The following is a 106082-nucleotide window of genomic DNA, read 5'->3' on the forward strand; positions in this document are numbered from 1 at the left end:
CGCTCGGTTAAGGCGCGCGGTGAAGGAAAATTTTATCTTTTACGTGCGTTTTATTTATATTTTTTATTTTTTTGTTTTTGTGATGAGTGTCCAGTGTTGCTGAACGGTTTGTAATTAATTCCTACGTGTGACAAACGCTTTGCCCCGGGGAGACGGCCCTCACAAAGACTGGCCAAACATGAGACGGCACTGATAACCAACACCCCGTCAGGGCTTTGCCTTTTTCTGTCGCTTTTCACGATGGTTCTTGGTTTGGGATGGGGTCACACACGCAATGGAGTGGCCGAATGGCGCACCGAAGAGTTGGCTGGGGTCTGGGATGCTCTGCAAGCGTGTTTTGCTTTTAGGATTGTTATGTTGAATTTTCACATGGAAGAACAGAAGTGTGAAGAAAACCTCGAAGGTGGCACAAAAAGCTGACATAAAAAAAGCAGAATGTGTTCCATCACTGTTTTTGTGTTGTCTTCAGTGTAACCCATTGCAGATTTTTGAGAGCACAAAACACTGCATCTGTGGTTGTACGTTATTTTTATATAATTGTTTCTTAAGACAATAGCTGATTAGTAGATAATGATCTTGCATAATGATGATAACTGAGTACCTTTACCTCTATCTTTAATGTATGGCTTGAAGAAAATTTTCCACTTTATCATGTAGATTTGTGTTCTCTTTTCCTTTCGCATACCCTGCGGGAGGTATTGAAAAAGTCAGTTTGGTTTTTTTTAGAGTGCTGCATAGAGTCGTAGTGCCTTACGGGTTTGTATAAGTCAGGAGGTTTTTTATCATTCTAAAGAACACCTGTCAAGAATTGATGTAATAAAGAATCCTGATACAAATTATTGTTAAAAAGAACTGTGTTTCTTACAGGCACCTCCAAAGAAACAATGGCGACAGAATCTCCGCGCCGCCCTAGTCGATGTACCGGAGGAGTGGTGGTTCGCCCACAAGCTGTCACGTAAGCATGTTCTAGATGAATAGCCCTTACTTGAAATGATTTTTATTTTCTTGTAGAATTCTCTTTCGAAGCCAGCTGTGAGGGCATGTGCTGACGGTATCGTGTAATTTCCAATAAAATAAAGAGATGCTGCACCCCTGTCTTCCAGGACTGTGCAAATCAAACTATCTGCCTAAATGGGAAGCCTTTTGTTTATACACCAAAACCTTCAAAAGATGTACATTTTAAAGATGAATATATGTGTATTTCAACATCAAGATCTACTTTATTATTACCAAGGAGCACAAGAAAACTGTCATTGTAACACAGAAAGTTGTTGGAGGTTGTCTTAGAGCCATGTGGTAGCATTTTTTTATGTTGCAGAAGTTCTCAACAAATGCGTTTCTGTTTATAATGACCTTTTCCTCAAAGTAAGCTTTGAACATATAATAATGGGAAGAGATTGTAAGAATAAGATTATCTATTATTTTGTTCTATTAAATGTGGTGGCTTGTTCTTCAGCTGTATTTTTCACCTCAAAAACTGCAGTATTTCCAATGAGAGTTTGCGTATGTTGAGCAGCCTGCAGCAGCATTCTGCAGCTTGTGTTAAAATCCTAGGTTCTTACTAACAGAAGATTTTTTTTTCTTTAGTGTTTTTTGTTGGTTTGTTCGGTTTTAAGCACTTCTAAGATATTTTCTTGGAAGTTTTTTCAACTTCAGGAGAGAGTCAGCCTACATACACTGGAAAACCCAACCCCAAACATTTCCCAAACATCAGCTTTGTTTCGAGATGTACTTGAGGAGGAGGAAAAAGAATATTCGTTTCATGAGCTGAAAAACGAAGACAATGTGACTCTTGTGGGTAGGCATTCACATGACAACTTCAAACGCTGTGTTTAATACTAGACCTGTGGACAAGTATCATTTCTGGGTAATAAAGGGCTCTGAGGTACACCAAGACAGTTTTGGTGACCTACATAAATCAAAGAAGAATCAGCACTAAAAACCACAGCTCGCTCGTTTATAAGGCCTCAGTAAAACTTTGATGCAGTAATCCTTGGATTGCTGAGCAAAATCTAGTTTTGTCAAGAGCTGGAAGAGGCTTTCTAAAATGTAAAACTTTGCTTTAGATTTATCTTTGTTTTCAGAGAGGAGTGAACCCCTTAAGCTGGTCCAGGTGCTGCAGCATTTGATTTGAAGAAACTTCTGTATTGCTGGGTATAGGGCAGAGGACTTCAAAATCGCCATGTTTATTATTTTAGCATTATTAAAAGAATCTTACACAGCACAATTTCAGATGAAGAAAGCCTGTGTACCTTTGGACATCAGGAGTGTGTTTCCTGGTTTACGATTCTGCTTTGTTCCTATTAGAAATCTTGAGTTAGCACAGGAAAAATTACTTACCAATATAAAAATCAATCTGAGGGCTGCCAAAGCTGTTACCTGTGGAGTTGTTGTTTTTAGCTTTTGAAATTGTCCCGGGATTTCTGAAGATGGTTCCTCTTGCCAACATGTTCCAGTGTTCCTCATTACAGAAAGCACACATTTTTTGTGTGGTTTCAGTACCCTCTGTCTAATATAGTCAAACCGCATTGTACGTTGCTCAGCAGTTACACAAGAGGATAAGCTAATAAAAGCATTAGTTTAAATCTACAATAAATGTATCTTGCACTATATACGATTCAAAATCATTGCTGTTAATGAACTTCCATGAAGGAATAAGCTTCCCAATCTTTAAAAATCTTTATCTGAAGCTACCTCTCCTTCCTATTCTTAGTTAGGGTTTTGCTCTTTCTCCTGCCCCCAAAAGCTACCACTGACATCGTTGTTGTATGTGATGCCTACAAGGTTCTCAAGTTTACTTCCACAAGGACGTTTCCAACCCTCAGCTCACATCCTCGTCTTCATGTTGTAGTGACCAAATCAAGTAGCAAAACACTGAGGACTCATTTCCTGTTGTGCTTCAGTCAGCCACTCTGACCTGGAGAACATGGTTTCTTTCTTGAGTGTTACGTTTTACACTTCTCCCCCAGGCAGTTACTCCATAACCAGGTATCGCCTGGCTTTTTACAGACTTCTATATTATCAGAGTGTTTGGCTGTGTATTAAGTAACTATGTTGCATACTTAGGATTTTCCTTTGTGCAAAAGACCTTACGCGTTTTCTCTGGAGATACATCTTGTTGAATATATTCACCGTCATTTCTGAACTTCCGTGGTAGTTAAAACTCTGCTTTTGTTTTAAAGGGAACAGTCGTACATGGAGAGCGTTGTTACATTTCTTCAGGATGTCGTGCCACAGGTATGTGTAGATCTTTAAAACTTTTTCAGCGTACAAAGCAGTTGAAGTGTGTCCAGTGGACCCAAATGTCGTTGAAAACCAGTAGCTGAAGGATTACTCTACAAGTAGCAGGATGGAGACTGCAGCCTGCAGTGATGTTGGGGAGGGGCGAGATTGGGCATAACACTTGCTCTGCCGCTTACAAATATATTTTTTCTGGGTTGTAGTTGGAAACTTGTGCACGAGCGCTGGCTGCACTGGTGGTAGAACAACTTGGTAGACACTCTGTATCACCTTGGCTTTTAGCATCGGTTGAGAAGGAGAAAGTTTCTTCTGCTTCCCTTATTCCCTCTTTTTTTATCCTATTTCCTTAACTTGCCTCAAATGTCCTGGCTGCTGGGGCCCTGGGCAGCTTCTCCTAACCCCGTTGTTCTCCGCCCCGATGAGTTTTGCAAAACGGGAGTCTGCACTCTGCTTTTTTACATAGCTTTCATTTGTTTATTTGTTTCTGGGATCCTCCTCTCTGGAGGATGACTGTGGTGGTTGTGTCTGTTCTTCGTCATAGTTTTCACAGGTAGCAGCAGGATGGACCTGGAGTGGTCACTTCTGTATTGCTCATGGGCCTCTCGGGTGGCAGAGACCAACTACTTTTGTTCTGCTGTTCTTTGGGAAAGCCGCAGTCTGTAGTGAAGGACCATTGCAGCTAAATAGGCTGTAGCCTCAGGAAACTGTCTTGGTTCTTATTTGAAGGATTATCTTGGTTAGTTAGTCATGAATTTCCTCAATAATAATATTTAAAAAACCCCAAGTCTCCTTGCAAATATCAGTTTGCGAAATGGTCAAAATTAAAAATAGTCAGGCTTTCATTTAAAAGATGGCTGCATTCCACACAGGCCCCCATTTTCCCCCCTCTCTAGTTAAAGGATACAGTCTGTGTTATATTTTACAAATCAGTTTGCCTTGGAAGGATGGAATGTGATTTATTTTGAAAAGTAATACCCACGTTTATTTTTTAAATTTGTATTTTTAGTTCATGCTATTGCTTTTCTGGCATGTATAAAGTTATTATATGAGCTCTTTTCATATTTAATCCAAAATACTGCACAGTATTTTGTTATAATTCGTTGGGAAGTGATGGTGTTTCTACTGTAGCTCACGTTCTAACAACCACCGTTTCTCCTGAGAACTGTAAAACTTGCAATTTGGAAACGCTGCAAGCCTCCTTCACAATTTCTTTTTGTGTCTCATCTTTTTATGGGAATCTGTAGAACACGGAACTGAAACGTGGATCTGTTCTACTGGAATTACGTTTTATTTTCTTTTAAATGTCTATATTAAAGATGTCACAAATATGACTAAAACACGCCAGTAAAATAAACTATGTAGAAAAGGTCTCCTTGCTTTCTTCACTCTTGCTTGCAAAGCTTTCAAGTGAATTAAAGAGAATTTTAGAAGTGAGAAGGCCTCACATGAGAGCCTCTAACCATTGCTTTTGGAAGTGGTGTACAACTGCTCAAGTTAAAGATTGTAGGAGCCATTGTGTCTTAACTTGGTGAAATTGCTGTAAGTCGCGGGTATTTCTAACCTGCTCCAGGAGACTTAATTGGTACGTGTGTCTTGTTATTTCTACATTAGTAAGTGATGTTACACTTGCTGGGTTATATTGAGTACTGTATATGTTGATCGTGGAACCACTGGTTTTTGAAACAAAACCTTCTGGTGACAATAAGATAAACTATCCCTTCTTTTCTTTTTTTTTCTTTTTAACTTGCATTCTCAGCCTCTGTGGAGGGAAAAAAAAAGTTATTAAACTTCCTTATTTCAACCCTTTTGTTTTTTGTCCAGGCCTACAGTGGTACTCCACCAGAAGAAAAGGAGAAGATCGTTTGGGTCCGATTTGAAAATGCAGATTTAAATGGTATGGATTCATTTTCTTTCATGTATTTTTGTGATTTTTTTTTTTTTTTTTTTTTTGTTTTTAAATTCCATGCAGCTTTTTCACTAACATGTGTTTTTTTGTTTTTTTTTTTTTTTTTTTTGGATCATAAATTCCAGTCAGCTTTATCAGTAACCATTGCTTACTCAAAAGAAAGAGTTTCTTTCCCTTGATCTAGATAGACTAAATTCTAGGTGAATACTGTATTTTTGTTCAGTATCTAGCAACACCAGTAGGCCTTGTGATTTTATCCGAAGGCAAACTCACTCATGCTTAGGACAAGAGGCAAAAACTTTTAAAAATAAATCCATCTATTTCTTATGGTGGTTAAAAACAAAGCACGGAACTGAATTTATTTCATCTACTGGATTACTGAACCTGGAATCCAGTGCAGGTCCCAGATATATTTTCAGTGCTGCGGTAGAATTCAGAGCAACCTAGAAAGGAAGAGCAGTTGGGTAAAATGAGCAGGAGAGCCCATTATGTCTTCCAGAGCAAAGCCACAAAACATTCTTCAAATGTAACTTATTGCTTCCACTGTATCTTAACAAATCATCAGCCAAGATTGCTGACAGTGCAGACAACAGATCTCCAACCTTTCTAGGAAAAAATGTGATCGCTACAAGCTTTTCCTGAGACTGTCAAGTAGATCAGTGCTGAAGAACGGAGCTGATTGACCTGTCTGTCTTGGGGACCTTTTCAGGATAAGGACAGTAGGGGACTGAAGGAGAGATGGTTGGATGCTGCTGCCTAGTTACTTCCCAGTTAGTTGAACGTCTTGGAGTTGCTTGTGGTGTGTGGGAAGTGGCCTTCTCATAGCTGGGGACCTGAGGACACTGGATTTAAGTCTTTCAGCAAATTTGTCTTACTTTCTTTCCTATGGTGAAGGCTCGTCCTGGTCTCAGGTGAAGTAGTAACAACCATAGCCAGAGCTGTGACGGAGAATTTTTGGCCTTTCCAAGAGGTTAATCGGGAAGATTATATGTTTTGCAGCTGCTGAAAGGGCACAGAGCCTGGCAGTTCATAAATTCATGGTTATTAGAACTAGAAAAGGCCTGTCAGCCTGTACCTGCCATTATGTCCAGCTTTAGGCTACTTAAGGTTTGTTTGCTTGTAGGTTTGTTCTCCTTGTACGGTTATTTTTTGTAAATCTCAAGCGTTCCATTTTTAGAGTCTTTTCTACAGTGTAACAAAAAACTCTTTGGAATATTCTTCAGAATTATCATATTCTGTTTAAATTCACTTCTGTGCAGCTTAATCTGATTAGGCCTGAGTACATCCTCTTTCACCATCCTGAGTATTTTCTCTCTTTCTTTGATGCTCACATGCTTACAGTGAGCTTTTGTGCATTCTGTCATGGTTGAAAATGTAGGTTTAGAGGGCTTTACTGAAGAAAAGCTTAATTTTTTTGATTATTATGTCCTGTAGCACTTTTCTTCTTGGGGATTTTCTTCTTTTGGTAAGGTGGATATACAGATTAGTTACATAGTATCTAGAAATAGTTTTGACCAGTCTCAGCGCATTTGTAATTTCTCTGTTTATGTTTGTTTTGTTGGCCTTTTTCAAGTTTTCCTCTGTTTGAAAAGCTAGCCCTGCTTTTATTGATCGTTGGAGAAAGAATTACAGAAGTTTTGGGAGTATTTAGTGACAACCCACGCTGTAATGCAGAAAATTTTTTTTGGTTGTTTTGATGTTCTCTATCCTCTTTGTGAAACTTTAACAAATCTGTTATGGTTGCTTAGAAGAATACTGTCTCAGCATAAAAATTTAGACCACTCACTTTTATTTGTGACAACAGAAAGATTCATTGAGCATCCACTGTCTCATATAACTGACACCAGCCGTGGTTGATCCTAACCTGTTAATAATGGCTTTGATATTTAAACCCAATTTAGATACTTCAAGGAATATGGAGTTTCATGAAATCCATAGCACTGGGAATGAACCACCCTTACTGCTCATGCTCGGGTACAGCGATGGAATGCAAGTCTGGAGCATACCTGTAAGTACAGAGTTCACTTCACTTCTTGTTGTTTGTGGTGTCGTGTTATTAGTTTACCAGTTTGCTTTTATTTTTTCCCATTGAAGTGAAAAGAGCCAGCATTTACTCTCAATGTCATCTGGTTTGTACGTAATTCGCTTATCTTAAGGTGAATGCTGAGCATAGATCAAACACTTGAATTCACGTACCTTCAGCTTTGAGAACTGTTTTGCAATTTTTTTCTATTAAGTAAATTTTTGGAGCTGAATTGGGAATATTGCTTGACACTGTGGAATGGTTTGTATCTCAAAAAGGACAGGATTTTTTTTAACCTACAGAAAGGAATAAGAGTGTAAAACTATGAAAACAAAATTGTTTGTCCCAGGAATGCAAGTATGACAGTATTAATAGTATTTTACAATCACATGTTTGTCATGTAAGTGATTTGCAATTTTAATTTTATTAAAGTCTGTGTGTGCATATGGGTTTGATTTCATGCTGTCATACCCACACCCTGCAGTTTGTGTTTGAGTGGTTTATGAGCACATGGTCTTAATTTGGGGAATTTCCCCCAAATTTCTTGAAACTATAGAATAAAGTTTAATACAGTAGGTCATAAAATTCTTTAAAAAAAAAAAAAAAGAGAATTGCTTATAACACCTTGTCCTTCAAAATGATGGAGAGAGGATGTGAGTTCTTTTTGTAAAATACGTTGTGTTTTTTAGAAATATGTGTGGGTTTTATTACTTTCTGGTTAGCTGTGTAGGATAAGTGTTTATGTACCAGTAGCTCAGACAGTATAATAGAAAATAATGTTAATATGTGTACCAAAAAGTTAAGTTTTGCTGGAGTGTGGGAGAGCTGGCTTTTCCTCTCTTGATTGCATGTTGTTAGCTGGAAATGAAGGAAAAAACTGTTGAGCTTTTGCATTTGTTGGACAGATTAAAGGAAATGAAGTAAGACCTAGTATACTTTATGAAATTTCAGCGTTTAGTAACTTTTTACTAAAATTTAGGAAGTTTAACCAAAATTTAGTAACGTTTTAATCAAAATATAGGACATTTTGTCTGCTTGTATGTCTGGAGAAATTACGTCTAATTCTAATTTTCATGGCTTTATTTTCAAGTGGAGCAAAGCGTATCTTTGGATGGCGGTACTTTGAGTGGTGGGGGTTTGTGTTATTGTGTCTTTTTTTTTTTTAATTAAATCTGCCTTGCACTCAAATGACTTTGAGCACGAAGAATGGATTTATAGTACATAATTAGGTTTGTATGCTCTTTTGAAGACAGATTGGTTTTATGTCAGTGTACAAATCAGGTTATTAAAATGGTTCAGAAAGGCTTTTGCTTTGTTCTTCCAAGTGTATTTCAGAAAACAAGCATTAGGTGTCACTAAGCTACTGAGCGAAGAGGGGAGATCCAGCCGCCGCGGTGCCGGGGTTGGAGCAGGAGCTGATCGGGTAGTTCAGGTACCGGGAGCGGCAGAGACTCGAGCGGCAGCATTTCTGTGCAACAACCTGCTTCATCCCACTGAAATGTTCGTACCCAAACCGACGCCTGTTTTCTGACAAATGGATGGAAGCGGGCTGTGTGGGGCCTCGTCCCGGCTGCTCTAAGATACTGCAGCTTTGTGTCTAGCAGAGATTGTTGGTTTGTTTTTTGGTTTTTTTCCTGGGGATGTGTGTGTGGAACATGCCCTCGCGCAGCGGTTAGGCGAGAGCTCTGTGCATCCCGCCTAAGTGACTCTGTGTCCGAATGAAGAGTCTCTCTGTCGGAGCTCTCTGTATCAGAGCCCTTGAGAAATTTGTTGGGAGATGGGATCTTAACGTGCACAAGGAAAAGCAAGAATGAAAGAAGAGAGCCACAGCTCTTCCGTACGGGAAGAGATCACCTTGGTGTAACCTGTTCTGCACTAACTCTCTGCGTTTAAACTCCTGCCCCATGGTGCGCTGCCGTAAACATGCAATAATTTGAGGAAGATGAGTAACAAATGATGAGTTAAACTACTTTACCTTGGTTTGTGTGAAGTAAGTGTGCTTACAGGTACTCTCAGGTAGTAGGCAGGTAGTACGAGGTAGTTTATCCATGTTTCCCCCCCCGTTCCCTCCATCCGTGTGTCTGAGCAAGCCACAAGTTAGTGCATGAAACGCACGGCGTTACCTTGCTTTCTATCAGGATGCTGCAGCCGTGTGGTTTTGTGTGGTGGTGTTTTTTTTTTTTGCCAGTGTATTTCACTCTTTGTAATTCCTAGATTTTTATAGCCTGTAATATTTTGAGAAAAATAAGAAAAATGGGATTGCAGGACAGTTTGTTGTAGTATCCTTCAGAGGTATTTTTACTGGGTAGGGGAAAAGTCCAGTGAAATGGAAAAAATGCCAAATGTGGAAATATTTTACTACCTACCTTAAGAATGTCATCTGCAGAGATACTGCGTGACTTTGTTAGCCCTTCAGTTGCGTGTTCGGTGAAATTTTGAGGCCACATCCGGAGAGGTACAGCTTTGACCTGTGCAATTATGGTGTCAGTATAATTTTAGTGTTGGAATAGTTCCTTTGTTAGCAAGATAGTCTTGGAGAGTTTCCCAGAATGGCAGTCTTTAACGTCAGTTTTAAATATCTTTTCAGAGCAGGATTTATATATCCAACAAAATTGGAGGTAACATAACCTGTTCTGTTGTTTGGGTCTTTTTTTCCCCCATGTTGTTGTTTCACCATCTGTTTGTTTGTTGTTTTTTTTTTTTTGCTTATTTAGTCCATGTAAAGTAAAATGTGGCAGTTACATGATCGACTTAAATGTTTAGAGTTCATTTGGCAGCAGTTTTTTCTGTCCTTTACGCAAACCTTTCTTCTTGATCTCACTGAGTATTTAGCTTGTAATTAAGCAACGCGATTCCAGTTAAGAAAAAACCCCTGGGCAAATCTCTATAGTTTAAAAACCTTTCAATCTGAAAAAGCAACAATTTGACGTTTATGTGAAAATCTACTCAGGGAGGCTATTATCTGTAGCATTGTGCTTTTTTTATTCGTACAATTGAACCTCTATTCAGCACTTAATAAAGTAATGTGTTGCAGGCAGTGCAGTTTGTGTCTGAGTGATTATGAAGTGTTTATGACAGCTTCTAAGCTGACACTCTCCGTAATGGTGTTACATTGACTTCTAAACACCTCCGCCGCCTGCCTCCAGGAGTGTGTGTCTCTCTGCAGTCTGAGTGGTTTCACATTAACATCTCCTTGGAGTAAGATCTTTGACTACAGAAGTGTTACTTGCAAATGGAAGATACCATTAGGGCCGCTTCAAAGGGCTGAAATAATGTTTGGACTGCTGGGTGCTGAAGTAACGGCTGGGGTTTTGAAGTGCAGCGTCTAAATCTGTATTGCATAAGACGGGGAAGGTGCCCATCCAAAAGGCTTTGCTTTGATCTCGGTTTTGAAATGGGGGCGGGGAGGTTAAAAGTGTTCTTAAAATACTCCTCGCTAAGTGGAGCGAAATCTGGGAATATACAAAAGTATGACTAGAAGTTCCTATTTGATAATCATGCACTGTAGTTTTGTGTTTTATTTGGAATTTGTTTTTTCCCTTACCCCCAGTTTCATGTTTCAAACAGAACTGGAACTGTTTTCTGCCTAATGTGGTTTCCAAGTATCTGTTCTAGATGTTCCTGTTCAGGGAAATGCATGTTGGCTGGTTTTGTGGCAGATAAATTTTTTTTTTATTTTTTATTGTATGCTGGAAGTTTCAGAAGTGGAAAAGTCATCTTAGCTTAATGTTTTATAGTATAATTAAAAAAGAATGATCGAGATTGGATTGAATAAAATAGGAACTACCAAAGGGGGCTTTAAATAACAAACACAGCTGTATATTTAGAGAAAAATACTTAAAGGCTGTGGTTTAATGACGCTGCCACAGACTGATGGGATGCGTCAGCCCATGTGGTAGGTGACTTCCGTGTGGAGACCTCTGGAATGCAGAAGACTTGTTGGACAAGGATGGCATCACACACTGTCGGTCCTCCACTGCCAGACCTTAAATTTCTTTAAATGCTGCCATCAGTCATACCGTGATTTTTAAGCTGTTAAAAGTGCAGTTGTACGGCAGATGGTGCGTGTGTGTGTGGGTGGAGAGGTACCTGTCTGTGGTCGGTCAGATGTGCCAGTTCCATTTGGTTTTCTCAGCTGTGCACCAAAAGGCCAGTGTGCTGGGGTTTCGATGTGGTCATCTTCGTCATTCCTTCTCCTTTGTAGTTCTTTCTCCTTTGGGAGCTGGGAGAAGGACCAGTCACTCACCGTGTAGTGAGCTGCAATCCCTCCTCTGTGCAGACCTCCTGAGAGAGGGCACCTCATAGAGGCTTGTTTTAGCCACTTGGCAAAGTGTGGTAGTGACTTGACCTAGTAACCCTGAAAAATGTCTGAGGACTTTACAGTACACCTATGCAAACCATTTTCTGAGGCTGCTGGGTTTGTTTTTCTTTTTGACACTGAAGATGCTAGCAGCATGTAAGAAATTTTCTGTTTTAACACTCGCTAAGTGACTGCAGAACTGTTGGCAGGTTTTCTTTAATTTGTATCATACCATACACCAACTGGACTCATGAAATGTACCAATACCCATATTGTACCTGCTTCCAGTATTGTCTGCATCATTCTTATCTTTGTGTAGAAATGAAGTGATTAAAACCAATGAAGAACTGTCCCCCAGATTGTAGTTTTTACAGGGAGCCTGCAGCCTGATCATGCTAGAACTCCTTGAAATATATTACAAATAAAGTGAGAATGTTGAAGAGACTAACCAAAGCTTTCGTTGTTTCATAAATTAAGTTAGCATTGTCGTAGTTTTAAATGCCAGGTGCAATTTCATACTTAATTTGGTTGCTAGAATAGACATCTGTAATATTCTTTGGGCATCTAAATTCTTATAATCTCTAATTAGGATTGACTTTGAATGAAACAAAGCAGACTTTGAATTGCTAAACTAGAGTGATAAGATTTGTCCTTTTATTTACAGCTCTTCCTCAGTAGTGAGATGACTGGCAGTAGTCTTTAACCCAGTATGATTATATCAGACAGTATTTTGTGGTCATATCTGCTATTGCTTGCTGTCATAATGTCATGATATCTAAATCGTAGTTAAAACATATGTCAGAATATTAAACAAAGAACAATCTGCTGATGTCTTCCCTGTGCTCTGTGACAATTTTTTAATAAGTGAGAAGTTTCATTTATATGGTAACACAGTAGGTTAAGCAATGAGTTTCAAACTCAATTTTGTTTCAGTTTGGTGCATGTTTGACTTTTTTTTTTTTTTTACCATGTGAAAACCATTTTCTATGGTTGGAAACTATTAGTTATCCTTAGTGTGAACAAAACTTCCTTTGTTCTGTTTTTTTTATGGGTGCAAACTGGTATGCTCCAAACAATAAAGCTCTGTCATCAAAAATTAACCAGTGCTCCAGATTTCTGCCCTGTCATATTTTAAGCAGTAGCTCAAGACGTCTCAGTGGAGGAGAGAGTTGTTCTTCTTCCAGTCTGTCATTATTGGAAGAGAGCGACGAAGACTTCATTGGGGGCCGGGTTTAGAATCGGCGTGTTCTTTGCGTGCAGCTTTCCATGTAGGCTTTGATACTAGGCTGGGAAAGCTGAAATGTTCTGTCAGACCAGCTTGGAGCCGTCGTTTCTGATTCACTCCTCCATAGAACGAGTACTTGAAGCTGCTTTTATAGCTCACTATTCAGTTCTTGAAACCTCTTTGGAAATATCCTCGGCTTTTGGAATGGGAAACACCCCCACTTTTAAGAGCTTTGAAAGCTGCTGCAGGGACTTGCTACTTAACTGGATCAAACCCAAGATAGCAGCCAGAGCCGAGTTTCTACACAGGTGCTTTCTGAAGAGTTTAGAGCTCTGTTTGCAGTTGGTGAAGTCTATTTATATTTTGTCTATGCTTATGAGACTGTGTAGCTCAAGGGACTAGTAATGGGATGTTGAGCCTTCTCCTTACACTTGCCAGCCCACATCTCGCCCAGCCTGGCGGTGCCCAAGTTGTTGGGCCTTCAGCAATGGGGCTGCCCTTCTCTGAAATGTGCTTCCTTGTGCTGCTTCGGTTCCTGGTGCCCTAAGTGTCCAATTCACAGGAAGTCCCGTCTGCCTATATTGGCTGTCTCAGGAGTGAGATAAAGCCTAAACTGGCAGGAGGATCAGGCTGTATAACCTCTACCCTGACGATGGTGCTTTTAGGCAAAATTGGTACCTGTGGCCTCAGCAATGGTAATAAAATTTTATGCTCTGCACAGATAAATGATAGAATCCTAGAATGGCCTAGGCTGGAAGGGACCTTAGAGATCATTTAATCCAACCTCCCTGCCACGGGCAGGGACGCCTCTCAACTAGATCAGGCAACACGTGGGGACCGAATGGGGATCGAACCCACGACCTTGGTGTTTTCAGCACCACTCTCTAACCCACTGAGCTAGCCGGCCCCCTAAGTGAAGGACATTAGCATTAACCACAGGTTCAGAATTTTTTAAGGCTGAAGATAGCAGAAGCTTCTGGTGGCAGTGTTTAAAAAAAAAGTTAATTGCAAGTCAAAGCAAATCTTGAACTCTAAAGTCCTAATGCATTTTTCAATGCCAAGCAAACCAGAGAAACAACTAAGCTCTTACTTATTCATTGCATACAACACAGTCTGATGTCTTCTGTGCTTTCCTATTTCTGTAGAGCAGTTAAAGACATCCAACTTCAAAAAAATCCCTTAAGAAAACCATTCTTTTATGGAGCTACAATACATTAAATATTGATACTTTTATCTGATTTCTGTTGTACTATCATGCCCATTTTTTATTTTTGTAAAATCTTCTCCTTGACAATGTTTGGGTGGCATCTTGTATTTTTCATTACAAAATCTACAGTGGGGTTATACCTTAAAACATGCTCTTTTTTGGCTCCTAGGAGTCAGCAACATATAACCTGTAAAATACATGAGCTGTACACATGGCTGACGTTATCTGAACAATTTCTTGCTTTTTTCCAAAACAGGAGTTGACTACCTATAATCTTGTCAGTCTGATCCTGTGGCTTTGGTTAGTTCATTTAACCTTTCTTTCTTTAGTTCCCTCCCAGCATAAAATAAAATGGTTATCTTTAAAATAATGAATATTAATTATTAAAAAGAAAAGGCATTGTATGCATGAAAAGAGCTGGGCTGGGATTTTCATTTTAGGTGCTGAAGTCTGAATAAACTGCATTTATATTTGTACATTTTAGGCTTTTCTTTGAAAATCTCAACTTTTAAGCTCTACCAGGTCTTGGCATCACAGGCTAAATAAACATACTCTCTTGAGTTCAGTATATTTAAGAGCGGAAACTGAGTTGAGAAGGTTTGGCCTTCTTAGCGTATCTTACTTCTGGGACTATAATGTTATTTGAGGTAGATGGAGTTAAGGCTGATGTGCTGGCATAGTCACATGTAGGAGGAGGTGACTGGGTTGGGTTGTTTTATGTGAATCACTTCTTCCATACTTTTGTTGTGCTGGTCCTTTTCCTTGTTTTCATCCATGGCCATTGATGTGCATACACATGTGAAACACCATTTTCATAATTGGGGGGAAAAAATCTTTAATTGCCAATAATAATAGTTCCAAAGCCTTATATTTTTCTTCTTCTCCATTTCCTCCTTTCCCTTTTCATGGACCTGGTGTGTTCTGATGGATAGAAAATGTGCTGCTGCCTGCATCTTTTTTCATCTCTTTATTAGCCTCTCTTTTTCTCATTTGCTGCGTAGCTGCGCTCTGCCTTTTTTCCTAGCTGGTTTTTTTCTGAATGCAGGTGTAAATATATAAAAGCAGTAGTTCTCTACATTTTGCATTTACTTACTGTGTACAGAATGATGGGCTACCTCCATAGTTAACAGTGTTTTCAAAGTGATCTTACCAAAGACTTGTGCTTCAGTGGCATAGGTGTCCTTCTGCCCACATTATCTAAAGCAGGGTTAAGAAATTATGAGGCTCAGGGTTAAGACTGGAAGAAAGCTGGGAGGCTGAAGTATGATACGCACGATTTGTTGGTCAAACAGTAGTAGTATTTTAACTTTTAGAATGTGTGAGCTGAAGTGCGGAAAGAAATGGGAACGACCATCAAATGACATTTCAGAAAGTTAACGTGTATTTATAGTTTATGGGTTCGTAAGAAACTTGTTCCAAATTGCATTCTCTTCTGATACTGTAAACCGCTTCTTCGGCAAAACCTTTTTTTTTTTTTGCCGACTACATTTTTAGTCTCATTACATCTGTTTTAAGTTGTTGGTTATTTGGAAATGAGCTTCATAATGTTTGCCATTTTCCTGAAGTTTGACGTTCCATATCGGATCCATTACCAGGCAGTTATGAAAATGCATTCTGACTGACCACGTGCAGGAAGTCTGGAAATTCTTCTTAACTACTCCTGGTTTAATCTTTTCAAGATTGCCATTAGTGACAAACTTAATTAGCTTGACCTCCTATTTTTAGACATAATTTTCACACCTGCAGAATATGGAACATACCAATATATCAGATGCTCAGGTCTTTTACCATCAGTGTTTGCCACTGTTGATCGTGGGTTAGTCGGCATTTTTCTTAGAAACTTAGGCTACGTAGAATACATGCTTGTGTTTCACATTCCTTGAATTTTTGTGACTTTTAGTCAGCAGTCATCTTCAAGTCTTGCAGATAGTGGGTTTCATTCAGGCGGTCGAAGGCGCGTGGGTTTAGGGGCAGGCCGTCTTTGGTGCTGTCCTTTGTGTTATTTAAGGCCTCTGAGATACTCTCATGGAGAGAAATTGCAGGTGGTTGGTTAGAAAGGCAATGTTTTACCAACTTCCTTTCTTACCTACCTTTTGTACAAGGTCTCGCTACCTACTTTCATACCTACTAAATATATGCTGAGGTGGGTTTTTTTTTTTAATAACCATGTTTGGGTTTTTTTTTCTTTTTAAATTGTATATTCCTCGTTCAATGTTTTGCAGATCAGTGGTGAAGCTCAGGAACTCTTTTCTGTCCGCCATGGCCCAGTTCGAGCTGCGCGGATTTTACCAGCTCCACAAATCAGTAAGTATATCTTTATACGGTTCATAATTAAGCATAAATTTGTTTTTATAGGTCTTTGTCCAAATCATTGCTCTCCAAATCATAACCTGATGTGTAGGTTTTTTCCTTAATTTTAACCCGTCACCTTCGTAATAGCTTTTTGCAAGTTTATTTCTTTTCTCCTCCTACTCTGTAATCCAGTGCTATCTCCAGTTTCATCTTCAGATTTTAGCTCTCACGCTGCTTCCTTGATCTGTCGATAGGCACGTGTTCTTTTTTGCTGCTTTAATAATGTTTTATCAAGTTCTAAGACAAGCTGCTTAGTTTGTTTAACAGGATTGTTCCAGAAATTCTGAGTTAACCCCTTGGAAGAGCTTGCTGCAAAATTTAAGCAACTATGTGTAAACAAGCAAATCCCTTAAAAAAAAAAAATTACACCCTTCAATCTAAAGACAAAATCTGATTGTATACTTCTTAAAGGCCTAAGATTTGTTGATGTCCTGGCTTATTTTTGGTTTCACCAGCGTTTTGCTTATCCGCTCTCACTGTAATTTCAGCTGGGAAAACTGTTCTGTGCAGCTGCTGAGTAGTATTTCTGGTTTAAATTGGTTGCCATATTTTACATGGTAGGTGAAAAGAATGTGCTTCTAGTATGACCAAGGTTTTTTGAGATTATGTTGGATTACGTTTTCTTAGTAGCATATCATAAATTAATTAGTGAGCTCAAAAAAACACAAGCTAAATTCTAATTGCTTAAATCATTACAAAAATAGTAAATTATGGTAATTCTGAGTGTTTCATGAAGAAAGTTAAAGGTTTTATGGACACATTTTAAATTGTCTCGGTGATCTCCTGAGCAGAAGAATATATGAAATATATGTGGTTCTGTAACTCTATAGTAAAGTAACTTAAAACAAAATACTTCACAAGCATGTTGTGCCTTTTGTTCTGTTTATGGGAACACTGCATCATTTCTGGTGAGTTACGGGTTTTTGCTGTTACGTGTGTTGTTAAGTAACGGATGTCTATGTCCCTTCCTCTCGCAACGCAAAAAAAAAGAGGGGGAGAAAAAGCATAGATGGGGATGAACTAAACTAATTGAAGAACCTATAAGTTTGGGGGTTTTTTTGTGATAGGAAAATAGTGCTTTCTGATTTTTCAATCCAGTAAGTTACACTGCTCATGAACTCCTTCAAGCAGTTACTGCCTGTCTCTAAATTGGATATATTTAACATCTGACAACGATAGTTGTTACATTAGAAAACTATTCAAATTAGTTCATAGTAAATTAAGCCAAACCTTTTAAAAACATGTTTTGGTCTCTTTTTACGTGGCTTGGCTTAAATAAATCTTTGATTAAAAGTACATGAATGTATCATTGACCAGTATCTGGAATCAGATAAAAGTAAAGCTGTAATAAGAGGCCTTAGATAACTAACACATGGGCTTTAATGATTCTGAACAAAATAAAAGGAATTTGTAAAGGAGAAGCTGATTACCATCAGTAAGCTCAAACACTATTTTACTGTAAAGCTGTAAAAAGGGAATTATTGAAAATAGAACTCTCTTGGTGGATGGATTTGGCACGTTCCTAGAAACAGATCTTAGTTTGTGATAAGACGCTCATTCCCAGGTGTGAAAGGAAAGCTCCTGGTTTTACCTTGGTGACTTTGCAGTAGCAGAACTTAATAGTTTGTCAACGAGTTTGTTAAAATACTCTAGTCCTTTGATGTTGGATCTTCTGCTGCATCGTGTGCTTAGTAGCATAGTAACACATTGTTTCAGAAGAGTCATTTTGTACAGGCTTACTTCACGCAGGCTGATTGCAGAGGTGACCTCCTCAGATCTGATTTAGCAGGATGGAAGCGGTCTGAGGCGCAGGAACGTGGGGCAGTGTCTGGAGCTGGCCTCGCACGCTGCCAGCTGGGATCCGGTGAGGTTTATTAGTTCGGGCTCGGTGCCACGCTGGAGCAGTTCAATGGCTCCTGGAACGGGTCTGACCCGGCAGCTCTGCTGCCGTGCTCGTGTGGGGTTTGGTCAGAGCTCACAAACCAGGCAAGACCTGACCTGGCCCAGCACTGCAGCACTTTGATGTGTCCGTGCCCTGGTTGGTCTGCGACCTGGATAAGATGTCAGTGAAGAATTGAAACATTTCTGTAAATGACACTGAAAAATGTAGACATCAACTCTTCTCTGCAACAGAGAATGTCTACTGTGGCCTTCAGTGGCTTTGGTTATTGTCTACCGCCTGCAATATAAATGACTCTTTTGCACACTGAAGCTTTACACTGTGACCAGGTTTGGGGCTTGAGAGGAGAGCAAGTTGCGTAGGTAGTATTCAAAATATGAGGGCATCTCTGGGTGCTGTCAGTCAGTCTCTCTTCTGATCAGCATTTCTGTGGTATTTATAGAAACATTAAAAGTATTACTTATTTAGGTTTTATGTAGTAGTTATATGTTCCTTAACCTATGAGATCACTAATAAATTCAGAACTCTACTAGTATTTTAAAAAATTTGTTGTGCTGTTTCTGAAACAGGTCAGTGCTGCAGGCTCTCCTTTTTCATTGCTTGTCCCAGGTCATTTTACAAAACTCTGGCCAAATACCTGCTTTCTGCCATGTGCTGTCCCATTTATTAAGGTGGGCTTGCATAGTGTAAAGTCACTCAAGAAACAAGGAAAAGCTGCAGGAATAGCATTGTGTGTGGTAATTTGTGGTTAAAGGGTACGTGATGACAGGCTTGTGTGTTGAAGTTTAAATCAGTCATTGTCTGTAAAACCTATTTCCACGTATGAGCATTATGAAAATAAATTCCTCCAGTGAACTGAATTAGTTTATTGCCATTGACTGGTAAGGTTAAAAAAAAAAAAAGGCAAATAAGAGAGGAAATAAGAGAGAGAAATTGGGGGTGATATGTTTAAAACAACTATGAACCAAATGAACTTTGTGGGTGAAGGGCTGAAAACTAGAATTAATGTGAAAAGCTACAATTGATTGGGACACGAAATAGTTTTGCTTTTGAAAATCTAGGACTGTTGAAAGTTTTTAAGTTTTGCAGCAAATTTATCTCTGTGCTCTACTGCTTGCATCTTTGATGTTGGTAAAATAAAATTTGAGCCTCAAAAGCTGACTCAGCTTTATGTGCAGGTATCCTGAAAAAACTGTAGTATTTGGGTTGCTCTCTAAAGGAAGGCAGATGTGAGTTTTGGGTATGTTCAACCACTTGGGTGGCTTAGTGGTTTTAAGCCCTTGAGGGCCAAATAATTGCACAGTACATATTATAGTAAAAAAAGCAGTAGCCCTACGAGCTGAGCAAGCAGCAGCAGCAGCCGGTAGCTGGGTTTGGGTGGGTGTCAGTGGGTCCCGCAGGTGTGCGTTGAAGGTTTTGTGTTTTGTAACTGTTAGGTGGGTTGTTAGGGGGTAATTGATGTTAATGTGTATGGGTTGTAGAAATTACAGAACAGAATTCCCAGGCAGAGCAAGTAAGCCTTTTATAGATATTCTAGGGAAGAATTTTGGAACATGGCATTTTAAAACGCTAATTTCTTTGAAGCTGTGGGGACCGACCTGGGTGCTACCATTTCAGTTCTGGCCACATCACGTTAACGCCTTAAACCAGTACACCTTAAACTTGCGCCATGTTAGACTGATGCATCTTCAAGGTGTTTTTTCAAACAAGATTCGATCAAAATAGAGTATTTCTCTCTGTCTTCAGTTAACGTGTGGCTCCAGAAACACTGAGGAGCAAAACAGGGAGGGAAAACTGGACGTAGTGGATAGCAGCCAGCTGGCCCCTTGCGTTTCCAGATACTGGTCGGCACCATGGTGGACATGGGGCAGGACCACAAAGGCAGCACAATTTTGAAGTAAAAGATAGAAATGCGAGCGATTTTATTGATGAGGAGCTGCAGCACGTTATTAAATGCCTGTGAACTTCATCAGTGGATTTCCGTACCAGAACAACACACGCTGTCATCTGTGTAGGTTGTTGCTAAGTAGGTCAGAATTTGACATTTGTAGAGTACTTCTCTTACTCGAGGGAAACGAGAGGACACTGGGATTTTGTTCTTATTCTTCCGAAAGGGGTGCTGCTGCTGTCCTTGCTGTTATTATTGGCATTATTGAGCGGCTTCATAGGCCCCGGAGATACCTGTTCACAGTTTCATCAGAAGTACAGGACATAAGCAGCTTTGAGCTTACGTGTGGGTAACCTTTTGACTTCATAAAGTTCTAAATGTTGATTTGCATGAAATTTGGTTTAGCCACAGATATTTTTTTTTAAAAGTATAATAACTGAAGTTAGATTATTTTTTTCAGAAAAAAAAATCATTTAGTTAAATGGAGCGGTAGATAAGGTGATGCCTTGTTGGCAGGAAGGACAGTTTTCATTACTTTAATTGTGTGATTTGTCAGGATTTTCAGCTTTTTATAAATGCTGTAGTGTTATATGACAGAATTAAAAGGATTTAGAATAAAAGGAGTTTAAGGAAAAGACTTTGCAACAGGATTTCAATACTTTTTGTATTTGAGGGATTTAGCTAGCTGTTTTTCATTTCAATCATCCTGCTGCATTTTGTTAAACACTGTGTGTGGAGCAGGTGTGTACAACGTCAGTCCATCGCACATGCAAATAAACACAATTTTACAAATAAAAATTAATCCACCATAACTTGGAAGATTAAATCCCACGGCAGAAGCAGAAAGGGTTGCTGACTCCATTAGGCATTGCGGAGAACAACACATGTCGCTTTTTGCAATCTCGCGAATGGCACCGCTATTAACCTGATTTAATGCCCTGCAGAGTCCTCAAAATAATGATCCTTTTCTACCGTATTAGTATTTACATTCTGAAAGTGTATATTTGAAGTAGAAAATGGATTTTTTTTTTTTTTAATGAGGGCCTCTGTCATTACAGACTCAAGTCAGAAGTTTAAGCACCGATTGTACAAATTTTTCAAATCTATATTGTAGGTATTAAAACCTGGCATTGCTTTTGATTTTGTGTGGTTGTTTCTCTGTACTCGCCACCACCTTTCTTCCCCTTGCTCCCCCTTCCTTGTCATTAAACTTGGAACAAGACCACAAAGAAGCATGTGAGTTCATGTCTGTAATACATCCTAGTAAAAAAAAAAAAAAGAAAAAGAAAAAAGGAACAGAAAAAGGTATAGTTAAATACTTAAGGTAAAATCCTGGCTCTGCTTAAATCAGTGTCAGGACTCCTGGTAGTCAGCATTTTGCTGAAATGAATAGAAACAAATGGAGTTCATCTGTTACTGGTGTTGAAGAAAACAGATTGGTTGCCAGAGTCTTGAGAAGACTGTATGTTTCATTTATCAATTTACAGGTCAGTACATACAGTACAGGTACGACTCATAAAAGCTCTTGAAATAATAGGAGTGAAAGGAAAATACATTTGTCTGATTTGGGTTACTTGGAAAGCTATTGTTGATGGTGAAATTATTCATGTGACCCGTTTGACTTTATAAATACCCAAATGTGTAGGAGGGGAAGACTTATCCTTGTACAGATGAGAGTACTGAACAGTTTTTGTTACAAATTAATTGCATGTACCAGAGTTATTAATAATTAACAGTCTGTTATGTGAAAATGTATATTGTTAATTGTTGTGTCTTTCTGAATAATTGATTTAGTGCAGTACACCAGTATTTGCGAATTAAATTTTGAATGGACTGTATCACTAATATTCTTTATAGATCAAAAGGTTTGGTGTATAATGGAGGAAAAAAAAAATCTATTGTTCACACACATGCATACCTATAGATAGATAATTAAAAAGGCAAAGGTTGAAAGAAAATGGAGGAAACTTAGTGGTGGTGGCGGTGGCTATTCTGTTATTTAAGTTGGATAGAAATGTAGCCTGGAATTTAGTAAAGCATTGCTCGCAGGAGGAGAGATTTTTGACCCAATTTTAGTTTTATTTTTGTTTACGTGGCAATAAGGCCAAGTTTCAAAACTTTGGAAGTCCCCTTTTGAGCAGCGTGGTGTAGTTAATGGCTCTGGGTCTGGAGGGACGGTGTGAGGGTGCTGGGGCAGACGGAGGGGAGGGCTGGGTTGAGTCGCCCAGCTCTGGGGCCAGCAGGGCCGGCAGAGCCGAGGAGGAGCCCTCACCGAGCTCTGCTTCTCCCCTTCGTCCTGGAGCCAACCGTGGAAGCCGATGGGATCCGGAGCTGGAGTCGTGTTTTCACTTGGAGCAGCGGGTGGAGCTTGTGCCTCGCTGGCAGTTGCTGGAGGTTGCTTTCTCAAGGGCTGAAATGGCTCGGCCATAGAACTGACTGAAGGCTGTTTTGAACGTATTCTTGTGTTTTCTTCAGCACAGAGCAGGGTGTAAATGTGGCTGTAAGTGCTCGTACGCTGCGCTGCTGCGGGTAACGCTCTTACAGCCCACTCACACATCGGTAGAATAAATTGGAAGCCAGTGTGTGAACTGCACACAGAGATGGTGACAGCCTTACTGCAGACACCTTTTATAAAACAATGACAAGTGAGGAAGCATTACTTCTTATAGTTACGGAATCCTTAACCCTGACTGAAATGAGCAGAAAATAACTCCCGAGTCCTGGCCGCCTTTTGCTGCTCGGTTTGTTACTCATTGCCGTCTTGTTCAAGAACAGTTCTGCCGGTGTTGGTGGCTCTGCCTGTTTTTGCGTTGCTGTCACTAATTTTGTACAGGCTGTGAGTTTCACATTACATACTCAGTGTCATTTCAGTATCGGTGTCTGTTGGGTCCCCACAACATGCACACCTGTACTTTGAAGGGTAACACAAACAGTACATAGTGATCTCCTTTTTTTTTTTTTTTTGTTTTCTCCCTTATTAGGTGCTCAGAAATGTGATAATTTTTCTGAGAAGCGGCCTCTTCTTGGTGTATGCAAAAGCATTGGATCTTCTGGGTAAGAGTACTTTTTGTGAATCAAGTCTCATATAGATCGTAAACCCCCCAGTAGATTACAACTGTAAAGATCTATTCTTTTTTTGCTAATGTGATTACACTGTGAAGTGCTTTCCAAGTTTTTGTCAGTATGTTGGCATTCATTTGCATATGACCTAAGCTTTTTAGAAGGAATAAAAAAATAATCTTCATATAAAATAGATTACAAAGTATTTTGAGTTTATTTTGTTCTCGGTGTAATCACAATTTTGATTAGCCTTTTCTGATATTAATCCTGGTTGGAATTATTATCGAGAAGTTGTGTAAAGCAATATCTGTGTCTTAAAAAGTAATTAAAAATTATTTCCAGCAGCAGTCATGTATCAAATGCACTACAAGGACCAAGCCATTTCATTGTTACAGCCACTCTGTCAGCAAAATACATGCTAAATCTACTTCTTGGAGCTAGAAAAATAACTTAACAGTCCTGTCTTGTGCTCTCTGGGCATTATTGTTGTATCATTGCTCTTATAAAAGAGGGCCTTAGGATATTTTATGTCTGCTAGATATATTGATTCAGACAATGCAAAGAATTCCTAGCTATACCTGCAGGAAAATACTTGCTTTTCAAGGGTAATCCTCTACACAGTGATTCAAAGGCTAAACAGTTCAAGTAAATCTTCTTACAGTAGTAAGACTAATTCTGTGCCACACCCTTTTCAATTAAGAATTTAATCGCTCTGGGTGTGGAGACAGACCATCAAGTCTCTGTAAATTTCTCTGAGTGTATTATTACTGCGTTAAGCCAGAATATTAATGTTGCCTCTTTAAAATGTTTAAAACAAAAGCCATGTAGGGTAGAGAAATGAAATGTCTTCCTAATGGTGTGTTTACAGCTTGCAAAACAATTTATAGGGCCTTTTATCTTCCACCCTCCTGTGGGTGTTTTCTACATTTACTGCTCCTTGCAAGTTCTTTTTTTGACGGAGTCCTTGCAATTTGCCTGTTTTGTCGATAGCTTTCTCATTTAGAGTTCTTTGATAGTTTGCTGTCAACTGGAATCACGCTCCTTTTAAATTGCCTCAAGCGCCACTCTTATTTTTTTCTTCTGTTAGTCATAGATCATTTGATTACATTTCTATAATGATGGAAGAATTGGTGTAGGACATTAAAATAGCCTCTGAGCCTGAATCACAACTTTGTTCTGTTCTTGAGGTTTTATGCTTAACGTTGTTTCTTGTGGTTGCAGACAAATAAACCACCTTGTTTAATCATGTATCTGAAGAAGATAGTACGTTTATTCTAGAGTTTTTGTTCCAAAGTGCTTGATTTTGAATACGGTCATCTCCTCACCTACTTTGGGGCTTATGCTGGCTATGGCACCAAGTAGTGCAGCCGTCAGCACCCGGCTGAACGTGGGCAGGCAATAGGAGGTCTGTTTTATCTGCTGAACTGGCAGGTAATATCATCAGTGAAATGATGCAGCACCGACAGTAAAATATTTCCCATTGAACAGAAGGATAAAGCAAGTGCCTAAAAGACTGAGTGATGTTCTCAAAGGTTACTGATCCAAAGCGGACCCAGTGTGTGAAATCCAAGTCTTCCAACACATGATCCGTAAACTCCATTGTGTTTTTTTAGTATAAAGTGAATGAGTTTGGACACTATTATAACAGTAGGACCCATGTCTTTATCTTTGCAAGGTGTAACCTCAAAATAATTCCACCAGCGCAGCCTCCCTGCCCTTACTTTATCTTTTGGGACTGTATCAACGAGATATTGACACGTTCAAGTTCGGAGCTGGGATTTCCTGGTTCTGACCACTAGTCTGCATTAGTGGTTACCGTCAGGAAATTCTTCTCTTTTCCGTTAGCTGTAAAGTAAATACGCTATAATGAGAGAAATATGGTAAAAAGACAATTCTTTTTAATGTAGAACATTTGTCAATCTCCAATCTAAAGCATTTTCAAGTAGTCATGAATTAATAACTTCAAAAGTATAACTTATATTTAATAACATCAGTATTTCTCACTATCCCTACAAGATGCTATGTATTTTAATGGCAAGAAGATAATGAATAATTTTGTCTTTGATACTATGCTATGATTTCTTCACCTCATTATGAAATAAAGACTCGGTATAGACGTACTTTGTGCAAAATTAACATTTGCTTAAAATCAACACTTATATGTACGTTTCATTCCTGAAATTTTGTTTGTTGTCATTTAGACAGTGAAAGTTCTCTTTAGTAACTTAGAAATACGATAATTTATCCCAGAGATCCCCTGATGTTTTACTTAATTAAAGATTTTTGACAGGTCTAAAAATACCTTGTTAATTTTTAAGATGTCTCCCAGTGTGTCTCTCAATGTATTAACTTAGACGTCAACATCTGGGTAGCTTGGCGCGTGGGTTGAATCTCTTTTATAATGAAACCTAATGCAGTTGTCATTGATACAATATATGCTGATAAAACTTACATCCCCTTGAATATTGGTATTGAGGTCTTAACGTTAATATTTCTTACTTTTAAATCTTAAATTCTTTGTGACAGTCATGGTTGAGAACAAGCTTTAAAAAAAACACTTAGGGTATGTGGAATGTTAAACTTTGCACTTAGAAATTGATTTTTGGTATCTGTTTTCTGTAAAAATTCTGTAGAGGGAGGTTTGCCACTACTCTCAATCCTTGTATTCCCCATGAAGAGCATTTTGCCAGGGAAGATGAAATCTGTGCTTTCTAAAGCCTCATATCTGAGTTTCTGACTAGTTTTTGGTACACACATTTTTGTACTTAAAAAGTCAAATTTTCCGTCTAGTAAAATGACTGAAATATGTCTAGCGTGAGGTTAGACTAGATGATCTTTAAAGGTCCCCTTCCAACCCAAACCATTCTGTGATTCACTGTATAATCTTTTCAAAACAATAGTTTTCACAGCCCCCAAGAAGGATGCAGTCTTGACACATAAATGGGAAACAGATTGTGTTTTTTGGCTGATACTACTGTGCTGGTCTAGAAGTCGGTTCAGTCAACTTCAGTCTTAGATTACAAGATTTGCAAATTAAAGGAAAACCAAATAGGAAAGAACATCTGCATAAATTTTGTTTTTGTAGAGGCGTACTTACTTTGTTCTTGGTGATAAGATAAATAAATGTTCATACACACACAAAAAGAATTGATGGAGTTTGGTATACGTTAATGACTTTTCTGGGTGGCAAAACATCAAGATTAGCAATCCGCAAAGCAAACAGAATTTTTCTCCCCCCTTTAAAATGAATAGTAGTGGTGGCTGCAGAACTGCGTGGCAGAACTAGTTAATGTGTGCTGTTTGGAGCGACTCAGTTTAAAGATAACCAGATAAGACCAATTATGTCAAATGGAAATACATTCCTGGTTTCCGAAGCCGTAGTCTGGAACATACAGGATCTGTAGAACACTTTCAAATACACCCAAGGTCCAAAAGACATTAGACATGCTTTTGTTGTGCTCAGATGTAAAGGTACCGATAGCTTTAATTTAAGCAAATGCTTCATTTCAGCTGATGGGGAAGTTTAATGGGGAAGTGACCAGGATAATCTTTTTAGCTTAGATTAGCGACAAAGAAACTGAAGTTTTGAGAGTGGTGGCATCCACCTTGCAGTAGACCACGCAGGTAACCAGAAAGCTAACACAAGTGACAATAGCAGGAGGAAAACCAGAAAAAAGTGTGTGTGGGGGCAGAGAAAGGGAGAAGGGGGCAGGGAAGACAGAGATGAGTAATTGCAGTGTCTTATGTATGAAACCATCTCTTCTGAGTACAGAATGTTGTAAGTGCTTTAAACCCTGGTATCTACCTTTCCTCAAATACTAAGTGTTCTGATGACTCAAGCGTTTGCCCCATTAGGCTTAATTATGAGCTCCCAAACTTTGTTTCTACTCTCGAGATTTTTTGTTTTCCTTTCTTTATTTTTTTGTTGTCTTTATTAGCTGAGCAGTTTATTGTACATGGGGGACAGAAGTCTTGTAATGGAATGGGTGCTGCTCTGGCTAAAGGGTTGTATCAGTACAACTGTGGACATACGGCAAGGGAGCCTTTAGACCGCAGTTCTGTGATTCACTGACCAGCAGAGAAGACAAAATTCCTGCTCAACTCATCCACTGGTGCTGGTGCTTCTGGTCGCTTCAGCTGCTTGTAGAACCATACGGTAGAGGAGACAGAATTAATAATCCAAGTGAAAAATAATGCTCTGATTTTATTTTTTAGTGATATGGATTATAATAGTCACCTGTTTATGAAGAACTGCTTGCAAAACTACAACGTGCAGCTGAGAAGGAAGTCAGTTGTAGCATGAAGGTGGGAATGAGCACAGAGGAGGGAATCTCTTCGGTTAACTTTGCTGCTGGAGCTGGGTAGCCATGAGCTGTGCTCTCACTCGCTTGCTAAAATGCTTTATTCTTTTGCTCATCCCTCGTTAAAAGAGCAAAACAACGAAGGTGGAAATCCTGTAAATGATTTTCACAATAACCATGTTTCTCGATAGCAATATTTTATCTTCTGTTAATTAATCGTTTAGTGGGAGAGGGGAAAAAGAATCTTGAAGATCTGCTTGAAATGCAACCCAGATCTTTAAGTCAACCTTACAAAAAGTATGTGACACTTGGCTGCACTTGTCTTTTGTCCAAATAAATACACTTGGATAAGAGATTGGAAATTCATGCCCGAATGTTATGTAGGCATGTATGTTATATAAGAGTATAGCTAATTGAAAGTTCACTTATAGGGGGTTAAAAAGTAAGGATTTGAGGCCAGTAGACTTTCCAACCTTCTACATTATGGAGAGTGAAGGACCTCTATGAGTAACCTGTGCAGCCCATAGCATGTGTTAGATTCTAGCATATGTTTTTAGAAAGGCCTATTAATTTAATGATGTCAAGTGATGGAAAATTTTGGATGTCTTGAAGAATTGAATGGCAGTCATTCAAGGGTGTGAGAAGCAAGAGATAATCTTTTTTAATCATGGGAAGAGAGAGGAAATAAGGGCAAATTAAAGAAGGAGGAGTAGTTGGAGCAAACAAAACGTGTAACTTTGACTAGCTAGCATTTTTTTCCCTGCTGATCAGTTTACAAGGCAGATCAATTGGCAGCAAATTTTTCAGGAAGCGTACTTTTATTAGGGCTACTGTAGATTAAAACCTCCTAACCTTAGCACAAGTTTAACTTGGGAATGTGTTTATGGGAGTGTTAAGGTTTTGGTAGAAAGCAGCATCGCACGAGCAGGAATCGAAAGAAATAAAGTGTTAATATTTCCTCGTATTAGTCTTTTAAAATCATATGACCCCATGACTTGTCTGGCAGAGTAACTGGTTCATGCTGAAATCCAGTGTCCAGTTCGAAGTGTCTGTGGCTTTTAATGTTTAAAATTAGCTAGCTGTGAAATGATTTGTCAGCGACAAACAGCAAAGCTTTCTGGAAGGATCACCCAAGAGAAGGAAATTAGTGATGATGAATGAAGTTCTTGTTCACATTTCTCACGCTGCAGGGAGTTAAGTCTCCCCGGAATATTTTTACTGGAATGCCGTTGGAAATGCAGTGGTTATGCCCTGGACTCACAGCTCTGTGCCAGAGACTGAATCACGCAACTGAGGGTGTAAAGGGTGTATCCACTCAAGATAAAACACAGCATGTTTTTTTCAAATCACACATAAAAATGGGCTGGACAGATGGTTGTGATTTTCAATTGTATTGGACACCATGACAGATTTTTATGAAGTTCGTTAAATATTTGTGGTCTTTTTTCGAAGACTGTGCAAAATTTACTCATAGTTTGTTTTGGTTTTTTTCCCTCCAGCCTTATTTTTTGAAGACTGTCAAGGATGTATAAGTTTGTTTCTAGAGAGCGTACTTAATTTAATTGGTTTTGTTCTAAAAAGTATAGGAGAACCTTTTAAGTTGGGTAAAGCTCTCAGCTTCCTGTAGTCATTGGGGGTTTAGTTCTGAAGGCTCTGGTACTGTTGAAAAACTGTAAAGCACCATTAACTGCAAAGCGTGCCGTCCTATCAACTGCCTTGCAAAGATTTCCCTCCATTCTAGCAGATGAAAAACCTTCCCTCGTTGGTTATTGTAGGAAAAATCAGTTTAGTCTTAACAGATTGTGTGGTAACTTTTAAGATCCTGAGAGACACAAACTCTGACTAAAGTAGTTTAAATTCCTTTTAGCGATGTTGGATTTGACTGTTAGGCGCTATAGATAGCAGTGTTTTTCATCTTGAAAAGAGCTCTTCAGATCCAGATTTTGTTTTTCTAGAATTATATTAATCCACTTCAGCAACTTTTACATTGTTGAAGTGATGCATACTGGTAATTTTGTGGTTTTTTTCCTCACAGATTAAAGTGCTCGGAGATAGAGCTAGCTTGAATGGAATAAGGAATGGAACAAGGTGGTGTTTTCATTTGTAAATGCCGAGGGTAGGAAAGATCCGGTGTTCCTCTGATAGGCCAAGTGTTTGTCTGAGTGAGCTATAGTAAGAAATAACCTTTCAACTATAATAAACTGTTAATCTTGGATCAAAACTGGAAGGAAGAAAATGAGCATTTGGGGTCAAACTTTGACCAGTTGGTGAGAACCGTGGCTACTTTTGACCTTCTAAAGCTTTGATTTATTAAGCTGTAAAAAGATAAACCTTGCCGAAGCGATCCTTGGGATGGCGCGGAGGTCGGGGAGAGCAGATTGCCGAGCCGAGGCGCGGTTTCGTTTTACTGCTGCTCCAACCCCCCGCGCGGGTAAATGGTTCGGGGAGGAGATGGAGGGGAGGAAGGAACTGTTCGCTAAACCCACGGCCGGAGAAACCCAGCTGGGGCACAAACCTTCCCCCTGTCGCCTGTCAGGAGCAGCTCTACGGGGAAAAGATAATGCACAGCGCCATTACAGGCAGAGCTGCTGGTTCCAGGGCCACTTTAAATTCCACTTTAAATTATTAAATACTGTAAACGCTATAAAGTTAATTAGAAGAGGAACAAACTCTACAAAGATAAATGTGTTTTCAATATGTTTCTCGGGGAGGGTACAGTAGAAACCAGTGAATGAGAGGAAATTTATTTCTGGCAGCACTCTAGACATGGAACTGTGGTTGAACTTTTTACCCTAATTACGTCCCCACTAATGCCTGCAGCGGTCTGGAATCAAAGTGGCCCTTCAGGCCCTGGAAAGTCTCTGATGTGGCGAGCGTTTGTTGTGTGATGAGGGTTACTTAAGAAAAAGCGGAATATTGTGACAGGATTTCTCAAAATTTCTCGGTTACCACCCACCTCACTTGTTGCCTACAAAAATAGAGTAATTGTTTGCATCTGTGTGTTTTTGTCTGTCTTAGAAATAACTGTTATAAATCAATATGACATAGACCTGGAGAACAGTTGAGGATTATATATTTTTTTTTTCATACGTGTCTTAGGGTTATTGCTGTTCTGTACTGTAAGAAGGATTTAAAGTACGTCGCAGAGTAGTTAGAAATTTCAGGATGATTTAAGTTGTTCACCTTTTTGCCATCAGATATTGATGCTATTTAATAGGTTTTTGTCCTAAACAGCTGTCACTTAGCTGCTCAGACTACGAGCACAAACTGCAAACTGCCTTAACTTGCAGCCCTCGTATCTGGAGTGTTACACAATTGCTGCCACTTGAGTTATTCGCTGCAGCCTGACAGTATTTGAACTTTGCATCTGTTACTAAATGCCATTTTCTCTCTTACAGTGGTCTCTCTGGAGTCCTTCTTGTCCTTTTTCTTCTCTTTATTTCCTTCAGTAATATTTAATATACAGAGGAAAAATCAAGGGATTTTGAGCTCAAGCATGTGGGTATAGATTAGAGTCTTTTAAATCTCTGAAATATGGAAAAAGACAATTAAAATGCAATAAGTGGAATCAATTAAAACAATCTGATAGAATTATTTTTTTCTTTATTCTGAACTGTTTTTTGAAGCAAAATGAGTATGTTTTGGTAGCTTTGAAATTTTAACTTTACAGTGCGGTAAATTTTCTTCATTATTGCAAATTAGAGATTTAGAAGACTTCTCCTTTGTGGAAAAAGCTGTAAGTTGTATTCTTAAAGATCTTGTTTAATCGCTTTTTTCTTTAAATTCTGAATTCAGAATATCACTTGAGGAAACCCCTTACTGCGTTTTTTGGTAGTTGCTCACAAACTCATTTTTAAAATTAGCTGTGAGTTAAATTAGTAGAATATTTGTACAACATAATTTACCTCATTTTACTTAGGAGGCATTGACAAAATAATGCGAAAAGTTTGAATTCCTTTTTTCCTGTGCAATTTGAAGAACCACATCTCCCGTTTCAGCATCTGCTGTGTTTGGTGGCTGTCTCAGGTGAGAATGCAGTGTTCCTGTGTGCCTTCCCTTTTCCTTCTGGAAATATCAGCTGCATTTCACTAGGAAATTCCTCCAAATATCACGAAGAGCTGCCCATTAGAGGAGGTGGCTGCATTAGTGGCTTTGCTGAGAGAAAGGCTGTAGCATAAGCAAACGCTTATTTTCATGTTAAGCAGTTCGTATAGGATCTCAGCCCCAGGGTCAGTTTAAAGAAGATTTGATTTGTTCTTCACGGGACACCTTGTTCAGAATAATCATTTCCAGGTACTATTTCATAAGTTCAAACCAAATTTCGATGAGTTAGGTTACAGTGAAAATTCTGCTCGTCTGTAGAACGTGGGCGCCTCTGTCAAGTCGTAAAGAACACCGAGTAAGACGTAAGAACATGTAATTAATGGGCACTTGTGAAAATTTTGGCCGACCTGATATGACCAGAATCTCATGGAGACTTTGTTGTTCACAGACAGCGCTTTTCCAGGGCTTCAGCCATAAGGTCTAAGCTTATCTCTACTCAGCTTCAGTCATATGTGCTCTAAAAATTCTTTCTTGGAAATGAGATTGTTTTCAGGCTGCTCAAAAACTGTAATTTGAGCCATAAACTAGCATATAAACAATTAAAGTTCAGTAGACTCATAAGCAACTGAGAGATGTCTTGCAGCGATTGCTGTCAGGCAGCTGGAGGCAGAGGCTGCTTAATGCGGAGGTGATGAAGTGCTGCACAGCCCCATTAGTTTCTGCTTCTGTCGTTAATGACACCAACGGCAAACCTATTTTAGGTAAAGCAGGTTGGTACAAGGTTTTGTGTTTAATGTCGAATCCAAAAAGTGGCTTTGCGTGGGGGCTGGGTCGGCGAGGCGGGAGGGCGTGGAGCTGCTTGCTTCATTTGCCCTTTGGTGGTGGGGCTGATTACGTGCGAGATGAGAAGATGCTGACAGGCCTGTCAGAGCTGTGAATCATAAGCGAAAAGGCACAGAAAAGAAAGAAACAAACCTGAAATCTAAAGAAATTTGTTCTGGAGGAAAGCAACTCTCGCAATAGCTGAGCAAAGGATTGGTTGAAGAAGCTTTGTAATGTGCTTCAGAAGAATGACTTCTGTTGACTTTCCGATGGTTTTTTAGCTTACTTTATCCAAGCCAGGGCTAGCTCTGGCTGTAGGGAGCCTGCAAGTGGCTCCACAGAATGCTCTGCTTGGGTTCTGCATATGCTTGATGAAATTTGGCTGGAACTGAGAGGCTTCAGCATCAATTTGCTCTCAGTGTTGTGCTCCAGAAATCTGGTACTTTAGTAAGCTGTGACACTTGGCTGTCTCTTGATATGCAACAAGTTTCTACATTTTTGGGTTTGGTCCATCTTGTGTGATGTTGAAGATCTGTGTAGCATTTATTACAGTACAAATTGCACACATGTATTTCAGTGGTGAATTCTGCTTCATTTGACAGTAAGGACAAGACAACTCGTAAATTTACTTCATTCTGTATTTTTGGAGGAAGCCCTTCTACCAGATTTTAGGCTTAATCAGCTGATCTTAGAAATGTTAATCTTTGATAGAGGTATGACAAACGCAGCTGTATTCTACTCGGAAGTTAATCTTTTTTCATGGTCTCCAAGATTTACAGAAATTTTTCCAGTTAAGCATACGCCCAAGGACTGCCAGCGCGGGTTTGTAGCTTTTGTGTAAAAGAACTGTTTGGTGACACACAAGAACAAAGTCAAGTCCAGAATATACCAGAAAAAAAATCATCCTGATCTGAAAAGCGGAGCTCCAGATGTACTTTTCCTCAGTGATAGCTGTGGTCAAGTAAGCCTTGTAGATAAACAAATCTCTTGAGATGCCGCTAATCTTCCTATATTAACTAACTCGAAATATGATGGGACAGCTATGTTTTGTAACATGTGGTACGTCTCAGTGAAGTGGAAAGTGTGTCACACTCTAGTCTCGCTGCAAAAGCGTGCCACAGCTGAAAAGCCAGCTTGTGCTATATTTTACACTTCAGCGACAGACGTGCCACATGCTGTGGAGGGGAGCAGTGTAATACAACATGCCGCGGTATGTAAAGGTAGGTTGTCGGCTGTTGTGTGGCTTTATTTAGCTTCATGCATTTTAAAATAACAAAAACCCGATAATATTTAAAAATCTAGAAAGTCTCTCCTGATGACGAGAATGAGTAATGTTTTTATTGGCAGAAGACAACAGTAGAAACATGTCACGTACTGCTGGTAATGCAAAGTGTGGGAAGCTGCCTGCTGCCAAAACTGAAGAGTAATTTGGAGGTTGCTAAGCATTTTAATATTTTCAAGGATTCCCCTTCCCTTTTACTTTTCTCTTTGAAGTGATGGTGCTGTTCTTGTAGTATCTGTTATGACAGTACCAATATGTGAATAAAGGCTAATCTTAAATTTTCCTCCTCTTGTGATGCACGGCACAGTCTTTCATACACCTCGACTACAGATAAAGAAGCAATTGAAGTATTTAATTGAACAAAAGTGGCCGCAGTAGTTGTGCAAGTACTCGGAACTGAAAAAATCCGTGACCTCTGTCAGTTCAAAACATCTCTTCCAGGATTGTCAAGAAAACTTGTATCTTCAGATTCTTCCCCTATACAGCCATGAGAGTGGAAACAACTTCCGATTCTCTATTGGGTCAGGGGTTTGCCTGTCCTGTGAGCCGTGGCACAAGACTGAGAGTTCCCTTGGTGTCTCAGCAGTCATGCCTGAACATTCCGCTGACGTTGCGGGCGATGGCCAACGTGAAAAACTGGTGAGGAAGTTACCTGCATTGCCCTTTAGTAGGTTGGCTTTTTACTACTTTGAAATGGGTGCTTTAATCTTCTTTCATTTCACATAAAATTGCCAGCGCTCTCGCTAACGGGATCTGGCCCCATGTCTTTGCTTTGAGCATTTGAAGTGTGTCTGAAACTCTCAGATCCGAACTTTAAAAATGACCTGGCAACCGCTTCTCACAGCTACAAGGCTTCAGCGCTGCCTCCTGAAGGGATGAGCCCTGTCCGGTGAGGAATTGATGTGAAACCCTGCAGCCCTACATCCTGCGATGTTCTTCCTGCATTAGTGCTTTCTTGGATAACAGACCGTTCGAACTGGGACTCTTCTTGCTGCGTGTTTTTGTGAAGTGTCTTTGTATGTTCCTGCCCCTGCGATAACCGCTGTTTGCCGTGCATGCGCAGAGCGCGGCTGCTGTGCTCCGTTGTTACAATAAGTGGATGCACTTGATCTCCTGGAGGGGAGCGCTGGCCTTGCCACTTAAAAGCAGCACTTGACAGCTAATTCATGGGGTGGTAATTAGAACGGCTTCACAGGAGTCTGTATATCCAACACTCCTCTGCAAATATCAGCTGGCGAGCCGATAAATAAGGATAAAACGGGGGAGAAGAAGGCAGCTTGAAGCCAACAGCAAATAGGGATCTGATGGAAGAAACCGAGGCTTGACCGAAATACATGTAGGCAGAGAACATCTTAATTTTTCTCCTCAAAATCAGTGGATTCCAAATATTAATTGGTTACCTTAGCTAGTTGTACAGAGTATAGAAGTAAAGAGCATAGTGGTCACCTGGCATGAAAGTGACGGAGAAGAAGGCAGCTTGAAGCCAACAGCAAATAGGGATCTGATGGAAGAAACCGAGGCTTGACCGAAATACATGTAGGCAGAGAACATCTTAATTTTTCTCCTCAAAATCAGTGGATTCCAAATATTAATTGGTTACCTTAGCTAGTTGTACAGAGTATAGAAGTAAAGAGCATAGTGGTCACCTGGCATGAAAGTGACTTTGTATTAAAAGTTCTTGAACCTCTTCCAAAGGTACGCTGTGGTGACTGTTTTGCTAGAGGTAGGTGTCTTTTACCTTAGCTCTTTAATGAAATTAGTAAAAAGTTAATAGGTTAGGGAAATATATGTGATTGTCCTTGAAAAGGAGAGTGTGTACAGGCCTGGGTAGAACATTTTAAAACCATTTACAGATGGTAGCATATACATGAGGAATAAGGCAAAGAGTTTACTCGTTTTACAATAAGCTGCTTTTAATGTGCTGTTCCCATTAAGTATTCTTTGAACAGTGTTACAAAGCTTGTAAACATACGGCAGGCTAATGTTATTTGGTTGCAGGTTTTGCCTTTTACTGAAATTAACTTCTTTAAGAGTCATTTTTGCTAAGGTGTCCGTCAGATGTAGGGATCAACACTTTAGATACTCATTTTGATCTTTTTCAAGAGTTTTCTTTGAAAGACTTTGAAAGGAGTGGTACCTGTATTCCCAGTTCTTTGCATCGTTGTTTTGCCTACGTTGTGCAGGAACTGATGTGTGTTAGTTCACCTTTTATCTGTTTCCTTTGTTCAAAAATTAGTGGTTTTCCGTCTATGTTGTACATGCAGGTGGCTGTGCTGCTCTTTGGCTGCTGGTCCTTTTGGCACAATCACACAAGTCCCATCTTTTTTTCTTTCCACACGTGAGCAAACAATGTCGTTTTGTTTTGGTATTGATACTTTTTTGTATTCAGGCTGAGACTTACAGTTTACCTGTAACAGAATGGTTTCTGCAGAGTCAGTGACTTTTTGAAAGTATTTTTGTTATGTTCATGTGAGATTATGAAGATGGTAAGAGGATAAGATGGAACTTTTTTACTAGACTAGGCTCGATCAGAATGTTTGAAGAAGTCAGAAGAGTGAAGTTTGTATCTCTTGTTTTTTAACACAAATATTCTAGTGCTGTATCAGCTAATTTCTTTTCTTGTATTTAAAGGATTAGGTCTGGCAACATGTGTCTGAGATTGGTACAGGTTTTTCTTATTTAAAAATAAATGCTTCCATGCCTTTTGCAATTTGTGGTACACTTAAAATGTCTCTGCTGCTTTTTGTTTCACTGCCACACGCACCTTTTTGAGAAGTGTCACTTTCTCAGAAATCTTACTCTGCTTTTCCCAGTTTTGAATGAATCTGTTAAGTACCGTGAGGGCAAATAAGGGAATTACTTGCAGAGTTGAGTTTTCGAGGTTTTATTGTGAAAACTTGGCATGCAGAGAGCCAGGGACTTTTAGGGGACCAGGCGGTGATAGTGAAAGATTTTTCTGCAGTACTCTTTAAGGAATAAATAATGCAATCTTTTAATTTTTTTTGAGGAGAACAGAATTGCCTTTTGGGCTCAACGCTCTAGTAATATTACTACAAAGATCACAGTTAAATGTATGCTTCAGCTTTCCTGTGGAAGGGTTCGGGACACAAGTTGTTAACTCTGTGCTGTGGACTCTGGTTTTACGTTCCTTTGCTTCCCCTTCCGTGAAGTGTCAGAGCTTGGCCACAGTTAGAACAGGTTACGGGATAATCTTAACCACTGCTGCTTGGAAACTGGTGTCACCATCAGGGTCCTGTTTATTCTTATAAGGAAATAGCTTTTTCTTATCAGTAGCTCACTGCTAGATCTGATGCTTTATAGAGTAGTAATTCTTAAAAATCTTTCTGGAGTAGCTTGCTGAGCAGAGCCTTTGGACATACCTTGTCCAGCAAGTCCCTTGGACTTCCTATTGCTTTTCTCACTCCTGTTCTCTGTATGCAGTGCTGGGGTTAAATTGCATTTAAAGCATTTGAGCCAGGTTTAAGAACAGATATCTATGTGAAACTTAATGGCCTGCATTAGACAGGAAGGCCGCGTGAGGTAATGGTCCCTTCTGGCTTGACAATGAAATCAACTGTCTTTTGTGAAATAAGTTTGGAAGCTTAAATTCCATTTAAGGCACTCCACAACTTAATATGTACCGAAACACCAAACTTACTTAAGTCCCATAGATTGTTAAAGCTGGGCCTAGTAAGAGATCATTGTACTGTTAGGGGTTTTGAGTGTGATCTCAGCATGTTTTAATATTTTTACCTCCTCCGGAAGGCGCCAGAAGTATTGAAAATTAAGGCTATTTTCTATGTTGTTTGTGCTAGGCATGAAAAAACATTTGTTGCAAATTGCATGCAAACAAATAAAGCATCACAAGAGGAATACATTAGGATAATCAAGTGTGGTACTAGCGTGGCCATAGCAGAATGAAAATTAAGTCTGGGAACATGCAATGCAGTGAGAGACGTATGCTAGTGATTATTTTTCTTAGAAACAGCAAAAGGTTATGATATTGAAAACTAAATTGTACTTCAAAATAAGCAGATAAAACCATCGCCTGACCCAGTTTTGAAACACTCAAATTAAAATAGAGCTTTTTTTCTTGAGAAACAAAACTTTAAAGATAACAGACAAATTGTCATGGAATAACTGCCAGATTTATTTTTTTTTGAGTCCTTGGTTTATCTTTATGTAAACTAGCCCTAACTATATGACTGTATGATGAGTCCAGTTACTTTTGATGGGCGGTAGTACACGCCATGCTGCTTGAAGCTGTTTTGGTGGCAGCTGTTAAATTTACTGCTCTGCATGATGTGCACTAGAAGGCTTGAAGCTTCTCCAGGTTTAAGTGATGCCCAACGTCGGCCAAGCAGCTTCCATCCGGAGGTGATTTTTTTTTTTTTTTTAAAGTTGCCGTAACGAACGGGAAAATACCTCACCTACAGAAAGCCTTATAAAGGCCTGGTGGTCAGCCTTGCAAATTTATTTATTTTTCCTTTCTTTCTGGGCTCGTGAGCCCATTCTGTCATCGCTGCCCATTCTCTCTTCGAGTGGGATGTTGTTCATCACGTGGCAGAGCGGCGAGAGGCAGCAGGGAGGGAAGTAAACACTTCTGCGCGGGCAGAGTAAAATCTTTCTGGGCACAGAGAACATTCTCCTCGTGTTGGTTCTGTCAGTCTTCTTTTTTTTCCGTGTAACAAGTGTGTGTGCTTTGTACAGTATGTTTGTCTCTGTATGCAGACATTTGACACAGAGCTTTTATAACCCGTGTGACTCATAGCTAGCAAATCTGCGAAGAGGTGCTGGTTATGTGGCAACGCGTGAGCACAGATGTAGTCAAGTGCCAGCTGTACAAGGCATCTGTTATTTTTCTTCTATCCGTGCACTGCTAGAGTCGAACAGAAGATACAGGAGTCTGGACGTATTTGTGTATTTATTAATGTCATCATTTTGAAGTCGTTGGCAAATTTGTGTCCATTACTTTGAAAGAATCGGTTGATATCTCTTCATTAAGCAGCTGTTCTGACAGTCAGGGATGAGCAATGAAAATTTGTCAATAATAGGTGGGAGTAATTTGCAAGAATTTTGTTTGTGACAGACTTGATGTAATTACCAGACTGCAAAAACCAGCGTTGTCACATTCCTGTCTCAATCGTTCCCCTTTACGTAATCGTCGCTGGTACACGGAAATGTGATCGGAACCCTTCTCAGCGAGGTGGACGTGATCTTCAAGCCCTTCAGGGTATCAGGAGAGAAGGTTCTTGGCTAGAAGCCTCCTTGCTTTGTTTTCTCCCGAAGGCTGGGAGTTGGTTCACACAGACCATCGACTGGTGTATTTCAGGCACGTTTACTTACAGTGTCCATACGATCCTCTGACGAAACGAATCTTTGTGGTTATTCCTGAAATAGAGCAAGTTGCAGAAATTTGCATTTCATACAGTTCTGAGGTTTCGAGACCTTCCGATTGTCAAGAGATGCTTTTGCAAGTTGGTGGGGCTCTGTCTTGCAGTGTGTAGTGGTTCTGGGGTTCTGTGGTAGTTTGGATGCTGCTGGTTTTGTAGCTGGAAGTTAAGTATATTGATTGCACTAAATGTTATTTTCCACTCTCAGAGGTGGTGCCATTTTTAGTATTTGATGGTTGATAATTCAGTGAAGAAAAATAGGAATAAAGCATCGTGCCCAAGTAAATTTTTTAGAGACTGTGCAGAGGATGCCAGGATTTTTCTCAGTAATCACCTTTGTCTTACTGAACACAGTAATTTTTTGGGTATTTAAACGCAGCATCTTGCTTGGTGTAAATCTTCCTGCTGTTTGGCCACATAGCAGAATGAGGAAATACTGTGTGTGGTGTGAATGGTATGGAAGAAGGGAAGCACAGTCACCCTCTGCTTTTGCTCTTGGCGGGTTTGTGTTCAGATTCTTCTTAAATAATGAGGAGTTGAGATGTCTGGCTTTTCAAAGCTATGTCCAGGACTCAGTCGAGATCTTTGGGGATGTAAGGAGCACACTGCAATTGGGGCTGCAACACAGGCTGTAGAAAGCCTCCAATTCCCTGTTTGAAGAAGACGGGACATTGGGAGTAGATCAGTGGAGCTCCTCCAGGACCTAAGTGCCGAGAGAGCCGTGTTGTGCTGCGGCCCCGTGGTGGCAAGCTGCGTCTGGCTTCTGCAGCTCTCCTGCCCACCTCTGATTGCTCAACTCGTGCTTCTACTGCCTTTCTTGCTTCCATGGAATTAGAAGAAATGAATGTTTGCAAAGAGGACTTTTGAATTGGAGGTAGACTTTCAGAGTCCCTCTGCCCTAGCCCGTACTAGAACTTTATTAGCACTTGAACTCAAGTTACTGCTTTTTGGCGGTGGTTTAAAAAAGCATTGGCTCAATGGTCGGACCATGATCAGCCAAAAGAAAGGTATGATGTAATAAAAATTATTTGAGTGACAGGATTATTGCGCGTAGTTTTGTTGGTGCAATATGCATTAGAAGGTGCATACTCATGAGTTGTAGCCCTGTAGTTAGCTATATGTCAAGTCAAAATGGAACTGTTCGAATCAATTATGTTAATATCATTTTAGCTGAATCAACTTCTCTGACTTCTCTTTTGAAATAAGAATCTGTGCACTGTTTTATCAAAATAATAGTTTCCCTTAGGCAATAAATGTGCTTAAATAAAAAAAAAGAGTTTGTACATAGAGCTTGCTGTGATTTTCTGCATTTTTAGAAGCAATGAGCTTCTAATGTCAAGTACCTAGACTTGAGCCTCACTGTTCTAAAAGTGTTTTTGAAGAGCCTTTGAAGTGCTTGAAAGTAATAAATAGCACCCTCTAGTTATTAGGCTAGGTACGTGCCTAGAAAAATGTGTATTTTGGGAAGAATTTCAGTAGGCAAAATGTCAAAACTTTTTTATTCTATTATTTCTTTCGGTTGTCTCTCTGTACATATATTGTTTCTCTACTGCACTCTTACGGTATGCAGGGTTTTATTATCTTGAGGCACTTGAGGTAAACACTTGGCATTTATACTCCACTTCTCCAAAAAGTTCTTGAGCAGCTTGAGTAGATCCAGAAGACAAGCAAGTGTTGTGTCAGGAATTGTGTTAAACTCTGTAAAATAAAACAGATATGGGCAAGGGGAAACACCCTCTTTTACCAATACTTAGTATGTGTTTGTACAGCTGGCAATTTGTGCTCCTTCATATTCCTTGACCTAGAAGTAGCCAACATTTTAATGCGTTCTTGGAGGGGAAAAAAGGTGTTATGGAAAAGAACTGCCACATCAAAGCCTCTCCTCAGCTTGTAAAATGGTTTCCACCACTACCTTCCTTGGCCCTATCGAACACTCAGCACTTTCTCCCCTCTCAAAAGAAAGCAAGCCTTTTTATTAAGAAAGGGCCTTGGAGTTCTATTTATATTAAAATGATAAAAGTGACACAAAGCAGTTGAAAAGATCTATTCAGTTCAAACAAAAGTCCATCGGAGATGTAATGTAAATTCAGTGTAAAGTGTCTCTATCAAATCAAGTCATAGGATTCAGCTGTTGCTTAGAGTGAAGTACGAACTCCTTTCAGGAATGTGTTACCCGGTGGAATATTTTTCAAATAGCTAGAATATAGTCTAAAACTTCATGCCTATCAAATAACTTCTATTTTGCTGGTGAAGTCTCATTTATGACAAAGGAAAGTAAGTGCTTGATAATTAGTTGCACAATAGAGGTTCTTGACTGTTGCGGATATCGTAATTCAATTTTAATCATTCCTTGCCTTCATGTAGAAGGCTTAAATTGACCCTTTGTTCTCCAGCATTCTGCCTGAATTGCTGGGTTTTTCATTTAGCATGCTAAATCACATAGGGAGCCTGAAACAACTAACAAAAATATCCTTCTTCCCGTTAAAGTATTTTTCTTTGTTTCAGCACAAGCCCACCTTACTGCTGTGTGGACCTTTATTCTTTGCGAACAGGAGAGATGGTCAAGTCCATACAGTTCAAAACTCCTATTTACGATCTGCATTGCAATAAAAGGTAAGGATGGTTCCGATGCATTCTTGCTGTGTGAGGACGTGTAAAATTTCAGCAGTGAATGCAATTATCTGGTGTATGCGCACCCTGACTTTATTATTTTGACTTTCCTGTAAGCATAGCTTTGGTCTCCATTTCTCAAGTAATATTTCACTTTGAATACTACTATATACTTCTCCAGTGGCTTTCATTTAAGAAGCTCAAACCATTTTGCAGCTGAAATCGTTTAAGCTTCTTTCAGTTGTGATGAGGGTGAGCAGGAATCGTTGGAATCCTCTGTCATCCACCTACAGATGGAGAAATGGGATTATTGGGAGTTTAAACACCGTAGAGCACTAAAGAGTTTATGTCTCCCTTCTTTGTGTTCTGTTGTGTCGTGTACTGTCTTCCTGCACATGCAGAAAATTCCTGGTGTGCAGTCGGTGGTTTACAGAAAATAACATTCCTGTGAGTCAAATAATAAAGCCACATCTCTTAGCTGGGGTAATGGCACCTAATTTCTGAGAGAAAATGGCTTAGAAGGTTGAGTGACACAGAGTGGCGTTTGGATGGGGAGAAAAAAATACAAAAAACCCCCATGAAAAACCAAATCCTAGAAGCCACAGAGGTTTTATTATACAAAATTTATCTGTCATTGTACCATCTAAATCTAAACATTGAGGACTACCTTAGGTCAGGTAGAAGTTACCGAAAAGCAGTGCTACTGCTACCTTTACCACCACAGCTAATCTAATAACGGGGAGAATATTTTGGTGGTGCGGATGTTTTAGAGAAGCAAAGGATGGCAGTTTTTGTTAGCCCTGTCAATCTGCTTCTTGCAGGATGCGGGAATGATAGTTATATCAAAACCCAGTTGCACCGAAGTGGTTGAGTCGATGAGAGGGACGTGCCATGAATAGGTCGCTGTTCCTTTAAAAGCTACCAGGAGTTCAGTACTTATCTGTGCAACTGTCCCTTGAAAAATTTAAAGTTCCCTCGTGTACAGTGTGATGATTGTAAATCTTTCCAGCCTGGCCTCCGAGCAGAAGAAAAATCCGATTGTAAAAACAGTCGGAAGGCAAATCATCGTTCAAAGTTTCTCCCGACTAAAAAGTCTTTCCAGGTGCTAATGTTTCTTTTCCGAAGTGGTAAAAGTAAAAAAGCTACTTCAAAGCTGTGTGGCTGTATCCAGGGTAGCTGCTTTTCTGGAATGTATCAGATTTCTGTTATTATCCTAGGAAAGCTCACTATTTCAGGTTGAAAATGCATTAAACGTGGCCAAGTGCAGCCCTAATGGTGCGTTAAGCATAGGACGGACTAATGGAGTCCAAAATTTGAACTTCAGATAAAACTTCTTCTTGCAGAAGAAAGGAAACCTGTTTATTATTTATGTATTTATACTCTGGAATCATCTGTCTGGTAGGTTTCGTTTATGCAGAAAGACAGTGCATCTTCAAAGAGTAGAAAACTAAAATCTACAGGATTGGGAAAAACTGCAATCAAATATACATAAGTTTCCTCTGTGTGCATTACACTTGCACGTACATTCGAAGTCTTTCATTATTCACTGGTAAACTTTCTTTCAGGCCTTGGGGAAGAATTGATACCTTTTCTCTCCTGCGGTTTAAACAATTTAACCGTATGTCATTTAACTGAAACTACTGCTTTGTCGAAAACTAATACTAATTTATATATGCAGCATTTAAAACTCTTAAAAATTGAGATTTTTAAACCAGAACTGTGTGGGAAAGTGTGTTTTTCACAATAATAAAATTAATGGCTGGTTTTCCCACTGATGGGAGACAAGCATCACCCTTTCCCCAAGGATGTATGTTGAGACTGATGTGATTTGTCATCTTTTTAAAGATTATTATTCTATACTGTAATATGCAGTCATACTTTTCAGATAAAGCATTAGGTGTGTGTTTTAGTCGTTGAGAGATGCAATTGGCTTTTTGCCGTGTCGTAATTTTACATTTGAAACTATTAGAACAGCATTTAATAACGCTCCATATTGTCAGCTAATTAAAAGAATATTGTCTTATAGTCTTGCTAATGAGAGAACAATCAGATTCTTAATTAGGTGAGATTGCTAAATGTTCCAGGCAGCTGGAAGGTTTGATCTGTTTATTTGACAGCTTCCCAGGTGGTTTTCTTGGTTTGGGAGTTGGATTTGGGAAGTCACCAATGTAGGAGATGTAGCCTAGTTAGGAACTTCAAGGTGTTTCCATGTTTGTGGTTTTGGCCGCTCTTTGTTCGGGCGGCGCAGGGGTTCATGGATGGTCATCACGTGTTCTTTGTTGCGAATAATGAACAGATATTTTACAATAAAAGCGTGTATGTGTACAAGTAAATTCATAACCATAGAGCTGTAAACACCTGTAACTTTGCTAATTGACACAAATTCTGCTTCTGTCTGACGTTCTTGACACGAAAAAACCCCACCAACCTGCTTTTAGCAAGTGAGATTGTTTAATAAATTTGCAGTGAGATGGGCAATAGGATCATTTCAAATTTAGCTTGTGTTCTACCGACTGTTGATTTGATTGTTATTTGAGTCACTGAAAGTAATTCAGGATCCTTGCAATTCCATTCTTTCTTTTTAATGGAGCTTTTACTGCGGGAGGTATATCATAAATACGCTGTGTTGGTCCGTATCAGATCTGTGTACTTCCTGAAGTGAAGGTTATGTGGTCAGGACGAGAGAGACTCCTCAATAACTGCCATGAGTTGGTAATCTGGCAATTTATCACTGTAGAATTTATATTGATGCTTTGGAAATAATTACATTTAGATATTGAATCTTTAAACCAATGCATTTAATGTTTAAAGTACATGTTCCGTTTCTGTGTTTTCAGGATACTTGTTGTAGTCCTGCAGGAGAAAATCGCCGCCTTTGACAGCTGTACTTTCACCAAAAAATTCTTCGTTACCAGTACGTATAATAATTGCGTTTGATTTGTTTGCTCTAGTGGTGGAGTGAGATAAAACAGACCTTGTTTGTTTGTTTGTTTGTTTAAAATTTCTAAACCCTCAGAGCAGGTCTCCGTGACGCTTCATTTGGAGTTTCAGGAAATCCATTGCTTCAAGAAATGCACCAAAATGTTACTCTGCGAATCTTTGGCTGTTTTGCACATTTATTATTGCTGTAACTAATTTCTCACTGTTGCAAAGAGCACTTACACTGACGTCCATAGGCAGATGAAAAATTCTTCTGATTGAACAAATATGTGCAAAATTTTCAGGTGTTCGTGGTGGTTTGAAAACACATCAGCAGTGATCTGCCCACTTTTCTTTTTTATTTTTCCTTAGGCCCTCATTTTTTTTCTTTATTTTTTTAAATATTCCCCTCCTTTAGCAGGCCCAGAGCTCAGGCAGGTCAGTGAATTGTTCTAGTAGGAAAACTGTAGGCAGGTATTTGCCTGCAGCTGCTTTCACATCTATGCTGAGGCCGAAGAAGCTGTTCTCTCAGACCCACCTTTACCCCTCTGTACCCCATGACTTGCCTCTCGACAAGAGGTGGCAGATCGCCGTGGGTAGGGTGCTCTCCAAAAGCTGTTCCTCTGCTGGAAGTGTCCGTCTGCCCCTTTGACATCTGTAACTCAATTAATTGATATTTTAGTGGAGAAAAAGCGTGTGTGCTCCGCAGCTTGTGCTCTGCTGCCCTGGGCTGTGGTTGGGATTAGGGTGTCTTTTACCTGCTCCTGTCATGTTAAACACCAAGGCAGCATTCACCCTAAAAAAATAAATAAATTGTTTTTTCCCAGCATTAGTGGCTAGTGCTACTGTTCATCAATTGGAATAGCCTCTTAAAAACTGTAGATTACTGAGGGATCCCAGTTTACTTTGGAAGAGTCAGAGTTTTGTTGTTCAAAAGGAGAATCTGAAAATTTCTGCGTGTGTTTTCAGTCACAATTGCAAAAGTGTGCACAATTTTTGCACAAGTGCAAAAATTACTCTTTTGTATTATCTGTGTATTTAAATAAAAATCTGATTAGGAGAAGCCGTTTCTTGGAAGAGTTTGAAGAAGAGCAGCTTTCTGCAGTAGTACTGGAGTTGCCAATAGGTGTCAGGTTCTTCCTGTGCATGGATGTCAGACCCTGGGAATCTGTAAGGACTTGGCTGTGTCCTATTCCTCACTCCTTTTTATTCCACCAAAGAGAATTAGGGTGCAAGCCTTGCTTTATTTTAGGACAAAAGTGAAAAAAAACCCTCTCAGTTAAGTATATGTTCTGGCAATTCTTGTGCTTTTGTAATATCAGCTCATGTTTGTTGTTTTTTTAAAAAAATATATTGCCATTTGATTCTACAAATAACTCCACTGAAGCAGGTTTTGAGGAGCGGGGCCATCCTATTCCTGACCATGCTTTTTGTGGAACAGTGGTGGTGTTTAAAGAGAATGAAATAAAGCTTTTGGAGACATTTGCCAAATTATTTCAAAATCCAAGCTCCTGAAATATCACTATTCACAGTGTACTCCTTCAGCTGTGCTGTGTTTTGTTTTATCTTTTTTACTGTGAGAAACTCAAGATGTTCTCATACTTTGTTCTAGTTCTGAAGTTCCAAAGCTTGGCTGAAGACGGAGACCTGTGCTGGTGAACAGTTGTCCTGAGGATTTTGAAGCTTAGTTGTTTCACTTAATAGCTGATGTTATCAGGCGGGTGTTAGGCTCTGGCATGTTGAAGGCTGCAGTAAAGCTTTTGTCTAAGCTTTCAGATTTCGTATGTGCTGAAATCTCTTCAACCTAAGAGTATATCTTTAAAGGCTTAAGTTGCTCTGATGTGTTTGAAATTCAGTGTAAATGAGCTACCTAGTTAGCTGCATTGATTTTTTTGGTAGTCGGCCAACTGACCAGCAACGGGGCTCTTTGGCTGCCTTTTTTTTGGAGGGGAGGCTGCTTTTTTTTTTTGTTTTCTCCCCAGAAAGGGAAGTGTCATTTTAAATTGGAAAAGTAGAAATCTCTGAATAGGAAGCTCAGCAGAAGGTGTTGCAGGCCCCTTTGTTTCCATGCTGGGGTCATCCCTGCTTGGCAAGACAGTCAGTGGGTGCCCCAGCTCGATCAACTGGGCACTGGCAAGAGAAATGGCACTGCCTGCCTGGGGAACTTTTCATCATGAAGAAGATTCTCATCTATGTTATCTGACTGCTTTTGGTCAGAAGCAGTGGCATAAAACGTCCAAAATATGAAATGAGAATCACACTTCTGTTACTGTGTAAACCACCATATAGAAAAAGCAAATATTTTTGGGGGGGAGGCGATGATACAGAGATCACGTCTTCCATCTATATTAGCTAAGTGGCATGAAAGCCTTAGAACTTTACTGAGACAGTGAAGAAGTAAACATAATTAAGCAGAAGTTCTCATCCACTTTGTTGACTATTTAAACATAAAAATTAATTTCAGAATATACAATTAAAAACAGTGTCAAGGGTTCTAAAGGTCGGCCTTCCTCAGAAATGCTAATGCAGCTGTATTGCACATGAGTAGTATTTGTCTTTCTGTTTTTGTTTTTGTGGTTGAATGTATTGTTGTAATAAATATACCATAAAATATTCAGGATGTAGAACATGGTCAAGTTCGTGCTGCTGTTGGAATGTTTAACTCCTGCATTTCCTCATTTTTCTTAAGCAAATTTGACATAATACTGATTTTTGTTTCCCCCCGCCCCGCATGTGAATAGCTGGAAATGTGCTGATTTGACTTGAACGGCAGAGAGCCAGCACGTTTTGTTTGTGCCTTGTGTAACAAAACCTCAGGTGCCCCAGTCTTGGTGTGTGAATTTAAGACAGGTGCTTAAACTTGAAGGGCAAACGTACTTTGGACATTGTGGAAAGTTTACCAGCACATCTTATAATCTACCCTGTGTGATATTCTTGGTTTTAAATGTCTCTGAGGAAAGGCACAGCATCAGTCTGCAAAGAGCTCCTGGCAGTACCTGTCACGGGACCCTCTGTCCTCTGTCATGCTTGTGCTTGGAGCTGGTTTCATTTGATTAAGAAGAGGTTTGTGTCGAGGGGAAGATGGAGCCGAGCAGGAATTTCACATCCTGCACTGGTTTGAGTGCTCGCATGGCCAAACTAAAAAAGAAAATTCAGTTGATGCTTATAATAAGAACGTTTTCCCTCTGGTAGTTGTGAATGTTAAGGTGTGAGGTTTTAAATAGGTTTTTAAATAATGAAGGACTTAATCGCGGTTCAGTTAAAATTTCCTTCAGAGCCTTTTTCTGAAGACTGCATATGACTGAACGATCAGAAAGGAATGCGATGTTTGGGGTTTTTTTCCCTCCTCCTACTTTGCTCTAAACAATAGATGCAGAAAAGCTGAATTTCATTGATTTCTATTACATCAGTGCTCCCTCAACCCTTCTCCAAAAATGCTTACTTAGTGGAACATTGATGATTATGAGTATGGTCTGATGGGTACTTTCTTCTCTGTAAAGAATATCCTTCCCACCCCCTGGGCCCTAAGTAAAGATTATCACAGATAACATCATGCATGTGGCATCATCTTTGTGTCTGGTAACGAGTGCCTGCTCAGTTCCTCTGGCCCTTCCACTCCTCGTATTGATATATTCTCCATCCATTACTCTCTAGGGATGAAGACAGTTATTGCAGCCATTAGCTGGCACCACATTTCTATCGATGCCTTACAGCTAGAGCCTTAAGAGGTAATTTTCCAGATTTTAGTCAGAGTACTTTATTGTATAGAAAGTCTCAAAAGACTTGCCTACCCACAAGGCCAAAATTAGTCAGTGGATGTTAAATGCACCTTACCTGCACCTCTCCAAATAAATAGAAAAAACCCACACCCAGATGCTGTTTGTTACTCTAATCTGCAATTTGGACGTGATATTCCTATTTTCACTGACACCTGGGTGTGAGCAGGAATACGGTGGTTTCAGTTTGTCACAGGTCTGATCTGGAAATCCTCTCGGCCGTTTTGTACATTTCTGTTCGCTTTGATAGAATTCTTGTCCCTGATGGGCATGCAGAGAGCGGTTTGATCTCTTTGCTTTGCTGGATGTCTTAGGAAGAGGTTTAATGTGTGGGAGAATGTGCATTTCTCTTTGGAGCCCTGACTGGCGAGTGACGTTTCTCCCGGCTGGCCCCCACGGCACCGTGATTCATCGGATTCCTCCCTCTCTGGAGGGAGACTCTTCAGTTTAGATCCAAAGTCTTCAAGGCAGGTGGGAACTGAGCTCCTGATTCACAGCATTTTCTTCAGTAGGGAAGCCAAGTGCATTCCTGTCAGGTGTATATAAGCAGTTTTTTACTTTTATACACACACACATATATACATATATGTGAACACACCCTCTTTCATGGAATTTGTAACTGCCTTCCCTGGGAAATGGTGGTTTGACCTTGCTTTTACATCTTACTGGCGTTACTTAAAAGTGCTTTCTTCCAGAATGTGGGAATCAATGTGTCACCGTTACAGGATAATGCTGAAATACTTTCTGAAAAAGTCTTTAGGGCACCGGGGTAGGTTTATGGAAGCGTGTGCCTTGGTTGCTTACAGGGTGTTTTGCTGTATCGCAGGAAAGTGTAAGATACAACAGAAAAAAAAAAAAAAGGCAGGCATTGGGCCCCAAGATGGGTATCTATCTTATCTCCTGGGTGTGACAGTTTTAAAAATTCTGCGTCGAACGGGAAGTGCTGTTTGTTTCTGTGTGAGTTATTTTTATCTAAAGCACCCAAATCCTTAATGTTAAAGGCCAGAACAAAGCCTTCTTACTCACAGTGTCCTGCACAGAAACAACAGCTACAGCAACATTATCAATCACTGCCCAAGTCTGAACAGAAGAAAGTAAACCTAAGATTAAAACGTAGTTTGTCCTGAAATCAGTCAAGCTTCTGCTAAATTAAACAGCCAACCCTAATGAACATTAAAGACCACAGATTTTTTTTATTTTATTTTTTTAATAAGAGCTCTGATACTGGTTTTAGACCTATAGAGCAATAATAAAATAGTTAAAAGAGCCACGATGATATTGACAGGGAATGGAGGTCTCTGTAGTAATAAGAATAGTACTGATAATAACAACAGAAATAGAAATAATAATACGGATAATAATAATAATAATAAAAAAACCGTGGTCCTTCCCCAAGCTTGTGTGAATTCTGTTCTTCTGATCCAGGGTGGCACAAAATGTGACTCATTGCAGGGCTGAGGCTCTTGGTAACATGACATGTGTTGTGAATACTGCCCCGCAAAGGTGGGTGATGACAGTATACATAGCATTTGTAGCTTTTATTTTTCACTTCTAGATGATTTTTTAAGTTTTCTGGTAATGATAATGCCATTGTGATTTTTATCTTTATTTTTTTTAAAAAAAGGCCCTGGATGGCAAGCATGATTTCGCAGTAGGGTGCATCCTGCTGGTTTGCTCTTTTGCTCACTTTTTATGGGTGATACTTAAACAGAAGGAAGTACAAGAACAATAGAAGAGTTTTGGAAAGTATGTGACAGTGTGAGAGTAATAACATTTACATAGGGCCTTTCATCTAGAAGGAACCCAGAGGAATTTATAAACAATATTACTTTATACAGTTTATAAACAAATAAATTTAGTTTGCTTGGTGACACTAAAAAAAAAAAACCCTGACACTGAACCAAACAAAAAATATTAGCTAAAACAACTTATATGATTTGTTTTCCTTGGAATAAACAATGTTTTTGCAACAACAGCATCACTCTACCCATTATTTATTGTATATTCCCTTTCGGTGCTTTCTGTCATGGATCTGTTTTCTGGCTGCTTTGGACTGTGAGACTTAGGAATGTAGTTTTGGAATTTTGGTACTGTAGAGTGCTGCGTAAGACTGAGAAAACACCCACCTCATTGATTCTAAGCTACATCCAGTGACTGAAAAGCAGTATAGATCTAGTGGGTTATTGTAGCTATTTATTTAAGAACACACAATACCACTGCTTCACGGATTTTTAAAGTGATGTCTGGCAAATCCTGTGAATGAGTAAAGACAAATAATTTTGGCTGAAGAGAGTTACACGTTCTGGAGTTTGCTCTGAAGACTGTGTTTAAAACCAGTGTACCCTTAAAATGGAATATGTCATCTTTAACGATCCTTTCTATGCACTGAAACAGAAAAATCTTTGTTTATCCAGTAATCTGCTTTCTCAGTAAGGTTTCGCTTTGTTTTGCCTCAGGGTGTAGGTTAGCCTTGGAGGTCTCTGCCTTGCCCGGCGCTCCTTGCGTTTGCTGACTATCCCATCCCAGTGTTATATTCATCCTACTCAAAAGAGATGCAATTTCTTCCATGGTTTGGGATTAGAGACAGAGTTGTAAGAAGATTTTATAATAATTCTACCATAGGTACATCTGCATAAACAGAAAGTAACTTGAAATAAAACTGGACAACACTGGTATGTATTAGTGATTCTATATACAGATATGTCACAGATACCAGGTGCAGAATATCCATTAAAAAACCCAAAACCCAAACATTAATTATGAAGATAATTCTTAAAATATATACCAAAAAAAGATGAGTATGTGTCAGTGCAGAGGGAATCAGAGAGAACTGAGGGGAAAAAACAGTGAAAATTGCAGAAAAAGGAAGTTTTTCTGTATAAATTGACGGGGAGAGAGGGAGAAAGAAAAAGACAGCAGAGAACTCACTGAAATGGTTTTCATTAAAATGTAAAAACAAAGTCAAGATAGAGAGGATGAAAGTCTGGGAAGTATCATAGACAGATTTTTTTTTTTTTTCCCATGACTATAAAAGTAAGCGTAGAGGGTGAGGGTTCTTACAGTATGCTGTGAAATTAAAAAACAACTGGGAGTGTCTTCTGATAAGCACGTCGGGGTGTGTTTGAGGAAAAGCTGTGTTGTTCTGGATGCTTCTGATGGGGCTTTTTCGTTCCCTCAGCTTTATTCATTCGCACGTTAATTTGCAGCTGCTTACGGCATGGCATTTTACAGGGTGTTTTGGTCAGGTCTGAGAAGGGCACATCCCTGTGCTCTGGGTAAGGAGCTGTGTTCACTTATGAGTCCCTCAGTGGGTAAACTGAAAATAAGTTCTAGATTTAGCTTAGGCAGGTTCTGACTGCAAGCATCAGATTTTTCCAGAGAGAAACGTTGCCTTCTGGTGTGCAGATCGGTCTGAATAATAAGACCATGATAAGATCCTCTTCAGCTCTTCATTAATGGAGCTGTTCAGGCTGTTTCTGAAGAAGGACCAAGCAAAAAAAAAAAACAAAAACAAAACACAGCCTTAAGTAAGTATGATAGTGCTCAATTCTGTGGGAAAATTGTTATTAAAATACTGGTCCTCCACCTGCAGCACGTATTTTTTTGAAAAACGGGTCTTGTTGGTATGTGTTATATTTGGTATAAATTTGGCTTCCCTTCAAGCCATCATCTACGGTTGGTGAATGAGAAGAGCCCCCGGAGAGAGCTCGTCCAGAGAGAGCAAGAGGACGTGGGGCAGTATCGCAGATAACACACGCAGCTCTGGTCCTTCCTGAAAGTTTAGGTGCCTGCAGACTTTGAACTGCCTGTGGGATTCCAGAAATGATGTGCTTGGATGTGAAGTAGCAGACTACCAAATTTTTATGGAGCTTGGGAATCCTTGCAGTGTTTAGCCCCCAGTTCTCCATCCCATACTGGGCTTTTGGGTTTATATATATATACACACTTATACATGTATATATGTTTTTTTTTCTAAAAGCTTTTTTTTCTCATGAAGAAGCTGTGGAGCTTGATGAAGAGCTGCCCCACTAGAAGTGGTTCAAGTTTGAAAAGTGGCATGTTTTGTGATTTATTGGCTTTATCTCTGTTAGAGCAGACATGACTTTTAATGGCTCTGTTCCTCTTAACAGTATTTTCCCAATGCACTGTTTGTTTAAAAGCTAAGTGGGAGGGAAGGAATGTGTTGGTTTTCTCTTCTTGGCTGCTGTCTGAGCATTCGTGCTGCCATTACTGAAGCTGGAGGATGAGCTTTCTGAAAACAGTTTAAGAGGAGGACTGGAGTCTTAGTTCTCTGTAGGAGCATAGACCAAGGGAAAGGTCCCAAGTCAGAGTAGTGGGTATTTGTGTGAAACTTCAGAGATGAGTCAAGGAGGTGATTTGGTTTATTATGGGCACTTCGATATGAATCTCTGAAGGATGGTAGAGATTTTCATAAAAGTAATTGTAAAAGAGTGTAAAATAAACCTGCCTTCTCTTTGCTCACTGACGAAGCAGACATGAGCATAGCTCTTTGGAGAGCGGTCAGTAACTTCTAGGATTCCTGTGTTCTCAGTGTAACCAGATATAATGTCAACACAACAACTAGCCTAAAGCCATCTTTGAATCCAAATAGTCGCAAACTATGCATCTGTTAAGAAAAAAGATGGGAAGAAAGCAAGCAATCGTATTACTAATGAATTTACCTGCAGTACCATTTCAGTGTAGGTAACTCTTAGGCCTTGGCAGTGGGAAACCCAAGAATGTGAGGTACCAGGGTGCTGCCTGTGAAATCCTCAGCTGTTAGCCAGGGCCAGTTTGGAAGGAGCCTGGAGTCTTTCTTGTTCATCAGCGTTGCCCAGGCCAGCACCAGTTGGCGTTCTTGGGTGTAGGAACTTAACTAAGTTAGCGGAAAAAACTCGTGCTTCGGTTCAGACTATCAAAATAGTATTTTTCTACTTCTCACAGCTTTGAAGCTGGGCGTTTCCTCTGTGTGTCACTACAAAGCACAGAGGGAGAGAGTAGCTGTGTGCTTAAAAACATTCTAAATAATTGCCAGTAGGTTTTCACCTACGTTTTTGTGGGTGATAGGCCCATTAAAGCTTAGTCTAAGATCAGATGTTTTTTAGTACTTGCTTGCTTTGCTGTACTTCTGGAAGGACTTTCCCCGAGTGATCTTTTCTTGGATGACCTCTCCATACTGTCATTAAAACTTGGAAACTTTGGTCTTCTTGACAGCTAGTTCTGCATTCTCATTATGTTCATTCCTATTGTAAACATGCTAACGTTGCTGCTGTTGTTGCTTAGAATGGATTTGTCCTCAGTTGTTTTGAAGTTTAATAGAAATAGAAGTTAATCTTTAAGAGAGTTAGGCTGGTAACGATTGGATGGCCGAGCTTGGTAGGTCACGCTGTGTCTGTCTTTTCATTTGCCTGGTAGATGATGTTCTGCTGACTCCAGCTGTTTTTTTGGAAAGCAGAAAAACAATTTGCTTTTCCTTCCCATAAAGTATAACCCTTTGTTTATCCTTGTGCTGCTGCAAGTTTTCAAAATGCAGAGACTTGCAAAGAAAAGAAAGGGAGGAAATAGCTTTTTTTTTTTTTTTTTCACTCTGTTTTTCGTATCGGAGAGTCGAGTTTAGTACCGAGTTGAATTGTTGACCTCTGTGGAGGTTATTATTAGAACTGGCTGATGTGAGTGCGGAGCTGTGTCTGATTGACCGAGTCCGGTCAGTGGAACAAACCACCTACAGCGGGCTTGGCGACGGCAGGCGCAGTTTTTCTCGGCATCTTGTTTATCGTGTGTTTAAAAAAAACGGAAGAATACTGCTTTGTGCAGTTCTCCGTTTACTTCAGTTCACCGAAGTAATTGAGAACAGCTCCCTTTTCCAAGCCCGACGTTTCTCTTTGTAGTGAGCTGGAGAGCTGCTTGGGCTTTGTCGTCGCAGGGCGTCTCTGGGCTGACGCTCCGGTTCTCTTCCGCTGCGAGGATGTTGCGAGGTGCTGGCAGAGCTTGAGAAATGCAAGCGACCGATTCTAAAGGCACTGTAGAGATTTATATGATGAAGGCTCTCATCTGACAGCTTTTAATATCCTATATTTTCTACATCAAAGAGAAGGAAAATAAATAAAGTTTGGGGACCTGAATATCTTTACTGACCCAGATAAGAATTGCCAAAACAGAAGTCAGAATTAAAACCTTACTGGTCCTGATCTATAATGTCATCGGAAGAACACGTCTGTATTTACAACCTAGGGCTGTATTTACAACTCCTTTTTCGTTGTGTTTTGTTTTTTTTTTTTTTTGCTTGCTTTGTTCCTTAAGAGGCTCTGGCTACCCACATTTTATGCACTCCTGGAATGCAATAACAATTGTGGCATCATCTCTTCAGATTTCGTTTTCCTTCCTGAGATCAAGGCAGTGATAAGACCTTACAAAATATTCACTTGGTTTTGCTTTCCTGGCCTGAGATGGATTTGATTGGATGAACTGCTGCTTTTCTCCTTCCATTGCTTTATGACCTTTGAAATAGCTTGCTACGATCTTTTGAATTTTGCAATACCCTCAGTGCTCTGCTCTAGAAACTGAAATAAAAGGCTGTTTATTTTCACATGGACAGTAGAGCAGCTGCTTCTACACATGCCCAACAAAATTGCAGTCAAATGTGTCTTTAAGTGCTGTCAAATGGCCATTTAAACCTACGTGCTATAGTTAATGCCCTCCCACGAACCTTTCTCACCATTTTGAAAGCGTTGAAAATAATGCCATCAAACTTCTCAGTTGTCCCCACTGAACGTTCCAGATTAACTTGGGGCCTGTTTGAAAAGGGCCCGGTATTTGCAAAAGGCACCAGATAGATTTGCTTTTTCTCACTGTGGTTGGCAGATCAGTGTCAAAAGTCTGACGTGAGGTTTTGGGGAAACAGCAGCTTAGCTAGCTGTGTCCTTTTTTTAAATAAATAAATAAAAATAAATAAATAAATATGTATATGTATATATATGTTACTTCTGAAAATGCAGTGTAGGATTTTCTGCAATAAATGACTTGATCGCCGTGCTCCTTCCCTCTGGGATAGAAGATCAGCAGGCCAGGGCTCCTTTAAATGAGCTGCACATGTCTAGGGGTTTTAAACGGTTTGTTTCTTGGCCAACTACTGAGTGAATATGAATTACTAAATTGTCTGTATTGGCCTAAGAACTGGTGAAAACAGAGATTAACCATTTACTGGGTAATCCCTCCTTCTCTCCATTCTCTTCCCCCTTACCCAATATTTATTTTCTGTATTTATATTTTAGTGTACTAGAGTGGATTTAGATCTAGTAAATGGCGCTACGTACCTGGCTGATGGTCCTAGTTCATTGCTTTAAATTTGAACACTGAAGGTTAAATCTTGTTATCAGGGTCCTAATCAATAAAAAGTTTTGTGACTTCATCCGTGTCACCTCAGCAGCTGAATTTACTGACTCTTACCTCAACAAAAGATCCCACTGAAGCAGAATCACGGCGCATGGGCGACAAGAGTCGGGGCTGGAGTGCAAAGGTTCAGATAGGATTTGAGTGCTAAATCCAGGCGAGGGTTACATGCCGGCGTAGGAAGAGGAGCCGTCTCCCCCAAAGAGCTTCATCTAAACCGATGAAAAACATAGGAGGGGAAACAGGGCAGGACTAGCAATTCAGAGGAGGGTCACCCTGCTACTTTTAATTCTAGATTCCGTAAGCTTTTCTTCTATGTTTAAGCATTATCTAATTGTTTTAAATAATTTAAAATTCTATATTTTTAATTGTTATAGCTAATAGTGTGCTGTTCTTGGTAGTTGCTTTTGGAGGGTGTTTTTGTTCTTGTTTAACTCACACTAGATATATTAAATTACACTTATCACGGGCCTTATTTTAAGCCTTGCCATGCTGTGTTCACAGCTACTTCCAGTGGCTTTTTGTTACAGGTGTTTTCCCCTTTGAATCCTCGGGAATAATTCTCTATTTTATGTTCGTCTCTATGCATGTGTATATCTCTGGTCTTAATGAGAATGTAAAGGTAAGGAAAAGCAGGTGAACAATGAAAACTTGGCCACTGGTTTTAAAGGAATTACGAATTCCCTCCCTGTGTGAAGTGTGTGCAAAAGTATTTTGAGTGGCTAAAGGCTGGTATATAGAATTACTAAAAACAAAACCAAAAGCACAGTGCACCCTTTCATACCACAAAAATCTAGACGAGCTGAAAGTGAACTGAAACTGTTGACCAATAGAGAGATGTCAATCAAGTAAAATTAATTAAAATGCGAAGATGCAGAAACAGTCCAGTCAAACTTAAATATTCCCCTCACCCCACTGCATCAAAATGGCATTAAAAAAGCGCAAACATCAGGAGAAACGAGTATTTACACATAATTAACTGTTCAAAATAGCTCATCTAACCACAGCCTTATCTTTAGGAACAAAAATGCAAGCGTTTACTGAGTGATACTAGCAATTGAAAGGTTTTTGTTTAGACTTTTTGTTTTCTTGGCAATAAATAAAATTCTTTGTAAGAACTCATTAAGATATTTCATCATGTTGTCTTTTAAAACTTTTCAGGCTGCTATCCTTGTCCGGGGCCAAACATGAATCCTATTGCTCTTGGAAGCCGTTGGCTTGCTTATGCAGAAAATAAGGTAAGGAATTCAAAAAATACTTCCTTTTGATTCTAGATTCCGTTCTAGCGTTTGTCTGTATAGGGCATAAAAAATAAGTCATCTCAGAAAAACGTTACGCGAAAAAGAAATTATCACTTTTTTACCCAAGCCTAGGCCAGAGAAGTGACTGTGCTTTAACTGTTTTAAAACCTCAAACTCAGTTTCTAATGCCTTATTTTCATTTCAAAGCAGATGTTTTTTCTCCCTTCCACCTGTGACTGGAATAGCTGTTTCTGGAGCTGAACCAGAAGTTACCAGAGGGGCAGACTTTAGGACTGTATTTGTTACACCTTCTCAAGCACAACTGATTTCTCTCCAAATTCAGGCTTGCCTTTCCTTTAAAGCCATGCCTATGTGGTTTTGTAAAACTTAACCAGGCAGCCTGGGATTTAAGAAAGTACTGCTGCCAAAAATATGAGCCCCTGATCAGAGAAAGAATTCTATCACCAAAAGACTTTAAATGGCTTGTGTGTTCCCAGATACATTCACTGTGGACTTCCCCTTTCTCCCCAGTTCAGCTATTTTTATTTAGATACTTAAATTTAAGCAGGAAAGGAAAGCCTGTCAAAACAAATACAGCTTACAGTGATTTTCAGTTTTCTTTTAGCTAAAACAATTTAACAGGCAACGTGTTCTGTGTACAAGTAACCAAAATCTGTAGGTTTGTTGCCGTTTTATTTAGCCAGAAGCCCAGATTCTGTTGTTGGTCAGGATTCAAAGGCAAAAACTGCTTTTGTAGGTTGTTGGTGGGTAGAAGAGTCTTGCTTCAATGTGTTAATTTTGCAGGAAGGCGATATAGAGTAAACCTAATGTATGCTCCTTTATTGAACATAAAGTTTCAAGTAGCTCTTTTGTCATTTCTTTGCTTGCTAGTCATAAAAAGGAGGGGAAAGCCACACTCAGATTCTTAGAATGTCTGATCTTTAATGTTACATATACATGGCTAAAGCTTTTGATTATATTTATTTAAATTTATTTGTGGTATTGCTGCCAGACCAAAAATCCCACCATCTCAAAGTTTATGAATTCTTAGTGACTACTCATCTTGTAATTGAAAACTGGAGCTGAGTACGCGACAGTCTGGGTGGCACCCAGAAGATTATAAAAAGGGGTTAAGTGTCTCAGCAGGGCTTTTTGCTATTTGTAGGAAAAAACACACCACTGTACATGACAAATAAGAGCTATGGTAATGGCTTATGGGTTTGTGTAGTTTAATAGTAGTTACTTGCTTGCTGTCTGTCTTGTTGTAGCTGATCCGATGCCATCAATCCCGTGGTGGAGCCTGCGGAGACAACATTCAGTCTTACACTGCCACAGTCATTAGTGCTGCCAAAGTGAGTACATCGTCTGCTGCCGGGGGAGGTTAGCGTCGCGGATAATTATTAGGTTTCCCTGCTGAATTGTGCCGTGTGGCATCGCCTCCCACCCTTCACGAAAGAGGAAAAAACCCCGAGGACCGTGCTGGCCTTAGCACCCAGCGTATGGGCCCAATCCTGATGATCTTGGCGTAGCCACTGTTTTTCACAAAATATTCCTGTCCTCCTGAGGTGCTCTTGTGAAGTTTTGTTTATTCCAAGCAGCTGGTCATATTAGGGACCGCTGCTATTGAAAAGTCACACCGAGATGGATTCGTGCAATGGCTGTTCACAATGTTACAAGTTCACGTGATTAGGTGTCAGCGTTGTGAGTTATTAGTCTTTTAGCATCAGGAAAACCGACTTTACAAGTGCTTGATGCTTTTTGGACTCAGTCACACCAGCATTATGTGTTTTAATCTCTCTGAAGGATGACAGCTCAGTACTGGAGCTAATTAATTACCTGGCAGCTTTCTTTGAAGGTTAACGTTTATTAATGACTGTTTACGTATAGGTTCCATTGCCTACTTTTCGTAGTTCAGATGACATTATAATATCCCTCTTGTTTCCAGAGAAATGGCTGAGGTTCTGTACTAGCAAAAGATGACCATGGCTTAGAAATATCTTAAATGAGCCAAGGAGTATGGAGAACTGTTGTACTATTTCTCCCTCCCCTCCACGCCCCACTCCTTTCCTTGAGGACTTGCCTGCAACATTTTTGCCAAGTAATTCCTTTTTCTCGCACACACAGAGACACAAAGTGAGTTTTGGCGTTGTCTGGCAAGCTTTGTGCTGATTACAGGCTTTCATTGTAACCGCTAGCCTTTTCATTTCTGATATGCACAACAAAACAAACCTAATAATAGGAATTAAATGACAGCGCAGAACAGAAAGCTCGGTGTCACTGAAGAAAACAACAGTTACAAGAACCCACAACGAGAGACACAGGGCATGCCATCTCATGTGAAAAACCATAAAAACAAACCTATCCCATCGGTGTAGCTTCAGACACAGCCTCGGCTGAGGGAGGAGAAAAAGCCCACTTTTTCACTTTGTTGAGGAGAACTTGAATTGACGTATGGATCTCTGCATACGTTAAGCATCAGAAAAAAAGAAGAAAAAAGGGGAGGGAAAATCTTGTATTCCTTCAATCTCAGTGTCATCAACATATGGGTTTTTTTATAGCACAGATAAGTTTGAAAAACCAACTGGTTTAGCGTGATCTGCCACAGTTTTGATCAAATGTGGCAAAATCTTACAAACAGATCACTGTGCTGCCAATGCCCAGCCCACTCAAGACTGAAGAAGAGCATAAACTGTATAATGATTGTCAAAGCATTCCAGGAGGCATTGAAGACTGAGCACTATTCTGTTTAACTTTCTTTTGAGAGACAAAAAAAATAAATTCTAAAAAAGGAAGACATCTTTTATAGCCTTTACCTCCTCAAGACCATGGATAACTAGATCTTACAGGCAGTAAGGACTAAGGTGATGACCTTACCTGCTGAGTAACACGAGCCAAGGATTGTAATGCAGAAATTCCCGCAGTAAGGTGAATACATGTGAATAGATACTGGAGATAAAATGCATTTATAGTCATAGGACAGAATGGATTGCTAGCCTCTGCACAGGGGTGAAGTAAGAGTGCAAGTTAGGAAGCTGGGTAATCACAAGGGCACAATCTCTGTACTACTTTGTATTTTGCGTTGCACATTGCTTTTGCCCACTGCTGCCTGTTAGATGTTGCTGTAATAGGCAAGATTGATGCTAATATAGTTGTAAGTATTTGCACAATTTGGCTCTTGAGTGTATCTCAGCCTTACTGTATCAAGTTGTTATTCACGTCTGAGTGCACAACACAATCTGAAATGTTTAATTTATTACCGATTCCACTGAATCTTGGCTTACTGTCTTTTTTGCTGACTTTTTGTGTTGGCAAATATATGCTCCAAATATCTGTTGCTCTTTGTCCATCTCGTTACTTTACCTTAAACTTTACTCCTTGCTTAATTAAGTCTTAATTTATAAACCTCTACTGCTGTTCTGTCTATCAGCCTGCAATGGTTTTTAATCCATTTGCTCTGATCAGCAGAGGTATTAGCTTTTTTGAAAGGGGATGTCCTTTGCTGTTCCCTGCACTACTGCTTTTGGGTTCAGAAGGGTTCCATAAAAGTTCCGGTTTTGTCAGATTGTCTTGAGTTACAGCCTTTTCTCTGTTTGGGTTCCAATTTCTTATTGAAGGAAGTTAAAGAACCTTTATGTAAAGGAGAAAGCTATAGCGGGGAGCGAAGAGTGTTTGCAACAGGGTCGCTTTTGAGAATTGCCTTTCAGGTCCTCCCTAGAAGGTCTCAGTGGCAGTACAGAATATTTACTTCAGGAGTGTTCACTCTGAGAAGTGTTTTTGAATGGCCTGGTGGTGAACGGTGGGTTTGTCCTTAGTGTGACGGACGGCTCTCTACTATCCTCGATGCAGCAAATAAATTTCCCCCTTAATCAAATAACTTAGGAGTCTGAAGCTCCCCTTCTGTTAATTGAGAATACTGAGGTCAAAACCGTGGTCATGCTGGAGTTTGGTAAAAACACTGGTGCCAAAATTCTTGTTATTCTGGTAACGTTATGAAGAATTCCTTTATGTCATCTTCCCATCTGATTTTACAATTTCTCAGAAGGATTTTATTTTGAATGTTGAACCTTTTTCTGATTCTCCTTAGATGCGTCTTGCAAGAACGTTGCTTTCTGCTGTCGTTGGAAAAGCAGATGCTTTTATCCTAGCTCCAATCTCTTTATTTTAATTTTCCCACATTTGTTTGGTGACTGTCTGGTCATGTTCTAAAAAGCTTTGATAATTTCTGTAATTTAGCCAAGCAGGAAATTTCTGGAAATAGAAGATGTGTCAAGATTTCAGTTTAGGTTAATGTTCAGCAGAGATAGAAATTGATGTGTTTTTAAAAATGAAAATGGTCTTCCTCACAGGATAAAGATGCTTTTCACTCCCCTTGAACAAGTGTAGTAGAATATCTTTCAGCATAAACCCCGTTATTACTTCACAGGGTTAGTGATGGGAGAAGATTCAGGTGCTTGGTTTGAGATAGGCACGCAAATGTGAAATCACTTGTTATGATTATTCGTGTTTATCCATTTTGGGTGCAGCAAGGAGGGGGATTTAGGAGGAGACATTCTTGTATCTCCACACTTGCGGTTTTGCCTGTGTCCTCGAGTGAGACACGGTTCAGCTCACGCTGCGGACACCTTCCCGAGCCTTGTGTATCCCTAACGCTTGGACTCGACCTGCTCTTCAGGCTGAATTTCCAAATAGGTTTCTTCCCTGTCCTCCCTCTTTCCAGAGGATGCAACAAGAGCCGGAAAGGGAAACATCTTTGCAAAGCACGAGCGTTCAACCAACACGTGCTTTGAACTTGAATCTGCAACTGATTGGATATAATTGCTCGTTTTGTTCAAACTAACCACGAGGCTTTCATGCTGTTGATTACTAAGACTCATCTTTCTGGTATCTTTCTCCTTTCTATAGATCTCTCATTTGTAAACAAATAAATCATGTAAAATGTGTTTGTTATGAGAAACAGGAACAATACGTTGTTTTGTCACTAAAAGGATGCAAGACCTTTGTTGGAACAAAACAGCCTAACGGGCACCGAATGATGCATTTTAATTTTCTCATCTAATTGATGTTGTACTTATTTTTTCAATTAAATGAGGTATAAGTGCCTGCATTCATTTTAATTAAATGTATGTCTTTATAGCTGAATATGAACATTCTTTTTTTTAAGTAGATAGGGTACACGTGAGCGTACAAATCATTTGTGTGTTTGCACAATGTGCCTCTTCGCTTACAAAAGGAACTGGATCAAGTATTTTAATTTTATTTGTAAGAAAATTTCACTGAGTATGTGCTGGCAGGTTCCCATCAACGACAAAGGAGCTGGGACGGTGCAAACTTTACCCTATTTCATTTAATATGTATTTGGTCTGTCCAATGTCTCGCCTTGAATTATAAACCAAGTTCTTCTCACCTCATAACTTCTTTAGTTGATTTTTTTTCTCCATATCTTTTAATCCTATAGTGGTAAAGTGATTTAGCAAAGGCTGCATCTGTTTTCTCTTGTTACCTGATAACTTCTTAATGAGTACTAACAGCTTATGTGAGAGCAAGGTCATTAGCTCTAATGGATGGAGGGGACAGCTGATATGGCATGGGAAAGGTTAAAGATTACCAGAGGAGTTTTTGCAAATATACACAGAGCACAGGGAAGTAAGTGCCGTAATGGTTTTGCACTGATAGTTCGGAGCTAATGGCCTCGGCCACGTCTTTGTACACCTCTTACTTCTCAGTCGCCCTGCAGTCACCGTCTGCTCTAACATGACGGTAATCGTTTTGCTAGATAAGCAAGGGTGGGCTTGTTTCTTTTTTTTAATTTTTCCTAGAGAGCTATAAATTCATATTTGGCACTTTGTCATCCAATTTCTCTAGGTATAGTATTAAAGATATTTTTGAAAATAAGTCAGTTCTTGTTCTTTTAACTGGAGATAGGTATTTCACCATATAACGATTTCTCTTTCCTGCTGTATAAACTGCGAGTGCATTTTGCACAATTTTAACTCTTGGCCAGAAAAGTACCTTGTCAGTTTTTACAGGGAAAGTATCTGTTGAAATGCGCTCTTGCGAGCGCGCTGGCTCTATTTTAGGTCTGTTCCTCGGCCGTCGGTATCTGCTTTATGCTAGGTTTTTCAGCCCTCTGATTTTGCCACTGTTCAGATATGCTTTATTCCTCGCTTGCTGCGCGAGAGCATAAAAAGAAATAATCGGGAACAAATGGCAGGATATTACTAAAGACTTTAAACCCCAAAGACATTCCTATGATAAAGCCGTGGCTCGATTTTAAGTGGTAGTATCTCCATTAGCATTAATGGGGTAAGTCCATCAGCTGAGGCATCTCAGAGGTTAATCAGGCTTCCTGGCTGGATATTGCCATCAATACCGTGTGGCGCCTAATTCTGTTGGCCCTGCAGAGGTTTTCCTGACAACACACTAACAGACTTTGTGTAAGTCATTTCCTATGAATTATTAAAACAAACGTTTGGCTGCTAATTGATGAACACTAATGTGTTTTCTAATCACTGCAGTTTGAGATTTTAGCACTAAACAAAGCAGTTGCAATTGATTTGTGGCTGCTTCTTGGTTTCAGCCTGCGATCTGTACGGTTTTTTTCCTTTTCAATTTAGCAGGCAGCTTAGCTTGTCTTTTTAGTTAAGAATTGGCTTGTTATAGTGTCGTTCCGTTCTGATCTCTTCTGCTATTTCTTATTTATATTGCATAATAAATCTGTGCACTTCTCTGCAGGCAAGCAAGACACAGTCCTTGATTCAAGGAGAAAATATTTAAAGTTGTAGTGTGGGTTGCTTTTCTTTCAGTCCCTCTGTCTCTCCTACTGTGTGCAGTCTCCTTCTTTCTCCAAATAAACCAACATAAAGCAATCTTAAGCATTTTTAGCGGATGAAAACTGGTGCAACGTATGTTTTCAAACCCACGTCTGGAAAACACGCGGGCTGTGGAAGGTGCATTATTTGTGATGGGAGAGGCCCCTGCTTTGTACAGAGTTGTCCCATCTAGGACCTCGAGGGTGGCATTTTTAATTTTACTGGGTTTGAGTCCCTTATTCCCCCAATGCTGCGGAAGGCAGAATTGCTGAGAAACAAGTGAATGTGTCTGTTACACCTAGCGAAGGCCAAATTCTTCGTCTCTCACGCTTGTGCGCAGACACAACTCTTTCAGCATTGACCTTTAGGGGCTCTAAGGATTTCCCTGTGTACCGCTGCTCTCCACACGCACCCGTCTTAGCTTCGGCATTTGGTTGTTTTAATTATCCGTGCTCTGTGTCTCTTGGAATAAGTAAATGAACAAAGTTAGAGAAAGAAAAAACTTACATTTAAACAGCGTTCAAATATTTCTTTTTTCAAGAATGCTTTGGAAGCATTTCATTCCAAAATAAAGGTGAATGCTTCAAACTGATAGGACGCTATATTTTTTTTTGAGATACTTCTGTCGCACACAGCCCTTTGCACCTCACGTATCGCTTACAAAACCTTTTGTTTTCTGTTCTTCTGGTGCCCGCAGTCTAGTTACATTAACTGTGCTGAAGACAAGTTCAAGATAGATCTACAAAAGAGCCCTAAACGTTATTTATTGGTTCTCTTTTCTTTTTATAGACAATAAAGACTGGACTTACGATGGTTGGGAAAGTTGTTACGCAGCTGACGGGGACGCTGCCCTCGGGAGCAACCGAAGAAGAAATTTTAGCTCATAGCAACATTCGTCGAAGTCCTCTGGTGCCTGGAATCATCACTATCATTGACACCGAGACAGTTGCAGAAGGGCAGGTAATGCAGCTTGCGCAGAAACAGAACATGCGGTCATTTTCATGGAAATCTGAGCGTATTTTATGCATTTGAAAATGAAAAATATAGATGAGCTCTTTGCTAGGTCAAAAAACTTTCACGGGCGCACGCAGCTGTGATAAGGTCCTTTTTGGGACTGAAATTCAGCCAAAATATATATTGTCCTTGGAGCATATTTATGTGACGCTTTGACAACATCAAGTGTGAAGTGTCACATTTTGTCTCCCTAACACTTGGTCATAATTGACATTGATTTATGCTGATCAGTTGAAATGTATATGTAGTCTGATTATATTTATTAATATATAACGTGGCTGGAAAATGTGATTGTCTGGAAATACGGTGAGTTGTTGAATTCCAGCTTAAAAAAGATGGTGAGTGAAGTTGGATATTAAGTATAATAACTTACCATTTTACATCAGTTTCAAAACTCCAAATGTAGTCAAGCGTGATGCTGGTTTGTGAGCCATATGCACAGTTTCGCTAATAAAATACAGCACAGGGCACCAGGCAAAGTCATTTGATAAACTTTCCATACCACTGCCCTGCAAACTTTAAATGGGTGTTTTGTACTGTCTTTCTGACAGAGAACGATAGCCATGGCTTTTGTGTTTTTTTTCTCTCAATCATTTAATTTTTACATCGTGGAATCGGTTTACGCAGGACTCCCATACATTTTATTATTCTGTAACTACTTTGTAAAAATGTTTTCCTAATGTTCACATTTATTGATTTTAAAAACAAACGAAAGAATTCCTTTTTTCTTGTTTCCCCCCTATATTTATGATGCTTCTTGCAGGTAAGTTAGTAAGGTATTAAAGACAAATCAGTGGTCACTTTATTTTCTTCTCTTACCTGAGAGGAAAATAAAAATGTTTTGCTTGAAAAAAACCCAAACAAACAATAAACTGAGTATACTGTTTGAGCTGTGGTTGTTCCTGAGATTTAATTTGGAAATACTTAGCCAAGTGACGTTACATTGAAAGGGGATTGTTCCTATAACATTACAGGCCTTTTCTTGAAAAATTAAAAAGCAAAAACAAAACAAGAAGAGAATGGATAAAGAATATATTTTACTGGAGATCTTAGAGTCAGGTCTTAAAATAAGTCTGTTGGCCACTGAGCTTTGGTTTTGTTTCCTGGGGAAAAAAAAAGACTTTTGGCTCGTTATATACTGCAAGGGAGGGTAAAGAGGGAAGAAAAATTTTGCTTCATAAATTTGTCATGAAGTCTTTTATATGCAGTCATTATTTCTGATAGTCACTGTCTGTGCTTTGATTCTTCTGCAGAGGCCTAAAGGAAAAAAAAAATGCAGATATATCTTCAGTTTTTAATTCTTGTTAGATATGATTTAGAGGTTTTATGAACTTGTCCTATGACCTTAACAATAGTAGGGAGCTATCAAGCCCAAAGGGCACTGTGGAATAGTAGTTGTAAAAATGATAACGCTTGCCTTGTCCAAATACTGCTGCTGTAACATAAATAAGCCATCAGTTCTAGTGAAATATTTTTTTGTCTTGAATCTCTAGGGATGGAGGCTCTAAGTTAGATATCCTAATTGTATGTCTTGCATTCATTTTTTTGTGATCTGAAGTTCTAAAATGCTATTAAGTTAACAATTTATTTTTGGTGTTGAGCCTCGCTTTCAGAATTAACATTATATGTTTTTCCAGTAGAAATAAAATAATCGTTCCTTTGCATTATTAGGTTTTCGTGGTACAGAAGACTTTTTAACGATCCTTTCTTACTTAAATGTGCATGTAGCCAAAAGAAAGTTGGTTAAAAATAAATACACTGGGTACATAGTCTAAATAAAGCCTGTCATTCAGCACTGCCCAAGTGAAGAACCTTCTCAAGTGAGCAGTGTCCTGTGTGCTCACCGGCTCCATCGCTCCAGGTGTGTTCCCATTGCCAGGGGGAAATGGAAGTTTTGGCACACGCAGCCCCAGCTGGAGGTGACGGGTTCTGATTTGGTGTCGTTGTCGTGACCTGCCTCGTCCCAAGGAGCCTGTCAGGAGCCCGCAAGGCTGCGAGCAGTGACGTGCTGGGTTAGGTTTGTGCAAGGTGGGGAGTCCTGGCTAGGTTTTGTGGCATGATTTAGTGACACTTTAGTTCAGGAAAGCATTGTAGCAAGGCTGACCTTTAGCTGCTGTGAGTAATCTCGCTAAGCTAAGTGTGATCGCTCGTATCCTTCAGTATAAACCCGTGGTGAAGCGTCGTGCCCGTCTGCAGGCTGGATGGCTGAGCTGCATTGATTCTTCCTCATCGTATTAACTTCTGAAATGATTTTGCTCTTCCGTGGCGAATTGGTTTGCTGATAGCAGTCATCCAGACTGCATTATTACCGACGCTTGGGTTGGAATGGAAGAGCGATCGAGCCGACTGCCTGGCGCAGAGCACAGCCTCGTGCCTGCTGGAGGAGGTAACTGCTGCACGGCGGCACAGCGAGCACCTCGCAGGGTTTAAGTCTCAGTTTTCTTGGCGCTGTGTGGCAGTGCTTTTTCTCAAGTTCTTGGCTTACCAACCCAGGTTTTCAATTCCAGGTGGGAAATAAGTGTAAAGAAGCACTTAGCGCAATTCCCCTTTCCTCCTGTTTTGGAATATTTCCTTCCTGCTGGATGGGGATGCTGCGGGACGGCTGCGCCACAAACTGCCTGGGCAACCGCAAGGCTTGGTAGTAATGCCTCCCAAACGTTCTCTGGACTGAATTAACAGTTTGAAAGCCTTGCATCCCTTTCCTCAGAGATTTGTCTAGCAACACAGTTTACAGAGGTTGTCACTCTAATCGTGAATGAGGGGAATTTTGGAAGCAGAAAGGAGTTATTTTCATATCAGTGGACTCGTAATGTAAAAGGAATACCTCCCCTCCTTCAGGCCAATAAAGATTTATATCTACCTGCACAGCCTAACTAAGAATTTGCCTGTTGTAATGAAATAAAACACTTCCCAAGTAATGAAATGTATCTTTAAGGTAACTATTAAAAAAAAAATCTGTTTTGAAAAAATGGAAAACATCACAGTAAATTTAAGGCAGGCAAGCATGTTCTTTTGAAGGAGAAATAAGCAGAAAACTTCAGTGGGGAGACAGGTTTTTATTTTGAAAATATATATATATATAAAAGCTTCTAAAGTAATATTGCATGTGCTTATTCATTTACTTTGAGCATAGCAACACAGGTTTTAAGGACGGAGTGAGCTGCTCTGTGCTTGTGTACAAACACACAGATTTCTTTGCTGGTAGGTTGGCTGAAGAACATGTTTTTGACATAAGCCGGAAGGACTAACTATGGGTTTTTCACTGATTTTGGTAATTAAGTCTCCCATTTCAAAGATAGCAATATATAGAACCTGAGATGGAACTCAATGCATTTCACGGAATATACTGTGCTAACAGGGCAGAGGGTGAAATTCTAGCTTACAGCTGAAAAATACACAATTTAAGGCCAAAGATCTTGCAGGATTCAATCTGTAAGGAAAATATTGTTAATAAGCCTTATGAATGTAGATATTGTAGTAAAATCTCACACCCAGCAGTTGGTTATATGATAGCTCCTACTTTCAAAATTGGTGGTACTTTTAAGAAAATGTGAATTATGAAGTAATTAAATGAAGGCAAAGGAATGCAGAATTATTGAAGTTGGCTGTCATGATATATTTGTGAAGGGAGTAAAAATAATTATCGAGATGCCCAAGTAACTTTGTGGTAAACCAAAATGTTAACAAGGTTTTGTGCTTGTTTAAAGTTCCTTCTAATGAAGTGTTAGCAAACTTTTCAGTTAGATGTAACGACTATTTATTTGAATCTCTTAATTAGTTGAAATGGATAAAACTAAAGCTATACAGATGTCCTCTTTTTCAGTAATTGGAATTAAATGTGTAAGACTTTAGTGGCTTGAGTTTTAAAGAAAAATTATTTTCTTTTGACCTTTGTTTCTGTATTCTTAATTAATTCATCAGCCAGGCCACCCACATGTAGTCTGCAATAATGACCTTTCTCCAAAGTCGCCAGTTTTGTGACTGAATGTAAATCTGTTAAACATCTAACATGTAGTTGACAGAGAAATATGTGGCCGTTTAAAAATACAAAACTTGATTCTTAGTGCTTTTGATAGAGCGATGTGATTGATGAGATATCACTCCGTTGCTTTCACAGTTCGTCTGAAACACATGAAAAATATTTGAGGGAATATTTTAAAAATAACTTACAAAAATAAGATAACATGTTGATCTTTTTATGTTTCAAAATGTGATTGGCGCTTTTTTCTGTTCCCCATTAACTTTTTATTGCATTAAAGAGGAATTTTCAGAAAAAAACCTGCAGACTGCTGCAGTTTCAAAAGCTCATTTTCATTTGGTAAAGAGTTGATAACAATTGAAGCGAATGAAGATGCTTATCGGGAGCAAGAATTGTTGTGAAACTTTGGCCTAAAGCAAAAAGAAGCTAAAAGAACAAAGCATATTCAATAATAAAACTTTAACTACGTATGTAATTCCACTGGTCATTAACGCCGGTGCTTTTACTTACAACAACAGCTTTCACAACGGCTAATTTGATGTTCAGATGCTGGTGTATTTGGCATCGGTTTTCTTCACGTTTTATATCTCCGTGTACTACAGAAGAGTTCTTTTTATATAGAAATACAAAAAGAGAAACAGGATTCCCTCAGAGCATAATACTGTCTGCCTTACTTTTATTAAAGGAGATCTGTTTTTTGTCAAGAAGACATTTTTGTCTCAGATAAATGGTTCAGGCTGAGCGCGAGGCTGTTTTGAGTTTGTGCTGGATTCTATTAAAAGGAGTGCAGTAGTTAATGCCACAGATTTATCACTTTTAGCCCTTTTCCACTGATGTTTGACCTTAGCTATAAGTTGGGGGAGGCTAATTGGGGGGGGTCAGTGTGTGGAGGGGTGATTTTTGCACATACGCCCTAGGACCTGAGGGGTGCATTGCCCGAACTTCAGCTCTTTAAATCAACAGACATCTTAATAAGTGTACATGTGAAAATCTCTTTATTCTGTAATGTTCATATTTATAACTATTGCCAAACCTATTTGATTTTATGATGATGGGATTATTCTTTCTTAATTTTATTAAGAGTAGGACCTGCTTGATTAGATTTGTGTCCATTTTTATTTGTGTTACTTTCATGTTTTATTTAAAAACATGTCTCCGCTGGGATAAGTGGTGTAATTTGCCTTGAAAGATTAAAATAATTGAAGTCATAATTACTAGTGGCTTCTGTTCAGCGCTATGGAAAATACAACAAATGAAGAAAAATATAGCAGAGGAGGAAAAAGCTTTGGCTTCAGCTATCTCTTGCCCTCAAAGCAAACACTGTTTTCTGACAGTAAATGCAATGATCCCCTCAGTGTTTTGTCTGTTTGTCTTTTAGAGCAAGATAAAGCGAACTCAGCTCCGCTTCGATGGGCTGCGCTCTGCGGTTCGACTTGCGCGGGGCTGCCTGGGCAGCCGCAGCGTCGGCTCAGCGTGCCCGGCCGCGGACTCTCTCGGCTTCTTTGGAAATAACCTTGCAGCTCTCTTGCTGAGGTGCTGCTCGGGCGTCAGAAGTAGGCTGAGGGCTCATTTACTGGGTCATCACAGTAGAAGAGACTCAGGGTTTCTTTCTTGTCGGTTGTATTTCCTGAAAGGGTGTTTCTGTTTGTAGGGAGCTCTGCAAGGAAGAGACTTGAGCATCCTTGTGAAGCTCAGTGACTGTGCCATCCTGAGAGCAACGTGAAGATTTATGAACCTTTTTCAGTGAGAGTCATTGTGGGGTCTTTTACTCTTAATAGTAGAGTGGTTAGAGGCCACTGCCTTGGAGTACGAGGCCTATTTGGGATGAAAAGAAAAATGCAGCCCCGGGATTCCTGGGGGCGTTGTACGCTCCGCGCCTCGGGAAGCTGCACGAGCTGCTTCCCTCGAGCTTCTGGACAGCCCTTGGCTGTGTTACGAGGCAGTTTGTACCACTGTTGGGGCTTCCGAGAAAAATTCCCGATTCCTCTCTTTTCAGTGGCAAGAAACCATAAACTGGTCAAAAGGAACGAGTTGCACAACGTGGGGGTTGATTTCGGGTGCCACCTGGTAGCCTACGGGCATCGTTCTCTCCAGCCCTTTGGTTGCCGAGAGGGTCTGCTGCTGCAGGCTGGGCGAGAAGCCGTCTCTGAAATTGTGACACTTCTCTGTGGCAGAGGCTTTGAATCCACCTCTTGGTGCCTGTCCAGCTCTGGTCTTCACCCTTGTCTGCACAAATTCTGGTCTATCCGACTTTATGTAAACTTGATTGTACTGAGGCAGTTATGTCTGTTTAAAGATCCCTAATACAGAAAATATTCTGGTATAAAGCGTCTGGTGTTGTATCAGCATCATTTTGTCTTCCTTAAATCACATACAATGGTGAAAATTGTGCGAAGATTTGAAAGCTATGCAAGCTCTATACTGGCATTTGAACCAGGCTTTTGTCCTGTGGCAGGTTTGAAAGGGGTATTTCCAAAGAGGCTCTTCTTTGGTTGATGATGTAGTTAAGTAAACTGCTGTAATTCCGTTGATTTTGTAAACTTTTTTATTTTTTTCTGATTTTTCTGTGCAGCGTTGTTATTGTAAAAAGTGATGTACGCTTCCCCCCGCTGCAGGGAAAGGACACGACAGGCCTTGCAGCGCAGCCCAAAGTTCTAAAAACACATTTAAATACGAAGATTAAATACAAATGTAAATACAAGTTGGTGAATTTAAAAAAAACCCAACTAATAGACTTTTCTCCATTCCGCATTGACTTATTTTTTCATCTTGATTTTGAAAAGATGAAGGACGTTTTTTTTCCAACTTCACCTTACCTTGCGCAAGCAAGCGTTGTCTCAGAACTGAATATTTCCATTCGGTGGCCGCAGTGGGCTGGGGAGGGACGAAGATCGGATGTCAGGAAAGGAGGTGGTGCAGCACCATCGCCACCTGAGTTCCACATTCTCCACTCGCCAAGGATTTCCAAACTTTGAGTAATGAAGGTGCTTTTGCGGTGTGGTTTTCTTTAAGAAAACCTTTTTTTTTTTTTTTTTTTTCTTTAGTTGGCTAATGTAGTAGGCTAAAATATCTTAGTCTGGCTCTGAAAGCTCTGCGTGAGCCTGGCTTGGTGGCAGATGAGGGTTGTCAGAAAAGCTCACGGTGGCTTTTCTTTCTTGATTGGACATTATGCCAATAAATTATTTTTCCTTGTACTTCTATCATAAAGAATGGAATTGCATAAATAAGCCAAAATAAGGAGTGATCTGCTATACCTCAAGATCAGCTTTTACAGTGAAAAGTGAAGATTTAATTAAAAAAAAAATAAATTTTAGATTAAACACAAAGGATGTTTTCTTAGGAAGATAATTTTAAGCAGTGATTGAAAAAACGTTTTAAAACATGGAACTGGTTAGCATAGCATACAGATCATAGATTTGGGCTTTAGTGTATTGTCAGATTGGTATGTCTGAGGTGTTCCACAATTCTTAGCGTTGTAAAATTTTTTGCTTGGTATCATATTTCCAGAGGAAACATATTTAAAGGTTGTCTTCCCATCCAGAGTGTCTTTTCTCTATCGAATAGAGGTTTTATGCTGCAGGGTGCATTTATCACTAGTTTAAAAAGCAAAAAACGAAAGAAAAGACATGCAAAGTTAATCCAGTTTACAGGCGGTAGAAGCTGCTCTACAAGTGTTTTCAGCAATGATTTAGACACTGTTGATACATACAAATTTCTAGATTAAATATTTCTGTTGAACAGACTAGATTCCAAAAAAACCCTTCTGTTTCTTTTGTAAAGCTGGTTTATGATGCTACTTTACCATTAGCATGTATCATTCTCATTAGAGCAAAATGTTTTGGCTAAGGCCAAGTCACCTAAAAGTGGGAGCTGTGAGAAGATGATGTGTAGGAGCTATTTAGTGCACTTTATATAGGCTGAGAAAAGAACACTGTTTCTTTGAAAAGCTCTTAGGAAGATCTCCAGACCTTTTGGTTAGTGGTTCTGGAATCAGCACGAAATGCTGACAACGGAAAGCAAAACCATAATTGTGCTTGTGTGACAGTGCCAAGTCATCGGAACGTTGCAAGTCAGTCAGGCGCAGGGCTCTTCGTCCATGTTACGTGACTTCTTTAAGCATTTAAAGATGATTTCTCTTTTTGAAGCATAAAAATATCTTCACATTATTCTGATATCTGGTAGGAATAGGAAGTATTAAAACCCTTTCAGATTATTTTGGAAGCAGCAGACAAATTATTCTGAACTCGAGAGGGGAAATTTTGCACTGTCTCGGTTCAGAAGGTGGTTTTGGCTTCCCGCAGAAACCCTTTTCTTGAGTCGTTCTCTGATAGATCTTTCTCTTTGTTTTGCTTAATTTAGTCTTTACCATGGTGTAACCAAGGAATAAAATACTACAGCTCTTGCAAATGTTTTGTCCACACATCTTCTGCTTCTCTTCTGTCCATCTAAGAGAATCTCTTCTGTTTCGCGCAATTAGACGTGTCCTTTGGGAAGCCCTTTGCTTTGTCCTCACAGTCGGCTTTAGCGTGGACTGGCCTGAGGAGCTTTGTCAGCTTCAAATTGCCTTTTCTTTAAAAAACCACAACAGCTCATCCTTTGTGCCTTGCTGTGGAAGATGTTGTGCAACACACATCTCGGTCCAGATCCTTCCCACTTCGTTTCTCTCTGTTGTGAAAACTCTTTCCTACCTTTTCATTGCTCTTTTGCTCACCAGCAGCGGGTATTTTGCAACAGTGTGATTTTTTTTTTTTTTTTTTTTTTTAGATGTTTGCATTAAAACCCTTTGTAATACAGTGAGGCTGGATTAAAATGATCTCTAAGGTCCTTTCCAGCCTCGCCCATATAATGTCATGTTCCTTGAGGCAATTTGAAGATGAAGAAGATGCTCGGCAGTGCGTATTTCGCAGTGCAGCTGTTTCATACACCCTCCCCAGTCCTTTGCATTTCTGGTGTCGTTGGGAAAATCCAGGTACCTCAGGTCCATCTGCACTTTGTGCAGGATGCAGACTGCGGAAAGCAAACACACTTTCTCTGACACAAGATTGATTGTGTTCAGTTCACGTGCAGTTACATTTGTAATTCGTACCAGTGTGTATATCTTAGAAAACAGTTCCTGTATCGACAAGTTGGTATTTTCTCCTAGGTGCGTTTTTGATTCCTGACCTTCCTTTGTCTCTGTTGATGTCATGCAGGTACTTGTCAGCGAGGACTCGGATAGTGACGGTATCGTGGCCCACTTCCCGGCACACGAGAAGCCCATTTGCTGCATGGCTTTTAACCCGAGTGGTAAGTTCTTTTACTGTTTTCACGTGATAATTGTAAGCAAGTTGAAGACAATAAAATTCTATCGGTCTGTGTCCCAGTGCTCTGGAGGAATTGCAAATACTGTTGTGATACATGCAAATACCTACTTGCTGCTACCAGGACTTCTGACCTGCTCCGTTGTGTGTTGAACGTGCCATACACTGGTTAATTTTTCTTTTTGGGAAATGTCAGACTTACACCACAGTGTAACTGCTCCTTATGTGAGATGATGCAGTCCACCATTCCCAATCTAGCAGAAGTACTACGGAATTCTTTTCTGCTGGCTGTCCTGCCAGCCAGGTATCCAGATGTTCTGGTACGCAGGTATCCAGAGGATCAGCAGATGTATTAAATTGTATTCTGCCATAAATAGGGAAATACATCGAATCCTCTTACTGACACTGGGGTTTTTTTTAAGCAACTTACCCTGCCATTGCATGTTTTGTTGATGAAGAGTTTGGAATTCTACCCTCTCTCCTGAGTGAAATCACATACAGTCTGAAAATACTTCTAAGAAACTCCTTACAAGTACCTACTCCTCTCTTTCCGCTTTCTGAATAAATGATAACTTTGGGCAGCAGAGAAAACTACAGATCTTGTCTGTTAATAAATCTTATTAATTTGACAATTAACATGTTTACTACTCTATAACAGAGAGAGAAAAAAGGAGGGGGGCAGTAGTGGTCAGTGAAGCAGCCAGTGAATCAACAGCTCCCACTTGCCTAAATTTCTAAAATGTAGCAAATGCCATGAAGATTTTGAGGATGAAGTCACATTTCAAAGAATAAAACTACATGTCTGTCACTTATGTTTCCAATTTTAGTGACCAGTTGGTCTTACTCTGACATCCCATCTGTTGTGTCAGAACTCTTTAGCAGTGGTGTGCGGTTCACAGCATTTACATTGTGAGTCTTTGACATGAAAAACTGTGTTCTCATCTGGCCAAATTTTCATCTGATACCTAAGAGAATTTTTTGGGGGAGCTTTCGGCATTTAAGTGAGAATCAACTATGCCAGTTCCAGAACAGCAGTGATTTTGCTTCATACTCTGATAGAAAGGTAATGCCTGGAGATGAGCAATGCTAGTTAAGTGAAATAAATACACCTCCTTAGATTAGAATGCTTTATAGATATTAATTAAATGTCTCTTTAAGATGATTTTTATGATGGTATGAATTTAAGGGATGTCTCTGTGTACCTCCAGACCCCTATGTTAATGAAAGCTCACTTCTGGGTCAGTTGGTTTTAGGGAGACTATAAAAGCCTCGGTCTAAGCCATATAGCAAATCATGTTTAACATTAGCAAGTAAGAAAAAAAAACACCAGAAAAACATAAAGGAGGAAAAGTGCAGTTCCTCATGGTTTCGGTTTTCTCTGTGTTTTTTCCTGTGTACATCAAATTTTGGTTTTGAAAAAAATAGGTTGGAATGGTTCGCTGTGGGGAATGGGTTCCTGGCGTTTTCTGGGGGAGGGAACCGTTTGTACTACAGCTGAAAATTTGTGGCCAGGCATCTCATCCACAAAATCCCTTAGTCCTGTAGAATTTCTAAAAGCCAGGTCCCTGCCTATATTGTTATTGCCGCTCTGCTTCACATTTTTCATTTTTATAGGCAAGATATGTAGTAGTTCAATAAAAGTGAAAAAGAACTGGTCCTCCTTGGCCATTTGTTGCTGATTGAATCTTTGAAAAACAGACGTGAAACGCTAACCGGGTCCTTATTCTAGTGGTAAAACCAGAAATGATGGTGCGAGCCTCCTTAAACCCTTTCTCTTTGCCAGTGGTGTTGTCAGCCCTGGTGACAGTGTTTCTTCTGGCCGGTGGGCACACTTCCTCCACAACATTCCTGTTCTGGTTGTGGAAGTGTGCTTCATAAATCCGATTCCAAGTTTCAAGTTCAGGTGACTTGGTGCTGTTCAGGTTTTCGTTTTTTTCTTTTTTAATTGCTAGAATATGAGTTATTTCATGTGTCGTTTTCTTCCATAGGAAACTGGCACAGTTTTTCTATAAATTTTATTGTATGTCAGAAGTCATGATTTATGTAATGCTTTATGTGCCAGTGGTTGCTTTTGTGACTTACACGAAGATAAAGTCCTCCTCCTGAAGCCCTCGCGTTTTGATTTTTAGACATCAGTCCGACACTGAAGAAATTAAATAAACGTTACAGTAATAACTTCACATTGCCAAGCACCGGGGAAGAGATGCTGCGCATGAACAGGGAAAAGGGATCTGATTTTGCAGTGTATTTGCTTCATAAGCAACGTGCACACGTGGTGTTTATTTCTGTTTTTACCACAACCCCTTCCCTTGAAGCGACGCTTGCACCGCAACATGTGGCGGCGGATCCTCACGGGGTGGAGGAAGGAGCCGCAGGGCCCGGCGCAGGTGATGAGCGGCAACGGGCTCCTGGAATAATAATTCCTGGAGCTTGGGAACGGCCGAGCAGCCCGGGGCATTCCCGGGGAGCTGTGCCCGACGGGCCCTTCACTGGCTTTGGGAATGGCAGTTGCTGGACGTCTTTAGATTCCTACTTACTTGGGAGAATAATAATGTTTCTTCAACCTAATCGAGGGGGATCCATGGCAGAGAAGCAATTCACGTCTCTTAGGTGTGCGGAGACCCTGGCGAGGGCAGGGAGGTGCGTTGTGAGGCTATCTCAGTGGTATTTGGACGCCCGCGCGATGGTCCGTGCGGAGCAGCTGCTGCAGGCGGGGAGGAGCGCCATGTCCGCTCGGGCGTTTCTGAACCAGAGGAACGCGGCTTCTAACTTTCAGGGAAACCTGAAGCCTTTTATTAAAACTTGTCAAGATGAGAATAAATAATACAAGGAAGGGAAGTGATATTAATAGACCGGGGACTTTCTAAACGTGTGCAGTGGTGCAGTGGAAACTAGAGGCTCGTACTTACAAAGAGACTCTAAGAACAGTTACTTTAATTCACTTATTAAATGAAAATCACATTAAGCTTTTGTGTGGATGTTTTTACTTAGCATTAGCATTGGCTTGATTTATGTTCGCTTGAATATTCAGTTTTGGATGAACTGAAGGCCAGTTTACTGCAGACAGTGTCCAGACAAAACTAGTGCTGTTCCCTAGTTCACGTTAACTAATCGAGATGGATTTTTCAGACTGCATCTGTGTCGATACGCTCACAAACCTGAGCGTCTTATTTTTCCTGGTTCTATTTTTTTCCTAAAAGATACGTGGATACCTTTAGATTGTGTCTGAGAACAAGACCTGTCTTTATAGGATTGTGGTCAATACACCTTGGCCACCCAAAAATAACCTGGGAAGCTGTCAGCTGCGCTGAATTTCAGATAACGGCACCGGCATCATTTCCTTGTTTTGATGAACGTGAGTGCTCTGTTGCTGTGGTTTACGGGACGACATACCCTTCCACCACGTCTTGGCACGGTGATTTGGCCATTTCCATGCTATATAAATATCAGGTATTTAGAAATGTCAGTTAGGCACAAGCAGTAACAATTGTAGAACCAGTAACAATTTTCTGTTATATAATGTTAACCAGCAGCTGACACTAAAGTCTGTAATTTTTACAGTTGAATTTTTACCTTAATTAAAATGTAGCCAGGATAAAAAATTCTGGTAAATATTTTCTTGGTTATTAAGGCATTTTTCTGTCAGTGCAATGATATGCAGGAATTTGCCGTTAGGAGGCTTTAAACTTTTAACATGTATGTAATTTATATGTGTGTGTGTGTGTGTGTATATATATATAAAATAAAACCTCCAGGCACCAGCTGCTTGCAGAATGTCATAGTCATTGTAGTATTGCAGAATAACCCTGTCTGCTACGTAATGTTAATTGACAAGAGTTTATATTGTGTAAACTCTGGATGAAGGTGCCCTGGCCTAAATTCTGGAAGTTCGCAGAAGGAAGGAATACACCATAGGGGGTTGCTTAAATTAAGATGTTTACAGAAAAACCTCCAAACTTTTAACATGTTGATTATAGTCTGCCAGGGATTGTAAGTGTATGCAAGGTCTGAAATGGGGCGAGGGAAGGGGAAGGATTAAACGTTACCAATTAGAATCAGCTGCTCACTGGTAAACTGGATTGGTCTAAACTGGAGAGTGTCTAGACTGGAGACTGAAGGAACCGTGCAAACATCCTCCTTTTTCATTATGTTGTATTATTAGACGCCGTGATTTAGGAAGGAGGAGAAAACCTCACCAGTTCTGATGTCAGCCGTAGTCCATTAAAACTAATTCACTCTGTTCCCCCTCCCACGGCAGTGGCAGAGATGATTGCCGGGCGCTGCTCTGAAAGGCAGTGCAGACCTCTGGCACGAGCCCCGGCAGAAATTCTGCGCACGGCTTCAGTCAGACGCTTCGGTTTATTGCTCTTCCTTTCAATATTGGCCCAGAGCAGTCACTGCTTTACTTCCGTGTGAGGGCTTGGGACTCGAGCAAAGCTGTGGATGCAAATGCCCTGAATTGAGGTGGTACCAAGAACCGAGACTTCCCTGGGATTTGGGAGGCAATAGGTCTGCTTTTGCTTTTTTTTTTTTTTAAGACACATTTCAAGATAAAGTTCTAAGGGTGTGTGCATATATATGTATATATTATTTGAAAGTTGAGTATCCACGTTTTTAAAAGAAATTGCTATTGATTTTTTTTTCATAAATGTTTGTAAATACGTCAAAGGGGAGTGTCGGGAGGACGGAACCCGGCTCTTTTCATCGACGTCCAATGTCAGGACAAGGGGCAATGGGTACAAGCTGGAACGCAGGAGGTTCCACAAAAATATTAGAAAAAACTTTTTCACTGTGAGGGTGCCAGAGCCCTGGCCCAGGCTGCCCAGGGAGGGTGTGGAGTCTCCTGCTCTGGAGACATTCAAACCCTGGGATCGACTGCAGGTGATCCTGCTCTGGCAGGGGGCTGGACTAGATGATCGTTTGAGGTCCCTTCCAACCCCTGACATTCTGTGATTATTTTTATTTTAAATAATGAATACATGTCCTCTCCCCAAGGAAACAAAGTGTTTAGCTTTGGAGGGCTGTGAGGTGCTATTTCTTATCTTTTCACATACCAAACCTGAAAACTGAGAAGGAGAGGATGTTGCATATTTGAAAAGCACACCAATGTGCCAGATGTGTTTGCAGAATACAATTATATAGATTTTCCTCCATGCTCAAGGAATGTATTCCAAAATAAATTGGAAATTCTGGCTTGCTTACCACCCTGATTTTTAATCATCCAATTCTTTATTTGTATCTACAATTTTAAAAGCATGTGGCCTCTTTTTCCCCTTTTCGAAATGGATTCCTTTAAAGAATGTTCAGGCTTCTGATTCCGTATTTAATTAGTATATGTAGTCCTGTGCATTTGGGAAAGGTATTTTCATTGGTTGTTATAAAGACATGTTAAAGAAACGATAGGTTTTTTTAAAACATATGCAAGTTTTGTGAAATCCGGAGAAGAGCATCAGCTTTATGTTTTACTCCTCTGTACCTAGTTCTTTCTAAAATTTTTGTGCTGCATTTCGAAATAGCTGCTAAGTGCACAGTTTCTAAAAAGTTTATCTTTTGCTCCCTGGATGTATTTAAACAGGCTCTGGACCGCCACACATACAAACTATACATGCAGGAAAAAAAAAATAATCTGTTGCGTGTGAGGAAGATTATGGAAAAATTACGCAAACGCTCTCCAGCACTGGTGCGAGTTCTAATGAGAAACCACCAGCGAATAGTTAGCTGTTGTTTGCAGACCGCATCTCGAAGGAAAAATTAAAAAGACAGTAAAATTTACATGATGGAATAACGCTGCAAACTGAACTCCAAAGCAAACGCTGCTTGGCTGACTCGCTGGCATGCGAGCCGTGGTGTATGGCTTCTATTCATAGACGTGAAATTAAAGGATGCAGTTAAACACAGTTGTGAAACGGCCAGTCCAACAGCTGCATTTGGTTTGTTTTTCAATTTCTCATTGCCTTTCTTGTTTATTAGCTGTGACTCTGAGGTCAGAATTAAAACAAATATTTTAATGGCAGCATTTATGATGCTGGCGCGGCCCGGCGCTGCGATGGGTGCTGCGAGGTGGTCCCCGTGGACGCCGAGCGCGCTCGCGATCCGCCAGACTTTGCCAAGGGGAGCGTCTGTAAATCATGCAGACGATAAGCATCGTGGAATCTGCTTTTTTGGTTCTCGCAGCAAACTGGACGTGCTTAAAGGATCTTATTTAGGGGGCCAGAAGGGGGGGTCCTTTTATGGGTTTTAACGCGGGGAAAACGAAGAGAATTCCTCTCTTCATTTTGACAGATCTGAGGTATAAAAGGCCTTTATGAACTGTGATAATTAAAACCAACTTGTCTGGAAATTATACACATCTATTCGTACTCTAGAAATTGTTATCCGTGCTTTTAAGAGGAATTTTAGAGTCTGTGGGGCTGTAGTTGTATTTTAGTCAGTTGTGTTTACTCCCCTACTCTTTTAAAAGCAAGTTATAGACGTTTTATTTGTGCTGAAGTTGAATATTAGTTGCTAAATACATTGTTGTCCACACTTGTGCAAATTCTCTATAGCCATAGATAATACAAAAAGAATAGAATCCGTAAGGAAGGAAATAAGATCAGTGTTTGAAAAATCAGTTCCAGACAGATAGGGTTTGACCTTATATTTACCATTTCTATTAGCCAAATTTAATGATAAACTGTAGGTTTCCCTTCCACCCTCTAGGAAAACAGAAAACTTTATAGGCATGCCAAGCTGAATGAAGTTTTATGAAGAGAGAAGCTAAAAGTGTAATTTTTTTTAGACTTTTTTTTATTTAAATGTGGAATATTTTTAATGTATCGACATTTCAGAGAAGGTAGATTATTTGGACTTTGAAAGTTGCACCGATCAAAGATTTAATACAGGTGACAGAAATTACAGGATTTCTTCACCTTCTTCACCTTCCTCCTAATACGAAGACTTTAAATGCCACTGGGCTGTTAAGTGTGCCAGGAAACACGGTGCAGCCTTGGAATCCAGTCCAGCTGCTCACCTTGCTTCGGCAAATGTTACCAACATTCCTGGAAATAACCACCTCCCTTTTTTTTTAATTGTCTGTACCTTTATTGTTATTTTTAAAGGCAAAAATGTGTTGCCTGGAGCGGTATCTTTTGTCTCCAAAATGTGGCTCATGTTGGACAGAGTTTTGGAGGAGATTAGCTGGAAAACAAACTTAATTTCTCAGTATTTGGAGCCAGTGTTGCAGCTGACACATGTATTCTGTTTATTAAATATGGTTTAGAGTCATAAAATGGGGATTTTCTAGGATTTATAGAAATATGAAGCATAAGGATGAATACTCTTTTTTAGGTTAACTCGTGTTATTGGTTGGACTAGAGTTAACACAACATATAAATGTGTGTTTTACCCAACGACTGCCCTTTTCTAGAGATACTGAAAGAGAAAGGGAAGTTGAATTGTGTATCAAGGCGTGACTAATAAATCACAATTTTTACTTCCCATGTTTGAGATTTTGATTTCAATAAATATGATGAAGATACTGATACAGTCAGGTATTTTGTGATTGCAAAACTTCTGTGTGTTGCCTAAGAAAGCGCTTTCTAGTTGAGGAGGGTTTTGTCACTGACACCTACATGTTCTCCAACACTCAATTTTTTATTGAAAAGTTTTTATAAGCAATTGTAGGTATTCCAATTAAATCCAAATTTATTGTACGTCAAAATATTGGTCATTGCGCAGACTAACCGTGGGGTTTGGGCAAGCTTTTTGTATGGTACATAAGTGATAGCTGAGGCTTATGGGTTAGATTTTAGATGGTCGGTGACAGTTCTAATGAACGCTTTAAAGTCACATTCGTTTTATTGTCTCTAATATAATTTCATTCCATGCAATTCACTAGTTAATGGATAGTCTGTTCATTATCTAGTGTGTGGGTCAATAAGTTTCTTTCTCCTCTCCCTGTAGAGGGGAGGAAGGGCTAGATCCTCCCTAGCTGCAGAGGGAGGAACGTTTTATATCCCTCGCTTTCCCTGCCGAGCAGGATCCCATTTTAACAGCGATCGCAGTGGCGACGGCTGCTGCCGGGGTGCACGAGGCAGCGCGTGCTCTGCGTGCGATGCTTTCTCTTTTTCTTTTCACGACGCCGACTTCGTCAGAAGGAGGGAAATTACAGCCTGCTTGTGTTGTACGCGCCGTGTGTGGCGCTGCAGAGGGAGGATTTCCGACGAGAACTCGGCAAAGTGCTGATTGTTGCCCGTTGCAGCCGACGGATGCGTTTCGGTGGCGGAAGCTGTCTCGGCTGGAGGTGTGGTGGAGTCAGTGGCGGTGCTTTCTGGAACTGAGAAACCTCCACGCTTTCTGGCTGCTGGATTCGTGCAGCAGTTCTGTAAGTGGGTGTTAGGGTGAATAACCTCGGTCTCTGAAGTAAAATCCCCCGCCTCCAGTTGAACTCTGGTAGCGTTTTTCCAGGCAGTGTGCTGTGTTTCTGCCAGGTTGCTGAGATACTCACTTCGCAGCCCTTATAGAAATCCGAGACAGTTAATTTTTGTTCTTAAAGCTGGCACCGTTCGCTGTGGCGATTAATCACGTGGCTGTATTTCCTTTGATTTTATGTATTATTCTGTGCTGTTGAATGGGGATAGTCTTACACAAGGAAAGAACAACTTCTGGCTTATCCTGAGAAACAGAACCAGGCTATCCTTTGCCGATGATAAACCATACAAATGAGACCTCCACATACTTATCTGTTGTTTTTAACCTTTACACAGAAGGATAGTTTGCAAGCTGATCACTGCAATGCTCTTTGGTCACAAGGTCTTAAGGATGCAGATGTTGGAATAAGTGGGACGTGAAAACACACATATAAGTAATTTTCACAATTTCTAGATAGAGTGTAGAGAAACTGGCCCCGACTTTTAGATAAGTTCACTAAATCTGAGAGTCTCGATACTGAAATACTGAGTTTGGTTTTGGAGGATGCCAGAACATCTGTCTGTCTCCACCGTGAGCTGCAGTGCTGCTCTTCCCACTCAGTCCCCATGGGTTGCCAGGTCTAGTCGAGAGGTGGCATCCCTGCCCAAAACAGGGAGGTTGGACGAGATGATCTCTAAGGTCCCTTCCAGCCTAGGCCATTCTATGATTCTATGATTCCTCTGCAGTTCCACCTTGTAGAGAAGCCTCAAGTTACGCAAATGTAGGGAATCGTTTTGGAAGTCAGGCTGAGCTCCTGCAGCAGGCAGAACGGGAAATTGTCCTTAGGGCCTTGTTCCTCTTTTTCAAGGTGCTCACTGGCAGAACCTGAGCTGGCCATCCCGTTCTCCATGTGGGGCTTTAACATCGGTCCTGCCAAGATTTCCCAAGGAGCTGGTACAAGTCAGTAACATGTGACTAAGACCTCCCAGTTCCAGATATTTAGTTTCCCTGTCGGGCTGGGACTAGGCAGTCTGGACCTGGACTATAGCACTAGCCACAGCTGACTGTCATTTCTTCACTCTTACCATTGTTACGGGGGCCACGCAGGCAGGTTTATCCATTACTTGTGTTTGCGTCGGGAATCGGGTTAAGGGTGAGAGTTTGCACATCTTTTAGAAGTCTGTTTAAATCTTACTTATTCCTGTTTCTGTAAGGTTTGTGCCTCATTTCTGAGGCTGGGGAGGGAAGACTTCGCTGCCAAGAACTGCATCTACAAAAAACCCAGTAGGTGGCTGTGGGTAGCCAGGAAAGATGAGAATTACCCTGTATTTGAATTTTTTAGAGGTTGTACTTCAATTGCCAATTTGTTAAGGCAAGTAACTAGACTTACAGCCTCTGAAAAGGACATTTTGTTACAAAAGCATAGCGGTGGGCTACTCTTGGGACCACGTTTTTCAATAAAGGCTTTTCTCTACACGTCTTAAATGTAGCCATAGAAGTGTTTGCCAGCTACCGGATTCTGACACAGCTTCTTGCCATTTTACATGGAGCAACAGACACAATATTTTTCAGCATAAGCCTTTAAAACCCAACTGAAAATACAGTAATTAAGTAGAACGTTACTGCAACTGTAGCTAAGTACACCTTCAGTTTGGCAGTAGCAATGACATTTGAATTGGCGGGATGGGGGAGTACATTTTAATAAACATATGTACGTGCTGCTTCACATATATTTGCGGAGCAAAAATTCACGCAGCTACCTTGCAAGTCCGGAATGGGATGTATTCTTGGACCAAGATAGCTTCTACCTAAGGCAGGAAAGCTGTAGGACTTGAGTATTACAGTGTTACGGGCAAGGTGGTAAAGATTCAAAAAAAATAGGTAAAGAGGGCAGGAAGGGAGATCTCGTGAACAAGAAGAGGGAGACTTTTCAAGCCAGTGACTGAATGAATGGTGGCGTAATTCCAGCACTGCAACGGAGAGGGGATCGAGGAGTATTTTGCAACCAGTGTAGAAAAGAACGGCAGAAATCAAAGCTATGGGTACGACTTCAGTTTATTAGAAGAGGACAGGTTAAAAAGAAGGGTACATTGAACTGTAGGACCTTCAAACTTTTAACATTAGGGGTTGAAAACTAAGTTTAGGACCACTGAAGGACTGAGAAGCTGTCACTCAAGGTCATGCAGTGACTCAGTGCCAGACAATGGGATTGCATAGGATCCCTGATTCTTAATCCGTTGCCGAAAGCTGGAAGTGACATGTCAAATTCAGTTCACTTCTGTACTTCGATTTTGTTGTTCTTTAATTATGGTAACTTTAAAGTCAAAGAGAGAAACTTTTCAAATAAAATAATTAGCAAATAGTTAAAAAATGGTGCTCTTTCATAAATATCTGGGGTTTTCCTTTTCAATGTGGTAAATAAATGATCTGCTTTCCAGAAGTGTTGCTCCTGCCTGCTTAGCAGCTGAGAGCTGTGAAGTGCAACACATCTAAAATTTTAAATAATTACGCTTCTTTGGCTACAAAAGAGCTTTTCCATCCATTAATAACGAGAAAATTAATGTTGGACCAGCAGTAAAACAGATTAAACTGTATACCCCTTTGGATGCCTGACTGCACCTTAAACAGACCTGAAATTCCTCTGATTATTTAAATGTTCTATATTGAAATGTGATGGTGGCCTCGAGTTAATAGTTAAAGAGATTTAAATTGGAATGTCTCTGCAGAAGTCTCTCCCATTGATCAGAGCAAGTGGGCAGAAAAAACATCGTATTTGCTTGTTGGGAAGTGTTGAGAGTATTTCACAGACTAACAGTTGTTTTATTTTAGTTTTTCCTACCTGAGGTATATACGATCAGTCTTTCATTAAGCATGTAGATTAGTTAAGGTTTGGAGATCTCTTTTACAGTGGCAAGTACTGTATAAACTGATTTATTGCAGTCCTGGTGTCGCTGCAGCCTTCTCTGTGCTTGGACTTGGGTAGTGCCTGCAACTTTCTTCTCAAGTTTGCAAGATCAATCTCCTTCTGGAACATCACCTCCCTGGACCTGTCATCTAGAGCAAAATGAGCTGTAGTTGCTTAATGACAGAATAATTCTTTGTGGTTTTTTTTGTTTATTTTGCCTGTGAAGACAAATGTATTAAAATTAACGTAATGGCACCGTATGTGATGAGTTGCAATTACCAAGATTTTGTCTCTATCCCATGTGCTGGACCAGAAGGTGCGAAATAATTCACGATCTAGAGCTTGCTGGCCTTGCGTTACGGTTTGTTTGTGAGGGGTGAGTGTCAGCGGTGGAAATTTTTTAGCAGCAGAAGTGTAAATAAGAGAACTTTACAGGGAGAAGAAAGTCTGGTCTGTTTTAACCCCAAGTACGCTGTGGCTGACAACAAACAAATTGTCTCCTTATGGAGATGGGCCAGGTTGACATCGATGGAAATCGATTTTGCCCTCTCTCTGGCACATTCACCTGATTGTTATTCCAAAAAGAGAAAAACAAGATAATACGTCTCGGCAGTAAAAATGTGCGCCCTTGAGGTTGGGGAGGGAGAAACCCATCCCGATCAAGTTTTAGTAGTTATTGGCCCATCAGCTGTAGCCAGTTGGTGTTTGAAATGGGTGAATAGCTTTTTAGGATTTAAAGCACACCCCTGAGCCATCTGTTGGACATGGTAAATGTCTGACAGTTGCCGTACATCCACCCTGAGTTCCAAATATTCAGATTAAATAAGTAATTGTCCCAAGTGTGATGCAGTGTATAGAGATCTCCAGAGTACAGCCATAGCTAATTATTTATTCACCATTCTTTATTTTTCCTTCTCTTTTGACTACCTGGGTGGGGGTTTTTTAATTTATTTTTCAATATTTTGGATGTCTTTATGTACTCGTGTTTATTCTGTGGTGAATTTTGTTAAAATCAAATTTTCCTTGTTTAGTTAAGTTCTTCCAAGGCCAAATTTTGTAACTGTGGCGTATGTGTTACACTGGGAAGTATACATGGGCTGAGCAGCACTAATATTTGTCTGTATTTTGGTGAGCATCAGCCTCAGAGAGGAGTTAAGTGCATGTAAATAAAGCTGCTCTTCACAGGTCAGGTCATACGTTTTGTAAAACCATGGACCATATAAACTTCATCACACCTTAACAAGATCCGTACGGGACTGCTTGTGCCCGGGGAAGGGAAATCTGCACAAGCGAGCGGGCGGGAGATGGGAACGCTGAGTGAAACACGCAGGGACTCGCTCTGGAGCAGCTGTAGGTCAGCACGTCGCTTGAAAACCTACGGTGTTAACGTTGCGGGGCATCTGTGCTCAACTTTAAAAACCAACGTGAGTCGCTCAGTCGCTGCTGGTGTGAAGGACGTGTTTGCGCAGCGCCTGCGCGGGTTTCTCTGTGGCTCTGCGTGCGTGGAAATGCAAGAGCTGCATTCCTGAACAAAGGACATCCATGAATGTGTGTTTCCTCCGTGCAGATGTATGCCTGCTTTCCAAACATCGTGCCCTCGGCGTTTTTAAAGCCAGTCCAACGCAGCTTGAATGTGTTGAGTTCTTCTGTGTGTAATTACAGAATGACATTGTTTTGGAGGGCGGAAAAAATCCGCTGCGCCTCTGAAAGATGGCGTTATTTAAAGTCAAGTTACTTGTGAAACCGAAGCCCAAGGTGAAATTGTGTGTACCTCATTTGTATGCGTCTAACAAACGACTGTGCAATTAGGGAGGTGTTATAAATAGGATGTGGTGGAGATGCTTCGGCTGCTCAAGTTTCCTCGATTTTATAGCGAGTACCCAACCGAGATTTGCTGCTCTCTAATTTGGCCGTTCGGGCTAACCAGCTGACGCCTAGCTGAAAAGAGTTATGTTCCTACAAGGCCACAGAAGCCCTAGTATTCAGCCTCGGTCTCCTCCGGCTCGCGGAGAACTCTCTGTACCATCAGCAACTTCAATCCCAGCCTTTCGGCCAAGCCTCATCTATCAAACGCGGGCTGCGAGCGAGCGAGAGGAAGCTCCCAGATAAACATACAGCAGCGCCTCAACTCCTAATCGCTCGGGGCTTCCGCTTCCAGGCCCTATAATTAGAAGTCCTTCTTTTCCTTGTATTCCCAGTTGACGCAAATGCTTTTTGTGGCTTGGCACCTCATTTAGGGCGTGGGCTTTTTTAGTTTATGGCCAGGCCAGAGTCTGGTTTAGTCTTCTGATACTGCATAAATAGCTCTTAACCCACAGTCTACATCTGTACTCGTTTTTCCTTTTATGCATATATTCTCGGTGTTTTTTTAATGGTTCTGTCCTGAAAGGAGCTCACTGTTGCCCAAACAGAACGTGTGAAAAGTCGGGAGCTGTATGTTAGGACAAGTGTATCTGTCAGGTAAAACAAGGCTTTGGTGGTGTCTCGTTTTGTTTTTCCGTCTAGGATATCTGTTCCTTGTAAACTGAATTTTAATCATCTCTGTGGACTTGAATAACCACACAGTAAAACAATCATTAATTTAACCTAGCTGCACCCCTCCTATTATGGATAAGCAAAATCAGATTTTTTTTTTGCAGTGATGCATACTAAGTAATATCTGCTTTACACATAAATTTCCACTGAGTTCTGTGTATGCAAGGCTTTCAATTGATTTCAGATGTTATCTGTTAAACAGGGATTAATGCCAGTTTGAAAAATAAGCAGGAAATCCTTGAGAATTATTCACTTTTCATCTGTGATGATTTGTACATCAAGTACATCACAAGAGAAAACATTTTGGACTGAACTTGTGACAACTTTAACCAATATTTCCATCTAAACAACTTTTTTTTTGAGGAGGGTAGAGCGTCCCAAGGCCTTTTCAAAAGGCGAGTTGATGTTTCCTGTGCTTCAAAGTGAAAGTGAGATAATGACCGAGATTGGAGTTCAGGTTTCTCTGCTGGGGAGGGATTTCTGCCGGGGAGATGGAGAGAGAAACGAAATGGCTGAGCTGTAATAATTGAAACCCAGCGTTGTTCAGCGTGAAGAAATGAGAGCTGGAAAATACCGCACCAAAACCTGAGTCAGACGTTGTAAAACATCCCTGATTTATTGTTCGAATAACAGTAGTAAGAAAGATATTTAAAAGCGCTGTTTTATAAATACACATTCTTTCACATCTGTGGTGTTGTGCTTGGGACTTCTGTGTTGATACAAGTTCTGCAAGTATGTGTTTGCATTTCAAATGCAAATGTGAGTATGAAAGGTCCTCCTTTAATTTACTGAAAAATAGGCGCTAATATAAGCAAAGGGCCTGTTTTCCCTCGGTTTTTATCTAATAAAATGCATTTATTCCAAACGGTGACAGGCAGCAGGACTGTAGGTTAGCTATGCAAAACGGCCAGATCAGATACCACCCATCTTTCTGGTTTTAAGTTGATTCCTTTCCACTCACAGATGTCTTATCTTTCACCTCTGTATTCCTTCAAGTTAGCAAAACCAGAAAAAAAAAATTAACTGATGACTAACCCGATCCCCCCCAAAAAACCCCCCAAACCCCCAAAACCTGAAGGCAGTGCACTTTAATGTGGACCCAAGAACTCCGTGCATCATCTGGAACTGATCAGAGCTGCAGAGACAGGCACATTGCACGGCTGCCTTAGTTCCGTCCCCGTGTGCTCCACCAAAAGAACAACCAGGTAACATCAAACGCTCTGTGGATTTGCGTGATGCGCTCTGTCACGGATGGACCCAACTGAGGTCTCCAGCAATGCCCTGCTCGGGTTAAACAGAGATTACAGACTTGGAAAGAAAAAAAAATAAAATCTTGGTGAGGAGAAGGGTGAAATTGTATCATGTCTGTGTGTTGCGGAGTTTATCGCACCGTCCACAGACACCGGCGTTTTTCACCAATGTTGGAAACGAGATACCGGTTAGCTAAACAACCCATAGATTTGATAGATAACACAGTATGGTAATTCCTGTGTTTTCACTGGCTCACGATTATTACGCAGCTTTCTGTCTCCAGCTTCCAGACAGATTTTTGGCTCGTTGGAAGTTTTTTTTTTACGATCTTCATTGCGCTGTGCCATGTGATGGGATACACGTGAAGAATGCTGTGCTCAGATCGCTGGGCGCACTCAGCTCTGCGTTTGTATTTATAAAACACTTCTAGCACTTTGGGGGAAGTAAAATAACATCTAGGTTTGCTGAGACCGTCTGTTCACTGCTGAGAGAAGCCTTCTATATTCAACTCTTCCAGCTTCTCCTTCTCCAAAAGTCCTTTCCATCTGGAATAAGAGAAAACTCAAAAAGACTAGACGCACACTCGGCTTCTATATAACGCTATCTAATGCATGAGGAGAGGCAAACATGGGAATATAGAAAATAAATCCTTACTGTGTTAAATTAGATCTTTTGGAATATGCTTACTCCAGTAATAGCGGCAGCCTAACTCTAGCACACAAACCCCTACTTGCTTCCAGGTTTCTCCCCTGGAAGTGCTATATATTATTGAGGACCGCACACTTCACTAGAAGGGAAGTGTATTCTGTGATGTTTCAGAACAGAATTAATGCAAATGGTGTGCATAATCCCACACTAAAGACTTGGCTGGCTTGCACTTGAGCAACTGTAGCTGTATTTCCTATCAACACAGTCACTACAAATCAAGGAAATTGCCAGTTAAGCCAACATTAACATCCAGACCAACCTCAGCTCGCATGCCTTACCGCCCAAATGTAATACCCAAATGCACTCACGGATTTCTGAGCTCCATAACAAACTCTCTTTCATTTCTAACACTCGGGATCGGAGTAACAGCCTGTAACGGTAAAAGTATGTCTACTGGAGGGAATCTTGCTGAGGTCAGATGTAAGATTTTGCATTGGTGGGATTTCGAGGAAATGGATGTGTGCAGGGTGGGTGGCCTCGCGCTCTGGCCAAGCCCTGCCACCGCCCGTGGTCAAGCTGAGACGGGAATTTGTGGGCAATTTTGTCTCTAAACGCAATTGCGTTGCTATTCAATTTTGTACCTTCCTACTGGTGGGCCTCGAAACCTTGGAAGGATTTGTTTACCTTCCTGATCGTTAGTTTGTGCGAGCTGCAGTGAGGAGAAAGCGAGGCATCCGCCTGTTGGTGCTCACAGGAATTCTGTGACGATGCTGCGTGAGCCTCTTTGGAGGTTTCAGGGCCGCCACGTGTGCTCACAGAGCTGCTTCGGCCTCGAAGGAGGAGGGGAGGTGCCGGGCAGTGACACCATGCCCAGAAGGCCAAGACTTTGGCTGCTGAAATTTTTCTATTTGGGCTTACGGGAAGGGGGATTCCAGGACTGCCGTGGAGGGAGGACTCTCAGGATATCCATCCAGAGATGTTGGAACGGTGCTTCAATCAAAAAGTTGATTAAACTTTACGCTGCTCAGTACACAAAAGGACTTTTCCCCCCCCAGTTTAATTCTAAAATTTTCAAAGTGAGAGCTTTCAGACTTGTGTGTGCATGATTAGCAGCGGTGAGCAGAGGAGGGAAAGCTGAATCGTGTGTAAATAGGCTGTGAGAGCAAGCGTTTTTATGATAGAAATAAGATAATCATTTATCCTTTGAATGGACATTGTGTAAAAATGCGGAGACCTAAGTTCTCTTCCTGAAGGATAAAAGATTTCACTTGTGCTTTATGCAGAGAATCAACACAACAGAGCTGATTGTCTTTAATGCATGGGTACTGTGAAAATTATTTAGAAGGCACTTCAGCTATTAAGCTGCTAAGTTAAACTGATCTTAATTAAATGGTGGAGGATTACCTTGGATGAAAACTTCTCAAATTTCCTTGCTAAGTGTGGTAATATGGATATTTGTATAGAGAAAGGTGAATGTGAAGTTTATTTTCTGTAGTCCTAAATTCTGCCATGATGCCATACTTTTCTTAAATGTACAGAAGTATTTACTTTTTGGTATAAAAATATGAATTTTGATGCCAAACTGACTTCAAATATGTTTGTAAGTGTTTAAAGACTGGGTTAGGGACTGACACATCTTGGGAGAAAAAAGTAAATAGCACATGTAATTCTGCTGATCTTCTAATTTAATAATTTCAGTAGATCCATCAGTGACCTATTTTCAATGAAGTTAGTACCTAATTTAATATTTCACTTAAAAGCTCTCAACTCTGATTTGCTGCCTATCAAGCAATAAATCAGGCAGTTTCTCTTATACACATTTATAAGAAAGATGCTTCTTCAGGATTGGGTTGTTTTGGCTGGGTTTTGAGAATATCTCTCCCAAAAATTATTGTTGTGGCAACATCAATCTTTTTATACTGGCTCTTTCCCAGTGAAGAGCATTTTGGGGTTTTGCTCTAACATTAATCACTTCAATGCTTCATAGTGGTCACACGAGTTCTCAACCTTAGTTAGAATATTCCCAGATTTTTCAGTTGGCTTTTACAGATTTGTGCTGTAATACTGACGGTGTAATACTGTTAATGTGATTTTGGTTGATGTTCTGATTAATTTTTAGGAAGTGAATCCCTTTCTGTTCAGTAATTTTCTGCAACTGTTTTCTTTTGTGTCCAGAAAGCAAAATGTAAGCCACGCTGGCTTTTTTAGGTAGACGTTCTTAAGTCTTCTTTTGCAGTGATTAATCTCTTGTGCTTTTGTGTTTCTTTTTTCTTTTTCTTTTTTTTACCCAGGGATGTTGCTGGTCACTACTGACACATTAGGCCATGATTTCCATGTTTTTCAAATACTGACACATCCTTGGTCATCATCACAAAGTGCCGTCCATCATTTGTATACACTTCACAGGGGAGAGACTGAAGCCAAAGTAAGTTAAACTATTTGCTGAAGAATAATCCCCCGACACCTTATACATTTTGTGTATGTTGGCACTTTAGTGTTTGTTTCAGCACACAAAGAGCCTTTCTTATATTCTAGCCACAGAAAGGATAAGAGCACAGCGTTTAACCTGGACAATAATAAATTCTTGCCCTTTACAATGAGGTGCTGTCAGATTTATTCCGTTATGACACTACCCCCAAAGAGCCCAGATTATTAGCTGTGTTTGTACTTAACCTTTTCTCATGTAACATGTTAAACATTTGTCTAGTGCCCATGAAGCAACTGTCAGGGTTTGCTGCACTTTGGTGGTACAAGCCAATGAAAGAGCTGAAAGAAGAGTTAATCAGACGTCTCTGATTAACTTTCATCCATGCTTTGGCAGAGTGGGGGAACCTGTTGGAGACTACAGTGAGACAGATTTAACTTCCTGGTTGAAAAAGCCTACTCGTAAAGACTCAGGACTAAATGAGGCTTTTAGCATAAGATGAAAAATTCTGAAATTATATTTTAAAAAATGCTTGGTAAACTGATTGCCTGATAAAGTGGAAACAAGCGCGAGAGATCACGTCTGCTGCCTTGCTGCGATGGAAGCAGTGCAGCGTGTTATGCCTGAATCCTTCACTGCGATGCTTTTAGGCATCAGGAGAGCCTCACCTCTGCAGCGTTGAGTAACTGTGGAAGAACCTGTTTTAAATACATAAATAAAAATGTCACCACAGGGTAAGAAGTGAGTATTGCACTTGCTGATGCAATTACACACTGAAAGCACGGACTTGTGACAGTCTGGCAGACGTAAACTAGTGTGACAGAGAGAAGCCTCGGGCGCTGTGATTATGACCCCAACACTGGGAGCGTGGGTTATTGTGGTACCGTGACTGTAGCTCCTGCAAACGTTTCTTTTTTTCCTCTGAGTTGTGCGGTTTGCCGTAAGTTTTTGCCTTACCTTTGTAACAAGTACCACCTGAAAGCTTTATTTAATGCAGTAGTGCTTGGTAATGTCTCCATCTGCGTGACTTTAAATTACTGGTAGCTTAAATACTCTAAAGCTTTTCTGCTCCCGTTCTGGAAAAGTGTAATTACTATTATGGGCAGTGGTTTACTATAGGAAAGAATAACCAGTCTGGAAAGTGACAGGAAATTAGGAAAAACTGTCCATATGGGATAATATATGTAGAATCATCGACTAGCCTAGGCTGGAAGGGACCTTAGAGATCATTTTAATCCAGCCTCCCTGTAGTACTTACAAATAATTTTTATAGATGATAAAAAGGGCGTTGAGATCTGTGTGTATACACATGCTCTGGCATCTGTTTGAGCATGTGCTACAACACATTTAATGTTTTGGAGTTGTTTTTGTTCTACTTCCATACAAAACATGGGAAATATCCTATAATCAATATTGAAAACCAAAGCACCAGACTCCAGTCACTAGGAACAAAGATGATGTTCTGTTTTTTTACAGCTGATAAATTTGTTTTCAAGGCATACACTGGAAACCAAACATAACACGATTTAGAAAATAGACCTTTATTGATGCGTGTTTTGGGGGATCTAGTATTAGCATCGCTGTGAAAGCGTGCATTAAAATTCCCAGAATCAACATAGTAAAGTTTTTTCCTAGTTTGCCACATAGTTTCCATTTGGGATGTGAACAGTATAGCTTTTGGAATGGTATAAAATAGAGAAAATTCTAGCCAGTCTGAGGCGCATTGATGGATTTCACAACTCCCTTGATGATTAAACCATCCAGCAACAATATCGCATTGGTACCCGTGATTCTCAATACACATCTATCATTTATAATTTCTACAAACTCTGATGGATGGTTTTCCTTTTTCTTTTGGAATAACAGCACTTGTAGTTCTTTAGTGCGAAGAGTCGTATGTGATGCCGTTCTTTTGTTCCGTGAATTTAATGTGTGAGTAGCATTAGACAGAAATCTTGGAGACCGTTCAGTTTAAAATTCTCAGTGCAGACATTCTGAGGCACACACTGTGGAAGCCTCTGTACCTCCCTTCTTGGGTGGAATAGTATTTATACATTAGCAACCAGCCTTTTTTTTCTTTTTTTTTTCCCCCTCTCTTGGTTTAAAGCTAATTGCATAAAGCCCAATGGTCTTAAAGGTCACCTTCTGTACTGGAGCTATAAAAAGTTCTAATTTGTGTTGATGGACATGAGTGATTATCAGTGTCAAAATTTGTTTAGCTAGGACCCATTATAAGTTGTTTAAACGTTATCATTATGCCCTTTGTAGATGTGCTGTTGTAATGCCCATACTGAAATCATCTGCTCCGTATGTGAGGTTCTGGCCAATAGTGCTTCACCACGCGTTTTCCAAACGTGTGGGAATCCTTCTCTCACAGTCTGACACGTGATTTCTCTTTTCTTACTTTTCGATCAATAAATGTCTTTCTTGCAAATACTCCCTACTGATATTATAAGAGCATTTAGTTCATGGACAAAGAACTGGTGTTCCAGTCTGTCTGAGTTGTAATTTCACCCAGTTCAGAATATCAGCCTTGGAGCGTCTCCTTTCGCAGAATTTCCATTTTTACCTTGTCTTCAGTGGTGGGAGGGCAGGGCAATAGCTTGATTATTCCGCGTCTGTCTCCTGAGAGAAGGTGGCAGGAGGTTCCCTTTGCCATTCCTGTACGGCAGCATCTCAAGTGGATGGATGTATATTAAAGAAGCGAGTGTTGTGATTTAATAATGGTGTTTTCTCATTGATCTGCTGCAATCAAGCAGTGTCTTAAAGTCACCCACATGTCCTTCTGCTGAGTCACAGCTATGAGCTGTACCGTTACTTTGACTTACTGAAACTAAAGAATATATCCTCCATCTTGCATTTATTTTTCCAAATTCTAAACCAAATTCAGGCTTTCTGCAGAGCTGAGAAATTTCAGTCTAAAAGACTGTTTCTACCTTTTCCTGACCATTTCTGAAATGCAGAGGCTGCTTGGAAAGACATCTGTAGGGGGTAAGACAGAAAGAGGACCTCTGTCTCATAAGGAAATTGGGAGGGCAGTGACCATGAAAGAATGTCAAGTGCTCAGATACTTCATTGATTTGAGTGATGAGAGGCCCAGGGTCACAACAGGCAAAGTTCTTTTCTGCAAATAAAGATAGAAGTCACTGTTTCGGTCACATTAAGTGCCACTTACGTTTTAGAACTTTTTCATTTTTAATTTTTTACTTTGCTTAAGAGAACAAAACCAGCATGCTTGATGCACTGTGTTACCTCGTGAAGGTTCACTGCAAGTGCTGGTTGTATTTAACTGTCCCAGAGAGAGAACCGAAGCTCTCCAAGAATCCACACTTGCCCAATTCAGCTGTAAACGGGAAGAATGTGAATGTGCCTGTGGTGCACATTCTGGTTAAGGATACATTTTCTTGTCCTACAGCTCTTGCATTGTAAATCAACACTCATATTTTTACCCAAGAGCATTTTGGGAGGTTTTTAGTAAAGGTATGGCATGTTCTGAATGGAGGAAGCTCATTTACTTGCAGATGAAAGTGAGGCTGTCACCTGATGATCCTTTCTCTTTGATCTGGAATTGTAAACAGAAAAAAAAAATATCCCTGAAAACAGTATTATCTCAACCTAGAACAAATAAACGTAATGATAGCATCAGTGGGCTGGTGGCCAGGGTCCTCTGTAATCTTTTACGCTGTCAGACTTCTGTTATTCAGACTCTTGAGCCGCTGTTGTGAGTGACTTCAGTCAGTGTGGGTAAACACGGGGAACGATAAAACATTCCAGCGCGGGCTGCCACAGAACATGTGCCATTTTACGCTTTTGTAGGGAGTGCAAATGTTTTTGTGCCGTGGTTTCAGAGAGGCTGTTCAGGGTTGGGTCATGTACCTTGCCCAGGTAGTGAAACGTTGGAATAATTTACAAACATTTGATGTAAACCTCCATGCTTAATAGAAATTTCTTCCCATCTTTTGCCCTTTGTTTCTGAGAGGAATCTGGGGACAGCCTTGAAATAATAAAGGTTGATTTAGGGAAGCTGGTCAGTCTTTGATGACAGCAGACAGTAAGAAACTGCTGCAATTAGAAGGAGCGTAACCATTTTGAAGATTAGAGCTCCAAGCAGAGTGGTGTTTGCAATTTCAGTTATTAATAGAGAGCAGCTTCTCTGGCTGAAGGACCCTACATGAATGTCTGACGTTGTTTTTCTATGAAACTGAAATCAGTTTTGACAACTCGAGGAGCCAGAGTTGGGTCTGTGTGGGTCTGATAAATCATATTATGTAGTCCGTGATTTTATTATTTTTTCATTTGTGTTTGTTGCTACATCATTTCCTTAATTTTTTCAACCAAAACCATTCAAATACAGACCAGTTTTCTAATTTATTTCGACCCTTGCCTCCTCAGTACTGCTGCTCTTCCTCATTGCTTAATGATTCTGGGGTTTTATTTCTGCCATCTCCCTGCACAGCGTAATTAAATACTTAAGTCATGTCCTTCAAATAATCGTATGTTTTCTCTGTGACTTTGCATAGTTTGTGTGAAACTGGGTTAAGTTCCTGTTGCAGTAACGCTAGTCCTGCTTTTTGTTTCACTTCACCCGTGAAGTTTAGTTGAATGCAGCAAAACGCACAAGAAAATAAAGGTTGTTTCTGACGTGACTCACCACAACTGAAAATGGAGCATTAGGGAAAAAAAAAGAGTCCTTTGAAGATCTAAATGCATTTTAACAGTTGTTTCTTGTAATCACTATGAAAAGACGTGGTTCTGTGTTGTGAGCTGTTGAATTCTGCACACTCCTCGGGAGTGGATTTGGCTGGGAGACACCCAGTGAAGCTCCTTGTCCTCTCTAAGACAAGAAGTGCCAGTCTGCATCTGAGCATCGTGCGGCAAGTTAGGGTAGTGTTAACTTCGAGAAGCCCTGAAATACAGGGGCTGCCTGTGGGCTGTCGGTCATTCCCAGGAGTGGTGGTAAACAAGGTCACTGCCTGTCCCATGGGAGGGCTTGTGTAATCAGCCCTTCTCCCACTATCCCGTTTTAATCACCGGCTTTTAAAATAAGTTTTCGATGTGCTGCCCTTACTTCTGTTTTGTTTTCTTGCAGTTATGGCTCAAATTATTTTTTCTTAATCTATTTTGTGAATATATTCTTATCAACATTGTGTTTAAATGTGGAGAAGCTGCGGGAATAAGAAAGAAATTATAGCAAAAACTCATAAGATATTTCCATTGCATAAAATAAATGAATGTGTGTCAGCCTTGAAGCCTTCGCTTCAGATTATTTCCTCCAGATTTTCAGAATATCAGAAATAATTTTTTGATCTGTGCAGTCTTGAAAGCTGATCTTCAGTGGAGCTGTTGACACATGACATGTCCTCATGTGACTTCAAATGTTAAATTACTGTCTCACTCAGGTCAGACTCTGAACACAGGGCTACGTTTTCATTCCGTTTTCTGGAGGATTTTGCACCGTAGTGTTTGAAACACAGGGAAATAGGATAGTGGAGGTGGAAAAGAAGCATAGGAGAGGAGTAATTGAACTGAAAAAGTAGTTGACTGAAAAAAGCTGTGGAGGTTAGAAGGGAATGCTTCGATGGAAGCACCTGTTAAGAAAACCTTGCTCAGGCTGTTATTTCCTTTCCATAGAAGCCCTGCAGGATTTCTTTCCAAGTCATGCTAACGCCTGCCAGAATCATTGAAAGAGTCATTCTGGCTGATAGGAAATAGGTGTATTGTCCCTGATTCTGAAAACAGTATGGATAATTTTGTGAGGGTACTGATTTTTTTTTTCGACTAAGTTATCATATTAATACAGAGAAGAGTCAGTAGTAGGCACTTATATAAGAAATGCACCATGTCTGGGCAGCCAGAAACCCTTCTGGGATTGACAAGTACCGTTGAGGATTCATGGAGCACGCTGAGTAGTCTGTAAAAGATGGACAGAATTTCTTGCAGACCTCCTGTATGACCGGAGTCACACAACACCTGGTTTAGACATGGGCGAACTGGAAGAAGCGCGCTGTTATCCTTACAGCATTCTGTGCTTCTTGTAAGTGTGGGCCAGAAAATGCTTTGGTGTTTCTAAAGAGGACCCAGAAGTGTCCTGGGGTTTCACTGAGACTTCGTGATAGGCAAGAAATGTAGCTCAAAGTTTAAAGAACCCGACTGCTCACAAACTACGAAAAAGAAGTGGTGGTAAAGCACTGATGTTCTCACCAAACTATTTAGTGTTGCAGTTTAAAATATCTTAAGGATTCCTGAGCTAAGCAAAATCTCAGGTCTATAATTCTCTTTACTAGCCCAGACAGATGAGGATAGATAAAATTTTGAAATATGGACCCAAGTATAAAATCTGATGTTGACCTTGAGCTATAGAATAAACTTTGCATCGTGAGAGATGTAGTGTACTTTGTACTTTATTAACATACATCTGTAAACACTATGGGGTCTTGATTGATCTTTGGTATCTAAACATTACATCATAATTAGCAACAAATCCAGAAATATGTTATAAATACATGAAATAATAGTACATTAACCTAAAGGACAGCAATAAATTGCAACGCTTAGCATAAACTTGAAAACCACTAATGGGCCACTGTGCAGTTTGTTTATACTGTAAGCAGTCAAGATCTCTGTGCAGTGTAACAGCGTGGTGCAGAACAGCAAGCCCGAAGTGATAATTTATGTTGGTTGGTTTTTTTTCATGGACACACAAAGCTGATTTTTTGAAGTCATTTCTGACGCCGCTGTGATGAGCGTTCTCAGTTATGGGCTCCTTTGCATTGCACAGATGGATTTGTGCTGATTTGATACGGGCACATTTAATTCATGCCCGGGTATGGAACTGGAAATACTCTCTGAATTAGCTTCTTGAGCTGTCTGTGGCACAGCTCCTCATCGGCAATCTGGGAAAGGCGAATGAGGCCGTTTCTGAGACTGGTAGGAGGTACATTGAGTTGCTGCATGTGTAACGGCAGCTTCCAAAATACTTTTGTCACGGCTGAGCCAGGGTTCATAGCTGCTTTCCTATAAATCTTAATTCATTTTACACTTATCTATCAATACTTTTTTTTCTCTTTAATACTGAATCGTAAAAAAACTCTCTTGTTCTCTGCCTTCGTGGTTTCAGTCGTATTGTAAGTCATGATGGCCATGATGCCCACTCCAACTGCAGCGAGTATTTGTGATTGTTATTTTAAAGAGAACGTTTTGGATTACGCTGTTCCAAACTTTCTTCCTGAAGATCAGGAATACTTCTTTCTGTATAATGTTTACACTGAGAAAAAAAACATCCTGTAATGTTTGTTTCCTCGTTTCTTGGCTCATGTTGTCCTATGTCGGCGCTGTTGGATGTGTTTTTAAAACAACCTAATCCTGAGGATGCGCACCGAAAACGGAGTGTTCGCATAGAAACGTACACATGTCTGTTACACGTTCGCGGGGAGATCTGTGAAGTCCCTCCGAGCTCGTTGGGTGTCAGGGGAGAGCGCTCTTCTGGAAGGGAACTGCAGAACAGGGCAGAAAAGGCTTCTGTGGGAGGTAGAGAGTGAGAGAGCAGAACAGCGAGAGGGAAGGAAGGGAGAAGGTGTTTTCTCGAGCCCGGGACAGATAGATGGTTTTGGAGATCAGGAGGGGAATTTAAAGCTGGATCTAAATGGAATACCAGATATTTGGGAGACGATGATGTGCTCAGAGGGGTCACTTCTAATAGGAGGCCGGTTAGCTCAGTCAGTTGAGCGTAGTGCTAACCACGCCAAGGTCGCGGGTTCGATTCCCGTTCGGTCCCCATGAGTTGTCTGATCTAGTTGAGAGGTGGTGTCCCTGGCGGCAGGGAGGCTGGATTAAAATGATCTCTAAGGTCCCTTCCAGCCTAGGCCATTCTAGGATTCTATTATTCTAATGACAAACATGGCTGGTGTTTGTGTTATTAGAAAGTAATAAATAAAAAAAAGGCCTTTGGTAGAATAGGAAACATATTCCAGAAGCCTGGATGACTTTATTATATTGGTGATCTTTCTGTTGTGACCGAGAAGGGCAATCTAGGTGCGGTTCATATGACTGATTTTGACCAGTAGAATTCGCCTCTTTACGCAGCCACTATTTCAATACTCTTGGTGCCATACTTTTCCTCCGACTCCACGGCTTTGGGGATTTTTTTTTGGCTCTCTTGGGGATTCTTTTTTTGGCTCTCGTTAATCCCTGTGGAGGTCTCTAATCCTTTTCGAGCAATCTATTAAGGCGAAACACTTTGTAGGCAAACAAGGAGCTCTTAAGTGCTGCGACTTTATGTCCGTTAATACCAGAACTGCTGAAAGTGCAAAACCTGTCAGGTTTTGAAGAGATGTTGAGCTGTATCATTAGGAAATCATTTGGGTATGTCACTATAATCAAAACGAGCAGGTGCATAGCGCTGGTTTTCAGTTTATCTCTGTAATGCTGATGAAGCATTTTGTGTCGTGACAAGTCTGTCAGGCAAATATCTTGTCACGAGTCACGAGACTTGAAATCCTTTTTTTTTTTATCTCAAAGGCTTCAGGGCTCAGTTGGAAGCGTGCACTTTGATGAATACTTGCTGCTTTTGTCTGGAATAGCTGGAGTGCATTTCTGGAATATTTGTCAAGATTTTATCAGTGTTTACTCCAATTTGAGTACCTAGTGTATTGTAAAACTGGCTTCAGTGAAATCTTAAAGAATTTTATTTAGTTTATGCTGTTTAATAATATAATGAAAACTAATCCTCTGTCTATATGTTTGTTTGCTGTGTTAAATCCCACTTGCATACGTGGGTCCTTTTACACAGCTTTTACCTTTAAAAACAGTTTTGGAGGAATTGGTTTAGATTTTTTTTTCTATGATAAATCATTTTAACCTAGACTACTTGTTTTCTTGAGTTGTCTGCCAGTATGGAGTTGGGAACAAACTTTAATCTCTCTTTTAAAGCATTCCTTCAGGGACAAGAATTTGCTTTCCATCAAAGCGTTGTGTAAAGTACACTTAAAAGATAATTAAATCCTTCTGGACTTCATGTCTGAGATCGATGCAAGGAGTAACTATAGTGGGAAGTATTTAACTGTATTTTTATATTTGCTTCAAGACTGACCATTTTTAGCTAAAGTAAGACTTGTGTTTCTCAAGTGACAGGTGAGTACTCGTGTGTGTAGGATGAAACCTAACTGGGGTCTTTTCTGGGACCTTACTAGCTGATTAATAAAGTTTGTTATGTGTAAAATGGAGTGGGTTTATATGGTGAAACTGCTCAGGTTGTTCAGTTTCTTTTTGACAAAATTTTAAATCCAAAAAAGAGCATAGGTCTGGGGATACCTGGGTGGATGGTTGTTCTCCTGGTAGTAGCTGAGTTAGCGACTATTATAGATGGCTTTTGAAAACTCTGGCTGCTGATTTTTGGTTTAAGTTATGTAGGACATGGTATTTCTGTTGCCTTAAAATACAGTTTGGAGTGCCAGTATTTGTCAAAATCAGGCCCAGTGGTGAGATCTTTCTCTTCTTCTCATCCCTCCCTTTTCCTCTTTCTGGGTAATCTCTAAAAATTTAAGTAAACAAGCAAATAACAAAACATGTAATTGGAATTATTTCCCCAACCCCTTTTAGAACTAAATTCCATTTGAAAATTACACCGAGCGCTTGTGGCTTTCTGTAGTACTTTGCAGCATGTTTTGTTTTTCTAAGTTCAGGCCTGTTGAAAAGAAAAATCTCAGACTGTTTTGAGAAGTACACGAAAGTTAGAACTGGGTGTTATTCTGCAGCTTATAGATGTGCTGAGTATTTACTGAATACTAAGCTCATTGAGATGTATGCAAAATTTCAAGTTATTGCCTAAACCTAGGGGATTTTATCCACAATTCCAATTCAGATTTGTGCTTGTTTAAAACGTCAGAGTCTATTCCCTTTGTTACACGTGTGTACATTGGTGACTACGTTCCCATTTCACTGCTCTGTTTTCTAGGTACAGGATATCTCCTTCAGCCATGACTGTCGTTGGGTTGTGGTCAGCACTCTTCGTGGCACGTCCCATGTTTTTCCAATCAATCCTTACGGTGGCCAGCCCTGCGTCCGAACACACATGTCTCCCCGGGTGGTAAATCGCATGAGCCGATTCCAGAAGAGCGCAGGCTTGGAAGAGATCGAGCAAGAGCTGACATCTAAGCAAGGAGGACGCTGTAGCCCTGTTCCAGGCTTGTCGAGTAGCCCGTCTGGCTCACCGCTCCATGGTAAGTCCTTTTGGGTTTTATTTTTTTTTCTTTTTTTTTTCTTCTCCTCCTTATATTGTCGAGAAACCTTTCCCCTTGGGTCATTAATGCCAATGTCCTCTAAGATGCTTCAGTACCTGCTGTGTAGCTGCCTAACTCGAAGATACCTTTGGAGATGCTGACCTAAGGATCTTCATGGTCTTCCAGCTTGATGTTTCAGGAGTATTTGCTACCAGCCTGAACAACAGGAACATTGATCTTACTGGAGATTGCAAGAATTGATTAGGTTCATTCTGTTTGCCCACACAGTTTGTGCCACTAAACAGAGAGTTTCATAAAATAAGGTGCTGCAAGTCTTGTGCGAAAATATGTAGTATATGCAGATACTGTAGGAATGAGCTAACGTATAAATACTTTGGAAAGATAATTCTGGTTTTGCAACTACTTAAGTAAACTGTGCCGTCACAGATGTGTTAATCATTTCCACTCTCAGCTGAAAGTTTTGGGGTGTTTAGGTTTGAAAAATCGTCATTGTCCCAGGTTCTTCAGTGTTACCGTTGCTATTCTTTTGGCCCTTCTCTTTAATGAGATCTGTATTGGAAGCTGCTTTGTTTAGCTTCAGGACTCACTCCATCCTTACTCCTCCTTTCTGTTAGGTCACAGCTTCCTTTGAAGTGAAAGTTGAAATAGCAGTCTGGGGCAGCCAGCCACTCTTTACCAGGCCGAGGGTATTAAAAATGGCCAGGAACAGTCCCTCTTCCCTGCTCATGAGTGGGATTAGAAGTGCTCGTGAAATCCCAACTGTGTGCTGTCACAGTCAGCATTTCTGCTGCTATAGAGAGAACCTCTGTGGGATTTCTGAAGCAAGGGAATGTTTTTATGACTAATTAAGGGATCCAGAGTTGTGTCAGAAGCAGCCTCTGTATTTTCTCCTTTCTTTGGACTTTCCTGAACAAAGTTTTCTGCATAGCCCTTCTGGAGCCCTGCTCTTCTGCTTGGAGGCCCTGGAAGGGACCCAAAACGTGATCTGTCGTTTCCTCCTCCTTGGAGGCCTATCTGGACCGACCATTTTACTTTCTCTCTCAGCGCTGTGCAGCAGCTCAGCATGTGAGGCTCGAAACAGGCTGGGGAGTGCTGTAAAGGTTTACTGTGGCACATCCAATCCCTTTTAAGTGTTGACATCATGTAGAGGAGAGGAAGGAACTATCAATTTGTGTAGCTTTCATCCAACCAATTCTGTTTTCTGTCAAGGGAAATTGCAGTAAGTTGTTGCCTTTACAGTACTCTTAGGTACATTTGAAGTTCTGAATAGATTTGACACTTCTCTTTTTTTATTTTTTTAAGAAGAAACAGCAGTTTTGTTTGCTCTAGGATCCTCAAGGGTGAACAGATTTTCCTAGGCAGGAGAAAGACGTGCATGGACGAGGTACCGAGAGAGAAAGGGAGGAGCATTTGTGGGAGTATCTCAAGAGTTTTAAGGCTTCAGTTTTGAAATGATGGTCTTGAAATACAATAAATCAGATTTTCTCAAAGATATTTGTGCGGTCATCATTGCTTGAACGTTAGCTCTGTTTAAGCAATTAGCTCCATTAGAAGGCTGCACATGGGCACTGAGAATTAAAGCAGGAAGGTAATTTCCCTTTGCAGAGAACTTCATGCAGATTGTGCTCATCCTTTTCTCACGCTGTAGGAGGTCTGGGACACGTGCTAAGACCGTGTGTTGGTGACTTGCAAACCTCCGTAAGATTTTCCTCTTCTATCCTTTGCAGTCTAGAAAAGTGTCAATAAACGCTAAGTTAGCAAAGCTGCTGTAAATCCTTCTAATATTTCTTTTGCGTTACAACAGCATTGCTATAACCTTCGGCCAAATGGGCAGATTACGGTGAGCGAAGTGCTCGCTTGTTATCTTCTCTTTTGATTAGCCGTTGTAACCTATTGATGTTAACTTGCGATTAGCTTTTGTTCTTGTAAATATTTTCAGGGTTCAGGCCTTGTAATATTTTTCTCACTTGTTTTTCAGCTCCTAGTTTCAAAATGAAACTGTTTGCTATGTATACAGTAGCGAGGCAGTCTGTTTACATTTTGTTGGGGTACTCCAGGAGCTGTTTACCCACCCAATGTAAGCCTTTACTGGGGGGGGGGATGATTTCATTTCCAAATGAATCATAGTTTGGCTTTGTTCTTTTTAACAGAATGAAGTAAACTGTTATGTAGAGGATGATATTTCCTTTGCACCTTTTATAGCTAACACGGATTTTGTTTGGGTTATTCTGTCTGTTAACCCAGCAAGGTTATATTTTTGTCATTCGGTTGGGTTGCCAGCGTGCGTTGTCAGGACTATCTGAGTTAGGTTGGGATCCTTTTATGGGCTTTTACTATTATAAGACTATTACGACATCAGTTAGTTGTGGGGCTGAACTTGAGGGTAGAATATGGCCTCGTGTGACCTTTTTACTTGTATAAAATGGAGTTTATTGTACTTACCTGTCTCACAGGTACTCTGTGGATTAATGGACGAGTAGTAAAAAGAGTTCTCAGTTACGCAGGCGTATCCCCTGTTATGTTCAGGACATCGACATGTGAAGAGCAAGGAGCTTTTAGCAGTAAAAATGCAATGCTTTACTCAGAAGATCGAAAGCTGTATATAGCTCTTATTATTTTTATTCTTCATATTAAAACTTACGGTATGTTTTTATCATTAGTTCTTGCACCACCAGTAAGTTAAACTCTCTTGAGCTTAGAGATTTTCTGTTGTTGACTTCAGAAATTTCCAGTATCAGAACAAACAATAGGGTAAGTTAAGCACGCGTTGGACCTATAGCTACGCATCCACGCCTGCTAAAATCATTCAGTAATAACATGATACTCTCTGATTTTGTCTTGTCATTTTGCTGGAGATTGAAATATTTATTTGGATGGTGTAGTTTTGCAAAAAGACCGTTCATAACACACAGCGGTTCTGTTTCAGATTTAATATCGGTGCGGAATTGGAGTACATAAATTTAGAATTACAAAAAAATAAGTTGTTCCCTGTACATTGCATTCAGGCTTTTATTTAGCTCTTTATAAATATTTTAATATAGTGCATTTTTCATTGCAAGATCTTTTTTTAAAATTTAAGAATCAAAAAGATTTTCTCTCACTTTTCCTTTTTTACAATGGCAACATGTTTAAAATCCAAGCATAAAACTAGAAGTTTGATAAACATGCAGTCTGAGATGCTTTGAATATTTCCAAGTTACTTTTCACTATTTCCCAGAGTGAAACTCCTTTTACTAGAAGAATTCTTATGGGAAAGCAGAGTTGAAAGGACTGACATCATCAGCCCTTCCTGAAAAACAGATTGGTTTCCTTTAAGTAACACTCACTTAAGAAACCACCTATTTAGAGAGAGGCGGATAAAAATAGTTTCAAAGAAAATTAACTGTATAATAACTTAAAGCACTGGAAGGCGGTTCCTTTCCAAAATTTAACTTGAGAGCTGTAAACACGGGTTGAAAACAGTTGTTAGAAAAGTCCCTATTAAGCTTTAATTTTTCTCTGTGTAAACTGTAGCTTCTCTCTCCACAAAGTAATTTTTATGAACATGTAGAAACGGCCAAGCAAGCTCGATTTCTTAAAAAATTGACTTGTAATGCTTCTCCTTGTGCATCATTGCACGCTGCCACTGCATCACACTTGGCGATTTTTTAAAAAAAATTATTATTTAAACGTATTTTCAAGTGATCTCTGGAGGTCACAATCTGTCCCCAGC

General features: G+C 40.1%; 1 protein-coding gene across 1 annotated transcript; it reads left to right on the top strand.

Annotated features, from left to right (window-relative positions):
* Positions 1-871: 871 nt before the first annotated feature.
* On the top strand, positions 872-102349 carry BCAS3 (breast carcinoma amplified sequence 3; the record flags this gene model as incomplete). The annotated part of the gene is made up of 14 exons (XM_009870305.1): positions 872-955; positions 3183-3237; positions 5062-5134; positions 7048-7154; positions 16124-16205; positions 23023-23095; positions 41449-41556; positions 44391-44467; positions 56799-56875; positions 58147-58230; positions 64477-64647; positions 73873-73966; positions 91999-92132; positions 102085-102349. Coding segments are annotated over exons 1-14 (1471 nt in total), but the record flags the coding sequence as incomplete, so codon positions are not given.
* Positions 102350-106082: the final 3733 nt, after the last annotated feature.

Source organism: Apaloderma vittatum, unplaced genomic scaffold (assembly GCF_000703405.1).
Source record: "Apaloderma vittatum isolate BGI_N311 unplaced genomic scaffold, ASM70340v1 scaffold4625, whole genome shotgun sequence".
NCBI classification, from domain to species: Eukaryota; Metazoa; Chordata; class Aves; order Trogoniformes; family Trogonidae; genus Apaloderma; species Apaloderma vittatum.